Consider the following 144,179-nt stretch of genomic DNA (forward strand, 5'->3'; position numbering starts at 1 on the left):
TAGATATAGATACTGCTTCTGAGGGGGCAGAGATTCAGGTGCAGAAGATCATAAAGAATCTGTGTGTGTGAGAGAAAGAAGCAGGCCCCCCAAAGTCAGGGGAATGCGTTCATGTTTTGCAATCCTTAAAGCAGAGAGAACTCTGTTGGGATTTTAGATCAAGCAATTTAGCTATCCATGTGAAGTCCTCCAGTCTCATTCCTAGTTCAGGCCTTAGCTCAAGACCCAAGATCCATGCTCATGTTTTGGCTCCTTGTTTCATGGAATATTTTGGGATTCATGTTCATGTTTTGCTCCTTGTTTTCTGGATTTGCCTTGGGATTCATGTTCATGTTTTAAGCCTTGTTTCCTGGATTTATCTTGCCTTTGGATTGTTTTCCTGTGTACAGTTTGATCTGGCTTATTGCCTGTGAGATTTGCCTTCTATATTAACTCTTGAATTTTACCCTTTACTTCCTTCATGGTGTATTTCCCTTTTTATATGTGTTTTCTTAATAAACTATTTTGACTATCATGTTTGGTTTTTTGGTGGGTGCTGTGAACAAGGTGAAAAACCGTTGAGGTGCAACAATTTCACTATTTACTACAGGGTGGATAAAGTGCTGACCACATGGTGCCCTCCAGGCCCTTTTTTGCAGTCCTGGAAAATCACCCAAACCACATCAGAAACTGTACAAAATTCCAGCAATTGAATTTAATTTGGCACTCCCAACCAGGATACTTTCAAAAATGAAAGAAAAAGGCTGAAAACCAGATGAACACACACAAAGGTTTTAAAAAAGTGATGTCAAAATTGCGTTACCATTATTTTTACATTGCAAACTGGTGAAGTAGCAAAAATTGACTTCACCCCTTGTGCAGTTGTGCATATCCTTTAATATATGCATAAAATGAGCGATAGAGACGGCACAGAGTTTATATGCGAATTACAGCCCTCTCATTCTCTTTTTCTTTGCTTTCTATTTCATTCAAATTATAGTTTTCTACTTCTAAATCAATGTCTGATATCAGTAATGGACAATGGATGGAACCAATTGAAGCGTAATGGACTCCAACCAACCCGATTTTGCCGAGACAGTCCTGTTTAATCCTCTGTTGTCCACTTTTCCAGATGCTTTTAAAATGTCCAATTTTTTCTCTCCTCTTTCATTTTCCCCTTTTATTCTTAACTGCAATTTCTTCAAAATTACTTCAAAGTGCAATACTAATTTGCATTCTAGTAACTGCACGAGGGATAGGAGAGCAGCATGTGAAATGTTATCACTGGGCAAAAGCAAACTGCTGCAGTTTTTTTCTATCTTGTGTCTTCTTCCTCACTCATAACTGATGTCATCTTGACCACACTCTGATGTTCTTTGTCATGTGTGTCTTGATTTTTATCTGTAAAATGTTGAAGGGTATGTTACCATCACGCACTCTACATGGAGATGACTTTGGAAAGATCTTGTCCAAAATGTTGCATACAGACTATTGACCAGGCCAACAGCTTCATTGACTACTTCACCACTCAAGAGCACTGATTATGAAATATAAAGCACTATATGACTATATTCTATCATGGCGCTCCATGCAGTCATGCCGGCCACATGACCTTAGAGGTGTCTACGGACAACGTCGGCTCTTTGGCTTAGAAATGGAGACGAGCACCCCAGAGTCGGACATGACTAGACTTAATGTCAAGGGAAAACCTTTACCTTTATCTATATGAAGGTAGCCTACATCAGCCCACATGAACTTGCATGTACTTAAGATTCCTGGGAGAAGTGGTTGTCTTTGATCTTACCATCTCAAATTTGCCTGCTGTAAGGGTGGGCCTTTTTAAAGGCTGCCAAGGTATGCTGAGTTAGTTTACTTTTTATTGTTATCCTGGCAATAGTTAAAGGCATACTGGTAGATATTTGGCACTGAAACTGGTTTGGTAACTATTGGGTGTTTAGCTGGTTGGTGCTATTTGCTTGTTTTTATTTCTTGTTTAACGCTTCATATTCACTGATTTGTATGTTTTAACTAAGATTTTTAAAAAATGTGTATTTTATTGTCCTTAGACACCTTAAGTATAATTTTACACAGGGCGGTGAAATAAATAAATAAATAAATAAATAAATATTTTTTTATTTGAAGGAGCAATTTCCTCATTGCCGACCTCCACAGTTACATATATCTTGGCAAACCATCTCATATGCAAATCAGCAGTTGTAGTCCTTTGACCCTGTGTAATCTATGGTCAGTCCGATGATCCACCATTTATGTCACTTCGCACTTTGATTGTTACTGCAGCTTTACTCGCAGGCTCTACTGCATTTTAGGAAATTTTATAATCATTTACAATTTTTACAACTTTATTAGCTAGGATTTTATGTGCATTGTTGTTTTTATACATATGTCATTGTGTTTATACTTATGTATTGAGGTTTATATGTGATACTTGGGGTGCTTCTGTGAGCTGCCCCGAGTCCCTTCGGGGAGATAGTGGTGGGGTACAAATAAAGATGTATTATTATTATTATTATTATTATTATTATTAACTTTTAGGCTATGCCAGGATTCTGTCAATTGCAATCCAAAAGCATGTTTTCCAAAGCTCTTCTCAAAAATAAGTTTGATAAAACTCAGTAGGGCTCATTCCCAAGTTTTAATTCCAACTTATCTGGAAACAAGCACCTATGGTCATATAGAAACCTGTGGTCACCGAAACTTTAGGTGCTCTTACTGTCTATTACAGGGGAAAACAGCTGATTCCTAATCCATCTAAAACACAGACATGTGCTTTTCACTTTAAGAACAGACAAGCATCTCGGGCTCTGAGGATTACCTGGGAAGGAATCCTATTGGAGCATTGCAGCACACCAAAATACCTGGGAGTTACCATAGACCATGCTCTGACTTACAAGAAGCACTGCTTGACTACCAAGTAAAAAGTTGGCACTAGAAATAATACAAAAGCTGACTGGCACAACTTGGGGATCACAACCAGATAGTGAAGACATTTGCTCTTGCGCTTTGCTACTCTGCTGCTGAATACGCATGCCCAGTGTGGAACACATCTCACCATGTTAAAACAGTGGATGTGGCTCCTAATGAGACATGCCACATTATCACAGAAAGTCTACACCCCACACCACTGGAGAAATTATACTGTTTAGCTGGCATTGCACCACCTGACATCTGCCGCAAAATAGCAGCCAACTATGAAAGGACCAAAGCAGTGACATCTCCGGCCCATCCCCTGTTCGGATATCAGCTGACGCCTTAAATCAAGAAATAGTTTTCTAAGATCTATAGAGATACTTGCAGGAATACCTGAGCAAGAGAGGTTCAAAAAGTGGCAGGCTAAAACCTCCTGGGCACACAAAAGACTGGCCAACTTGGAAGGCGCTGAACAGGCTGTGCTCTGGGACCACGAGATGCAGAGCCAACCTTAGGAAACGGGGCCACAAAGTGGAGTCCACGACATGTCAGTGTAGAGAAGAGCAAACCACAGACCTCCTATTACAATACAGCCTGAGCCCTACCACATGCACTATGGAGGCCCTTCTAATAGCAAGACCAGAGGCACTCCAAGTGGCCCGCTACTGGTCAAAGGACATTTAGTATCATGCCAAGTTTTTAATTTTGTGTTTTTATTTTTCCCTTTTAGTTTTAATTTTGCAATTACAATAAAAGTGGTGGAACAATTATGTAGAAGGAAAGTAGGAATAAGGGTAGGTAAGAGGTATCCTGGGGGGGGGGGGAGGCTAAAAGGGGGGGGGGGGGTTGGCAGGGGATGATGGTGTTAAAAAAAAGAGGGGAAAAAGAAAAGTTATTTCAGTTCTTCCAGATATGCTGAGTTACAGATCATACTTTTCCTAGTTTCTCTTTTACTACATTGGGCTGTTTTGGTATTAACTACCCGAGGGTTGTATTTAAGTCAATTTTTAATACAGTTCTATTTTCTCATTCTTCAAATAAAGTCTTAGGTTATTCCAGTCTGTCAGCTGTCCGTGTGGTCTGTTCTGTGTCATCGATTGTGCCAAAGAAGTCCATATTCCTGATGTCTAGGATTCTTAATAGCCATTTTTCGGTGGAGGGAGTTTCTTGAGTTTTCCATAGTTGTGCTAGGCATATCCTAGCAGCAGTCGTTAGGTAGATGAACAGCTTGTTTCTGTTTAAGTCCATTTGGAAATCTGTTAGCCCTAGCAAGAAATTTTCTGGTTTGAACTGAAATTTCCTTTGTCTTTTTATGTATATCGTGCCAGAATTTTTTTCACTTTTTTACTGTTTCCCGCATTTCCAACATTTTCCATTGTTTTTGCTCTTGCTGAATTTGGCTATTCTTTCTGGTAGAGTCTCACTTATCCAACATTCGCTTATCCAACACTCTGGATTATCCAACGCATTTTTGTAGTCAATGTTTCCAATATATCATGATATTTTGGGGCTAAATTCATAAATACAGTAATTACTACATAGCATTACTGCATATTGAACTACTTTTTCTGTCAAATTTGTTGTATAACCTGATGTTTTGGTGCTTAATTTGTAAAACCATAACCTAATTTGATGTTTAATAGGCTTTTCCTTAATCCGTCTTTATTATCCAAGATATTTGCTTATCCAAGGTTCTGCTGGCCCGTTTAGCTTGGATAAGTGAGACTCTACTGTACATTGCATCTACAGAAAGGCCTTTTATAAACCACAGGGCATGGGAGTTGGTTTGTAGAAAAGTTCACCGTTGCTCCCATTGCCATGGAATCCCGTTATTTGTAGTTTGGCAGGGAAGGCTAAAGATTTTGGTGAAACTACAACTCCCAAGATGCCATAGCATAGCCATAGCCTTCCCAGATTAATAGGAAATCTCCAATACCAAGTCCTATAAGCACTTTATTAGAACTTAGATTGCATATCGCACCCTGCACTTGCCCTATAAGCCTTATATTTCACCTGTCACATCAGCACTTTTAATCTTGTACCCATTACTCTGGCCCGGCCCAGTTTTATTGTGTTTTAGTGTATTGTTTACTGCTTGTTGTTTATACTGTTTTAATTGTTTTAATTTGCCTTTTGTTTTGTATTGTTATATTGTGTGTTGAGGCCTTGGCCTTTGTAAGCCGCATCGAGTCCTTCGGGAGATGCTAGCGGGGTACAAATAAAGTTTAATAATAATAATAATAATAATAGCATTGAGCACTGTACATTGCATCTACAGAAAGCCACAGGGCATGGGAGTTGGTTTGTAGAAAAGTTCACCATTGTTCCCATGGCCATGGAATCCTGTTATTTGTAGTTTGGCAGGGAAGGCTAAAGATCTTGGAGAAACTACAACTCCCAAGATGCCATAGCATTGAGCAGTGGCAGTTAAAAGTACTGTTAAACTGCATTAATCCAACAGTACAGATACATCCTAAATCAGACCTCTCTTGATTAAGAGTATAAAGGAGCAGCAACAATTACACCCGAGCTCTGATTCCCACCTCCCCTCCAGTACACTTGTTTTGGTTATCCTCCTAATTGTAATAAATTATTCCACATCACCCCAAAAGGGGCTGCTCTGCCTTGCCTGTCATGGGTTGAGCGTGGGAGTATAGCTGCAGCAGGTCACCGACTAGGAAGCGTCCCCTCTGATTGGTGCCGCGCTTACTTCGAGAGCGCGGATTGGCCGAGGAGGCTGCCACTAAGCATCTTTGCCCCGCCTTTGTCCGGGCTTTGCTTAGGAAGCCGAGCAGGAGGCGGGGCTTAAAGTGGAGGTCGCGCATCGGAGGCGGGGAAGCAGCATGGCAGCGGCTTTAATGCTCCGAGTCTCCGTTCGCTTGCAGTTCAGGCAGAGGCGAGTCTTTGCAGACAGCGTGGCTATGGGTAAGGCACGTGGAAGAAGCGGATTGAGCTGGCTGGGTGCAAAAATTGCATTGCATTGGGTTGCAGCCTTTGCAAGTGAGTGGGCCTCCTGCTGCAAACAGAAAAGTGAATTACTCCTCCAGCTGTTTTCCAACCTCACCTTGACAGATCCAGAGATCTGACAGCCCCTTTCCTCCAAATATAGGGCCCATCTGCACTGCCACAAATTGCAGTTCAAGGCACTCCTATGGTCTACACCAGGCATGAGCAAATTTGGGCCCTCCAGGTGTTTTGGACTTCAACTCCCACAATTCCTAACAGCCGCTAGGCTGTTAGGAATTGTGGGAGTTGAAGTCCAAAACACCTGGAGGGCCCAAATTTGCTCATGCCTGGTGTAGACCATAGGAGTGCCTTGAACTGCATTATATGTGTCTACACTGACCATATAATGCACTACATTCCATGTTATCACAGATGGGGGCCTTAGTTGCACTTGACATTGATAATAATAGTTCAAATGGAGTGATTTCTAGATTTTTTTAAAAATCTAAATCCTTGCCTGACTTTTTGCTGTTGTTGGGAGTAGGCGTTTCGAGTCTCTTAAGCTCATTGGCTTCTTTTAATTCCTCAAAGCTATTATGCCTTGTGTTATACGCCCTTTACAAGTATTGTACAGTGCTGTTAAAAAAACCACACGAGTTGTAAAAATAATTATACTGGGCTAATATCAGACCATCGATGGGTGTAAAAGGAGGCTGGTGTAATAAATGTGTTTTAACATGTTTACTTAAAATAACACACGTGTGGCGTTAAAACAGGCCACAAAAGTTTATGTGACACTAGTGACCTAAAAGTAGTTGAGGTCATGGTTACTATCGTCTATACTCAGAGCTGCCTTTCCTATGATTCTGGGGTATTTTAATCAATTGTTCTGATCCTTCAACTCAAACTGTGTCACTTTGTGATTTGCCACACTTTGCTTTGTGAAAAGTTCGATATATAGTAGAGTCTCACTTATCCAAGCTTCACTTATCCAAGGTTCTGTATTAGCCAAGGCAGCCTGCCTTTTAATAGCCATTGTTTTGGTGCTAAATTCGTAAATACAGTAATTACTACATAACATAACTGTGTATTGAACTGCTTTTTCTGTCAATTTCTTGCAAAACATGATGTTTTCATGCTTAATTTGTAAAATCATAATGTAATTTTATGTTTAATAGGCTTTTTTCTTAATCCCTCCTTATTATCCAAGATTTTCGCTTATCCAATGTTCTGCCTGCCCATTTATCTTGGATAAGTGAGACTCTACTGTATTATTGTTGACATTTTGCACAACACAAGTTGGTTCTTCTTTGTGGCCTCTGTGGCAACATAAGTCTCTGCTTATCTACTAAGAAATAATTCCTACTGGCTTTAACAGGATTTACTCTTAGGTGGGTTTGTATAATGGGCCTAAATACCCTAAAGGCACTAGATCCCATCTTATCTTGAAGCTAAGAAGGATCAGCCCTGGGTAGTACTTAGATGGGAGACCACCAATCATATTTATAGCCGTGGGCTATATTTCAGAGGAATGAACGGGCACAACCAGTTCTGAGTATTTCTTGCCTAAGAAAATCCTATGGAATCCATGGGATCACAGTCGGCCGACAGGCATCTTTAAAACGTAAACAAACATCAGTTTGTGTCAGAGTGAAGCCTACCAGCACAATCCTATCTGTTTGCTCATAATTAAGCCTGGCTATGTTCAGTGTGATATATTAAAGATACATTTGTATAGGCAGCAGCCTTGCAGTGCAATCTTATGCATGTCTACTCTGATGTAAGCATCATTGAGTTCAGTGGGTTTACTTTCAGGTAAAGATGTTTAGGATTATAGCCTTAGTATATAATCTACAGGAGCTCCTGGTGGCACAGCGGGTTAAACAGCTGAGCTGCTGAACTTGCTGGACAAAAGGTCGGTGGTTCAAATTCAGGGGGCGGGGTGAGCTCCCACTGTTAATCCCAGCTTCTGCCAACCTAGCAGTTTGGAAACATGCAAATGTGAGTAGATCAATAGGTACTGCTCCAGCAGGAAAGTAACAACACTCCATGCAGTCATGACCTTGGAGGTGTCTACAGACAACGCTGGCTCTTCGGCTTAGAAAGGGAAATGAGCACCAACCCAGAGTTGGACTCGACTAGACTTGATGTCAGGGGGAAACCTTTACCTTTATTTATATCATCTGCAAAAGGATTTTGAGGATTGAAGGCTTCTTTTTGCAGTTGACTTACTTGTAGGAGCAAATTCTGGCATACCAATTTGTTCTCAACCAATTCTTATTGTGTAGTGTTGTCCATCATAGTTTGCATAATAATAACAACAACAATAACAACAACAATGCTTTGTTTTTCTCTTGCCACCATCTTCTTGAAGGAACTCGGGGCAGCTCACAGAGAGCATTCAATAGTGCAACAATATACAAGTACAACAAAATATGTAAAAGAATAAATTAGTAACAGTAAAATTGTCTCAATTATATTGTTAAAATAACAATAAAATCCTATTAATTTTTTCAAAAATACTATAAAACCCAGCAAGTTACAAAGATAGAAGCTCCACAAAGTGCAGAAGTGAACCAAATATAGTGGTTTAAGTCATCATCACTAGTCAAAGCCTTGTTTAAAAAGTCATATTTTCAGGTGTCTGCGGAAAACTTTGGGAATGGGGGTTACCCTAATCTCTTTAGGGAGGGCATTCCAAAGCTGGGGAGCCACCACCGAGAAGGCCCTCTCTTTCGTCCCCATCAACCGCATTTGAGATGGAGGTGGGATCAAGAGGAGGGCATACCCTTCCATCAGCAAACCTGTTTGACATGGAAACATTAATAGCAAGCATTTGGTGACTAATGTCAAACTCAAAAGTGACAAATCTTTCTAGAGCTTTTATTAAGCAGAATAAAGTTCTGCCAGATACTAGTTAAAGTAAAGTTGTTCTCAATAGAAGGTGTAGAGGATGATGAAAAGTTTGAACTGTGAGTGTAAAGCTCTCTGATCAACTGTCACCTCCGTCATTAATTCATGTGTAAGCTTTACGTAAGAAATATTCTCCCCATGCTTCTGCTAAAACAAATCTTTCCTGTGGGATCAATAATACTGTTTTAAAGGATTTTGTAAAGGGCTTCCTGATAAGTTCACATGAAGTACTCCAAACTCTGTAGAATTACTTTATTAAAGTAAGATTATTTTTCCTATATCTGTCAATAAGTCTTTTCTCATATTATCTTGAATTATATTTTATTTTGTTCAACTTAATAAGCCTGAATGATGTTATTGGTAGCTATTGGAGCAACCTTGTTGAATCAATGGATTTTACATATGTGTCAACATACCATTCAACAGTGAGTGTAACAAATAGTTTTCAAACTTGCATATCCAAAAGAGATAAATTAAAACAATTTGGGATAGTTAACTATGAACTTTTTCCTATGCTCTCTCTGTTTTTCTTGCTGTAAACTACTTGTCTTTCATTCACTAATTTAAATCTCATTCTAAACACACTTGCTGATGAGCAAATCTATTGAACATAATAGAAATTTCTTCTGAGTAAATATGCATAGGATGCATAGGATTATGCTACACATTATTCATTGCTTGGTAGCTTTCAGTATTCTCTTGACATTATCTTGGAACCTTGACTCTTTTCTTCTGCATCCAGTCCTTTTGTTTGTAGTGCATTTTACTTTGAAAGGCATAATATCTTTGCCTCACAATGTTTTTATTACTTAGTAGGATTGGACCCATATAAACCTGTTCAGGCCTTAAGTTTGGCTGGGGAGGCCCTCCTCTTGGTCCTGTCTTCTTCGCAAGCGAGGCTGGTGGGGACGAGGGAAAGGGCCTTCTTAGTGGTGACCCCTCTACTCTGGAACTCCCTTCCCAGGCTGATCAGCCAGGCATCCACCCTCACGGCATGTAGGAGGGACTTGAAGATCTGGTTATTTAAACAGACTTTTCACAGTGATTAGTCAGTCTCTAGGATATGGATTTCCCTACATGGGATAGCAAGCCCCTTTGAATGCATAGAAACGACTGTGTTTTAATCTAATGTTCAGAATTGTATTGTTAATTTTGTTACTTGATTGTGCTGTATTTTGTGTTTTATATCGATTGGATGTGTTATTAATTTTTTATTTTATGTATTTTATTGTACTGTACTTACTGTATTATTTATGTTGTAAGCCACACCGGGTCCCCTGGGGAGAGGGAGGCAGGATATAAATAAACGTTGTTGTTGTTGTTGTTGTTGTTGTTGTTGTTGTTGTTGTGAGAGCCATTGTGGTGTAATGATTTTAGTGCTGGACTACAACTTTGAAAGACGATTAAACTCTGAAGGGTTTAATCCCTGTTTGGCCATGGACAACAATGGATGACCTTGGCCAAGTCATAATCTTTCAGCTTCAGAGGAGGCTGACCCCCTCTGAAAAAATCTTGCCAAGAAAACACCGATAGAGTCATTTTGGGATCACTATAACTCTGAAATTGCTTGTAGACACACAAATATAAGCATAGTACCTTGCATATACTATAATCAATTAGAGGTCCAATCCTTGCATCTGTAAATAGGTAAAGGTAAAGGTTTCCCCTGACATTAAGTCTAGTCATGTCTGACTCTGTGGGTTGGTGCTTATCTCCATTTCTAAGCCGAAGAGCCGGCGTTGTCCATAGACACCTCCAAGGTCATGTGGCCGGTATGACTGCATGGAGCGCCGTTACCTTCCCGCCGGAGCGGTACCTATTGATCTACTCACATTGGCATGTTTTTGAATTGCTAGGTTGGCAGAAGCTGGGGCTAACAGGATGTGCTCACACCGCTCCCGGGATTTGAACCTGGGACCTTTCGGTCTGCAAGTTCAGCAGCTCAGTGCTTTAACACACTTTGCCACCGGGGCTCCTAAACTGTAAATAGTGTCAGGAAATAATTTTGTCTGCAGACTCCTGGACAGCTGCTGTCAGTCAGTAACTGAAGTGGATAGTAATGATATGCCATGGGTCTCTGGGAATCCTGCCTTATTGATTACAAGTTGGTATAGTAGAAGCTAAACAAACCATGGTTTGTATAGGCCAGTGTTTCTCAATCAGTTCATCCCCAGGTGTTTTGGCCTACAACTCCCAGAAATTCCAGCCAGCTTACCAACTGTTATGATTTCTGGGAGTTGAAGGCCAAAAACATCTGGGGACCCCAGTTTGAGAACCACTGGTAGAGGCTATCATCCAAACATGACATAGTTCCCTTACTGGCTTGTTTCTTCCCCAAACAAACCAGAAGCAGGTGCATCACAACAAACTAGATTCTCGAAGAGAAAGATGTATAAAAAAAAGATGCAGACAAAAGAAAAGTTACATGAAAATGAAGTGTGTATAAGTATTGTGGAGAAAAAACAAACAAACTCTAGATTTAAACATTAAACAAACCATGAAGTAAGGGTTGCAGTAGAAGCAATTGGGCGGTATGTGTTAAAACATTGCTTGTAATTTTGAAGCACCATTGGCTTATTGTATCATCTGATCTGGGCCAGCATCAACAGTGGTGAGATAGCTGAACCAATGGTGTAATGTCCAATATTCCTACGTATGGACTTAATTCAGTATAGCAAATAAAAGTGGTAAAGTAAAGGTGATAATATGGAAAACATGTAAGCCACTTTCTGTAGAGCTGGAGTTATCTTTTGCCCTATTTCCTTAGTTTTGGTGGTAAATGGTGCTGAAATGGTTGGAAATGACAACCTTCATCAAACCTTCTCTAGCAATCCGTTTGTGTATGATCTTGTTGCTTACTGTTTCCTATATGTGCAGCTTCCTTTACTCTATGGTTTCTGATAAGTTATAAAAAGGGCTGCAGAACACATGCTCTCTTTCTCTCCTTTTGACTATGTGACCTGTTGATAGCTGTTTTGTTATAAGAGAGATGCCCTGGCCGGATGGCACAGAGAATTATCTCAAACATATCTGAAACTGGACGAATAAGTTTTGTACCTGTGTATGCTGAACACATGAAGGTTGTGAGTAAACCAAATATGTTAATTTTTTTATTATCAAAGTTTACTTCAATTTTTTCTCTTGAGTGCATGATATGAAACAAGTTGTTTCATGGGAGAGTACCTTTTTGGGTACTGAAATAAAAACACTTCTAAAGCTCTGCTGTTTTTATGCACTGGCAAATCTCTGTTTTCCTAACAGATCAGAGATAACAGGTTATTCAGATACCCAAAGTAGGTTACGTTTTGGAATTAAAAATGAACAAAGTATAGGAGAAAACATTTACCATATGCAGTTGAAAGCCACACCCAAATACCACATCTCACATAGTCGCCATTCAAATCTAGGCACTTACCATAGCGATGAATGAGCTTTGCAAATCCTTCCCTACTAAATTCTGCCGCTTGCGCCCTCAACCAGCCAGTCATCCTTTACCGCAGCTCCGCAGCATCGCCAAAACACTGAGTTGCCAGCCACGCCCCCGGTTTTGGAAACAAGTGGTTGAGGGCGCAAGTGGCAGAATTTAGTGGGGAAGGATTTGCAAAGCTCATTCATCGCTATGGTAAGTGCCTAGATTTGAATGGCGACTATGTGAGATGTGGTATTTGGGTGTGGCTTTCAACTGCATATGGTAAATGTTTTCTCCTATACTTTGTTCATTTTTAATTCCAAAACGTAACCTACTTTGTGGATAGCCCTCGTATAGAGCATATTCCTTCAACTGAACAGATAGCTCCAGATTACTGTTCGCCCCTCTACATTCCGATAATTACAGTGAAGAATTGTGGTCCCAACTATTTCCATAGTTAATTGCATCATACCTCTTACAAGTCCTTTATGTGTAGTCGGCAGTAAGCTGACTTTTAAATATGGGGCAGAATATATGTCATTACTTTTTTAGAAAGAAACCTCTCTATCTTGTTAGCAGTGCTAGTTCCTTCATAAGCATTGTATTCGTAACATGCAGCTAATATATTGTGTGTGTAAGAAAGAACAATGGGCCCCACCATTTATCCTTAAAAATGGTGTGAAAGTTTGTAATCAAAGTTACTTGTGTTACTCTACATAATGATTGGTGTTATAAAAGAATGTCATGACCTTGTCCCTAGCCTGAAATAACAATTATAGATAACATTGTTAGTTCTAACCTTTTCTGAACATTTCTATCATTTTCCATACCATAAGGTTGCTTCAAGCTACATTCCTATTGATAGAACTTAGAGCAGAACCTTGAAAACATATGTTGGTTACACACTTTTAAGACATGCAGCACTTTGCAACATAGTAATTCAGCTTTACTAGCAAAACAGAGATTAAACTGACCCCTTATAAGCGATACGGACGGATACATAAATTATAATGAGAAAATACATGAAAATTTTTCATTTATATTTTTAAAATGCATGATGTGTTGCTTTTTTACATAGACTCAGAGGTTTCTTGTTACTTTCGTGCAACACAACAGCACACTGCAGCCGACACGCTAATGTGTCATGATACACAGCTTGGAAAGCTCTGACCTAGAGCACCCAACTGGAAAGTTATAGATTGAGCATTGCTGGACTTTCCATTGGTGAACCATCTTAAGCAGGGGTCCCCAAACTAAGGCCCGGGGGCCACATGCAGCCCATCAAAGCCATTTATCCGGCCCCTGTGGCAGCAGTGGCTCCCTCCTCCTCCCTCGCCTGGTGCATGCCTTCCAAAGCTTTGTTTGTTTATAATGGTATTTTTATTATTATTTAATTATAATTAATTATTAAGGGGTGCTTTGCTAGTGCTTTTGATGCACAAAGGCAGAAGGGGGTTGGATTAAATGGCCCAAGGGGTCTCTTCCAACCCTTATTATTATTATTATTATTATTATTATTATTGACACAAAGACACAGTATAACACAGCAAACGAGAAATATATGCTGGATTTCGTATCACAAAATCACAAGTTGAACACTTCCCAAGTGTTTAGGACTGTGTGATGATAATAATGATGATGATGATTATTACCAACAACATTGAGGCTTGGTGGCATCTGTCAGGGGTGCTTTGCTTGTGCTTTTGGTGCACAAAAGTAGAAGGGGATTGGACTAAATGGCCCAAGGGATCTCTTCCCACCCTCTTTATTATTTTTATTATGATGATTATTATTATTAACATTGAGGCTGTATTTGTTCCCATTTGTTTTTGTTTTTTACTTCAAAATAAGAGATATGTAGTGTGCATAGGAATTTGTTTATAGGGTTTTTTCCAACTGTAGTCCGGCCCTCCAACGGTCTGATGGACTGTGAACTGGCCCCCTGTTTAAAAAGTTTGGAGACCCCTGATCTTAAGAGTATATCTCGGTATAAGGCTTTCTAAACCTCTCCAATGAGACACTGAAGCTGGATTCCATGGGCTAAAGCGCCACACACCTAGGCCCTACTTTGGATATGATCTTTGGGGGTTATGGAGTATTTTTAGGAATGGGATCCTGGAATAAATTGAAATTCCTGTTGAGAGTCTATTGGAAGTGTAATTTGTTATTTGTTCTGTAAAAGGAGATGTTGGTTTCTATGTTATTCCTGCAGAATCTATAGTGGTTACGAGGGCATCCAATTTTGCGTAATAGCATTTGTTTCAGCATCTCTCTAAATCCCCATCTACACTGACAATTTAATACAGGGCATCCAATTTTGCTTAATAGCATTTGTTTCAGAATCTCTCGAAATCCCCATCTACACTGACAATTTAATACAGTTTGAAGCTAGCTGTGGTGGCCAAACAACAAATTCCCACAAAAACATACCAAAAAAAAAGCCCTTGATGCTCATTTGTTTTTTATGTAATAACCATCTGGGCCTTAAACTGGTTCCAGGGTTTCCTATGTGATCATCTGCACAGTGAAACCACTTCCTTCAATTAAACTGCATTAAATGGTTAGTGTAGATAGGGCCTAAGACTGTATTCAGATCTCTTTCCATTGATACTGCCCTTTCCTTCTGAGCTACAAGGCAGTAAAAATGTCAAATAGCTTCTTTGAAAATGTAGCTGCATGTGATATTACTTACGTCTTTCCTGTTCTTGTTAGTGTTCAATTGACTTAAAATATGTTTTCTTCCAATGAGTTGCAGGTGCTGGGAGATGAACTGCAAATTGTTGCACATAATGTTTAATTAGTAAATACAATATAATTTGTTAATGATACTAAGTTTACTTTTGGATAACACTACAGTTATTTGAAGTTGTCCAACAACACAAAAAGTTGTCGGAGGCAGATATGGATTAGGATTTTAATCAAGAGGCATAATTCAGGAAATCTGTGTATTAATCATGAGACTAACGATATTATCTGGAAAGCGGATGCATTTGGCTTTGGCTTGCCTGAGGAAGAGATTAAAATCAAACCTAATCTGATGAAGTATAACTAATCTTAGGAAATTATTTTCTAAGTACTCTGTCATTTCCAAATTCTTCAGTGTAATGTATCTTTTCTTCTTCAGATGTGGTGTTAAACTTGAAGTGTTTGGTAAATTTTGTCTCCTTTATAAGATTGTCCTTCATTCATAACAATACACAGTACTCTTTTATTTCATTGTTTACTAAAGAAACAAATCAATACGTTTCTTATCGTAGACAGTGTAACCATGAGTCAGGGGTCCCCAAACTTTTTAAGCAGAGGGCCGGTCCACAATCTTTCAGACTGTTGAGGGGCCGAATTATCATTTGAAAAAAAATACAAACAAATTCCTATGCATACTGCACATGTCTTATTTGTAGTGCAACAACAACAACAACGAAAGAACAATACAATATTTAAAAATGAAAACAATTTTAACCAACATAAACCTATTAGGATTTCAATTGAAAGTGTGGGCCTGCTACTGGCCAATGAGATAGTCAAGTTAATTAGGATTGTTGTTGTTGTGTGCCTTCAAGTCATGTCAGACTTTGGCCAAGCCTAAGTCTAAAATTAATTATTTATTTACTGCATTTATTTACTACATTTATATCCCACCCTTCTCACCCCGAAGGGGACTCAGAGCAGCTGTATGTACATACAATATATTATATTATTAGCATTACACAATATTAGCATTATGTATTTCTATATTGAACTATACCACTATACTATTATATAATATGTAATATATAACAAATAATTAATATTATTATATGGTATTACTATTAGTATTATATTGTATAACATAAGATTATTATCAATATTATATGTATATACAATATATTATATTATTAAAACTGATATAAAATATTATATTATAAAACTGATGGCGGGGGCCAGGTAAATGACCTTGGAGGGCCGCATCCGGCCCCCGGGCCTTAGTTTGGGGACCCCTGCCATGAGTGGTATATAGGCTCAGGATTAGGGCTGTATGCCCTATAGAAAAGGAAATGTTTGTGCTATTTGTTTCTGATTCATTTATGGCTATGGGTGCATCTACATTGTAGAATGAATGCAGTTTGACACCACTATAACTGCCATGGCTGAATGCAGTGGAATTATGAAAGTTGTAGTTTAGTGAGGCACCAACACTTTTTGAAAGAAAAATAAAAACCTTGTAGAACTATAACTCTTTTGGTTCTATAGCTATGGCAGGTAAAATGGAGTCTAACTGCATTCATTCTACAGTGTACCTTATGACAGGTAGAGAGCCTATATAATATAGGGATATGACTTTTGGGCTGGAACTCAGAGTCCATGTTCAAGTCCTTACTGCTTTATGAATCCCATTGGGCAACTTTGGGCCAGTAATCCTTTCTAAACTAGTAAATATTGTTCCTACTTAATTTTGTTGAAATCAGAATTAAGTGGGAACCATGTAAACTGGAAAAGTGGAGAAAGGTGTGACAATTTTGAAAAACAGAACAGAAAGCTGTATTCCTTCATGTTAGTCTCAGAAAGGATGCCCGCAAAAGGTTTGTAGGGTAGACTTAGCTGTGAATGAGGATAAAGGTAAAGTGTGTAATGCCAAAGCCAGAAGACCCCCTTCCCTGTTATCTTTTTGTTATTACTTCCCTTTTTGGAAAAGAATAGATATATGTAAATAATAAAGCAGGTTATTTAAAGAACCCTAAATGCTTTCTGGAAGGAGCACAGTGGGTCAAAAAGTGACTTGGACTGGCTATAAGCCAACAATTCTCTAAACGTACGTAGTATAATAGCTAGTGCTTAAACTATAACTATTTACTGTAGGGTGGAAAATTGAGTTATGAGTTCATTGGTCGTAATTGTTTTTCTAAATTGCACAAACAGCATATTATAATCTTCTAAATAGACCATATTGTGCTATGGTTGATTTTATTTCTTGGCAGCTACACTTGTCGTTCAAATATCTGTCGTCGTCCTAATTTACATGAATGCCAGAAGATAGGTTTCAAATGGCTGAGTTGAGGGATCAAATAACCGTGGTGTGAAAGTTGTCCGTTATGCCTTTTAAAATTAATCTTTAGTTCATATAAGCAAACTGCCATAGTGGCTTGCGTTCATTTCAGCTTCTGGTGAGCAGCTGTTTGTATCTTGAATTATGGCTGATACTAACCGGCTGAATCAGCAGTCCGGAAAAGGAAAGGGCACAAATATGCATGGAATCTGAACAATCTTTCTTGACAGTCCATAATAAGGATTGGACACATTCTCTGCATTTTGTAACTGGAGAACAATAAGTAATCGAAAGGTACTGAAGAACAATAAATACAAAACAAACAGCAAAGTAGAAGCCGAAACTACCCTTGCAAATGAACTGTAAAAAACCAAACACACCCCAGCACAACCAAATAACAACTTTTAAAGGAGCCATATTCATTCCGTTTGAAAAAGTTTTATTCAGAATGGTAAAACTATCAATAATATTATTTGTTAGCTGTTTTCAGGTTTACAGAGATCAAAAATCATAAAATTCGTATGATGACTATTTCTGAGATATTCAAAGTGTGCCGCTTATGGAAACAGCAACATTTTTGTCCAGTATTCAGTTTTCAAGAACTCTTATCAGAAAATATTTCATGCCAACAAAAATGGTAGAAATTTAGTGTTCTACTGTCAGTTAAAATCCTTTTTTAAGGTGCAATTTCTTTTTTTTTTTTTAGAAAACTATCACCTGTATATTTCATGGGCTTATAAGGCAAGTTCTTACCATCAAAGGTTGCAGTTAAGGATTGCATCTTATGCTATATTTTCACAAAGGCACTTTCATATAAAGCAATTACTGTCCTTTTCTTGCTACTACAGTTTCCTATATGTCCCCCTTTGGAAGACTGGTAAACATGTGTGGAGAGCATGGGTGGATGGTTACACTTAGAGAGGAAAGTTGGGTAGAGCTCATTTGGCTATCAACACAGAGTTATTTGCAGCCCCAATCCTAATCAAGAGGCCAACTTGCAATGTGTTTATTATAGGTATTTGCAATTCTGAGTTTTATGGATTTGATTTTTAAAAAATTCTAGAAATCTCTCTATCCTTCAGCTTGACTTTGTCATCAGCTTCCTCTGGACATGCTGGAAGATCTAGAGATTTCTAGAAATAATATTTCTCTAGGAATCCCAGGATCAGTGGTTCTCAATCTGTGGGTCCCAGGTGTTTTGGCCTACAACTCCCAAAGTCACAGCCAGTATACCAGCTGTTAGGATTTCTGGGAGTTGAAGGCCAAAATATTTGGGGACCCACAGGTTGAGAACCACTGCACTAGATCATCCAGTGTGATTCTGTATACATCTTCAAGTGAAAGTCAACCATACGGCTAGAAATTCCCAGAGAGGTGTTCTCGCAGGTTTTAAAAAAAGCAATTTCTTTATTTGTAGATTTTTACATTCACAGGGAACTTGTGCCCCAAAACCCATCAAACGCAGTTAACAAAGCTTCTGAAAAGAAGTCCCTTTTCACATTCCCAGCCCCTTGTTCCTCCTTGTCCTTTGTTTACCCAGAATTTTTTTAGCAGTACTAGTGTTAGAAAAATGGCAAAGTGAATGGCAGGAGCATGTCTTCAATAATTCTTGGACTGCAAAAGAAAGTTACAGTGTTCCCTCACTACTTTGCGGTTTACTTTTCGCAGATTCATTATTTTGCGGTTTTTCAGTAAACTCTAAAAGACTATTATAAATCATTAAAAAATTACAATTTACCGCCTAAGGAAGGGAGGAAGGAGAAGCCAAAGGGAGAGAAAAGGAGCCCAATGGCAACGGGAGGAGAAGGAAGCGATTTATCAACACATGATTGGTTGACAAAGACTTAAAATAGTGTGTAACTGCTAAAATAATGTATAAATATTAAAATAAATATAGTGTCCCTACTTCACGGATTTTCACGTATTGCGGGTGGTCCTGGAACCTAACTCTGTATTCTACTCTTGCCAACCCTGCTATATAGGCCTGACTGTGACAGACAAGCATGCGTGAACAGCAAAGTGAAACGGGGAAAGACAATAAGCTTATCTCCCCAGAATTTTTTAAAAAACATATACCTATAAGTTGGTCCACCAAAACAGAAATCATAAGGAAAGAAGAGATTGGTAAAGTTTTTAAAAAAATCTTCCCTGGATGTATTTATTTGGAATAAACTTTCAAGTAGTCTTCCTTGGATGCATTTGAAAGAAACTTTCAGTTTTTAATTTACTTACCATATATAAAGCTTATCTGGCTTGTTTCTTTCATTTCCACACGTGTTTATTGTTAGTTTTGAAGAAATCCTTCATTAAAATTTGTTGAGCTTCTCTTTGATGTAGGAACCTGTCTGTATTCTTTGCATGTTATTTTTGCCTCTGGTAATGCAAAGGAACACATCTAGTTTATCAACTGAGATATAACTGTATTATGTTTGTGTGTTATGCCTAGATCTCATTTGTTCTTTCCAGCTTCAAAGCAACATTCATGGATCTCTTTCTTTTGCTTTATCCGTTCCACAACAACTCTGACCTACTGAAAGTGAATGAGTAGTTCAAGGTCATCTAATGACTTTGCTGGATCAGTTGGATCTTGAACACGGCTCTCTAGTGTTCCTGGTGAACATGCTAAACACTACATGACCATTTCTACTTCTCTGCATGCTTATCTGCTGTGGATTAGTGTATATGTTATAGATTAAAGGCAGTTTGCAGTGTACTTAACTATGTGCTGGGCTGAAATCAGTAAGTTGGTTTCTTTTGTGTATCACATGCAGAAGACACAGAAGAAACTTAATTTATTGTCATTTGCTTTATTGATTCAGCAGCTCAGCAAGAGATCTAGCAGTCTATATGGTCAACCTGTGTTTTTTGGTAAGATGGAAGGTATGAAGACCTGTAGATATAATGTAATGTAGATATAATAATGTTTGAAGACTTATTCCAAGAAAATAAAAATGCAGTATAAACACCATGTTTTACTTCTGGTAAATAAAGTAATACCAAAACTTTACCTTACCTTATTGGTCGGTTGTATGTTTTTATTGTATTTTATATGCCTTTTGATTTTATATGTTTATATATTTTAAATGCATTTTGCTGTTGTATTTTATGTTGTATTCTGGACTTGGTCCCCATGTGAGCCGCCCCGAGTCCCTTCGGAGAAATGGGGCAGGATATAAGAATAAAGTTGTTGTTGTTGTTATTATTATTATTTATATATGTACATTGTTGGAATATTTTGATGTAATATTGTAATAGTAAATCTCTTGAATTCCTGTTAGTGTCTTCTAGGGGAATGGCTTCTAAAACCTCTGTTGGATTCATTGGCTTGGGTAACATGGGAACTCCAATGGCGAAAAACCTTATAAAGCACGGCTACCCTGTTATCACGTATGATGTCTTTCCAGAAGCATGCAAAGAAATTCAGGAGATGGGTTCACAGGTATGGTATTAGACATGTTACTGTTAATTTGGAGGGGCATGTCAGGTGTTTTTGCAAAATTCCTTTAATGCTGTGCCAAGATTAGAAGTATTTCTAAAACCTACCCTTAATGTGGAGCATAATTCCCAAATTTAGTTATCTGGTGGTTGTTGTTTTTAGTAAATGAAGACAGAAGAGCATGGAAAATCATTGTAGCATTGCTAGATACTAAATTGCAAATGAGACTGGTGTAGGGTTTGCTGCCAGGAGGATAGATAGCCACAGTAGGCTTGTGGCAGCAGCAACAAGAATCTTGTGGCACATTGAGACTATCATATTTTATTATGGCATCCACTTTCTTAAACTATATTGTGCTATAACAATTTTTTGTCGTGTTAGGAGCGACTTGAGAAACTGCAAGTCACTTCTGGTGTAAGAGATTTGGCTGTCTCCAAGGATGTTGCCCAGGGGGCATCCTGATGTGTTACCATCCTGTGGGAGGCTTCTCTCATGTCCCTGCATGAGAGGCTAGAGCTGACAGACAGGAGCTCACCCTGCTCCCTGGATTTGAACTGCTGAACGTTCAGTCAGCAGTCCTGCCATTGCACCACCGGGGAACACAATTCATGCGTTTCCTAAGGTGACACAAGACTATCATTCTGCCAGGGATGCTTTTCCTTATCTGAGTTACAGTGGGAAACTCATATGAAGACTTACACATGAAATGGGTACAGAGGGAAGCAAATAATAATAATAGTTTATTCTTGTAAAATACGAGGGTTATCCAGAAAGTAGATTACGTTTTGAAATTAAAAATGAACAAAGTATAGGAGAAAACATTTACCATATGCAGTTGAAAGCCACACCCAAATACCACTTCTCAACATAGTTGTCATTCAAATCTAGGCACTTATCATAGTGATGAATGAGCTTGACAACTCCTTCCCCACAAAACTCTGCTGCTTGCGTCCTAAACACAGCGTTTTGGCAACGATGCGCAGCTGCGGAAAGGGTGACCGGCTGGTTGAGGACGCAAGTGGCAGAGTTTAGTGGGGAAGGAGTTGCCAAGCTCATTCATCGCTATGATAAGTGCCTAGATTTGAATGGTGACTATGTTGGGAAGTGGTATTTGGGTGTGGCTTTCAACTGCATATGGTAAATGTTTTCTCCTATACTTTGTTCATTTTTAATTCCAAAACGTAATCTACTTTCTGGATAACCCTCGTAGTTAGGAATGTTTTATAGAAATCAAGCACACGCAGCTCATACTGTCTCTGCTTAAAAAATGTAGAGGAACTGGTTGATTCACGGAGTTGGACTCAAACATAAAGTGCATCTACACAGTAGAATGAATACAGTTTGACCACACTTAACTTGACTTTACTATGATATTAGCTATTCCTTGCCCCACTGATTACAGTGCATTTAGTGGTCTGCTGTCCAATTTCATGGAGCAAACCACAACGTCTATTTTTTGGGGGGAGGGGCCTTTTGGGTGCATCTACACTGTAGAGTTAATGCAGATTGGCACCACATTAAGTGCCATGGCTCAATGCTATGGAATCTTGAGAGTTTTGTAAGTCACCACTCTTTAATAGAGAAAATGACAGCTCTCATGATGTCATAGTATTGAGCCATGGCAGTAAAAGTGGCGTCAAAGTGCATTAATTCTACAGTGTAGATGCAGCCACAGTTTTATTTCAAGTAGATTGACTCTAAAGCCAATTTAAATTTAGTCCAGTTGATTTGAATGAATCTTCTGTAAGCATGAATCATTTTGAATCCGACACAGTGTTTGTCTATCTCTGGCAACTGATGATTTGGTCACCAACTAAATTATGAGCACAGCTTTCCTTGTTATGCCTGTACGCTATCTATTAGCATGTATAATAATAGCAGCGTACTACAGTATTTCATTACTGATTTGTGCAGCTTCAAGTACATGGCTTGGTCCGTGTTTGAGTTCTTTCTATTGAATTGCTTTAGAGCTTGCCTGAACTATTAAACATGAGAGAATAATTTCTATTTCAGTATGCAACAGCTTGCTGACCTCTTTTTCACCCATCTCACTTTCCTTAAAAGGTGACAGATTCCCCAGCAGATGTAGCAGAGAGAGCTGACAGGATTATCACAATGCTTCCATCTAATCCTAATGTAATAGAAGTGTACACAGGCAACAATGGCATTCTCAAGTAAGGAATTTCCTCTGCCTTTTCATTTGACATCATAAAAGTGAATGGTTGTTCAAAATCTTGCAAGAAGTGTTACTTACTTGAAGTTTCTGCTCGCCTGTTAAATTAACATGTTCCTTAATATATGCTGCAATTCAGCAATCAATGCGTGCCGATAATACCCCACTGTGCAACAGACTGTATCCAGCAGTGGGATTATACATGCAGAAATGCATGTGTGTTCCATGTGGTAGTCCCAGACAAGGCGATTTGGCTGCATTTGCAATTCCCGGGAACAAATCCAATAGTCTAGAAGTTGATTAGTTCAGTCTCATTTCTCTTTGCCAATGAAACTCTCATAGAGAAGTATTATTTTTAAAAACAAGACAAAAACATAAAGTTAAAAAGTTCTTAAAATACACAGAAATCAATTGCTTGTGATTTTTTTTAAAAACAGACCAGATCAAAGATCTCATACATAATTGGCTCCTTTTGCACTGCACAACTCTATCATTGTGATTCTACTTAAGCTATCATGGTTCCATTCTATGGAATCCTGGGATGTGCAGTTTCGGAAGGAGCCTTCAGAAGTTTCTGTCCCTTTCAAAACTACAGATCCCAAGCTTCCATAGGGTTCACCCATGACAATTTAAGTGAACTAATAAAGTGATAATTATGTAATGTAAATGGGCTCAGTGACCAAGTTTGGGTAACTTATAAAGCAGCCAGCATAATGTAGAGGTTTGAGTGTAGGACTGAGATACTATGGTCTGAATTCCCTTTCAGCCATAGACATCCAGTATATGATCTTGGGTAAGTCGCACTCTCTCGGCTTCAGAGGAAGGCAAGAGCAAACCCCCTCTGAACAAATTCTGCCAAGAAAGCTTCATGATAGGTTTGTTTTCGGGCCATAATAAAACCAGAGATGGCTTGACAACAACAGTGATGGGGTAGCAACTGGAATCCGAATATTTGTCCGTGTTAGAGTAAAGTCTTAAATCAGTGGGATTTACATGTATGTGAATGACCAATCAATGGTTAAATAAATGAGTACTGTACTCCAGTTGTGATTAATAATTCGTTATAGACCAAAATTGTATTGCTGTTGGGTTGCTGTCAATTTTCCGGGCTGTATGGCCATGTTCCATTCTCTCCTGATGTTTCACCCACATCTATGGCAAGCATCCTCAGAGATTGTGAGGTGTGTTGGAAACTAGGCAAGTGGGATTTATATAAGTGGAAGGTCAGGGTGGGAGAAAGAACTTGTCTGCTTGAGGCAAGTGTGTTGGTGCAACTGGCCATCTTGAGATTAGTATTGAATGGCCTTGCAGCTTCAAAGCTGGGCTGATTCCTGCCTGGGACAATCCTTCGTTGGGAGGTGTTAGCTGGCCCTGATTGTTTCATGTCTGGACTTCCTCTGTTTTCTGAGTGGTGTTCCTTATTTACTGTCCTGATTTTAGAATTTTTAAATACTGGCAGCCATATTTTGTTCATTTTCATGGTTTCTTCCTTTCTGTTGAAATTGTCCACATTCTTTTGGATTTCAATGGCATCTCTGTGTAGTCTGACATGATGGTTGTTAGAGTAGTCCAGCATTTCTGTGGGCGAAACGTCAGGAGAAAATGCTTCTGGAACATGCCCATACAGCCCGGAAAACTCACAGCAACCCAGTGATTCTAGCCATGAAAGCCTTCAACAACACATTGTATTGCTGTAATTGGTGGATTGTAGAATTAGTCAAAACAGCTACTATGGAGTATTAGTTACAGTGCTGGATTAGAACTGTTAGAGACAAGGGTTCCAATACCCGTTGGCCAGGAGAAATGATGAGGTGACCTTGGACAAATTGCACACACTAAATCTCAGAGAAAGTGGCAAATCCCCTCTGATGAAATTTTGCCAAGAAAAGTCCATGATAAGGTCGCCTTAGGGTTATCATAAACTGAAAATTATATTTGAAGGAGCAAAATGACACATAGCACCTGCCAAAATAATTTCCTGTTTATTTTACAGAACTTCAGATCTCATAAAAGTTTATTTCCTTCTCGTTTATTGCTCTATATTATGTTGTATTCATACTTGTTATATTGTTTTGCTCTGGGCATGGCCCCATGTAAGCCGCCCCGAGTCCCCGCTGGGGAGATGGTGGCGGGGTATAAATAAAGTTTTATTATTATTATTATTATTATTATTATTATTATTATTGTTGTTGTTGTTGTTGTTGTTCTTTTTTTAGAAAAGTGAAGAAAGGATCTTTGCTAATAGACTCTAGTACTATTGATCCTGCAGTATCAAAAGACCTAGCAAAAGAAGCTGAAAAAATGGGAGCTGTTTTTATGGATGCCCCTGTTTCCGGTGGTAAGTCCATTTTAAAATTGACACCAGTGCTTCCAGGATGACACTGCTTCGAAGGAATTGTTCAAGGATCATTGGTCAGCAAAATCTTGCTGCCATTTGCTTTCATCCGCCAAAAGATATGACTTCAAGGTAGTTGCAGTCAAGAGAGTGTGGGGATGGAGGAAAATGTGAAAATCTGAATCAGAAACAATTGTGTATGTGTGACTTTCAAGATTACTCTGCCTCCCATGTATTTCATCGCCCATGGTCCATTAATTTGGATTTTAATGGCTAATGGAAGCTACGGTTTACATCTGAAGAACTACATTGTCCCTGTTCCTGCAAAATGGGGGAAAAAACCTAATAGTTACTGTCAGCCCTTTTTCTCCTTCCAGATCTTGAGTGTTTGTAGCAGTGGTAGTCACAGGCTTACAAAGAAATAGATATTTGGGAGAACATGTACACTACCTACATCACTCTATTATTAAAATTTAGGTGATCTGTGCTAACATAAATCAGGAAGGATAGGAAAGTAGTTTTGCAAATAAGTACATGATTTTGTATTTTCATCATACAAAATGTGTCAAACCAAATATTAGGAATTTGGGTGATAACAAAAGAAATTGTGGTCTTAGTATAAAGAGAGGGAATTGGAAATTACAGGGAAATAAAGGAAGCAATAATTGAATGCACACAAACGGCGATAGTATTGGGATGGGAAGACAAATCAAAGTGGACGGTAAACAAATTGTATCAGTATATGGTGGATCAAATGGAATTATGGAATGTAAAATTAAATTATTCAAAAGGTAATGAAAGCAGAATGCAAGAAGTTGAAGAAAGATGGAACTGGGGCAAGAATTAGATTATGAATAAGTTTACAGATCAGGCCATAAGAAATAGGATACAAGTGTTAAATACTAGTAGTACAGTAGAGTCTCGCTTATCCAACCTTCTGTATTATCCAACACACTTTGCCTTTTAGTAGTCAATGTTTTTGTAGTTGATTTTTCAATACATTGTGAAGTTTTGGTGCTAAATGCGTAAATACAGTAATTACTACATAACATTATCATGTATTAAACTGCTTTTTTCTGTCCATTTGTTGTAAAACATGATGTTGCTTAATTTGTAAAATCATAACGTAATTTGACGTTTAATAGGCTTTTCCTTAATCCCTGCTTATTATCCAACATTTTAGCTTATCCAATGTTCTGCTGGCCCATTTATGTTGGATAAGCGAGACTACTGTATCTAAATCTATAAGGATTGTCTCAAGGTTTAATATGTAAAAGAAAATAATCCTTGTGGTGATGGGAATTGTAAATGTGTATGTGTATGTCCTAAAATAAAAAATATGTATATTATAAAAAAGCAAATAAGTACATGATACCAAATAAGCACACAATACAAGACAATTTTGCAAATAAGTACACATTACAAGACAGTGTAATGTTATGTTGAATAAATTTGGTATATTGTTCTTAGCTGTATTTACCTATAACTGGTTTAAATTGGATTTCATTTAGGAATACGCTTCATTTTGGCCAGCGCTCAATTTAAATATTTGTGTCAAAACATTATTTAAGGAAAAATATAATCATGACAGTCAGAATAGGTCCAATGGGAAATTATGCATATTTTATCAAAGCATTGTATAATAGCAAATTTAAGAAAATACGGGTGTTTTAAAAAAGATAAAATCACTATATTTTTGCAACAATCACCAGCTCTTTTTTGAAGTAGGTGTCTTCCTCTTTGTGTACCCAGAACTTGATGTAGTATTCCAGATGAAGTTTAATGAAACTTTCTTCAGTCTGTAGACTCTACTTATGGGCTCTACTACCTCCCATCAACCTCAGGTAGTGATCTACAGTGTTTGGAGCTGTCAAAATAACATCTAAGGGGGATGTGCATTGAATTGACATTGTTAGCAACCCAAATTGGACTGCATCATATCAAATCTAGTACTTCCTAAGGTGAGACTGCCTTTGCCCTAAAACGTTCAGTACTGGACATGAAGCACAGTCCGAATTATTGTATAGCTTGGAACATCAGAAGGAAAATTTTAAAACTATATCTTCTCAGGGCATATATCTGTGGAAACACCCAGGATATAAAAGTGGATGATCAAGTTTAGTGGTTCGAGCATTGGACTCCAATTCTGGAAACCAGTGTTTAAATCCCAGCTCAACTATGGGAACCTACTGGATGACTTTAGGCAAGGCATACTCTCTGTGTCTCAGAGGAAGGCAAAGGCAAACCCAAGAAAATACCATGATAAGTTTGCACCATTAGGGTGACAATAAGTTGAAAACGACAGAGGGATATGACAAAACAATAGGAAAGGAAGAAATGGTTTTAAGGGATCAAAAAAATGTAACTTTTAATCCCAGAGCAGACACATGAAGAACTCTCCACTTGCTGGGTTGAGAGAAGGACAACATTAGTGAGCATTTTTGGAGACCTATCCTGGATGTCCATTGGAGTGTTAAGATTGTAACATAATGAGACTATAAGGTTGTTCTTTTTAGAGCAGGAATTGCTAAATTCTAGATTGCTTTGCATTTTGGGTGGGGGAGTTATTTTGTACAGCTGTAATTCATGCATTTGATTGTATTCATGTACTTAATAGAATTTGATAAAGAGTTTTTTTTCCATTACTTAATTTCTGAAAGAAAGAAACAGGTTGCTTTCGCTGCTTGACATAACATGTTATGCTGCAAAGTTGTCTATCATGTGCTTTCGTCCCCTGGCTCTTTTAATTCTGTGCTGAATAGAGATATCCATGCAAGGTTCTTTTGCAATAATGACTGATCACATTGTACCAAAGGCTCCAATTTCAAGCATGCTCAATATTTCAGGTAATCCCAGCTGAGTGCTAGACTTCTAGCAAAAGAAATTAGGTGGTGACAGTGAAGCTGTAACAAGGATATTACTTGTTACTAAATGGTACTTGTGTGCTTGAGACTGAATGTGGACTTTGTGGCCTCAGCATCAAACCACTCCTGTCTGCTCCCTCTCTTTTTTAAGCCATCCACTCTGGGGTATTCTGGAGAACTTGGACAGTTTCTTACTATTTTGTGAGATTTTTGGTTGGCCTGAAATAGCTGAAGTATTCTGAATATCTCCTAATGGATCAGCATGACTTTCTCCGCTTCACATGTTTCTTAGACAGTATCGTTTGCTTTATATTTAGCTATTCAGTAGAGACATTGCAAAAAGGCAGGATGATTTCCTACCACCTAATGAAGGATCTTTATTAGAGGAAGAATAGTGTTTTCATGCCTTCCATCCAGTAGATAAGACTGTGCAATCTTGAAAAAACAGTACTATATTTTTCTTTCCATTTTGTTAGTTCTTATAAAGCTGCACCCCATCTGTTGATTTAAAATGGGCTTTGGTACAATCTGGTGCTGTAAAATAGTAGAGAAAATATGGCTAGGTGGATGGATATGATTAAGATCAGAGCAGGACTAAGAAGTGTACGTTTATATATACAGCAGTATAGGCAACTGGAAGTTTGAGTCACAGGAGGAGGTTGAAATAATGGCAAAGAAGCAAAATAGGCTTCCACCAAAATGTTATCTCAGCTGTGTCCATCTATGTTTATCTACTGTTATGTCAGAAATATAGTTACTGTATATACCTATGTATAAATCTAGAGGTTTTTTGTTAAAAATTGACCCAAAAGACCTAAGTTGTCTTATCCATGGTCAATTTAAGTACTGTACTTTAAAACTTATCATGAAAGGAACAATGTCTGAATAGAAAGGTGAAAAGCAAAAGCTTACTTTATCCTGGGAGAACCTACAAACACTGACCTTTCTCTGTTGCGGTGCTCTTCTAGCCTTTTTGAATGTCAGGGTGGTAAAATGGTGCCCTGACGCAGCACTAAAACATTCCCCTGACTTTCAAATAAACCTTGAAATATCTACAGGACATATCAAAATCCATAATTTTGTCTCCAAAACCTGTGTTTGACTTATACATGAAGAAGACCTATGCATAAGTATATATAAAGTAAAGGTTTTCCCCTGACATTAAGTCTAGCCATGTCTGACTCTGTGGGTTGGTGTTCATTTCCATTTCTAAGCCGAAGAGCTGGCATTGTCTGTAGACACCTCCTAGGTCATGTGGCCAGCATGACTGCATGGAGCGCCATTACTTTGCTGCCAGAGCGGTACCTATTGGCTACTCACATTTGCATGTTTTCGAGCTGCTAGGTTGGCAGAAGCTGGGGTTAACAGCAAGAGCTCACCCTGCTCCCCGGATTCGAACCACCAACCTTTCGGTCAGCAAGTTCAGTAGCTCAGTGGTTTAATCCGGTGTGCCCCCGGGGGTTCCGTGTATATATACTGTACTTACGTTTGAGTTTCTCTCAGCATAGCATAATACTACTTTCAACATTTTAAAAGATTGTAGTTACTAAGAATCCCCCAATAATTTTATATGAATCATTTTCCGGTATCATCAAACCATCTACTTCTGAATAAGCAGCAGATTTCTGCAGGCTTATCTGAGATTCTCCATGTTGCCTGGATGGGTTTCTTTCCAGCTGTATCTGTCCTGGATGAAGAGAAACAGGAATATGTTAAACCATTTATAAGTGCTGTAGTGACAAGTGTAAACTAAGAATGAGGAAAGTGGCCTTGGTAAGCACAAGAGCTGCTTTGTACACCCCATGTTACCAATGTGGCATTTGCAGCAGTTGCTAATGTCAAGACTAAAGTATCTCCTGTGGAATGCAGTGTAAGAAAATGAGTGTATCCGTGTGCATTTTCCCTCTTAATGGCAAAAGGAACATGTTGAATAGAGCCATTTTTACGAACTTTATAAATGATTCCTAGAAGATTGAAACAGTAGGCAGTGGAGCTTGTTAAAGACGTTTTACTTTACAAGCTTTCAAGAATTTAGAATATGGTTTGGCTGATTTTTTTAAAATAAAAAACCAAACCCTCTTATAGACATTGTTTTTGAGCCAGCATCAAGTCTGTACTGTGCTTGTCTTTTTAAAATTCAAACATGCGCTCTTGCTCTTTCTATTTACTGAATCAGAACCCTTCTGTTTCCACTAGCACTGTGTCTAATTTATGATGTGACCACAAAAACTAGAATTATTTATATGTTGGCAGAAAACGGCACCACTGTAGTTAAGCGTCTGTTGGCATTTCCATTATAAATCCTCCCTCGGAGAAGTTTATAACTTGGCATTTTTACTTTGCTTCAGGCTTTCAATGTGCTGTTTTGGTCCAAGCACAATTGTGCATACTTTTTTAATAACGAATTTTAATTTAAATAAGCTTGGGTCACTTATTTGTGTTTGAGAGTTAGTACCACAGACTAGAGTTTGAGGCAAGGTATTTAATTTCAGTTGGTCAAATCTGTGGTGAAATAAAATAATAGGGGTTTGTAAGTGCCTTTACAAACTCCTGACCCCCATACTAAAAGACATAGGCCTACATGTAATAAGCTTTTGTGCAATTTTTGGCATATTGCTCCATATTCCAGTTTTTTTCTTAAGGAAATCTGAAGCCTAATTGCATGTTGGATATGTAGTTTCTCTGTTAAAGAGTACTCTGTAAAAGCAGTCCATGGGTGTAGGAAATGGTGTTTGTCAGAATGTTAATAGCATAGTAGCTTGGACGTTGTACAGGGTCAAATCCTGTTTAGCCACAGAAACCCACTGGATAACCTTGGGCATTTCACACTCTCTTAGCCTCAGGGGGAAGGCAAGGACAAACCTTGCCAAGAAAACTCCATACTAGGCTCGCCTTAGTATTGCCATAAAACAGTTATGATTTAAAGGCACACAACAACTCTTAAGTTCTCTTGTGTTTATGCATCCTGTTGTCTTCCCCTATTCTTCATATATGAACCTTTGCTTCTACCGATGTCTCTTTCTTGTGCTTGAGGGAATTGTAGTATATACCTGAGATAGATATGTGGGTGATGTTCCCTTTGGGTGTTGCCCTCCTTAGTTGGCAGCAGCATTGTTTTGAGCAGTGCCAATCACCTGGATTAGCTTTCTATGATTCTTCAGACACAGACATATTCCAGGATATGGCAGGAAATTTAAAAAGCAAGTAGTCCCAGCTCCTAATGTTGTTCAGAACATCAGTTCCCAATCCCAGAAAACCTTTAAAGCTTAGTGATGTGCTATTTTTTTCCATGTCAGGAACAACTTGAGAAACTGCAAGTTGCTTCTGGTATGAGAGACTTGGCTGTCTGCAAGGATATTGCCCAGGGAACGGCCAGATGTTTTGATGTTTTTACCATCCTTGTGGGAGGCTTCTCTCATGTCCCCGCATAGAGCTGGAGCCAATAGAGGGAGCTCATCCACGCTCTCCCCGAGTTGGATTCGAACCGGCAACCTTCAGGTTAGCAACCAAACCTTCAAGTCAATCAGTCCTGCCAGCACAAGGGTTTAGCCCACTGCATCACTGGGGGCTCTGGCAATGTGCTGGGACCCTGGGAAGTGCTTGATGGCACCAGATGCTAATCCTATTTCATCTTTGAGACTGACAGCTGGCAGAAAATTATTGAAACTTCTGTTGACACAGAAAAATGGAACCACCACGATGCTGTAGAACAGATGTGTTGAATTCTGGTGGGATGGAAAAGGAAAAATATATATGTGCTTCAAGTAGTAAATAGCTTCTTGGTCAACTTTATGTATTACTTCAGGCAGTTCCTTTCCAGCTGTTGACATCATTCCAGTTGGGCGATCCTTTTACTTAATGGGTGTGTGTGTGTTTTGACATAAGGCAACCCCATGAATTTGTACATTGTGTTTTTCTCTTCTGCTGCTGTTCGGGCTAGAGCTCAAAAGTGCTGTTTCCAAACACATCTCAGTTTAGGAAAGAAATGGCATTCTCAACCTTTTATGCAGTTAACTTGAATAGCTTCCTCATCAGCTGATAAAGTGAAAGAGAGTATTCCCTAAATTCTATTTGAACCCTGAATCTCCAAAATATACCCCTTAAATGCAAAGAGTTGTGAGGAGATGAAGGTTTATGAGTCGCAAGGTACTTGTTCAGTAGGAGTAGGCTGAAATATACCTTGAAATATAACATTATTTTATTGCTTTGTGGTTTGTCTGGAATTCTAGATGTGTTCCATGGCCAAGTACTGACACAATTAGCCAAATATTGTGGGTTTTGTCCTGAGTCCTAGTGGTGTTAGTTTACTCAGCTGGTCTTGCATTAGGTTATAGTTTTCATTGTCCCCAGCCTGTGTCATGACTCATCTAGAAGTGTTGGTGAACATAACAGAATCTTGACACATTCTGCCATCTTTGTGGGTTCAATTCAATGAGCTCTATTCAAGCATTGAATCTGAATGCACAAGGAGGGAGAGAGAGGCCGATCTTAAAACGTTAAAGCTGTGAAATGCAATTAAAATTCCTCATACCTTCACCAATAAATGAGCTGGAGAATTTGGCCCTTGTATCTTTCAAGGCCAAATGGCAAACTGGAACCACAGAAACATTTGCCTTGTAGTAGCTATGAGTGCCAGAAGAGGCAGTCGATGGCCTTTAACTATAGAATAAGTAAAGTCTTTACTGTGTGATTCCAAGCAATTTACTAGGATGGGGCATCTTTGACCATCCAGATATTTGGACTGCAGCTGCCACAGTTCTTTTCTATTAACTATGTTGGTTGAGGCTGACAAGAACTATAGGATTTCCATTGCTATAGTTGAGAAAACAGCTTTATTGAACACCAGTGTCAGAAGATGTGATGAGGGAACAAGATGTTGCATTATACTTTCCCTCTTGAAAGTGTTTTACCTAACTCGACTTGGTTTAAGACATTTTGTGAATGCCAACCACATCTATTTTCTTGCTAATATTCAGATACACACACACACTTATACACATCCACTTATACACATTGTTCTATAGAAATATAATTGGCCTTCTTAATTTGGTTTATATTTATCATGTATAATAAAATGATTTTTTTCTTAACACGAGAAGGCATCGTATTAGTGATGCAGCTCCACACTTGCTAGGCAATTTTTTTTGCCCTACTGCAACAGATTTTTTTTTGCCAACAATGGTGGAAGCAGAGTTGTGCATGCAACAACACTGCATGTTACAATTGCACAGCACACGTTTTGCATTGCATGGAAGTTGTGTAAGAAGGCAAATAGCTATCACTCAGGAATATTGTTCATCTGAAGCTACTCTAACCTTATATTTGAGTAGTAAACTTTCCCAATGCCATTTGATACCAAATGCATACATAATTGCCCCCCGAAATTATCAAGACGAATCTCAGTGAATGCAGCTTTTTAGAAAACGAAGAAGGAGGGAAAATCCTTGCGTCACATTAAGGTTAAGGTCATTTGATTGTCTGCCAAATAGCTGGTTTTGCAACTGCAGGAAAATTGCAATTAAGTCAACATTCATATTTCCACAGGAAGACCTGCTGTATAAATCGAAATTCTTTTAAAAGCAATAAAATCACCCTATAAAATGCTAACATCAGCTCTCAATTTGCAACATTTTCCAGATTATTAGAATAATTATTTTGCTTCAGATATTTGAAAAGGTGACAGTTGGCTAGTCACCACAGAAGTGCACCACAGATCAGGAAAAAAATAGCAAAATCAATTTAAATATACTATAATGACAGTTAACAGGCAACAATGACATTTTACATCATCCACATATCTGCAACAGCATTTGTGACTGGTTCTGTTACCATCAATTGCATGATTCATTTAGAAAATATGTCAAAGTGGGATTTGCTAACAGAAAATCAATGTTGGAAGGTATTCTTGAGAAGGGGAATAAGGGCTTAGTTTCTAGATTATATAAATTTATATTAGAATACAATCTAGAGTACAACCGAATAAATATCACTATGATCTTCTGGGCTAAAGACTTTAGGAAAAATATTGATCTGGAGAATTGGGACCAGCTTTGGAAAAGTGGATTTAAATTCTCAATAGCTGGCTCTATCAAAGAAAATATGTATAAGATGTTTTATAGATGTTATATAACGCCAGAGACAATAGCCAAAATGAATAAAACCCAGCTACGGGAATGCTGGCGGTGTAAGAAACAGAAAGGCACTTTCTTCCATGTTTGGTGGACCTGCAAGATGGTACAAGATTTTTTGGGGAAAGGTGATTAAGGAAACAAACAGAATGATTACTAATAAAGTTAAGAAAAATCCAGAAATGTGCTTTTTATGAATATTTAGAGAGAATTATCAAAGGAGATGAGGAAATTTGTAAATATAGTTTTGTTGCAGCTAGACTGACAATGGCAAAATCATGGAAAGGTGAAAAAGAACTATTTAAAAAGGACTGGAGAGAAAAATTATTAGAATATATTCAAATGGCCAAGCTATCTAATGGTATCCAGGGAGGAAATAATGAAGAGTTTGTTAAAAAATGGAGGCTGGCATTTGAATACATGAGAAGGAAGACAAATGAGGACTTCGAAATAGCTGCAAGGGGAATTTACTAAATAGATATGAGGGTAGATTTTATTGGAAATGAGATTCACAGTGAGTAGAATCGGAAGTCATTGGTGATGGGTTCACGGGTGGAGGGCAGGAGGAGAAAGATTTGATAGAATCTTGTAATGGATCTGTTTGGGGGAATGACATACCTGTATTAGATGTATTTGACTATCTATAGATGTTTGTCTTTTTTATATTTTGTATCCCCTTAACTTCACTCAATAAAATTATTAAAATTATAAACAGGAAAAAAGTTTCAAAGGAAATTGTACTAGAGGACCTAGAGATTCCTAGAGAAAGTATTTTAATCAAATCCATAAATAATCATATCCACAAAAGTGAAGCCAGCAAATGTGGAGGGAGTGCTCCTTTATCTTTTATGACGCATAGCATAATTATTTGCTTTAAAACTTGTTGGAAGACATATGGCAATTGAATTCCTGAATTTACATTCTACCATATTGTTACCGCAGCCGCAGTAAACTGTTATGAAGACAAAAGAGAACCAAAGCTTTGGCGATAGACCCAACTTCTTTAACCAAAACAGATTTTCCTACAGCCATAGAACACTATTTGGAAGTAGCTAGGTACATGCAGGGAGTTATTCCTCATTAATTCCAGTTTCCAATAATAAAAAAATAACTGAGTTGCACAATGACTAATTTAGAAGGGATAAGCTATTCTTTGTGTAATGTAATTATTTTACTTATTTTTACAGTCATATGGAGTAACCTTACAAAATCACTCAAGAAGAATATCACATAGTTCAAGTGTTGGCTTAAGCTGCTACGTTCAGTTTTTTTAAAGTATTGAAAATGAATATTCATTAGCTGAAATTCCAGAATCCAAAATATTCAAAAATTGTACACATGTGACTGAGATAGCGACACCTTTACTTGATGATAATTCGGTATACACAAACTTTTGTCTTGTGCATGCAATTATTGAAATTTCTGTATACATACGGTCTCCAAGTTCCAAACAAGATAGATTCTGTAGGTTTGTTCGTAAGTTGAATTTGTAAGTCTGAACAGGTACATTTTAAAGTTTAACTCCATATATCTATGTCTATATCTATATATCTCACCTGTTTCAACTTACAAAATCTGGAATGTTTATATGTTTTAATTATTCTGTAACCCACTTCAAGCCACAAGGAGAGGCAGGTGAGAAGTAAAATAATAATAATAATAATAATAATAATAATAATAATAATAATAATAATAATAATTACATGGAACATTAATGAAGATTGCATTTAGACTTGAGTCTCACCTCCAAGATATCTCACTTTGTATATGCACGTATTACAAAATTTGAAATATGGAACACTTCTAGTTTCAAGCATTGTGGTTCAGAGATATTCAACCCTTATTCTGAGCCATGGCAGTTAAAGTGGTGTCAGACTGCATTTATTTTGCAGTGCAGATGGACCCAAAGAGGAGTTTTCTTGACATTGTGATTTGCTAATTTGCTATCTAAAATTGAGCAGCAAACTACTAAATGCTCTTTAGTCAGTGGGGAAAGGAATAGCCAATAACATACTATCATATTCAGTAGTCAATATCATAGTAAACATCATATTAAAGTCAAGTATATTCATACGTAGAGTCTATATATATAAAAGAGTGATGGCATCACGGCGACCCACAAAACAACAAAACTACAGGTCCCCCAACCTCAAAATTTGACGACACAACCCACCATCCACGGCTCTAGGTTGATACAACAAAAAGAAAAGAAAAATAAAGTCCTAATTAGAGAGAGAGGGGAATAATTGCTTTTATCCAATTGCTGCCAGTTAGAAGGCTAAGCTCCTCCAACTTGGTCTCCTAGCAACCCAATAAAAAATAATAAAAACACTAAAAACTAATTAAAAACGCTAAAAAATTAATACAATTAAATACTATAATAACAGAAAATAACTAAAAATAATACAAGAAAATAATAAAATATAATAAATAAAAAGATAACTTACAATAAAATTTATTAAAAAATACAAATAACGTTAAATAAAAATTACACAACAATTTTTAACCAATACCACCACCACTTTGCCACAGCAACGCGTGGCTGGGCACAGCTAGTTGATTTATATATAAAGATAAACTGAAGATAATGGAATGATGGGATATTTTGTTAATAATAACTTTGGGATTTTTATTTATTAATAATGGCCTTAGTTTTCCAAATTGTAATTTAACCAAATGTAACAGGGGTGGGGGACTTTATTGATTAAAAATAACTTAGAGGAAGTTTTTTGGTTAATGATAAAATGTAAATATAAAAAATATGATAAATAATTTGTTTTAATCTATTGTTTCGCTTTAAAAGTATACTGAGCCCCATCCATTTTTCTTGGACCACATCTCTTTGATGGCCCTTGCAATACAGAAGTTTTCTGCTTGTGAGCTACCATGCAAACTCATGTATAAGTCGACTTCATGTATAAGTCGAAAGCAGGTTTAGGAACCAACATTATTGATATGACCCAAGGGTAAATCAAGGGCCATTCCATTGAGAGAGGAAAGTACCAGTACCAACTGAGGGAGTCAGCCACCCCTGGCCACCACTGCCATTTCCCTGCTGGCATTTTTAAAGGCCAGAAGCAGTGCTGTAGTAGAAAGAGTAGAAAGGGTCAGTGTTTATTTTAGGTTCTCAGAGGATGGACTAAGCTCTTGCCTTTCAGCACTCTACTCAGAGAGGGAGATATTTCCTTTTTTTATTAGAGTATAATGCTCACATTGACCCATGCATAAGTTGATCCAAGTTTTTGGGTTCATTTTTAAACTTAAATTTCTAGACTTATACATGAGTGTGTGCGTGTGTGTGTGTGTGTGTGTGTGTGTGTGTGTGTGTGTGTATATATATATATATATATATATATATATATATATATATGAATGAATGAATGAATGAATGATAGGTATATAAGGCATGTCAGTGTTTGTGGCTGGATGGGATATATTTTATTTCTGTAAAACTAAAATGTGTGTGTATTACAAGTGATACAATAATCTATGGCAGTCTTCATTGTGTGCCTGTCAGATACATTCAATGGCAACTGCTACAATCCCTAGTTAATGGAAGTAATTGACATGTTGATAGGGATGATGAGAGTTCTAATCCAATTCATTTGGACAGCATCATTTTAGATAACCATTCAGTGGATATCAATACCATTGAATATTGGTTGTAGGGGCTCTTTTATGGTAAAATTCTGGGCATTTCTGTACTTTAAGGGTTCTCACTTTGATCTGTCATTTAAATTATAGTTTTTAAAAACCTTAAAAGCAATTGAAATAACATTACATTTTCCAGCCAAGAGTAAAAATATCACCTGATTTCCTATTTATTAGAATTGTCAAACTTTAGGCTGTAACAGTCTATACTGTGACCTTAAACATCCCTGTATAACAAAGCTATGAAATCTATGTCGAGAACTGCAGATCCTGTCTACCCTATCATTGCTTATGTTGACTATGAGAATTCATTTGAATGGTATGTTGACCACTTGTGTGCTGCACTGAAGTGTTTAGTAGAATGAAACCTCATTGAATTCTGTGAAGCTTGCTTCTGAAAACATGCTTAGGATTATACTCAACATTTTTGGAAATGTATGAGATGCAGTGAGGCTAGTAACCATCCCTTCACACCCTGGGACTAATAATGATATGCTTTGCCTTGCATGACCAGAAGTGGTTTCTTCTAGTGCATAGCTGTCCTTTATAATCACAGTTTTATATGACGAACAAGGATCGAATATTCTCAAATGTTTTGTCACTTTAAATGTCCATTTATGGTTCCTCTTGATGAAATCAAACAGTTCCTACATGACTGATTTAGTGTCCCATGAATGTCTTCTTCACAGGCTGATCCTACATCTGTTTTTTTTTTTTTTTACCTAGCATCAAATTCAGTACAGTAGAGTTCCGGTTATCTGAGTTAAACGGGCGAGCCCATTCTCGGATAACCGAAATGGACGGATAATAGGGGGGGCCTATTATCCAAGCCAGGGGCTTGGCCAAGCCAGGGGAAGGTGCTTCGAGGGAAGGAGGGAGGGAGGCTCCATAGGAAGTTCCAATGGAGGATTTCTTCTCCCCACGCCTTCCTTGCTCACCTTTGAGGAGCTGCAAGGAGGCCTGAGAGGGAGCCACCGCCATCACCGCCGCTGTGCTCATGGCGGCCTCTGCTTTCCCCCCTCCACTGCCTCCTCCTCCTTCGCATCTTCCAACCGAGAAGTCCTCCTCCCTCTCCTTCTCTCGAGTTCTCTCTGCACAACGGCAGTGGCGGTGGCGGCTCCCTCTCGGGCCTTCTTGCAGCTCCGCACCTCGGATAATAAGATTTTCAGATAACTGGAACTCGGTTAACCGGAACTCTATTGTAATTACATCTGATTCTACATTCCCTCTCTGTGTGTCTCTCTCTGGGAGAAGATGCATAAACTACATTCATAAAAGAGTTCTGTTCCAGGACCGGCCTTACCATCAGATGACTTTCTCAGGTGGCAAATGAAGTACAGTAGAGTCTCAAATATGGAGAGGATGATGCTTGAAATACTTTGAACAAATGAACAAGAAGAAGCTAAATATGGATTTGGCTTTTAAATGGTTTTATTTAAATCTTTTTAGAGTTTAAAAGATTTAAAAAGCTGTTAAATATGAAATGTGAATTTGTTGGTCTGCGTTCAATTATTTGATTGTCTTTGTTGCTTGTTTTAAAATTGGGTTTTATCTTTTGGTTTATGTTATTTTGTATTTTCATACTCATTGAATGTTTGTCTCTCTATATGTTGCAAGCTGCCCTGAGTCCCCACTGGGGAGATAGGGTGGGATAAAAATTAAGTCTCCTTCATTCATTCATTCCATCAGAGTACAGAATTGACAGTTGGAAGACCATCGGCCACTGGACTAAGGCTTGATGAAGTCAAGTTTCTCTTCTGTCAATCAGAGACCACAAAAGTGGCAATTGGAATGGAGGGATGACGTTTCACCAGGCAGTGGGGCTAAAGCATGACAGACTCCTGTGCCTTATTCCCCTTCTGTCCATCAGAGCCCACATAATTGACAGTAGGAAAAGAGGAAGAGCCCAATTACTGGACCAATGCACAATGGAGCTGTGTTCTTCTGATCTTCTCTTCCTCAGTGGCTAGAGCAAAGGACATTGGAGGGAAGGTGCAGGATGACATGGAACTAGGGAAATGAAACTAGATAGATGAAGACCAGTTAGGAAGAAAGGAGTTGACAAGATTTGAAAAGGGTTTGGGGGGCTGGGAATGTGGAAAGAATGTGTTGATGTCCAATTGATATATCTGTTGGTGTTATTTTCTACAACTGCATGACTGTTTTCATTTAAAAACTGAAAGAAGAACTTGTCATACTTTACTATATTGAACCCATGGATCAATATAGCTCCTTGTCCAGAATAGCAACTATCACAAGGCCACTAGCTCCAAGGGGGAAATCCTAACTGTAAAAAGGCAAGTGATTTGAGCCCAAGTGTTGGGCATGTAGGGCCAACGTGGATGGGGGTTCTGTCACATATACATAGTCCACTCTAATTGGGACTGTGGCATTAAAGAGGTGGCTGTGCTCCCAGAGTTCACATCAGGGCTTTAAAGCATATTTGATTCCCTGCTTCCTCCCGCCATTTCATCATCATAGCATCCTTCTGAAGTAAGCTGAGTTGAAAGATAGTAACTTGCCTAAGGCCACCCAGTAAGGTTTATGGCCAAGAGGGTCTTTGAACCCAGGTCTCCCCAGACAAAGTCCAACACTCTGTCTGCTTCACTACACCTTGCTTACTGAGTTTTTTATAGGTATACGCTACTAATACTTCAGACTGAAAATGGTAAAACTACACTCTTCAGCTGGTCCAAGAGAGATTATAAACCATTTTGAACAAAATTTATTTAACCTATTAAAAAGCTGACACTAAACTGCAGTTAATTAGTTTACACTATTACCTCACGTTTCTGCCAAGGACTAAAATTCTGCTCCAAGTAAAAGGAACGGTATCAGGTGAGTTGACTATTGTCCATATGGAACTTTAAGATAATGATGAGTTTAAATTTCCTCTTAGAACTAAGTGAGAATAAAACTGAAGGCAATAAATACTGTTGGCCAAAGCCATTAAACCAAAAAGCTGGGAATTCTCCAGTTCTTGACTTAAATTGTTTGTTTATCAGCTGGCGCCTAGTCTGGAGTCAAGAGCTGGAGATTTCTATCTGTGACAGAACTTTGAAACTCTTGCAGGACACTTTCATTTTAACTTAAGGTAACTTGAGTTTATAGCTTTGGCTTTAAAGATTACTAATGATTTACTCATTTCCTTACCATTTAACCAGAGTGGACTTTTTCCCCAGGAAGGGATCTGTGTTTATTTAGGGTCTTTGTCTGCGTAGGGATTAAAAGGCAGCCCACCAGCATAGTGAACTTGATGGTAATAAAGGGTCACCAAAACACGCCATAAAAACATTCTTACTATGGAATTAATTATACAGTGTAATTTTACAAAGCAGTTCGGCAACCCGCCTTTTAGGCTTCAGCAACATTTTTATTTTTCTTCAAAAGTTGGAGGTTGGCAAGACAATTTTTATTTAATGTTGAGAAACCTAATGCATACATAAACTGATCCAGACATTCAACTTACAAAAACTTGGAACAACTGGAAAATCCGAGTTCCAGTTTTTTGTGCATGTATAGATGTTATATACTTCATTAGATGGTGTGCAATGAGATTACAGTTGTGTAACAGATGCAATGTTACACATCTACTGGAGTCTCTATATGTCTGTGTATCTCATCCAACTATTCATGCTTCACGTTTTTTCCTCCAAACATCTGTCTGTTCAAAGTAATCCATTCATTTTCCAAACCACCAGGTGGCATTGCAACCAAGCCTGGCTTAAAGTAGGAGATGGATGTACTTAGAAATATTGTGACAGCAGCAATGAAGACATGAAAATTAATTCCTGTCATTTTTTAAAGTTTTGTAACATCAGATCTTTATGCATCATGCAAAGATGTACTTCTGCATCCACAACCCAAATATAACTGTAGGTTTCTGGAGTGAAATGTGAAAAGACTATTGTGATCTGTCTAAGGGCGTTGGTAATTAATTGTGATTCCTCATTTTTATAGTAATATTCTATATGTATTGGTTTATAACATGCTTTCCTTTATGACTTACAACAATCTTAAGGCAAACACATTAAAGGACTTTCTTGGCAAGTTTAATCAGAGAAGGTTTGCCATCAGCCTTCTTAGACTTGAAGAGTGTGGGTTGCCAAAGGGTGCTTAGTGGGTTACCGGAATCACTGGGTTGCTGTCAGTTTTCTGGGCTTTATGGCTATGTTCCAAAAGCATTATTTCTTGACGTTTCGCCTGCATTTATGGCAGGCATTCTCAGAGGTTGTGAGGTATGTTGAAAAACTAGTCAAGTTTATATTGCCTGTCATAGATGCAGGCGAAACATCAGGAAACAGTGCTTATGGAACATGGCCATACAGCCTGGAAAATTCACAGCAACCCAGTGATTCATGAAAGGCTTCAACAACACGTTGCTTAGTGAGTTTACATGGTTGAGTGAAGGTTTGAACTCTTATCTCCCAAAGTCATAGTCCAGCATTCAAATCACTGAGCCTCTACATGGTTTTGCTTTTAGTATTCTTGTGAGAGAAGGGTTTTGGAATTTACTCCTTGTTTTAGTTACTTTGAATTTTTTCAACAAAATATTTTTAGGGCACTATATTCTTTAAACTTCATTGCCTAATCCACTGGGCCCTTTAAGCATGATGCAGGAGGATAAGATGGCTCTAACACCCTTCCTAGGTAATCCACTTTGTGCAGGATCCTATTGCATAGACCAGGCATGGGCAAACTTGGGCCCTCCAGGTATTTTGGACTTCAACTCTCACAATTCCTAACAGCCGGTAGGCTGTTAGGAACTGTGGGAGTTGAAGTCCAATACACCTGAAGGGGCCATGTTTGCCTATGCCTGGCATAGACATAGAAATGTAGTTGTAGAGATAAAGACTTGCATACATACTAATGATTGCATGTGATTAAACAGCACATTATTCAGCTGGTATGTGTGAAAGAGAAACCAAATAGCGGAAACGAAATGTGTATCACAATAAAGATAATATCTGTGCCATGTAACTACTACAGTCCATATTGAAATATTCAGTTCAGATTTATTTTGCTGGATTTATTATATGTAATCGTTATGTGGAAGAACTAACATTGTAGTAGTTTGAACATTGGACTATTGAGAACAGGGTTCAAATCTCTTCTTATTTATGGAAATCCACTGGGTGACTTTGGGCAACTCATACTCATCCACAGACGAAGGCAAAGGCAAATCTCCTCTAAACAAATCTTGCCAAGAAAACCTTGTGATAAGTTTGTCTTAGGATCTCTAGGTTGGAAGCTACTTGAAAGCATTCAACAACCACAATTGTTATCTAAGGATACCAGATGCATGCTTGAGAGATGTTTGGGAGAATATTATTTACCTTGAATGGTTTATATGTAAGGGAAACTTTATAGTCACTCAGATGGATGTGAGATGATTCTACTCTACCATCCAAAGCTCGGATGCATTTCCTCAGTTATTATGGCCAATGTTTTGGTATGAAAGTGAAGATCTGGTAGCTGTAATTCAAAAAAGTAACTTCTCCTGGCATCAGACATATGGTAGATTAGGCCTAAAGTTTATCTGGACCATCCAATTCTTTTCTTTCTACTTCTGTGATTTAAACAAACATAATGAAATGCATATATCAAATAACTTTTTTTCGGATTGGCCTATCCTTCAACAGGATTTTTAAAAAATCTCAGTTCTGTCTTTTTACATCCCCATACTATGTTTTTAAAACATTATTTGGAAAGGATTTGTATTTTGCTAAATCAAATCAAAAAAAGGCAACAAGAAATAAAATTTGTTCCCTGGGAGCCATATTTTACTCTGCCTGTATTTTATTCTTGCTTAATTCATGAAGGTGATAATTTATCAACAGCTTTATGAAGTGCCATTCATCTTACACCATTACTCTTTCTCTTCAAGTATTTAATGTGTATAATCTGTTGAGAAATGTATATGCTTTCAAAGTAAGTGTCTTTGACCTCCCACCTTGTCCTCAGACCCAAGCATATATCTTCTGACCAGCTTGTACAAAGAGTACCGTGGATATTTTACATCTCAAAACCTAAAACCTCAAATAGCTAAAAAAAGATGCCACATTATAATTTCCATAGGTGGTGTGTTTTGAAATACTTTTTTGCTTAAAGCACACACATATTTGTTGTTTAAAAGCAGCAGTATAAGGTAATTGTGACTTTTGACCCTCTGCGTTACACTTTTAAACTTGATACCGCAGTCTGTGTCTGAGCTTTGTTGTGTGTGATATTGCTACTTGTTTAACTTCAAAAAGCGGTGGTAGTTTGCCTTTATAGATGGTGCCTGTGCTCTGGAATGGCCTCCTGCTGTCCCCCTGCCCTTGCTTGTTTTTAACGTGTCATTTTTTCTCACCAGAGCCCTTAATAAGCAAGACTTTAGCTAACACACCGGGCTTTATCAGATCCAATTCTGCCAAGACTGGGCTTGAGCCACTGCCCCAATTCATTAACACACATAACAACTTGGTCCCTCTCGGAGCTCTTAATGATAGCGCGGAGTAATGACATGCACATGCAGATTTTTACATTGCATGTAATCTTTGTGTTTTCCCACTTTTTTTATCCTTTAAGCAGACATTGCTTTAGGTCTGGAGTAAATGAGTGTTTTTCTGCTAAGATTCCCCAAGTAAACTGGCCTCATTAAAAATAATGGTTGCTGCAGGAAAAAAAAATCCCAAGTTACAAAGTGCAAGCATATAGAGCCACGTAAATCATTGTAGCTACAGTATAGATTCTCTACAAATTCTGTTTGCAGTGGCACCAATTGCTCACATGTGTTGCTATGGGAACCTCTGTGCAGAGGTGAAAAAATAAGAAAGCTTGTGTTAAAAAGGAAAAAAAAATAGGATAATAGCACTCAGGTTTAAGTAATCCATTGCCAAAGTCTATAGTTACGATGGGGATGCAATAATGTGTCATGGAGTTTCCTTCTCCTCCTTGGATATGTTTGAGGTTACTCTTGAAGGCATTACGATAATAGAGCACATCAGTAATATATATGAATATGAATATTTTAAATAATGGCTTGTTTTTATATGAAAGAGTAAATATTTGGAGGGGCAGTGGTGTATGGAAAATACCTTCAATAAAAATCATCAGCTTTGGTTGCAGATTCTATAAAACTATGTTTTGTAAGTGTTGGTGTACAACTTGAGATTTTAATAGGTAGATAGTGATGGGTGAAGTGAGATAGATGGTGATCAAAGAGAGTCGTTTTGGTGTGACGCCTTGTTTATGAAATGCTCATCCAGCAAGGCTTACCTTGCAGTAACCCCATTGTTTTTTCTGCAGTATATGAAGATGTTTTATTTGGCTAGGCATTCCAGCATGGAGTGTGAATTGCTTGGCTGAACAGGTCTTATCTATTTTGCTGACTTTTTGTACTGCTATTCCTGCTTTGTTGTTCGCCTTAATTGGGATTTTATATTGATGTATTTGCTGTTGTGTTGTATGCGGTTCTGAAGGCAGCCTAAATATTTGTGAAGGTTTCCATAGAGAGGGATGTTTCTTCAATTGTGACTCATTGACTAATTTCTTTGGAAGTGCACTTGCAGGATTAGGATCCTTCATATGGAATATAGTCTTTAAATGACAGTGATAACATTGCTTTGTTTTGTTTTACAGTGCTTTCATGTCCATGAAATCTAAAAGATGGTGATGTCAGTTGAGTAGCTGCCTGCTTGAGCTTTCTACTGAGTTCAATATTAATAAAACTTAAATTTAATAGACACTAGAAGTAAAAAAAACTAATTGTTCAGAATAGTTCCATACCACGTAGGGTGTTTGATAGCTTAATATGTAATAACTGAAATACTCTCAATAATAAGGAATATTTATGACCTGTTATAGATTTTCTGATTTAATTGTATCACAAATCCTTTTTCTTGTATTTATGAAAATAGCAAATTTTCAGTGGATCCCCCAAAAATCTGCAAACTGGATATTTATTCATTCATTTTGGCTGTGGTAAATTCACAAGAAAACAACACTTTAAACTAGTAAGAAGTCAACAGATCAATCGATTTAGGGAATATTATTCTTAGCTTTGCATTTGTTATTGCACTTGATCATTAAAGTAATGGAAATGGAATGCAATGTTAAAGTAATGGAAATAGTTATGAAAGACTGTTGCAGAACTAAAGTCAGTCAATCTATTACTTTTAAACGTATAATTCATATTGATGATAGCCTGGAACTATATTTCTTTGCAAAAACTATTTATATCCTTGGATGTGTGAAAAATTTCTTTTTTTGGTTGCTATGAGTTTTCTGGGCTGTATGACTATGTTCCAGAAGCTTTCTCTCCTGACATTTTGCCCAAATCAGGCAACTTCTAGAATCCTCTTACAATGAGCTGCAGTCCAAAAAAGGAACTTTTCCTAACACTCAATATCGGATTCCTCCTCTTCCTATTTCTTCTTTTTTAGACATTTCTCTGGTATATGTATTTGTTGCTCTCTGGTCTCTGTGTTGTTGATCGCCTTTTAGAATATAGTTGAGTTATTCAGAGGAGTTGCCCTCATCAGCTGCAAACCTGATAGAGCTTTATCGGTTCCCAGTATTTGAGGTAGTTTATGAAACATTCCTCCTCTTCATTTAAAATGAGAACACATTCATGAGTGGTAATAGATTTATAGATAAAAATGTTTTTGTTTTTGATTACATGGGAAAAACAACAACGGCACATACATGCTCACACACAGCCAAACAGAACAAAGGCAAGATAAAAGAGGAAATTAGCAGAATATAATATAGCATTATGAGCAGGATCCAGTGTCCTTATTTAGTTGTTAAAGCCTTGGGGATGGGGTCTGAGTGAGAGGGAGAAGATAATCCAACAATACCAAAAGCAAAATGTATAGAGGTCATCTTTCTGCAAGTGATTTAAGCCCTCAAATACTCCCATTGAATTTCATCCTTTATAGGAGTTCAAAAACTTGTCATTGAGTATTGTCTCATTTTATTTTCTCAACAATCTCAACAATCCTGTTATATTTTTTATTGTGTCAAAAGCTACTTGAGAACATACAGGTAGCGCAATGGGTTAGAGACCCTTGTGCTGGCTGGACTACTGATCTAAAGGTTGGGTTGCTGACCTGAAGGTTGCTGGTGTGAGATGAGTTGAGCTGTCATCTGTCAGCTCTAGCTTGCGGGGACATGAGAGAAGCCTCCCAGTGCATCTGGGCATCTCCTGGGTAATGTCTCTGTAGACGGACAACTCTCTCACACCAGAAGCAACTTGCAGTATCTTGTTATATATTAAGCTGAGATATCAATTGGCCTGAAACTAGCCAATTTCATTTAGCATTATGAACCCTGATATCCCTTGTCCCAGTCTTAAATGCTCTCCCTTTAACCTCACAGATGTTATTCTCCCAGGATAATTCCTTACATAAAAAGAAATAGATGAAATAGTTGAGTGTTCATTACATTCAGTTCATCTGATTTCTTTTGCCTCAGTACCAGATTTTTATTATATTAACTCCCACACATCCTCATTCACCTCCTTATGGAAGCAGGATGTTGACAGAAGGCAATAATCTATTTATTCTCATGTCTAGTTTCTAAATAAGTTCTTGGAAAAGTTTACCAACATGAATTCTGGTCTGTTATGCTTTTTTTTACATGTTTCTTAGAAGGTGAAAACTGAATGCTGTTATTTTTCCTCATCTATATCCAGTTTCAAATGGATGTTAAATGTGATTAGTGTAGTGTTTGAAAACCCTAATATGTATGGATTGGAGGCAACAAGCTCTACCTCCATCTCAAGTGTATGAGATATTCAGGTCGAATGAATGTGGTTCTTCTGAGGTCAGATTATGAAACATCTGAATAGGCCAGAAAGAATGGGCAGACTGGTTTTACACGTCATAAAGAATAGAATATGCTATCACGGTAGTTAAAAGTAAAGGTTTTCAGCTGACATTAAGTCTATTTGTGTCCAACTCTGGGAGTTGGTACTCATCTCCATTTCTAAGCTAAAGAACCAGCATTGTCTGTAGACACCTCCAAGGTCATGGATCCAGCATGACTGCAGAGAGTGCCATCATGGGAAGACATGCAAATAAAGAGGGGATAGAAAGGCTTATATTTGGGTTTGGGTTTCTTGCATGCAATTTCTTCCAGATTTCCTCTCCACTTACCTTTGATGTTACAACTGACCTTTACATTCCTAAGGACATCATGTTCTTCAAGCAGGACGTGTGGTACTATCCACTGTTGTTTCAACCAATCTCCTTACCCCGCCACTTCTGTTCCTCTTAGATATACAGTACATGTACAGAGAGCCTTTAAATACATGGAATATTTTGAGTTTATGGTATTGCATTAAAAGAGTCCTTGTTCGTTTTTCATTCTTGGTACAGTTATAAGGAATACATCACAGGCAAAACATATAAAATAGAGCCATCTTTTTTATACAGTGAGTAAATTATATTAGGAGAAGCAAATTGACACCCAAAAATGATAAAAGGTTTCCTTGGCTAGACAAAGGAGCAAGGGTAGTATTCAGACTTGTAAAAGTTACGGTACTTTTTGTCAATTCCAAACCGATTCTCTAGTTAATATGGCTTTTATCATGGATGATCAGGTTGTTGTTGTTGTTGTTGTTGTTGTTGTTGTTGTTTAGGATTCTCCTTCCTTCCTGAATGTATATATGTAAATTTCAGCCCCAGAGGCAATATGTACTTATTATTAGGGAGCATGAAAGTATGGCACTTTTTTTTACTTAGTCATGCTTGCAGACATACGTAGGCATCTGTTTGGCCGCTATGTGATGTGGGGGATATGTTGCAGGGGAGAAAATGGGGGGGGGGGTATTTTGGAAACAAACAGGAGGGCCCATATGTCTTAACAATTGCTTTCTGTTCTTAGAGTGCATTTTGAATGCATTCGTTTACTATTATTGCTGAAACCGTAAGAGTTTCCAGAATGTGTTAGACATCTTTGCCATTTGAACAGTATCTTGGACTAGGTAGGTACAACATTGCTTTGATTATTTATGGTGATTCGTGTGTTTTTAGATTAATTTTGCAGGGGACGGTAGATGCAAGCTCCTAAGAGAGGGGGCTCTATGTCCTGTAGTAATTTATTACTGGTCTGTATTGATAAGATGTCATTAGTAATGTATACCATTTTTCTGGTGCTTAATTATATTATGCCTATAAAATATTAACATTAAACCATGCTTTAACACTATTACATCAAATCTCATCTTTCTACGAGCTGCACACACCTTTTCTTCCAGCCCACCGCACAACTGTAAGGAAGATATTAAAAGCTTCCACTCCCATTTTAAATTGAGCACATTTGATGGTTTGCATGACATGCAAAATCACAGTTAATCCAACATGTTCTGGAAACTCCTAAATTTGGTGGAAACGAGTCATTTTCCTGGATTACAATTTGAAATATACTTATTGTCACTCAGTTAAATTAATATTTAAGAACAGTTTGTTCAAATTCAGGTGACATTCTAAACTTCCATTTATATAAAGTAACAGTAAAAAATGTTGAACGCCTCATAGTCGTGCATCAGGCAGATTTTCAGTATGTTGCGCTTAGTCCAATATTCTCTAAATAATATTGGCTGGGTTTTTGAAAAAGATTTTAATACCTTGAACAGGCAAATGTAAAGATTTACAAGACTACTGGGAAGATGTTGTCATCTCAGATTTCCATGTTCACAAGTTAATAGTATAATAAATATTACACATTTTTATAGAGAGACTATTGCATCATTGTATTGGGTGGAACAGCTTGTTTTGTCTTCCAAGTAGGAAATGGCATTATTCTACAGTTTTGCCCTTAGCAGGGATTTTTTTTGTTCAGTTGATGATTTCCTTCTTCTTTTTTTGGTATGGTTATGAAGCAAATTGGGTTGAATATGGTCTTTAATCTATATTTTTTCACACTTCAAAGATCTAGCTGTCACTGCAGAGCAGATGGTTTGAGACGGGGTGATTATTTGAAAGATTCATGTCAATATTTTATATCAGGCCTTTTAGTGATTTTCCTCTTGGCTCTTCATATGTGTCTCACGTACAGGTTTTTTTAAAAAAAAAAATAATGAAATAATTTTGAAGATTGTTGGGATACAAATGCCCCCCAAAAGACCACATACAATTCTATAAAGGGGTGGTATCTCCCCCCCCTCGCCCCCAAAGATACATCCCTCAAAAATAATTTCCCACTGCAGAGAGGTTACAGAGCTACAGACTTTGACTGTCCTGTTCTGCATTAATGATACAAGTGAAGAGTTAAGCAGGAATAAATGAGGTACTTCTAGTAAGTAAAAATGTGAACTGACTGTCAGTGTGAGATTGGTTGAAGGAGCAGTTAGCCAGCAGTAATGGGGTACACTTGAGTAATTGAATTTGCATAACAAGGCTTGCTGAAAAGATCTGACAGGCGTAGAGATTTGTCTGGCTGGAGATCTCCAGATGGATGCGACCACACAGCAGCTGGGTGGCACGTAGCTCAGCATGGTCAACAATGCCCGGGCTGTCAGCTGCCCTGTGCAATTGCAAAGCCCTGGCAGGCCAGCTGGTGGCTTCCGACAGCCTCTGTCCCTGTTAGCAGAGTTTTCGTATTGCTTGTCAGCCTACTGGACCTACAGGGACTACTGGCAGCTAATATAACAAGTCGCTTCTGAGATTTGTTTAAAGGTTTGGGAAGCTGCTTCTGTTTGGTGAGCGCAGCTTTATTGCAGAGACACTAACTTCCAAAAATGCTTCCAATTCTTAAACAATGGTAATGAAACCCTCTTTGTATATGTATGCACTACATTTGACCACTTTTATGAAAAGCTTTTACTACTATAATGTTCACCTCTCCCAAGCAAGGGAATTTAGTTAGATTTTAAATCTCTCTCTCTCATCTATCTCTCATCTAACAATCTACACTCCAGCATTTTTTCTTTTCCCTCATTTGGATGAAAAATACAGTGTTCCCTCACTTATTGCTGGGGTTAGGTTCCAGGACCACCTGCAATAAGTGAAAATCCACGAAGTAGGAACACTATATTTATTTTAATATTTATACATTATTCTAGTAAGGTAAAGGTTTTCCCCTGATGTTAAGTCCAGTCGTTGCCGACTCTGGGGGTTGGTGCTCATCTCCATTTCTAAGCCGAAGAGCCGGCGTTGTCCATAGACATCTCCAGGTCATGTGGCCGGCATGACTGCATGGAGCGCCGTTGCCTTCCCGCCGGAGCGGTACCTATTGATCTACTCACATTTGCATGTTTTCGAACTGCTAGGTTGGCAGGAGCTGGGGCTAACAGCCGGCGCTCATTCCGCTCCTGGGATTTGAACCTGGGACCTTTCGGTCCGCAAGTTCAGCAGCTCAGCGCTTTAACACACTTAGCCACCGGGGTTCCCATTTATTCTAGTAGTTATACACTATTTTAAGTCTTTATCAACCAATCGTGTGTTGATAAATCTCCTCCTTCTCCTCCCATTGCCTCTTGGGCTCCTTTTATCTCCCTTTGGCATCTCCTTTCTCCCTTCCTTAGGCTGTAAATTGTAATTTTTTAATGATTTATAATAGTCGTTAAGAGTTTATTGAAAAACCGCAAAACACCGAATCCGCGAAAAGTGAACCGCGAAGTAGTGAGGGAACACTGTACTATAGATTCAGATCCAACCAGCCAGACACTTTTAAAAGATATTTAAATCAGTTAAGGTTGCCGACAAGGGGGACAACTACTGTTTAAATATTTTCACTTCTGTTTAAGTGACTGACACATGTACATTTTAAGAATAGCTACATTTCTTTCCATAATCAGTTTTCTGAGTGTTTCATATAAGGTAAGAAGCACAGCTCTCTCCATCCCAGATGTCACTGCTAAATGTAATATGATATCTGTAGGCATAGCAGTTCTATAGGCCTGTGTTCTCCATCTTGAGATATAATTTGATTGCAGAATTCATGGCTAAAACATATAGCTGAATTATACAATTGGAAGAGATCACAAATAATAATAATAATAATAATAATAATAATAATAATAATAATAATAATAACAACAACAACAACAACAACAGGAAAAACTCAACCACTATCAGGACCTCAAGATTGAACTTCAAAGACTGGCAGAAACCAGTACAGGTGGTCCCAGTGGTGATCGGCACATTGGGTGCCATGCCAAAAGATCTCAGCCAGCATTTGGAAACAACAGACATTGAAAAAATTACGATCTGCCAACTGCAAAAGGCCACCCTACTGGGATCTGCACGCATCATCCGAAAATACATCACACAGTCCTAGACACTTGGGAAGTGTTCGACTTGTGATTTTGTGATACGAAATCCAGCATATCTATCTTGTTTGCTGCGTCATAATAAAATAATAAAATAATAATAATAATAATACAGTAGAGTCTCACTTATCCAAGCCTCGCTTATCCAAGCTTCTGGATTATCAAAGCCATTTTTGTAGTCAATGTTTTCAATATATCATGATATTTTGGTGCTAAATTCGTAAATGCATTAATTACAACATAACATTACTGCGTATTGAGCTACTTTTTTCTGTCAAATTTGTTGTATAACATGATGTTTTGGTGCTTAATTTGTAAAATCATAACCTAATTTGATGTTTAATAGGCTTTTCCTTAATCCCTCCTTATTATCCAAGATATTCGCTTATCCAAGCTTCTGCCGGCCCATTTAGCTTGGATAAGTGAGACTCTACTGTAATAAGAATCATCATCATCATCATCATCATCACTTTATACCCCACCACCATCTCCCAAAAGGGACTGCGGGTGGCTTACAAAGCATGTAGGAGTTCAACAGAGTATACAAAATACAGTAAAACAACATAAACAATTGTAATATGATAACTGTCAATTAACATAAAACAATATACATAAAAACATCATATAAAAACCCCTACTAAATTAAATAAAATGCTCAATAAAACACAGCACTATCTGCGGATTAAAATGGGCATATCACTTTCAGTCACATTAAAGTGCCGGACTCAAACAAATTTGCTTGGTCTTCAGTTTTAGCTGATGTTTTAATCATGTTCAAAGGCCTGCTTGAAGAGCCATGTTTTCAAGTTTTTCCGAAAACATTGGAATGTGGGGGCTAGTCTAATTTCTCTGGGGAGGGCGTTCCAAAGACAAGGGGCCACCACTGAGAAGGCCCTCTTTCTCGTCCCTGTCAACTGTGTTTGAGACGAAGGCAGGAGGGTGAGGAGAGCCTCCCCGGCAGATCTTAGATCCCACACCAGTTCACAAGAGGAGATGCAGTCATGAAGATAAGTTGGATGTGAACAGTGTATGGGTTTGTAGGTAATCACCTGCACTTTGTATTGGGACCGGAAACTTGTCGGCAGACAGTAGAGCTGCTTTAATAGGGGTATGGTATGTTCTCTATAGATAGCCCCAGTTAGTATTCTGACTGCCAACCATAGAATCATAGAATCAGAGTTGGAAGAGACCACATGGGCCATCGAGTCCAACCACCTGCCATGCAGGAAAAGCACAATCAAAGCCTTTGCACTAATTGCAGTGTCTGAGCTGTCTTCAAAGGCAGCCCCACGTAGAGTGCATTGCAGTAATCCATTCTAGATGTGACTAAGGCCTGGCCCATCGTGACCAAGTCAGGCTTTTTGGGGTACAGTCGCTGGTGGCGCACGGGTTTTAACTACGTGAACACCCTCCCAGCCACTGCCGACACTTGAGCTTCAAGTGTCAGCTCCGAGTCCAAGAGGACCCCCCAGAATGTGGACCTGTGTCCTCGGTGAGTGGTTGCCATGCTGTACCCCAATTGGCCACGCAACTGACCAGGAGGACCACAGGAATGATCCAATCCAACTCCCTGCCATGCAGGAATACACAATCAGAACACTCCTAATGGATGACTTCTTTGACTTCTGTATTTCTTCTCCCCTCTCTTTTTCAAGGTCTTTTTCAAACACCTGCCCCATGCTGCCTTTCAGATTTTGTTGGAGTTTAAGTCCAAGTCGCCCAACCCAATATAATCAAGGGTTAGTTGTAGTCCAACGTCTAGAGACCTGTGTATATTCCTACCACTCACTTAGTCTGAATAAGAGCTGTGGAGAACTCAACAAGCAAACACTATTTTCTCATGTCCTAATCAAGATATTGTGTGTATGTGGGTTTTTAAATTGTTTTTGTCTCCATGTTTGTATTAATTCCAAATACGACTTTTGTTTCTAGCCTCAGGCACATGGAGCTTAGGATTGTACTAAAAAGGAGATTCCCCCAAGCCTGAAGTTTATACACTGGGTTTAAGGGAATCCTTGGTAACAACATAAATAAACATCTAAGCTCAGTATGAGTGTAACTTCCTGTACAAAAATAATACTTGTGTAGGAAGTTTAGGTTTGTGTGGAACAGCTGTCATTCTAAGGCTTCTACTTGTTATAAGAGAGAAAGGCAATGGAAAATAGACAACTATTCAGTGCAGGGGCAGAGCTGTGAAAGGTTCTAAAAGCAGGCTGTTAAACAATAAGAAGAAGTTGCTGGAGGAGGAGAAGGTTTATTTGGATTGCATATGATAAATGCTATTGGCAATAACCTAAAGTATTTGAAAAGTGTTATCAAGTTCCAACAAAAGCTCAGCGCTCTTGTCTGATGCTTTAGCTTTTTTCCCTATAAGGTTTCTTTTTTGTTCTTTCATTTTCTTCCATCAGTGGTCACCATTCAAGAATAGCTATGTGCTTCTCAAAAGAATTCCTGGGGGGAAACCTCTGGAAGAAGCAACTGCCTGTTTGTGTGCTTCTGCTTCGCTACGATGGAAATCAGTTAAGTTTTGATAGGACCTTGGTCTGATCCAGAAGCATTCATTTTCTGACTAATCAACCATGCTAAAATGAAGGTCTCAGTCACTGAGGACACTGAGGACTGTACATACTGATTTAATAAGGAAATCAGTATGTACAGTGTTCCCTCATCGCGGGTTTTATGTTCCAGGACCACCCGCGAAAAGTTAAAATCTGCAAAGTAGGAATGCTATATTTCTTTTAATATTTCTACATTATTTTAATAGTTATACAGTACACTATTATCCGCTGCCGTGAAAAAACCATGAAACAGCAAGTCCGCAAAAAGCAAACCACGAAGTAGTGAGGGAACACTATATATGTTCATCCAGAAAGTTGGATCCCCCAGAAAATCTTGCACAGAGACGTAGTTGCTTAATAGGTAACCAATTCAATGGCAAAATTCATTTGATAATAGCTCTATCCTACCTATTGCAAGTTCTCCAAAATAATCATTTTTCTGTATGTTTAGTTCCTGAGCAATAGAACAATGATGAGTTCCTGGGACAAATCAGTCATGAACTATTACTCCAAAGAAAACAAGATTTTTAGTATATGCCTTTGTTTCAGAATCTGTATATATTTATGTATACAAATGCTTAGCAACAATAGCTATCTTGATTTTCCGAGTGCTGGTTCTAAACCTATACTATATAGACTATATAGACATAAGGGACATTAGGGGGACCTTCAAGACAGGCATCGGAATGCAAGGGAACAAAACAATGTAGTGCAATTGACCGTATCGGGTGGAAGACCCAAAATAGGGTACTTCTTAGTCCTCAGAATACTCAGAAGCAACAAAATGTCGACTGATGTTTGGTTGGGAATTAAATGGGGGAGAAATGAGGAAGGAATCGAGTGCCTGAAATGTTGAACTACAGCATGCCACCTCATAATGTTTTGTTGCATTTCCCGATAGTAATCCAGGTATCTGTGCTATTTCTGTCAACTACTTAATTATTCATAACTGCCCAATTATTTTTGAGAAGCAGCTCTAAGGTATGGATGGAAAATATTTTTTTACATAACCCTATGGAAATATCAATTTTCTATCTCCCAAGCCTTTCAAAAGAGTAAAATCGATACTCCCATAGAAATCCATACACAGCATGACCTCTGTATCTATGGGACCAGTATTCAGGGTTTTTTTCCCCATATCTAACAAAATATGTCCTTTCCAGGTATTTTGTGGGTCATCCAGGATGCCTCTATGGTATTCCAGTGCCAGAAAACCTTCATTTCAGTAGAGTCGCTATTATACTTGATTTCATGTATCCACAAAAAATCTGAGACCATATCCCCTAGAGATACAGGGGTGGCACCGTTCTTCCAAAGACTTAATATAGTTTGGCCTGGTACAAAAGCTATGCTGGTGTTTCAAGGCAGTATCTATCTAAAAATGTGTATGTTTAAAAATGCAGATACAGTAGAGTCTCACTTATCCAACGTAAATGGGCCAGCAAAATGTTGGATAAGCGAATTTGATGGATAATAAGGAGAATTAAGGAAAAGCCTATTAAACATCAAATTAGGTTATGATTTTAAAAATTAAGCACCAAAACATCATGTTATACAACAAATTTGACAGAAAAATTAGTTCAATACACAGTAATGCTATGTAGTAATTACTGTATTTACGAATTTAGCACCAAAATATCACAATGTATTGAACACATTGACTACAAAAATGCATTGGATAATACAGAACGTTGGATAAGCGAGTGTTGGATAAGTGAGACTCTACTGTATATACATGTTAACAAATATAACCATCCTTATATTAGAAATATGCATATATTTGGAATAATGTGTGCCCATATATTTCAATTTGGGGATAGAAATCAAAATCTCGAATCTGTTACAAAAACAGGATAAGAGTATCAGAAGGATTCACATGGCTATTTTTGGATGACTCATTTGGATAGAATCAGCCCTTTCTGAAGATGGCCATTTTATTTGATCTTTTTTTCTTTGTCCAAATGTAGTTTGACCATGGAATTAAATGCTGCATAATATCAACCAAATAATTACTTCAGGGCATAGGTAATCTTAATAAGATATATGTAAAACATATGGAAATTTGTGTTTTCCAGTTATTGCAGTGCATAATTCACACTACAGTAGAGTCTCACTTATCCAACACTCGCTCATCCAACGTTCTGGATTATCCAACGCATTTTTGTAGTCAATGTTTTCAATACATCATGATATTTTGGTGCTAAATTCATAAATACAGTAACTACTACATAGCATTACTGCGTATTGAACTACTTTTTCTGTCAAATTTGTTGTCTAACATGATGTTTTGGTGCTTAATTTGTAAAATTGTAACCTAATTTGATGTTTAATAGGCTTTTCCTTAATGCCTCCTTGTTATCCAACATATTCGCTTATCCAACATTCTGCCGGCCCGTTTATGTTGGATAAGTGAGACTCTACTGTACCTTGAACCTCAGTCTTCTGTTTGAACACAGTTTATAAAGGGTCCTCACTTTGATAGAATACTATTACAATAGAGTCTCACTTATCCAAGCTAAACAGGCCGGCAGAACCTTGGATAATCTTGAATAATAAGGAGGGATTAAGGAAAAGCCTATTAAACATCAAATTAGGTTATGATTTTACAAATTAAGCACCAAAACATCATGTTAGACAACAAATTGGGCAGAAAAAGTAGTTCAATACGCAGTAATGCTATGTAGTAATTACTGTATTTATGAATTTAGCACCAAAATATTACGATATATTGAAAACATTGACTACAAAAATCCCTTGGATAATCTAGAATCTTGGATAAGCGAGTGTTGGATAAGTGAGGCTCTACTGTAGTTTTAAAACCTGCATTTGAAATCTATCAATATCAATCCTAGATGTAAGTAAAGAAAGCTTCCAAATGCTCTTTTTGTTTTTCATTACCAAACTGTGTGTAAAGTAGGGATTTCCTAACTACAGTAGAGTCTCACTTATCCAACATAAATGGGCCGGCAGAATGTTGGATAAGCGAATATGTTGGATAATAAGGAGGCATTAAGGAAAAGCCTATTAAACATCAAATTAGGTTATGATTTTACAAATTAAGCACCAAAACATCATGTTAGACAACAAATTTGGCAGAAAAAGTAGTTCAATACGCAGTAATGCTATGTAGTAATTACTGTATTTATGAATTTAGCACCAAAATATTACGATATATTGAAAACATTGACTACAAAAATGTGTTGGATAATCCAGAACGTTGGATAAGTGAGACTCTACTGTATATAGTCAGAGTTAAGATTATAGGCAATGTTCCTGCTTCTCCAGGATTGGGAAAGGTAGATAAACTTGATGTATAATCTAAACATTTGGGCATGAATGCACGAAACAGAACCTTTAGCCTTTCAGATGTTTCGTACTGCAGTGCCTATAGTCTATGTTAGGTGGGGCTTATGGAAGTTGTAAGTCAAAGCATCAGAAGGGTCTATGCATGGTACATAGTTGTAGTAATGTCAAATCATTTCCAATTTATGCCAACTCTAAAGTGAACTATCCTTGTTCAGAGGGGGTTTGCCATTGCCTTCCTCTTAAACTGGGTGTGCCTTGCTCAAGGTCTTCCAATGGATTTCCATAGCTGAATGGGGATTCAGACCCTAATCTGTACAGCCATGGTAAGATCAGTATTTAGTATAAGTTCATAGCCTTATAAATCTCATCTTTTTCTAAAACGAGTATCAACTAGAAAAAGCTATATAATTATTATTTACTATCTTGTGTATAGTCATTAAAATAGAGAACACTTTACACTTTATGACAGCTTAAATGTTTTAATATTCCAAAGTACTTTTTGATATACAGTGTTCCCTCACTACTTTGCAGTTCGCTTTTCGCGGACTCACTGTTTCACGGTTTTTTAATAAACACTAAAATAATATTATAAATCATAAAAAATTATGATTTACAGTGGCGGTGGTCTCAGTCGGGTGCAGGCAGCAGGGCGGAAAAGGAGTCCAAATGGCAGCGGGAGGAGAAGGAGGCGACGCCATGTTCCCCTTCCTCTTTCTTCCCTTCTTCCCATCCTCCCTCCCTCCATCTTTCTACTTCCTATGAAGAAGCCTAGCGTCCCTACTTAGCGGATTTTCACTTATTGCAGGTGGTCCTTGGACGTAACCCCCATGATAAGTGAGGGAACACTGTAACACTGTATTTGTTTCGAAATTTTGAAAAGCCCATTTCATTAACAATTTCAACAACCAGTAGTTGTAACATAACCCTTATTGCTATAGTATCTATTCCTAGGAGAAGCAATATATTACAGGCTTGTGTTAACATCTGAAATACCTGTATTAGGTAGTCCTAAAACGTATTCTCAGAAGAAGTGTTCAATATCCCTGATACCCATAATTTTTTCACTTTTAGTTAATATACTCTGTCAGTGTATTTATACAGTGAGACAGGCTAAATTATATCTTCACTGTTTCTCATGCATTGCATTTTCCTCCAAAACTGCTTATTAGATGGTAATGTGGAAGTAGTATAATAGGTTCCATCAAAGTAAAAAATTCATGCCACTTTTCTATCAAATTACAGGTAATAGAATTGCTGCTTGCATAAATTATTATTCCATTCCATTCATCAACTTCCAAATGGAAGTTAAATACTTTCAACCCATTTATCTTTATGATTAACTTTTAAAATGTTGCACAAACTACATAAACTTACATAAATTTTGCCTACAGTCCTCTTTCATAAGGAATTATACATGCATCAGTAGTTTTGAGTTTCTTTTCTATTGCAAAATTGCCTTTAGAAAACCTTAACATGTATGACATAAGGAATCCAAGGAAATGCTTTATGTTTTTATTACAGCTCATTGATATACATGCACTGTTCCAGTGTATAGTGCTGTAGTCTCAGCTTGAATAGTATACTTATTTATTCATTTATAAAGCAATTTATGTTAATTCTTGGGTAGCATGTGTTGCCTTGCCATATTGGTTTGTGTTTTGAAAGTACAGGTTCAGTATCAGCATAGCAAAGAAGATACTTTCATAGATTTCCAAATACTAAAATCCACATGCAGGTCAGACTCCATTTTTTCATTCCAGTCACATTCCTCTATTTTTTTACTTTTAAGTCTACATTTCAATAATATCATTTTAAAAGATTTGATTGAAGCTTTTTTTACTAACAGCAACTGTAAAGCCTTTCTTCCCTTTGACTCAAAAGGTTTTGAAATGCCCATAAAATTGAAATTAGTGTGTGTCCCCCAACATTCTAAAAAGATCTTAGGTATTTTTATAGGGAGCATATAAAACAATTTAAAAAGTCTTGAAGTCAGTTCATGCCTATGGCATGTGGCCTCACTAGGTAGATTACAGAATGGCATTTCAGTTTCTTTGCTGCTTTTTGGAAATGGTACTAGGAAGGAAAGAATATTTCCCTCATTATTCTTCATCATCTATGGCGGTGCAATAAAGGAAATAGTAATTTATAGAGAAGGTTAAATTTGAGGGCCCCCTACTGTATAAGACGTGAGACCGAGTGACTTCATCTTTCTGACATAACTTTTTGTATTAAATTAAACTATATCCAACTCAACCATACTCTCAGATTATGGTGGGGTGACTAACATATTCTGGCCGCTGTTACCAAATAATTGAAAAGAATGTTGTGGTGATGTGGCAGGGAGGAATCTTTTATCCTATCGCTGCCACCAAATGTGGAGATGTGGCAGGGAGGAATCTTTATATCCCACCACTGCCACCAAATGTGGAGATGTGGGATAGAGGAGAATTTATCTTCTTTATTCTTCTTATTTACTTTAGATGGTAGAGTTACTTAGATTTGAATATAGGTGACTGAGACTTAGATATTGAAGAACAAAAAATAAGTTTATTTCAGGCACAGAGCTTGGTGGTTACAATATTACTTCTTAGAGTTAAACTTTCTTAATCAGTTGCAAATATAACTTACGATGAATACTCTTTCAAATACTTTCTCCTTTCCTTTCCCAACCAAAACTACTAACTGATCACTTCGGATCTAACTGGGATTACTTTCCCTTCCTACTCAGACTCTACAAATAAACTTAAACAAGTCACCTAACTTGCTTAATTTAACACCACTAGAGATCTGAGTTTCCCTGGTTTCTCTCACCTGGAACCAGTGTCTTCCCTGTGACTAAAAATCACAGACTAAACTGTTTTTAAAACATTCCCTCCTTTTCCTTCAAACGGCGGTTGGCTCCGCCCTCGTTACTATGGCAACCTGCCTCAGAATGCTGAGCTGGTTACCATCCCCCACGCACTGGTGACTAATACTTACCCTTTTAAACATAGTTAAACCTGACTTTTAAAACGAAATTAAACATGACATCTATAAATCAAAATAAAAACACACTTCTTTACAAATGTCTTTATTTCTTATCCTGGTTTCATCTGCAGTTTTATCTCTAATAGCTTCTGGATTGCTCCATGTACTTCTCTCCAATAACTCTTTGCCCTTTTTGCAACTCCACTAAAAGGTAAAGGTTTCCCCTGACGTTAAGTCCAGTCATGTCTGACTCTGGGGGTTGGTGCTCATCTCCATTTCTAAGCCGAAGAGCCGGTGTTGTCCGTAGACACCTCCAAGGTCATGCGCCATTACCTTCCCGCCGGAGCGGTACCTATTGATCTACTCAAATTGGCATGTTTTCAAACTGCTATGTTGGCAGAAGCTGGAGCTAACAGCGGGCGCTCACTCCACTCCCGGGATTTGAACCTGGGACCTTTCAGTCTGCAAGTTCAGCAGCTCAGTGCTTTAACACACTTCGCCACCAGGGCTCCACTACATATGAAAAAAGTGCCTATATCCGTTTTGCACTTTCAACATTTTGATTCATATTTTTATAATACTTTGCTAATTTATATGGGTGATGTACTATTGGTACATCATTTTATACCAATTCTCCTTCATATCATAGGAGTATGTATATTTCAATGTACTATTCCAAATCTTCTCCCAGTCCTCCATTCCAATTGTATGACCTACGTTTGCTGCCTACTTCACCATACACTCCTTAACTTGTTCCACTTCCAACAATTTTTATATAATTTTGTAATTAATTTATTTTGTATCTGCATTATTCTGTCTCAGAATGAGTCTTTTCCCGTAAATCCTCTCTTCTTACCTTTGTTATAATATTCTCTTATTTGCATATATTGGAACCATGAAAACAATTCAAAAATACAGTCAAATAAAGGACGCCAGTGTGGGGACTTGCCTAATCTCACTGAGGAGGGTATTCCAAAGCCGGGGGGCCACCACTGAGAAGGCCCTCTCCCTCGTCCTCACCAACTGCACTTGTGACAGTGGCAGATATTAGAGCTTGCGCCGGTTCTCAGGGGACAATGCAGTCACAAAGATAGGCGAAACCTGAACCGTTTATGGAAGGGGTCCCTAAACTACAGCCTGGGGGCCACATGTGGCCCATCGAAGCCATTTATCCTGCCCCTGCGGTAATATTATTATTATTATTATTATTGAGGCTTGGTGGCCATCTGTCAGGGGTGCTTTGCTTGTGTTTTTGGTGCACAAAGGCAGAAGGGGGTTGGACTAAATGGCCCAAGGGGTCTTTCCCAACCCTATTTATTATTATTATTATTATTATTATTAATTATTATTATTATTATTATTATTATTAACATTGAGGCTTGGTGGCCATCTGTCAGGGGTGCTTTGCTTCTGTTTTTGGTGGACAAAGGCAGAAGGGAGTTGGACTAAATGGCCCAAGGAGTCTCTTCCAACCCTCTTTATTATTATTATTATTATTATTATTATTATTATTATTATTATTATTATTATTATTATTAACATTGAGGCTGTATTTGTTCCTGTTTTGTTTTTTTTACTTCAAAATAAAGTATGTGCAGAGTGCATAGGAATTTGTTCATAGGTTTTTTTCAACTATAGTCCGGCCCTCCAACGGTCTGAGGGACTGTGAACTGGCCCCTGTTAAAAAAAGTTTGGGGACCCCTGGTTTAGGGCTTTGTAGATAATAACCTGCACTTTGAATTGGGATTGGAAACTTATCACAACCAATGGAGCTGCTTTAATAGGGGAATTGTGTACTCCTTATAGCTAGCTTCAGTTAGTAGCCTGGTATCTTTCCACTTCATTCACTCATCTCTGCGCAACTTGACAGTTCCATTGAAGTTGCGGGCAAAAAACTGTTTTTACTACAACTAGTTGAGCATATTCTTCCACAACAGTCTGTGGGCATAGGCAACTTATCACATTTTCTCTTAACTGCTACTAGTCCTTGTGACCAAAAAGCAAGAAAATTGTGAAAAAGAAAAGTGTGACATTGCATTAATTTGCTAATCTATTCTTCTGAGCAATAAGTTTTGTCAGTGCTTGTCCCCTTAGAAAAGAACTTTCTAAAAAAATTGTGTTGGTGACACACCTTTTAAGACTTGTATCATTTTGCAACATAGTAATTCAGTTTTACTAGTAAACTGGAAGTTAAATTAACTCATAAGAGATATGGACATGCACATAAATTCTAATAACAAACTGTATGGGAACACAACATATCTCATGAAAACCTTTCATTTGTATTTTCAAAATATATGATTTATTACTTATTTCTCAGACTCAGAGATTTCTCGTTACACTTGTGCAACACACCTACCACGCTGCAGCAGATACACTAACATGTCACAACACACAGTTTGAAAAGCTCTACTTTAGAAGATTAAATAGAATTAATTTAGTGTGTTGAATATCACTGATTCAATACAGCATCCCAGACAACTATGGATAAATGTAGACTGCATTCACAGCTGCTTGTGACTATAGACTATTATTTCTCCTTTTTCATGGCATGAAAAGCATTCCACAGAAAAATACAGCATTTTAAAGAAAAATATTCTGTTTAGGAGTTTGGAAAAAAAATTGTCCATATTTATGGGGTCACCATAAGTCAACTACTGATTTGAATGTGCATGCATACACACATACTAAAACCACATTGACTGTTGCACCGATTGAAGCACGCTGATAAAATGCAACCCTTCTTAACACAATTCCTTAAAAGCATTCCTTTGGGCCATCTATCCCATATCTAAGTTCTCATAGAATATGGAAGACTTCTTGGGAAGTGAAACATTTTGGCTGATGTTCCAAATAGTATTTTTACAGTTATTCAATGAACCTGTTCTTGTGTTGTGATAAGGCAAATCCATACAGATGAGCCTTTCCAATACTTTCTTTGGGGCAGTGCAAAGAGGCAATAAGAGGAAACCTATTCCACTGACCGGAGCCATCATGGTGTCCTGAGCTGGGTTAAACAGCTGATATTAAAGTAGATATAGCTGATTTTAATGTTTAATATTTTAATGATTTTGTATATTTATAATTATTTTATGTCCCGGCATGGAATGCTTGCCGTATGTATGTTGTGCTCTGCCCTGATTCCCCTTCGGGGTGAGAAGGGCAGGATATAAATGTTTTAAATAAATATATATATTTGGTTGTTTCATTAAAAGCATAGCTAGAAACTACCAGTCTATAGTTGGTAACTAGAAAATGTTATTAAAATGCTATTATTTCATACTAAAATTAATGTAAAGTGATTATTTTCTGCATTTTCCCTCTAGTCTTTGTTTTATTGTACATGCTTATTCACTTCCCAAATGAGCAATTTAGGCTACAATGCTTTTCTTTTAGGAGTCATACAGAATAATTTTCATAGCTCTCCTGAAATGTAATCTTGGTTCTTATATCTTTTGAGGGAGTAATTATACATGGTTGAACAGAAGGTCTGAATTTCAAATCATAAGTCTGTCATGCCTTCATGGAAGCATATATCTATATGGGGGCATAAACCTGACATCCAAAGACGATTTTAGCCAACAACAACAGACAACCTCCATCCTTATTAATTTGAATCTTAAATGGTACCCTGGGTTCATAGAAACTGTCCTATACTGGATCAAACCAGAGTTAGGCAGTTATTTTTAGGACAGTATCTTCCAGAGCCCCCGGTGGCACAGCGGGTTAAACCCCTGAGCTGCTGAACTTGCTGACTGAAAGGTTGCTGGATCGAATCCAGAGAGTGGCATGTTTTTGAACTGCTAGGTTGGCAGAAGCTGGGGCTAACAGTGGGAGCTCACTCCGCCTCCCAGATTTGAACCATCGACCTTTCAGTCAGCAAGTTCAGCAGCTCAGCGGTTTAACCCGCTGTGTCACTGGGGCCTTTCCAGATAAACTGTGCTACTAAAATTCATATACAGTAGAGTCTCACTTATCCAACATTCGCTTATCCAACGTTCTGGATTATCCAACGCATTTTTGTAGTCAATGTTTTCAATACATTGTGATATTTTGGTGCTAAATTCGTAAATACAGTAATTACTACGTAGCATTACTGCATATTGAACTACTTTTTCTGCCAGATTTGTTGTATAACATGATGTTTTGGTGCTTAATTTGTAAAATCATAACCTAATTTGATGTTTAATAGGCTTCTTCTTAATCTCTCCTTATTATCCAACATATTCGCTTATCCAACGTTCTGCCGGTCCGTTTACGTTGGATAAGCGAGATTTTACTGTAATAACATACATAGAACAACAACACCACCAAAACATGTTGAAAATGTCTACCCTGGATATATCTGGTGCCTAAATTGGCTGCAAAACCTAGTGGAAATAGAGTCCTTAGAAGTCACGTTCTCCAGGTTGGCAACTGGTCTAAGCAGACTAGCAATTGCTTTCCCTGGTTTCAGAGTGATGTAGAGCAGATGTATTTTCCACTGTCCTCCATTCAGCTTCCCAGTAGTTGGAAGAAGAATGTACAATCACCAGGAAACAAAGGAAACTGTAGCAAAGAGATAGAAAATTAACGCAGCAAGATCCATTCAACAGCAAAATGTGCATCTACATTTTTAAAATAGCCAAAGAATGTAGATTAAGGGAATGGATGGGATGGAAGGCTTAAAGAAGGATTGTATTGGCATAGTTACTAATCAGTTAAGTCAGTCTCTGTAACATTGATGCAAATACAGTCCATATGTTTGTAAAACCTATTACTAAATATGGATACTGAAGAAAGTATTAGATTATCCTAGTTACGAAATGCCATGTTTTGAGATCTGGAAAAACCCTCACAATATCTGGAGCTCCTTCTACGAAATCTGAATTTTGCACCGCAGCTGAGCTGCCATGCGTTTGTTTCATAATATCTATGTGGAACATCACTGATGGAAAGGAACTGGGGAGATCTTGATGTGATTTTAAAGTACCACACCTTTAATTTTCTGAAAACAGCAGTTTTTAGAAAATGAACCTGAAGCTATGGTCTTAATTTCCCCCCGTCTCCAATGCTTCCTTCTCAAACATGCACTTAATTCCAGTCTTTTCTGAGTGCATGAATTCTAAAATAATTGCCTGAAATCTTATATAAATCATTACACCTCGAGCATGTTGGTTTATAGCTTCTGTAATTTTAATGCAAAAGCTACAGCGGGTTTTTTTTTTAATTATTCTCCACTACTAGCTTTTATGCTTTATTGTTTTATGAATGTATTAGAGCTACCAGCAAGAGGGAAAAAAAGCAAATAGAACCATTAATAACAATATTCGGACAGCAGGGTCAGCTTCTTTCTCTGAGGTCAGCCGTGTTGAGATGAGATTAATCAGATTGACATTTTGTGAGGGTGGGTCATGAACTAATGATAATAGCATTAAGTGGTGATTCACTTGCTGCCAGAAACACAGCTCTCATTATTCAGCCACTATATTAAATCATCATCACAAACAACTGGAAGTTTTACATGTCACTCTGTTAGTATGCAAAATGAGCAGAGGTGGTTCTTCTCGTGTCCCCATCTTTAGCTCCACCATTAAAAGTTTGCCCTTATGGGTAGAATATTGTTTATGTGCTCTACAAAGGCATTAGAGCTGTGTTATTAGTTCAAGAAGCTGCTATGCTAGCAATTAGAATATTTACTTATGCTCTGCGAAGTTTCAAACCAGATTTATGTTTGCATTTATAGCTCAGGTTCTACACATCTTGGTTTTAAAGCAGTTTGAGAGTACAAGTTGGTTATAATATTTTTTGAAAGTCATGGTTTTTCCTGGGTAGTTGGGTAACTTAAATATACATAGATGTCTCCAAACTCTCCATCGCTTCTCAACAATGCAGTCTTATTTATGTTTACTCAGAGGTATGTTCCATTGGGTATATTGGTGTTTATTTCCAAGGAGATGCTTATAGAAATGCGACTTAAATCATGTAGATCAGATACCCTATGGCACCAGATGTATTCTGAAGCTAAGTAGGGTCATTCCTGGTTAGTACCTGGATGGGAGACTGCCAACAAAAACCAGGTGCTGCAGACTACATTTGAAAGGAAGAAACTTATAAAGCCACTTGCCTAAGAAAACTCTATGAAAGTTATGGGGTCACCATAAGGCAGACTGGGGATTTTAAAGTGTGTGCTAACAAACAAATGTTCTCACCTTTGTGGAAGGAATGTATTTCTATTCTTAGAATAAGTAAAATAAATTGGTTTCAGAAATGCTCCTTATCAACAGTTTTCTTGAGCCACATTTAACGTTTGTGGCTTGGGTTGAAAATTAGAAACGAATGTCATCTTTGTGAACTGAGAAGATACAGGTTTAACTTTTCATGTTAACGCTCTCTGAGTTTGAATCACAGCTCTGTAATTTCTTTCCTTTATCTTTCTGTCTCTCTGGAAGGAAAAACAAGCTAGCAGGGGAGACGCCTATGCCACTAGAGGTCAGTCTTTGGTAATCAACCTTTAATGAACCAGAACTGTCAGGAAAGCTAATAAATTACACTGTGGACTTTTCTAATTATGAATTCCTATTTAATCATTCACTGACAAGTTAACTGAGGCAGTAGTTCTATGTACTTTGCATACACTGTTATGCTCATGTATTATTATATTTCTTGAAAAGCAGATCTTCCATCATGGGGGCAGATCATTACCAAAGACTCTCTTATCTAATCATAATTACTGATTATGGGAAATAATTAACTTTGTTACCCTCTTGTTTCTGCCTACAGCAAAAAAAAGAACCTCACCAGTACTGTTTTGGGTCCCATTTGGGGATCACTGCAGGATCTAAATCAAATAAACAAATGAAATGCATACAACAAACTCAAAAGGCACAATTTGATTTCTATAGACTAGAAACACAGAATGGTAGATTCCCAGGGTATTCCCAAGTATGTCTGGTTTGAAATGCTGTGGCTTTATACATGTGGAGCTTATTTCTAAAAGGTACCAAATCCATCTGAACATATTTTGCAGGAATAAAAAAAACATGCTGATAGGCATTCTTTTGCTATAAAATTCAGTTCCCCAAGCCCTGTACCAAAGTGATTTAATATATTTTAATAGTTTCAATGGAGCCCCCAGTTGCATAGTGGGTTAAGCCCCTGTGCTTGCAGGATTGACGACTTGAAGGTTGGCTTGCAGACCTAAAGGTTGCTGGTTCGAATCCAACCCGGGAAGAGCATGGATGAGCTCCCTCTATCAGCTCCAGCTTCATGCGGGGACATGAGAGAAGCCTCCCACAAGGATGGTAAAAACATCAAAACATCTGAGGGTCCCCTGGGCAACGTCCTTGCAGACGGCCAATTCTCTCTCACCAGAAGTGACTTGCAGTTTCTCAAGTCGCTCCTGACACAATATATATATAGTTTCAATCTCTACATAACATTCTACTCCAAGCTAACAATGTCCATGTTTAGCCTGCAGAAGAGAAGGCTGAGAGGAGACATGATAGCCATGTACAAATATGTGAGGGGAAGTCATAGGGAGGAGGGAGCAAGCTTATTTTCTGCTGCCCTGCAGACTAGGACACGGAACAATGGCTTCAAACTACAGGAAAGGAGATTCCACCTGAACATCAGGAAGAACTTCCTCACAGTGAGGGCTGTTCGGCAGTGGAACTCTCTCCCCCGGGCCGTGGTGGAGGCTCCTTCTTTGGAGGCTTTTAAGCAGAGGCTGGATGGCCATCTGTCGGGGGTGCTTTGAATGCGATTTCCTGCTTCTTAGCGGGGGGTTGGACTAGATGGCCCTTGAGGTCTCTTCCAACTCTACTATTCTATGATTCTATGATTCTATGATTCCTGCCACCAATAACTCATTTTCCAATTATTATTTTTTTTGGATTTGGTATTTTTTGAAAACAAAGACCATAAATGTGAAATGTTTCTGCATAAAAAAACATTTTAAGGGGGGAAAGCAGGGTGGAATTTTAAATAAGTAAACCTGTACTGTTCTAACTCCATTTGCAGATTTTGTAGACCATGCTTAGATTTGGGATTTGTTGACTATTACGCTAAATCAGGGATGATAAAAATGTGGTATTCCAGTTGTTGGACTGTCATAACCCATCCCTATTAACTATGTTGGCTAAGAAGTTTTAGTTCAATAACACTTGATCTACCTCTGGCCAAAATAAACACTTAGATCCATTTCATAATTAAGCCAATTATATGAGTAGAGGATGAGGCAACTAGTGGTTATACTCTTAAACTGAACAACTCTGTTAAGTCTTCCACTCATCCTTCTAAGCTGCTCAGGAACAGTCTTATGAGATCTGTAAATAGATGGAGGCTTTTTAGCGGTGAAGTATCATTATGGGATTTCAGAATTTTGCAAAGTTATTGACAGCGGTTCTCACAACTATGTCTGGAGTATGATGATGTCTTGGTTGTATGAAAAGGGCATTGGCTGTTATGGAGACAACACAATACCTGTCAGTAAAGCTTATCAAATTGAGGATATTGATTCATAACTGCCAACTCAAGTGACATACCAAATTGCCCTTTAACACTATCAGGAATACTATTTTGTTGTTTTTGTGGATGTAATCTGTAAAAATAACACCATGAAAGGCTTTTTATGTAGCAACAATATTTTTTTGCTCCGGACCTCTCTGCTGGTTAAACATTATACACTGTCCCTTTTTTAATGATGATACAATAATATTTCAGGGGTGTGTGCCTTATCTGAAATGCTTAGGACCAGAAATGTTTTGGATTTTCAAAAATATTTCAGAATACCTTTATTTACATATCTGTACCTAATGAAATATCCTGGAGATGGGAGTCAAGTCTAAACACAACATTCGTTTGTTTCATATATACCTTGTACACATAGCCTGAAAGTAATTATATACTAAAAATAATTCTGTGCGAAGTTTGGGTATATTGAACCATAAAAACTATCTCATCCACCAATTTTGGATTTTGGAGTATTTCAGATTTTGGAATTCCAGATAAAGGATATTCAGCCTGTATATAACAGCACGCTATAACAGAATAGTATAATGCTAGAAGCAGAACAGCTCACAATCATTGCATGTTGGCCTTTTTATAAACTTTTTATCTTAGTAACCAACTATCATATGTAGATTTCATCCTAATTTGCCCCATAAATTGTTTGGCTGGAACTTGTAAAAACTACTTTTTAAAGAGTAGAATGACCAGTGGCTGTGTTTGTTGAGGGGTACTAGGAGCTGTATTTATTTATTTACAACATTTTTACCCCGCCTTTCTCACTCGCAGTCCAGAAACTAATTTTCCCAAGGTGTGCACTTAGTAATAGAGGAGGCCTTGAAACATGAATTAGGTATCGGTTTGTGGAGAGAATGCAGCCCCAGCCCACAGCTCTCTGGCCTGTAGAAAGACTCTTTCAGAATCAGCAATACTTAGAAAAAGTATGAAAGATTCATGTTGGTTTTTTCTAGGTCTGGCACAAAGTTTGGTGCAAACTACTACCATTGATTGCATCCATGAAATCATATCAAAGGACAATGGGAGAGAGGTGTATTCAGACTTGGAGAAGTTATTTTTGAAAGCAGTCAATCATTTACATTATCATCAATGGACTCCACCGTGCAGTCATTATTTACTATTAGCATACATACACATTTTAAATAAACTTCTTTCTCAAGTTTAAAAAAATGCATAATATTTGAAAAAATCTCAAAAAGCTGCCAAGAAAGTTTTTCTAAGACCAATAGAGTAATGTATAACTGATACTTGGGAAAATTTATTATTACATACTACATTATTTGCATGTTACAGGAAGCAGGGTGGATTTCGTAGTGAGACTTCTTGCCTGTCTTATGAGTTTGCTGAAGTGTGCAGAGAACATGGTGGAATTGTAAATGTATCACTATGTGCTAGGAACCCAGAAATAGGTAGCTACTAGGATAAGTTTGATAGTGACAGCACCACTTGCCACTTGGCAGCTAGCTTTTGTTTCTTTATATTTTGGCTTGTGATAGCAACTAAAGCAAAGTGACATGCTTATGTGTGATCTGGAACATGTTTAATTTTTACTTTCAGCAACCCTTTTGCCAGATCACTTAAGATACTTTGTATGTTAGTGGGCGGTGAAAATGTTTCACTATGTTGGTGAAAATGCATTTGAAAGGGAGGATATGCATATTTGTTGCTTTGGTGTTTCTGGATCGTTTCATATGTTGATGAAAATATTTGTTTCTACTGGCAGCAGCATTTGCTCGCACTATCATTTTTTCCTTTTTATTTCTGGGAAATAGCTTTAACATCATTTCCCCCATAAGCTTCTGAAATAGTGCATAGTTTCCAAGTTCTGATTTGGGTTATCAGGTCATTTGACCTCTGAAGCAGTAAATGTGGGTGCTTGCTTTTGGATGGTCTCTTGACATTGGGGATGAAGTGGCTCTAAATGGTAAGAGAGCATGTCATGCTAGGCAAGCAGATTTTTTCTTTACAATGTCAGTGTAATTTATACGCTTTCCTGCCACAGTAGGATTGGCCTTTCTTGCCCTACCTAGTAACATTTCAAGTGATATAATTTCTCTTTGCCATTAAGTGACCACTGTAGAACATAATACTTTATAAATTGCTTTCTGCTGTCCTTAATCTTCTAGGGATTGTTTCTTAAATGCTGTGATATCTTGACAGTGTGTGTTCAGTAAATCTTCTGGTATTTGTGGAATTTGCAGTCATGGGACAGCATATTTTCAAGTCTTCTGATGCATTCTCCTTTTTAAAAAACAGACTATTGGCCAAACGTTCATTACATTTATTCAGTGTCTTTTCTGTTGTCAAACATCAGCATATATCTAACTTCCTTTCCAGTTTTATTGTTTGTTTGTATTTCCCCTGCTAATGTCCATGGCCAAGTTCAAGCACTTTAATCCTTACGGCCACTCACCACCTTCTTTGAAACATAAATCCTTTCATTATTGTGCTCTGTGGGTCAGGTCACTTTCCTCCCTTATGAACTCCCTTGAATGGGAAGTTTTCTTTTCCTCCTTGTTTTTCTAGGCAACAATGCAACAATCTGTGATGACAATATAACATGATTAAATGTTTTTGTCTTCCCAAACCTAGAAAAAAAACCTATATGGAAAACTATCACTGTAAATAAATATGTACAGTATACATAAATTAGTACAGTAGAGTCTCACTTATCCAACGTAAACGGGCCGGCAGAACGTTGGATAAGCGAATATGTTGGATAATAAGGAGAGATTAAGGAAAAGCCTATTAAACATCAAATTAGATTATGATTTTACAAATTAAGCACCAAAACATCATGTTATACAACACATTTGACAGAAAAAGTAGTTCAATACACAGTAATGCTATGTAGTAATTACTGTATTTACAAATTTAGCACCAAAATATCACGATGTATTGAAAACATTGACTACAAAAATGTGTTGGATAATCCAGAACGTTGGATAAGCGAATGTTGGATAAGTGAGATTCTACTGTAATCATATACCATAAAAATAAATGTTTCTTAACCCCAACAGTAATTTTTATGCATCCGCACAATGGACTTTGCATGTATTGTCTAGAACTTTCTGACTCAATTTCTGCACACATTCTACACATTTCTACAGTCACATTCATAGTTGTTGCCGTCATTGTCGTCTCCCAATATGATAGATCATATTGAATTTAAGACATTGAACCTCAAAATATTTATAGCAGAAAAGGGGTCAGAAAGACATGTAGACCTCTTGATGTGTTTGCACTGCAAGTAAACGTAAAGGTAAAGAGTTAAGTCTAGTTGTGTCTGACTCTGCGGGTTGGTGCTCATCTCCATTTCTAAGCTGAAGAGCTAGTGTTGTCCGTAGACACCTCCAAGGTCATGTGGCCGCATAACCGCATGGAGCGCCATTACCTTTTCGCCAGAGCAGTACTTATTGATCTACTCACATTTGTATGTTTTCAAACTGCTAGGTTGGCAGAAGCTGAGGCTAACAGCAGGAGCTCACCCTACTCCCCGAATTTGAACTGCTGACCTTTCAGTCAGCAAGTTCAGCAGGTCAATGGTTCAATCTGCTGCGCCATCAGGGGCTCCACTTTGGTTGTACTGCAAACTCGATCAATATTAGCCATATGAAGGAAAATGGGAGTAAAAGTCCAAAAACTCATGGACAGCCACATATCTCCCACCCCTATTTTACTATAAAGAAAATGTGCTTGATTCTGGATACATTTTGACCTGTATTCAACTGTAGCTTGATGACTTAAAAGTCAACTATTCCTTAAAACGTGAGTGCCTCACAATCCATACTTTGGCCGTTGGAAGGATGGATGTTGACTCATAACTTGCAACAGGGAACAACAGCTAGAGCCGTTGGCAATGATAATATTGCCCTTTTATCAAATCCATTTTATTACTGCTTATTTACTTCAGAGAAATGTACCAGCTGTATAATGTTCATGCCCTAAATGGAAATATTTGTCAGTTGAGTTGATCGCATGAGTTCTTCCATGCAGACACACTCTCACGTGATATTCCTCTTTTGCCTATGATATTATTATGCAAATGTTTGTTTTTGTAGGTCTCCGTGGTGGCACAATCTTAGTTTGATTCCTGTTCCCACTGGATAGGGAGATCATTTTTCTGGTGACATGAGTACAAAGAGAAGGACGTGGTAATGCAGTCGAAGATTATGAGCCTAAAGGTTTAACAAAATAAAGGAGATAAATTAGATCAGTGGCTAATCTGTTTTAATTCTGGATTAACATTTTAAAGTATGCTTTTCTCAAGGAACTTGGAAAGTATATACGATATACAATTAGAAATGCAGTAGTAGAAATAAGGGTTAATGTGTTGTTTTTTAGAATAATGTAATGAAATAATCCAGAGTAAAGAAGGCTGATGCAGGAGTCTTTTCTGAAGCACAATTGGAGAGCCCTTGCAGGGAACGTGGTCTTTACCTATCCTTTGTATTATTATTATACATGTATATTTTTAAATGTGCTTGCACTGCACAGTTCTTTAGATCTCCTCTGCATATGGATAGTTCCAAAGTCAGAACAGCTCATCCTTTACAGTGCTCTCATGCTCTTTCAGCAGAAGTCGGGCCATTGTGATATTTATCTGAATTCAAACAAGGCTAATTAAAAGAGCTACTGACAGTTGTTGTGATCCGACTTTGACTGCAGCTTGATGGTCATTATGGGTAAATAATGAACCAGGCCTGCAAATGTAGCAGCTGCCAACTTGGTGTAGAAGAACAGCTATTGCTACCAATTTAAAGATCTATCGACCACTTCTTTCCCCCCCACAGATTCTCTGCAGGAAAACTAATGCTTTCTGCTGCTTTGTTTGGTCATTACCAAACAAAGCATATACTGTAGAATTCTTATATGATTCCTTTCTTAATATTTATGGTACTGTTTGAAATTAAATTTTCTGATTGAGATCCTGCTTATTTTGGGAACCGGTAGCATGCTGTTTGTATGCATTGCATATTCTTATAAATGTAACTGATATATTTAGTCGTCTACTGTTTCTTTACATATACTTTTCTGTAATAGTAGAGATAAACTGATTATTTTTCTAGCTGTTTCTCAGTGTAATTACAGTAATAAGCTGCAGCGTTGCTTGTGATATGTTTATGTCAAATCTTTTTCCCTTTTGAATTTTGAGTATATCAGCAAGGTAAGAAATAATCTGATCAAGAGCTCTGCTTGTCACTATAGGGAAAACAACTGTTTTGTTCATTAAGAGGCATTTTAACTTGTCCCTTCCTTATGCTTTGCCATGCCCCATTAGGAAGCAGAAAACCTGCAGTAAAAGGAATGGACAGAGAAAGATGGTAATCATATAGGAATCCAACTTTAATGTTCAGAATCCAACAAATTACAAATATATCTCAGAATGTAAAAGTCCCATTGTAGTTTCATAGATTGTGCCTGTCGCATTAAGAGCAGTAGCGCAACATTTGTTTTAGCTGCCATTATTAAAGGTAGTGTGCATTAGGCAAAATGTAAAGGGTGTGCTTAAACAGCGTGCATAATGCAGCAGAACCAGAAATCTTGCTGGGAGAAAATGATCCCAAACGTGCCCCCAAAAGACAAGCCTTTTCTTGAGAAATAATGATGAAAAATGGGTCATTTAAGTGTCTCATTCTTTTTCAGAAGAATACGAAGTTTAGATTGTTGTCTGCACACCCATGTTGCTTGTTATTTAGAGAAATGTACCATGAGTGTTTATGTGCTTGTATGCGTGCGTGCACACATGCATATGCTGCAAGCCTTTTTTCCTGGGTGAAACCAGCAATACATGAAAAAAGAGGCTGTGTTTTGCTAGTTTATGTTAAACCGGATCACCCCGAAACATGTGTATAGCCATTCATCTGTGTCACCAAAACCCAAGAGAACAGCTGACATCGACTCTGAAACCAAAACAGTGATCACTTACAAATCAAACATGGCACGCTCTAAACTGATTGTTCACGGCAATCTTTTTCTAGAAAGGGCAACTAATTGAACATGATAAAGTGTAAAGTTAATTAACGCCCTTAAATTTGTTGATTACTTTTCACGGGATTATATTGTTCTGTTGAGTAGCAGCTTTCTGTCCCAGCTGTCGCCTTTTTAGCACGAATGTCACTGGTAAACAATAGAGACACCATAACAAGTCGTAAATGGTCCCTGTGACAGCAGACCCTTGTGAGGCTGCATCTGTAGAAAATGATTAAAACAATTGCATTTTAAAGACAGTTCACATAGCAGCCTGCTCCCCTCGGTCCTCTTCTTTATCTCATTTGATGGCAGACTAGTTAAAACATTTAAGTGCATTTTAGTAAATTAAGTGATTTACTGGCTTCAATGAAGTAAGCTTAAATGTTTGTTGAAGGAGCTGTCCTATTGAAGTTGCTCATTTTCAATCTGAAGTATATCTCCATACACATTTCATCCAGTCTAAAGTGAAATAAAATAAATGATTATATATTATAATTTATAAAGTTGTAAACTAAAATTTTAATCTATTGCACACTATAATATAAATTTCTTAAATATAGGATCACATGTGTATATATATATATATACACACACACACACGCATATGCGTACATATATATGTATACACACAGATTCTTAAAGGCACAATTTGGTTTCCCGTATGAGTTGTTCAAATAATTCATGCTTAGTAGAAAAACATTTAGTAAATCATATAAGTACAGTCTTACTTATTAATATGGAATGTTTTTGACCCAATCTGACAAAGATAAATCTTGCTATAGTCATCGATGTCTCGTCACACCCAGATTAGACTGCAGAAGTGCATTTTCCATGGATCTGTCTTTAAACCTGGTTTGGAGACTTTGGTAGGAACAGAATGCTGATGGTCACTTAGACCTTTTCTACACAGTCATATAAAATCCAGATTATTTGTTTTGAAGTGAATTATATGAATCTACACTGCCAAATAATCCCAGTTCAAAGCAAATAATCTGGATTTTCTATGGTTGTGTAGAAGGAGTGTTAGAGCACAGGTTTTTAAATCCAGATTATCTGCTTTAAAGTGGATTATATGAGTCTACACTGCCATACAATCTAGTTCAAAGCAAATAATCTGGATTTTATATGGCTGTGTAGAAGGGGCTTTAGTGCAGTGCTTCTTCAACTTTTTACTTGCAATCTCTTTCCGGCCGAGAAACTTTATGTGACTCCAGGTATAAAAAATCAAGCATTTACTGATAATAAATCAGCATTTGCAAAGCCTGCTAAACAAATGTTCCTTTTTATATATTACAGCTAAAGCATTTTTTTTGCCAAGTCCACTGCACATGGTTGCTAACAGATATGTATAAGTGGGTGGCATTCAGAAACCTTTTATTTTTGCCAAATGTTCATGACCCCAACATTGAGCTAAGAGGGCCCCATTTGGGGTCAGGACTCGCAGTTTAATACGAAATTGCTTATGAAAGCTATATGATCAAAACAGATTATGCTGATTCTGTTCCATGTGCACTAACTGCCACTAATTGTAGTCCAAATTTAAGGCCAAATTTGATCCCATTAAAATTCTTGAGTACTCATTCAACCATGGTGTCAAATAGGAATGGTACTTCAGTGTCATTAAAAACGTTGATGGATATTTTCAAAGCTTCTTTGAGACATGTTCATGGATATATCTTCGGACAGTGTTTCCAAAACTCCAGGTGTTTTGGCCTTCAGCTCCCAACATCCCTGATCATTGCACAAAGCAGCTGAAGATTCTAGAAGTTGACATTCAAAATACCTGGAGAACTGGAGTTTTAAGATACAGATTTTACTTTCAATTTTATAATTCAGTACTTGAAGATTTTTCACTTTGCTTACCATTGCTCCAACCTAACTAATAGTTTTATGATTCTTTTATTAGAGATATCAATGTGGTCTTTACCATTTCTGTTTCCTGTTTGATAGCAATTGTTTATACTATTGGGCAAGTAACTCTGCCATAACTTTTATGTCTTACTTAATATGTAACTCCTAACAGAAACTTTAGGTGCCATGAGCACCTAATTAGGAAAATTTAGAAAAAACTACTGCTTTGGACTGAATGTCCAAATGGCCAGAATGTCATTGTCAGTAGTGATCCTGCTGGGATTTGTAGTCCAAAAGGTAATTTTACCAAGTGCACTGAATTCTGAATTACTTGAGAATGGATACAATCAATCCTGGATCAACAAAGTCGTGTATACACTTAAGAATAACCATCCTTTAGTTATGTTGGATTCGATATAATGATGCAAAGGATTTTGAAGGCGATCGAAACTTTTTATTCCATATTTTCCTGCATCAAGTTATTGAGAGAGAGAGAGAGAGAGAGAGCGCAAGAGAGAGAGAGAGAGAATGGATAATGAAATCCCAGTTGAACTCTTTATTTGGAAACAAATAGAGAATAGTTGAATATACATAATACACTATGTCCACAACCTCATTTATTCATATACAACCAAATATTTTCTGGGTCCTCCCCATCGCAGCTGTATGATATCCTTGGTCTAGAATTCCTTCATTCAGTGGAGTCCAATGTTATCTGCAATTTCACATATCCACACAATGTCTAGGAATTATTATTATTATTATTATTATTATTAAACTTTATTTGTACCCCGCTAGCATCTCCCGAAGGACTCGATGCGGCTTACAAAGGCCTAGGCCTCAACACACAATATAACAATACAAAACAAAAGGCAAATTAAAAACAATTAAAACAGTATAAACAAGAAGCAATAAACAATACGCTAAAACACAATAAAACTGGGCCGGGCCAGAGTAATGGGTACAAGATTAAAAGTGCTGATGTGACAGGTGATATATAAGGCTTATAGGGCAAGTGCAGACTGCGATATACGATCTTAGTTCTAATAAAGTGCTTATGGGACTTGGTGTTGGAGATTTCCTATTAATCTGGAAAGGCACATTGGAACAGCCAGGTCTTCAAGTTCTTTCTGAAGACTGCCAATGTAGGGGCCTGTCTGAGATCCTTGGGGAGGGTGTTCCAGAGTCGGGGGGCCACCACAGAGAAGGCCCTGTCTCGTGTCCCCACCAACCGCGCTTGCGACGCAGGCGGGATCACGAGCAGGGCCTCTCCAGATGACCGAAGTGAACGCGTGGGTTCGTAGACGGAGATGCGGCCACGGAGGTAGGATGATCCCAAACCGTTCAGGGCTTTGTAGGTAAGCACCTGCACCTTAAATTGGGCTCGGAAAGTAAATGGCAGCCAGTGGAGCTCCTTGAACAGGAGGGTTGACCTCTCTCTGTAAGGGGCCCCAGTTAACATCCTGGCTGCCGCTCGTTGGACCAGTTGGAACTTCCGAGCCGTTTTCAAGGGCAGCCCCACGTAGAGCGCATTACAGTAGTCCAGTCTGGAGGTGACCAAGGCATGGACCACCCCAGCCAGATCAGCCTTCGCGAGGTACGGTCGCAGTTGGCGCACGAGTCTCAATTGTGCGAAGGCCCTCCCAGACACCGCCAACTCCTGAGCCTCGAGCGTAAGCGGTGAATCCAAGAGGACTCCCAGACTGCGGACCTGTGGCTTCAGGGGGAGTGTAACCCCGTCCAGCACAGGTTGCCACCCTATACCCCGGTCAGGATTACGATCGACCAGGAGGACCTCTGTCTTGTCGGGATTGATCTTCAGCTTGTTCCTCCTCATCTAGATGGACACAGCGGCCAGGCACTCGTCCAGCACCCAAGAGGCCTCCTTGGAATTAGGTGGAAAAGAGTAGTAGAGTTGTGCGTCATCTGCATAGAGGTGACACCCAACTCCAAAACTCCGGATGACCTCTCCCAGCGGTTTCATGTAGATGTTAAAGAGCATGGGAGACAGAATAGAGCCTTGCGGGACCCCACAGCTCAATGGCCAGGGGTCCGAGCAGGCGTCTCCCAGCTTCACCATCTGGGATCGACCCTCCAGGAAGGATCGGAGCCACGACAAAACCGCGCCCCCGAGACCCATCCCAGAGAGTCGTCCCAGAAGGATACCATGATCGATGGTATCGAAAGCCGCTGAGATGTCCAAGAGAACCAACAGGGTCACACTCCCCCTGTCCAGCTCTCTACGGAGGTCATCCACCAAGGCGACCAAGGCTTTCTCGGTGCCGTGACCAGGCCTGAAACCAGACTGTGACTGATCTATGTAGTTGATGTCATCTAGAAAGCCCTGGAGCTGGGAGGCAACCACCCGCTCCAGCACCTTACCCAAGAAAGGGAGGTTGGAGATTGGTCTGAAATTGTTCAGCACCGTGGAGTCAAGGGAAACCTTTTTAAGGAGTGGACGAACCACAGCTTGTTTCAGGTAAGATGGAAAACCCCCCTGCTCCAACGATGCATTAATGATCAACACAAACCAATCAACCAGCCCCTCCCTGGCCGATTTAATTAGCCAAGACGGGCAAGGGTCCAGAACTGACGTGGTTGCCCTCACAGCCCCAAGGACCTCCACCACGGTCTCAGGAAGAACAAGCCTAAAAGAATCCCACAAAATCGGACAAGCAGATGCCTCAATCACCTCCCCTGGCACTGTGGTGAAATTGGAGTCGAGCTCAAGGCGTATCTGAGCGACTTTGTCTGCAAAATGGTGTGCGAAATCGCGACACCGAGTTGCTGGGTCGTCAAAAGTCTCCTCCACCACAGGTGGCTGAAGGAGTTCCCCAACGACCCGAAACAATTCCGATGATCTATTTGCTGCAGACGCTATACGGGTAGTCATATAGGACTCCTTGGCTGCCCGTATAGCCACGGTATACGCCCTAAGAAAGGCTGTAGCCCGTGCTCGATCGGACATGTCCCGAGAACTCCTCCAAGTGCGCTCTAGCCCCCTCCTCGTATGCTTCATCACAGCCAGCTCTCCGGTGAACCAGGGAGACGGCTTGTCATGACGCAACGTGATGGGGCGTTTGGGAGCGATCGTATCTATCACTTCCCTGTTATAGAGATCGACCAGGACGTTGACAGGATCGCCAGGCTCCATGGCAGGAAGGACCCCAAGATTCCTCAGGAATCCCTCCGGATCCATCCGTCTCCTGGGGCGGACGATCTTAATTTGTCCTTCACCCCTGCGGAGGTTTAGGGTCGCTGAAAGTCTAAAACTGACCAGATAATGATCAGACCATGACACAGGAAGGGTGTTTTGTTCTTCCACTCTGATCATTCCACTGTCCGCCACAAAAACTAGGTCGAGTGTGTGTCCAGCCTGATGGGTAGAACCAGCTATAATTTGTGATAGCCCCATGGTCGTCATGGCGGCCATGAAATCCTGAGCTGCACCAGTCAAGGGGGTCTCAGCAGGAATGTATCCTCTGTGGATACAGGGGTTGAACTGTCTTCAATTTAGAAGCAGGTCACTATTTACAATTGTCTGTTTCAGTAGGGTGTATAAATGGTGCAGATAGACTTGGCATCTTGTTACTTAACAGTATTACACAAGATAAACTTAGACTCTAAAATGACTAGAGGTGAACTTTTTAAAATTGCACCCTCGACTTTCCATCTGAAAAGTTTTCCTTTAAAGAAAGAAGCAGCTTATTCTCTGATGGTTTGTGGCATGGAATACATGGAATGCAGTTGAAAATATATTGTAATGTGATTTGCTGCAACTGGTTTTCAAAGATGTGTTATAATCTTGCCAATTGCTACCTGTAATGCTTAGTGTAGTTAAAACTGTCAGCCAACATAAGACTGCAATCCAATGTACACATACTTCTAAGTCTCACTGAATGCAAAAAGATTCACTTGTGAGAAAACACACATAGGATTAGGCTGTAAAAGTTAAGCCTGTCCTACTGAACTGTTTTTATTACCCTACCAATGATTAGCACAGTGGCCTTTGATGGACGTTTATGTGGTTTTGTCCATAAACAGTTGCCAGTAGACTAAACTGAACAGGTGAGGTGAAACAACTAGTAATGCCATTCTTTTTTTCTTTTTTCTTTTAACTTCAGGTGTTGGAGCTGCCCGTGCAGGAAACCTTACATTCATGGTTGGAGGAGTAGAACAAGAATTTGATGCTGCAAAGGAGCTACTCACGTGCATGGGCTCCAATGTTGTCTACTGTGGAGAGGTTGGAACTGGACAGGTACAGTTTGGCTCACTCTTAAAGCATTCAGCTCAACTTTTGTCTTTCTTTGGCCAACTCTTTTAAGAAATCTAGGTAGATTCTCCACTCTTCTCAACCTGAATTTTACACCAAGATGTCTAACTGAGTTATCCACTGAAATTTCATTCCACTCAACTTTATCTACTATCTGTATTAGCTTAGTTTTCTTAAACAAGAAAGTAGACCTTTTTCATATAGTTCTAGACATGTCACAAACGGTTGTGTGGCTCATTCCCTGCTCACGTTCCAGAGAGGCATTTTCTTCCTTTTTCAGTATGTGCATGTGTGCTTATTGCAAACAAGGAAACAAGCTGATAACATTTGCATCTTTGATTTCTGATGGTTCAGTGTACACAAACTTTGTTTCCTGCACCAAACTATTTAAAATATGCACATGTGTATAAAAGTGCATATGAAACAAAATTGAATGTTATGTTTACACTTGGATCCCTTCTCCAAGATACTTCATTATGTGTATAGATGAAGATTCTGATCATTTTGGATAAGGTATACTCAAACTGTATACTATTGGATACTGTCTAGCATTTTTCTCTGTGTGAAATTCATAGGGTCCTTTATTGACTCATGATGATCCAATGAATTTCATAGGGTTTTATTAGATAAAGACTATTCAGAGGTTACTTTGTTAGCTTCTTTCTCTGAAATAGGGCCTACAGCACCTGGTATTCATCCAAGTAGTAACCAGAGCTGACCCTGATTGGCTTCCAAGATCAGATGGGACCTGGTGTTTTTAGGTTTTCTGCATCCCTTCTAAAAGTCAGCCATTATATTGGAAGTACTCTAGAGTTTTAGGTTGAACCCACTTCCTGAATTGTAACAGGACTTATTTCTTAATAGACTTGTAGGATATTGTTGCAAATGAAACTACTTTGAATGTATGTCTGAGCCATTTTTGCACTTTTATTCCACCATGCATTAAAATACTTCTATCTGTACTAGGGAGTGTTTCTGGACTAAATGTATTTGTAATAAAATTGAACTGTTGGATAGTTACCTGGGTGAGAGAAATTCAGATCTAATTGAATTTTTTTCAGGCTGCAAAAATCTGCAACAACATGCTGTTAGCCGTCAGTATGATTGGAACTGCTGAGACCATGAATCTTGGGATCAGGTGTGTAGAATTTTACAATATCCTTTTTACATTGGCATTGTTTACATGATTTACTGATAGACTTTTTCTATGGAATAACTGTTTTTCAAAGAAGTGGAGTAACAACTGCAGCCCAGGCTTAGTACAGGTATACTTCAATTAATGAAGTAGATGTGCTCCTGAATGTTACTACTTTAACAGATTTGGTACCAGAGGCAAAAATAACATTGAAAGACTATAAATGCATCCAGGGATGACTTCATTTTTTCCACCATATTCTTAATATTTCTATGTTGCTGGCTGAGCATACAGGTCTATGCTTTTTAAAACATGAGTGGCAGTACCCAAGGGGGGAGGCTGATATCTCATCTTTCTGTTTTTGTCTTCACATTTGATCAGTTAGGGATTCTGGGGACAGCTTCTGTTTACCTTGCCTGTTGTAGGCAGGGCACACAAAGTGGCACTACTGTTGGCTAGAGCAATTCTTTAGTTCAACTTCATTACACTCATTGACTTGCTGCTGCAAGCTGACACTGAAAATCTTTTTCCCCTTTCACCATCTTCTCAGTGCTAATGCTACTAAAAATTCCATATGGATACAGCATTAAGATATGAAGGAGCAGTGGGGCAGGTGTATCAAGGGGATTCTTTTTCAGAGGCTTTTCCAATGGAAATGTGTTGAAATTTCATTAATGCAGTTTAATCTTTACTTTTTAAAAGCTTTATAATTTTGATTAGATTTCAAGAAACAGGGAAGTATTTTTCTTAGGCCAAAAATTTAATATGTAAAATACTTTGAATGTGCCGGATCCTGTCTGATCTTGGAAGCTGAGCAGGATCAGGCCTAGTTAGCAATTGGACTGACAAGGAGTATTGTGGTTGTGGCTTTTATTTCCAAGGAAGGCCAAGACAAATCACTTTTGAGTATTCCTTGCCTAAGAAGACCCTATGGAATTCAACAAGTCAACAAACAACTTGAAGGCATACAAATCCAGACATTATATACAGGGGATCCTTTACTTATGTACAAATGCAATTTGCAGTGGAGCATATATGGCATGCCAGGCATGTGATGTGATCCACCATGAGTTTGATAAACCCATTTCAATATCTTATATTTGCTAAAAGTAGGTTAAAGAGGCACCACTTTGAACCAAACCAGATAGGTAGCATGCTGTATACAACATTGAGTCACAAGTTTGACAGACTTTGGGAAAAGCAGACACACCTCTTATACTCAAATTTATAATTGTAGCTCATTGTGGTAAAGATTTTAATATCTGAAGTTACTTCACTAGATGTTCTGGTATAAAGATTTTTGTTATCATTAAACAACCCCAGGGTCACGTTTGGGAAAGTACTTACAGTTGGACACTGGACATGTTTTTCATGCCAATGAGCTAGCATACAGACAGTCGGCATTTCATGTAACTTTGCAATAGTTTGGCATATCTATTTCAGTTTATTGTGTGAATGATTTTCCACTATAGAGCTTTCAGTAATTTTAACTACACAGTTTTAGATGTGGCCTTTCAACTGTTCACTAGGAACTGTATATAAATATCTGTGGATCCGAAAGAATAAATTTGTTTTCTTTTTATAAGATAATGGGAAACACAAAGTGTGTGTATACATACGTATGCATGCAAATATATAGGTTAACACATGCACACACATGCACCCCAAAGGCAGGATAATGGATTCACATTTCCTCTTAATTACCATATCAAGATGCAGTTGTTTTATTGAATTGCCCTTGTCTCAGATGTTAGACTATCTTGACCTATTAAGATGTCATGTTGTAATTGAGATAAAAGAGGAATTTGCTTTGCATCACTGCTAATTGGTTTATCAATATCCTCTACCATTTACATTTTAAAATTGAGCATCTGTAAGATAGGGAAGCGTATCTTTAACAAGCCATAATAAAACCCATAAGGTGGTATACTGCCGTTGTAATTGAGGATTGTAAAGCTGTATCATAGTCAGCTTTAAGTCATGGTTTGCTTAATGAAAAATCAATCACCTATGACTACACTGTATTTAGTTCAAGTTGAAACTCACATTTTCTGTTATAAGAAATACTCAGCAGGCATGGAGCACTGAAAGATCTCATGCTATAGTGGTATGCAAACCTAATTGGGTTTGCAACCACTGTAGCATGCAAGTATCTCTGGCTTTTCATATCCAGGTTAATGTGAGAGGGGGGACAAATTCTGCAGAGACGGTATTGTGAATTTGGACTGTTATAGTTCTGATCGGTCTGATGAATTCCAACAGGACATATGCTGTAAGAGATCTAGTATCACTGCCTTTGCAATTTTCCCCTTTTTGTTGTCGAGGACTGCTATTTTTTCCCTAATGTCTCAAGGACAAGTACAAATGTGTGCTGTGTTATTATTCTGATTTTTTTATTTATTTATCATGTCAGAAGCGAATTGAGGGTAACAAACAAAGTTAATAATTTCGCATTATACTATATTTCCTTTGACCAGAAGCTAGTCACTTGGAGTGCCTTTGGTGTCGCTGTGAGAAGATCCTCCATTGTGCATGTGGCAGGGTTCAGGTTGCATTGTAGTAAGTGGTCTGTGGTTTGCTCTTTTCCACACTTGCATGTCAAGGACTCCACTTTGTAGGCCCATTTCTTAAAATTGGCTACACATCTAGTGGTCCTGGAGCACAGTCTGTTCAGCGCCTTCCAAGTTGCCCAGTCTTCTGTGTGCCTAGAAGGGAGTTTCTCATCTGGTCTCAGCCACTGATTGAGGTTCTGGGTTCTAGCCTACCACTTTTGGACTCTCACTTGCTGAGATGTTCCTGTGAGTATCTCTGTAGATCTTAGAAAGCTGTTCCTTGATTTAAGGCATTGGCATGCTGGTTGATATCCGAACAGAGGGTGGGCTGGAGATGTCAATGCCTTGATTTTTTCATTATTGTCTGCCTCTTCCCAACAGATGTCAGGTGGTGCAATACTGGCTAAACAGTATAATTTCTCCAGTGCTGTAGGGTGTAGACATCCTGTGATACTGCAGCATGTCTCAATATTCGCATTATTCTGATAGTTTCCTGGAAACTCACAATGGCCCAGCACCCAGTGTCTCATGGTCTGATACTGGTCAATGGACCATCATGCAAAGTAGCACAGATCTAGATTACCTAGCTTCTGTGACCCTCTTTCCAGCCATAATTTGCCCATGTTGCCAAATATAATAATGTCAGATATTACTTCTGAAAGAAGGCAAATGGTAGCAAAAGGCTTCTACTGGATTTGTATGATTTGGTAAGTCCAGTTCCTCTAGAAGTTTACATTAGAGTGAATGCTGGTGCACATTGGCATATCACATCCACTGCAAATATAGGTGGTTCAACAAACCAAACACCTTGTGTCCATGGTTTGATTCAGTGTGTCCAAAAATGACGGTTTGGCTTCTCTCTTCACCAACAATACAAAGAAATAAACCCAAAACAAACCCTGGTTATTTGAGAGAGAGACTACTCAAAACACCAAGTTCAAACCTTAGTAAACACATCACAAACAGGAAGTTGATGGTTCATCCACCATATCGAGCTCCTTACAACAAGAGTGATCAACCACTGACACTAGCATGTTAGGTCACTCACACTATCCCAAGTTTATTCAGAAATCTGATTTACTTATATCTGAGTTTCTTAAACTGTGCTCCCCCAGATGTTTTGGACTTCAGCTCCAACAATTCTTAACAGCTGGTAAGCTGGCTGGGATTTCTGTGAGCTGAAGCCCAAAACACCTTGAGGAATACAGTTTGGAAAACACTGATCTCCATCTGTATTATTCCTCATACTAGGGAAATCTAAACAGTCATGCTTTCCATTTACAAAGCTACTGATAAATGGCACTTCTTTTTCTTTCCCTTCTCCCACGCTCTACATACATAGCACATGCAAATGTGAAAAGATGGGTTCAAGAACACATTGCTGCTATTCGTTTGTCATAAAGAACGAGGGTTGAGTGTTTGTTTTTATATGCACAATTAGCAGTGAGCTATATTGCATAACATATGTCTATATTTATATTGATGGATATCATTGTATCCATGTCCAGCTCTGAGCAATATATCTTATACCTGATCAGATCATTGATCTGCCTAGCTCAGTCTACAATTTCCCCACTACTGGCACTTTCTTGCTAGGCTTTCAGATCGAGAGTTTCCCCAGCTCTGTCTGGAGATGCCAGGGATTACATTTGCTGTGTGCAACATACAAGCTGTACCACAAGCGGCAAACTCTTCTACAATTTTCTTGAACATATCCCTGTCTAGTTCACCTAAAAAATATGAGGTTTCTTTACTATTTTCCACTTTCTTTACTATTTTATCAGTAATAGCTCATGAAGCCATGCATCTATTGGTTATCAAATTAAGCAATTTACATGTGATAACCATTTTCCACTGAAGTTCAGGTTGTGTGCATTGTGATAATTCAGTAGAGTTTGGCTGTTATCCTTCAGAATGATTAGCAGGGTTTATTAACTTCTAGCAAAAGATGGACCATACTTCACTCCATGCTTGGCTGCTAAATCATTATGCCGTTTTGTCATCTGGTCTGTCTAATTGTACATATATTCAGAAACAGTGATAGTCTGTTGTATAGGAAAACTACACAAAGGATTGTAGCAGCTGAATGGGGACAATTGGCAATTAATCTTACTCTTTAGTACTTAATGAGAGTTGATATTTCTGTTTTAAAAACAGAGCAGCCCTGAACTTATGAATACTGGTTTCTTAGCTAAGGAAAAATAATGCAAAATTATGCTATTGAAAGATTGAATATAGGTATACATACTCCTTCAGACCATACGCTTTAGTCCTATAGAGTAATATTTTGCTTCAGAGTTCACACAGAACTAAATTGACAAGTATTTTAGTCATTATCTTCTGAAGAATTGTAAACCACGAGCTGGCTTCTATATACTATTGCTTTTTAATAATAATATAAATAATAATAATAATATATTATTATTATTATTATTTATATTATTATTATTATTATTATTATTATTATTATTATTACCCTAACTGGGACCCTGAAGAAGGAGACAGAAGGCCTGATCCTTGCAGCCCAGGAGCAAGCCATCAGAACAAATGCAATTAAGGCCAAGATCGAAAAATCAGCTGATGACCCAAAGTGCAGACTGTGCAAGGAAACCGATGAAACCATTGATCATATCCTCAGCTGCTGTAAGAAAATTGCACAGACAGACTACAAACAGAGGCACAACTATGTGGCCCAAATGATTCATTGGAACCTATGCCACAAGTATCACCTCCCTGCAGTTAAGAACTGGTGGGATCACAAACCTGCAAAGGTTGTGGAAAATGAACACGCAAAGATACTGTGGGACTTCCGAATTCAGACTGACAAAGTTCTGGAACACAACACACCAGACATCACAGTTGTGGAAAAGAACAAGGTTTGGATCATTGATGTTGCCATCCCAGGTGACAGTCGCATTGAAGAAAAACAACAGGAAAAACTCAGCCGCTATCAGGACCTCAAGATTGAACTCCAAAGACTCTGGCAGAAACCAGTGCAGGTGGTCCCGGTGGTGATGGGCACACTGGGTGCCGTGCCAAAAGATCTCAGCCGGCATTTGGAAACAATAGACATTGACAAAATTACGATCTGCCAACTGCAAAAGGCCACCTTACTGGGATCTGCACGCATCATCCGAAAATACATCACACAGTCCTAGACACTTGGGAAGTATTCGACTTGTGATTTTGTGAAACGAAATCCAGCATATCTATCTTGTTTGCTGTGTCATACAACGTCGTTGTGTCAATATTATTATTATTATTATTATTATTATTATTATTATTATTATTATTAGCTGTGCCCAGCCACGCGTTGCTGTGGCAAAGTATGGTGGTATGGGAAATAAAGTATTGAGGAATTGGTTGTAGTTAAGGTAAAGGGTAAAGGTTTTACCTTACATTAAGTCCATTATAAATGGGTTATATAGCTGTGTGGAAGGGCTTTGAGTCCACACTGCCATATAATCCAGTTAAAATCAGATAATCTGTATTTTATAGGCAATGTGGAAGAGGCCTAAGTGAGGCCTAACTCTGCCTGTCCCTTGGGCTGAGTGGGTTGCTAGGAGACCAAGTGGGCAGAGCTTAGCCTTCTAACTGGCAGCAATTGGATAAAAACAATTCTTCCTCTCCCTCTAATTAGGACTTTATTTTTCTTTTCTTTTTGTTGTATGAACGTAGAGGCATGGATGACGGGTTGTGGTGCCAAGTTTAGTGTTTCTGGGATGTGTAGTTTTGTTGTTTTGTCCTAGGCCGAAATTTTATTACCCTTTTATATATATAGATTATTTTATTGTATGACACAGCAAACAAGATAGAAACGAAATCCAGCATATCTATCTTGTTTGCTGTGTCATACAATAAAATAATAATAATAATTTTTATTATTATTATTATTATTATTATTATTATTATTATTATTTACTTATAACCCACTCTAGCTCACCAAGGAGACTCAGGGTGGTTTCCAACAAATGGCAAACATTCAATGCCAAGAGCAAACAAATAACAAATCAAACAATAGATAATTTTTTTTGTAAAACTAACAAAAATAACCAAAAATTAAACATTAAATAAACATAACACACATGATAAGCTCTTAAAAATTAAACTAAAAAATATTAAAAGCTGAGATGGTTTACAGCATCCAATGGGTGGCAGTAGGTATCGAATATCTAGGTGAGGATATATATATGGAGATGTTCTAGTCCTCCTCTCCATAAGCTGAGGTGCATAAGTAAGTTTTTAAAAGCTTTTTAAAGGGGTGGAGAGAGGGGACCACTTTTAGTTCTCTAGGGAGGGAGTTCCAGAGGCGGGGAGCAATCACAGAGAAGGCCCCTTTTCTTGTTCCCACCAACCACGCTCCTCCACAGGAAGGCCTTCTCCACAGACCGCAGTGCTCATGCTGGTTTGTATGAGGAGATGCGGTTTTTCAAATAGTTTGGGCCTGAACCATTTAGGGCTTTATAGGTAATAACCAGCACTTTGTATTTAGCCCTGAAGCAGACCGGCACCCAGTGGAGCTGCCGTAACATGTAAGTTGTCCACTCACTGTACAGCTCTCCAGTTAGTAATCTGGCTGCCGATTTCTGAACCAATTGTAGCTTCTTTAAAGGCAGCCCCATGTAGAGAGTATTGCAGTAGTTCTGGTGGGGTGTAACTAAGATATAATTTACAAATAAATATACAGTAGAGTCTCACTTATCCAACACTTGCTTATCCAACGTTCTGGATTATCCAATGCATTTTTGTAGTCAATGTTTTCAATATATCGTGATATTTTGGTGCTAAATTCGTAAATACAGTAATTACTACATAGCATTACTGCGTATTGAACTACTTTTTCTGTCAAATTTGTTGTATAACATGATGTTTTGGTGCTTAATTTGTAAAATCATAACCTAATTTGATGTTTAATAGGCTTTTTCTTAATCCCTCCTTATTATCCAACATATTCACTTATCCAACATTCTGCCGGCCCGTTTATGTTGGATAAGTGAGACTCTACTGTAGTACTATTTTAAGACTTCACACTTTTTTTTGCAAATAGGGAGGCTGACAGCTGCTCAAAACCAATGTTCTGCCTCTTATGAACATTTGGGTTCTACCAGTAAACGTTTGCGAATTGTAGGATATGCTTCATTTTGGAGCTACAAACATTCCTTTGGATATATGGCATTTCATAATTCTGCAATACATTGGAATTTTCATTTGGGTCAGAAAATGCCAGTTCAAGCCATGCAAAGTGCTCTTTTTAGTATTTGCATGATAGTTAAGCATCAATAATATGTGCATTACTACTTATTCAACTAATAGAAAATACGTTCATATTAAACATTTGTTTTTGCATAAGAAACAAGTGCTATAAAATGATGACCCTATATATAGAGAGAAGGCATGTGTGTTTGAGGGCAGCCTTACTCATACTGGCTGAAGTCATTTAATTTCCATTGATTTAAGCGAGTGTATCTAAGAAGGACTGAGTCTGGATCCAGCCCTGTGATTAAGTGTGACAATCCAACATTGTGAACGATTGGTTTCTAGCCAAGGTTCATTGGCAGAGCTGTTCTCCCATTAGGAAATGCATGAGCATGAAAAAATGAGCATATGAGCATGAAAAAATGTCACAGAATGGAGAATTTGACCATCTGCCTTATTAATATTTTTAACCTTTCTATAACTCTACCTCATTCTATACCACTATTACACATGATGAGTCAGAGTAGTCATATATATTGAAAAATCTTTTTCTTGTTGACAATAAAAATCCTGACTGCACGTCACTCTCATACAGACAGATTGTAAAAGCAACAGCAATCCTGGCTAATGACAAGACATTTTGCTGTTCTTCAACTGGCATGAGAAGGCTGTGACTTGAAGTGATTCATTTTTCTGACTCTCAGATTTGCTATAGTGTTCTTTACTTGCAAAACTGACACTTCGCACATCTATGCACATGAATTCTAGCAAGCAAGCACTTATACACATTCTTTGGATAGTTTAAAATCAGTAAAAATGAATACTTCTGCTGCCAATTTCTTTGGGGCTGACAAGAGTGTTTTGAGGTGACAGAATTGCTCTCTAATAGAATACATATTTATAATTTATAGAACTTTCACAAGACCAAATAAAGAAGATTTTTATCAGCAACTATACATTTCCTTTCTAGTAAATCCTCTCAGGAAGTATATTGTCATTATGTGACTACATTGATATTCTGTTTGTGTCACTTGACTCTTCAATTAAAGCAAAAGGCTGTTTCTTTTTAAACTCCTTTTCTTAAAGGAAATTTCTGTTTTAGAATGGATTGGGGAAAGGTAGTAGAACATTTCCGACCAGTCAGATATGAAACAGAAGAAAACATGTAAACAGGTTTCACATGCCTATAAGTGGTCTGCAAACACTTAGAAACAAATGCAGTCATTGCTAATAGTCAACACGGATTTACCAAAAACAAGTCATGCCAGACTAATCTGATCTCTTTTTTCGATAGAGTTACGAGTTGGGTCGATACAGGGAATGCCGTGGATGTAGCGTACCTAGATTTCAGTAAGGCCTTCGATAAAGTCCCTCACGACCTTCTGGCAAACAAACTAGTAAAATGTGGGCTAGACAAAACTACGGTTAGGTGGATCTGTAATTGGCTAAGCAAATGAACCCGAAGGGTGCTCACCAATGCGTTGTTTTCATCTTGGAAAGAAGTCACGAGTGGAGTGCCGCAGGGCTCTGTCCTGGGCCCGGTTCCGTTCAACATCTTTATTAACGACTTCGACGAAGGGTTAGAAGGCACGATCATCAAGTTTGCAGATGACACAAAACTGGGAGGGATAGCCAACACTCCAGAAGACAGGAGCAGAATTCAAAACAATCTTGACAGACTAGAGAGATGGGCCGAAACTAACAAAATGAAGTTGAACAGGGATAAATGCAAGAGACTTCACTTCGGCAGAAAAAATGGAAATCAAAGATACAGAATGCGGGACGCCTGGCTAGACAGCAGTACATGTGAAAAAGATCTTGGAGTCCTTGTGGACAACAAGTTAAACATGAGCCAGCAATGTGATGCGGCTGCTAAGAAAGCCAACGGGATTCTGGCCTGCATCAATAGGGGAATAGCGTCTAGATCCAGGGAAGTCATGCTCCCCCTCTATTCTGCCTTGGTCAGACCACACCTGGAATACTGTGTCCAATTCTGGGCACCGCAGTTGAAGGGAGATGTTGACAAGCTGGAATGTGTCCAGAGGAGGGGAACTAAAATGATCAAAGATCTAGAGAACAAGCCCTATGAGGAGTGGCTTAAAGAACTGGGCATGTTTAGCCTGCAGAAGAGAAGGCTAAGAGGAGACATGATAGCCATGTACAAATATGTGAGGGGAAGCCATAGGGAGGAGGGAGCAAGCTTGTTTTCTGCTGCCCTGCAGACTAGGACACGGAACAATGGCTTCAAACTACAGGAAAGGAGATTCCACCTGAACATCAGGAAGAACTTCCTCACTGTGAGAGCTGTTCGACAGTGGAACTCTCTCCCCCAGACTGTGGTGGAGGCTCCTTCTTTGGAAGCTTTTAAGCAGAGGCTGGATGGCCATCTGTCGGGGGTGCTATGAATGCGATTTCCTGCTTCTTGGCAGGGGGTTGGACTGGATGGCCCATGAGGTCTCTTCCAACTCTACTATTCTATGATTCTATGATTCTATAACCTCAGCTGACACTCTTTATCAGTGTCCACATTTATGTAGAAAGTATAAATGGAAATCTAAAGAGGGCACACTATTGACATAATGAAATATATTGGGAAAAATAAGGGCCATATTTTTACACTTCTTTCCTTTTCCTGTTGCTCCCATCCACTGGAGTCACTATAACTTGACCTTAGACAGTTTTTATGGGCGGATTGAAGTAGGAAGTGGATTTAAATAGGAAGTGGAGATTTTCATATACACAATTATGCTGGGTTTTGCATGAATGAATGTTTAGCATGGTTGCAGTGCAATCTATTATGGAAAGTATAAGTCCCTTTTACTCATATAGCCATATACAAATGCTTCAATATATATATTGGGGAGAGAATGGAGCTGGGAATCGATCTGTTCCATCAGAGACTGGGTTGAAGCCATAAGGAACAATCATTGTATTCAAGGGGTTTTAACTTAGAAATGTTTAAATCTTTCTGTTTGTTGTGTGTCTTCAAATTACTTACTATTTATGGTGACCCTATTGTGAACCTATCATAGTTTTCTTGACAATATTGGTTCAGAGAGGGGATTCCATTGCTTTTTCCAGTAAGTTTCTGTGCCTGTGACCACAGTCTTAGTCCAACATTCAGTGCACTACACCACCTCAGTTCTGCATTAATCTAGTAGAGAGTTTTAAAGACTCTTTCAGATGATATTTAACACCTAAAGATAGGTACATGTTGAAGGAATGAATGGCGAGAGTGAACATGCCATGTGTATTCTAGTATTCTCAAAATATTAAGATGTTGTGGGGAAAGATAATTAAGATGTTGTGGGGAAGGTAACAATGAAATAGCATGGTAAAACCTGGAATTGCAATTCATTCATTGTACTTTTCATATATGGTGAGAATGAGGTACCTCTGGAAGATTAGGAAATGGCCAATAATTTGTTAGCTGCCACAATTGCAATTATTTAGAAAGGGTAGCAAAAACAAGGAGGAATACAAAGGAATGATAAGTGCCTGGGGACTCATATTTATGTTGAAAGTGACAGCATGAAAAAAATGTTGGGCAGGCATTACAACAAATACTTTATTCGGAAAATATTCTGGTTTTTGTTTTGGAATAATTAAGTGCAAGATGACTTGCACTTCAACATTTATTGAAATCCTTGTAAGGAGAAAAGACTAATAAAGTCATTGACATTTAATCTAATAATAATATGAATAATTGTAAAATGAACAGTTGAGTGCACAGTCTGACACTAGATTGTATTTAAAACAACAAAGATTCTTGCACCCTCTAAAAGGCTATCAAATTTATTATGGCATACAGCCTCACTTCAAATGGGCTTGGTTCCTAGATGCACCTACAAATCAGCAAGAAGGTAATAGAGGCACAGTAATTTCTCAAACAGGCAACAGTTCCATATCTATTAAAAGAAAATGTTGCATTCTGTGCCATTTCCTTAGCATCCATAGATATAAATGAGTTGTAAAATTTAAAGAACAGGAAGATTTACTCAGTGCAATGTATTGCAAGAAAGCTTTATAAATTCATGACTTGTACTCAAGTAGGATGACAGAATACCCCTTATTTTCTTCATATGTCTTAGCCTCAAGCACAAAATAGTTCTCCTGTCTTTAGCAGAGACTGGTTGTGTCAAGCTTTGGGATTCAAATAGAATGAGGAATAGTTATCCTAGACAAAGGTTTCAAACTCTATAGGATACTAATGGTTTGGAATCCTGTTAGTTAATTCCCACTAGAATAAGATAAAGGTTTCCCCTGACGTTAAGTCCAGTCATGTCTGACTCTGGGGGTTGGTGCTCATCGCCATTTCTAAGCCAAAAAGCCGGTGTTGTCCGTAGACGCCTCCAAGGTCATGTGGCCGGCATGACTGCATGGAGCGCCGTTTCTTCCCACTGGAGCAGTACCTATTGATCTACTCACATTTGCATGTTTTCAAACTGCTTCCCACTAGAATAGACCCATTCAATTGTTGAATGGTAGGTCAGTACAAATTAATCCCACTGATTTGATGGGCTTTAGGATTAGCTATAGAATTTGTTCCATTTGAATGCTCTTGTATTTATTGGATGTCACAAGGCTGGTGGTATGATGTTTCACCTGTTCAGCGGTCTTGGATAACCACTGCCCACAGCAACTATGCATGTATTCAGAAGGAACTAGGTGGGAGCATGTCGTGGAAAGTTGGTGGCCCTCTAAATATGATCTAGTCATTTGAGTGTTGGTCTAGGACACTGGGAGATCAGGGTTTACATCCCTGCTCGACCATGGAAACCTGCTGGGTGACCTTGGGCAAGTCACACTCTCTTGGCCTCAGAGGATCACAAGAGCAAACCCCTTCAAAGAAAATCCTGTGATAGGTTTGCCTTGGGGTTGTCATAAGTCAGAAATGACTTGATGGCACACAACAACCACCAGGCATTTCTGAACTATAATGCTGGCCACGTCTGCTGAAAGTAAGCAACAACATTAGAAAGCCAAACTTTAGCCTCTGATGTACAGCAAGGCATTTGTATTTATCTGACATTCTCGCACTTATGTCAGTATTGAGCACAAGGCACAAAACTTGCTAATAGGTGGCAACCATTGTGCACTGCTGTTCATTCCTTGGAGTCAAGGAGCCAAGAGGATTACTTTAAAAAGTGACAAGACTGGGAGCCCAAATAAAAAGAGGGCTTTCACTTTTACTTCAGAAATCACTGTTAAGTCTTTTAATACTTAACTTGGGTTTACTGTGGCCCCTGGTGGGACAGTGTGTTAAAGCGCTGAGCTGCTGAACTTGTGGACCAAAAGGTCCCAGGTTCAAATCCCGGGAGCGGAATGAGCGCCCGCTGTTAGCCCCAGCTCCTGCCAACCTAGCAGTTCGAAAACATGCCAATGTGAGTAGATCAATAAGTACCGCTCCGGCGGGAAGGTAACGGCGCTCCATGCAGTCATGCTGGCCACATGACCTTGGAGGTGTCTGTGGACAACGCTGGCTCTTCGGATTAGAAATGGAGATGAGCACCAACCCCCAGAGTCGGTCACGACTGGACTTAACGTCAGGGGAAACCTTGACCTTTACCTTGGGTTTACTGCAATCTCCATCCGGTTGAGTTCAGTATGTCAAAAAGGAGATGAGCAAAGTAAAGAGAGCGGTTAAGAAAGAGCCGCTGAGCAAAAAGTGCCTTCTGCTATTATATACCATTCTTTTTACTTGATCTCTGTTTGACTCAAAAGAGGTTCTCCATGGCCTATTTGGTCTTGATCATATAGTGTCTTAGAATGCCAGTATCCAAGGCTTTGTAAACAAGTTTCTTGCACCTGCTTTTAGGTGAGAGTGAGTGAGCTAGGAATAAGGTGCTGGGTTAGCTAGCTCCAGAGCAAAGGCAAAGTGCAAACCAAGGTTTTTGACAAACAGTAAGACAAAAATTCTAAATTAACATATAGGCTCAAATTATATTTTATCACAGTGGTGAAAATAACTAATAAGCTGAATTCAAATCTCCCCATTTGTGTGTGTGTGTGTGTTTTAAATAGATTTACTGTTTTGACAGTTCTGAACTCCCTCTTTGTTTGTGATGAGCATAAAGAACTTGAGTGTTGATTTCGTGTTCCAATTATTGACGGGGTCAAGCCAAAATAATATGGTTCCTTTCCTCCCCTCTACCCCAAAAATGGAACACCTGGGTAATTGTAAATGCATGCGCGCATGCACAGTTTTACCATGTCCAGTGGCAAGTTATTATGGGGACTGACAGACTGTCATCGTTTTGATAGCTTGAGCAGTATATCTCCTGAACAGCAATAGAGCTCTTATGCAGAAAGTATCATATGTTCCGAGCCAATTTACAGGGAAACAGCAATAACATTTTATCATGGTTGAGAGCCCAGTAGCTGCTTCCTATTAAACTTGCCCTTTCAGATACCTGTCTTGGATTAATTTGTTGATTTCAAATGGAAACTCAGTCTTCTCCACTGAAGCATGACTTTCTAGGATAGACTCTTACTGAATGACAATTACTGTATATTCTATCCGCTTTCAGACCATTACAAGCTCTGGGCACAGTGGTAGACAGAGGACTTCTTCAGTAACTGATTTTAATACGTGTCTAATTTTAGCTGTCAGTTATCTACGCACCAGTAGATGAATCCTGAGAAAGATGAAATGCAAAACACCTCTAACTTGCTCCTTTTAATGATATACTTGCTGCAAGGGATAAAAAGAGAAGGATTGGAAGGGGAAGGGGTAGCGTAAAGTCTCTTCAAGGAAGCTGCGTAGTGTATAAGAATGAATAATTTTGATTTGTTTTGTTTACATAATTCATTTGAGTAATGTTCTGACTTTGTCTACAAGAACTGTAATGTTAAGGGACAAATGACATTAAAGGTGATTCATAGATAGCTGCTCTGAGTAGTGTTCAGCTTGGGGACATAAATGCATATGTTTTTGCTCTGTAGGAATAGTTCCATATCCTGTGTCACTAAAATTTATATTCCAGTTCTCTGAGTCCCTTACTGGTTGATGCTGGTTGAACAATATTTGGTTACCAAAGTTCAGTTGCCACCATTATGTAACCTATAAGAGAAGGCTGCGATCTTGTAGTTATCTGGGAGTAAATTGAATTCAGTGGAATTGATTGCTGAGCAGGCATACATAGGGCTATGCTGTAATTCTCCATACAATGTGATCCAGAAAATTCAGTGTCCTTCTGATGTACAAAGAAGTTGACTTTGGGGGTGGCATATAGTGTCAAAATATCCCAATCTTGAATTTTTTTTTAAAATAGGGCAAGTGCTTGAACCTCAGTGATTCTTCTATCACTGCCAATGCATTCTTAATTAACCTTTCAATTGTCTCAGGCCAAGGAGGAGCTCTGGGCAGCTAAACCAGGCAATCCCAATTGGATGGGATTGCCATGAGGGCCTGCCTCCAGGGACAAACCAAAAATGGGCAACTTGGAAGTCCCTAAGAAGCGGAGTGGGCAGATCAAAAGACAACTTGGCAAGATGGCACTACCTGGAGGAATCCTCCACCTTGTGTGACTGTGAAGCAGAATAAACAACTCCGCATATGTATGCTTGCCCACAATGTCCTGCCTCATGCACGGAGGAGGAGTTGTTTAATGCTACGGACAATGTGATTGCTGTTGCCCACTTTTGGTCTAAAACCATCTAGCTGTTTGTGATTCCTTTATTTTATCGCGTTTGAACTTATTTATTATACAATCCTTTTGACACGAAATAAATAAATTGTCTACAGTCATTTTTTCTTAGTAAAATTGCTTGAAGTATGCCAATATGACGAGTGGTGAATAATGAATAGGAATCTCATTGTATTGTTTTTTAATATGATGCTTGATTTATTTATTTTTAAAGGCAAAATATTTTCTTTGTGAATTAATTTTCAAATCGGAGGCTGTTTCATGATTCTGGAGCTGTGATCATGTGAAAGCATAATTCAAATACTGGTGTTTAACATGTAAAGCAAGTGTGGGGAACCTCTTTTAGCCTAATAGCCAGATTCAGAGATTGTCAGAAAAATTCAACTACAGATTCAACTATCAATGGTTCAAAAATATTTTTTAAATGTACAAAAAGCAAATTTTGATTTTGCTACTTTATATAAGGGACACAGTTTTACTATGCCAATGTGTATAGTGGTCCTTGAGCATCCATGGATTGTGGCATCCATGGGGGTGGGCAATGGATGGATCCTGGAGCCCAGCCTCATCCAGATACCGTGTACAGTAGAGTCTTGCTTATCCAACATTAATAAGCCGGCAGAATGTTGGATAATGAAAATGTTGGTAATAAGGAGGGATTAAGGAAAAGCTACACGTTGCTGCCTAGAGAAACAGCTGTTTGAAGTGCTGTCCCCACCTCTCGAAGTTGGGGCTGCCATGTGAACATTGTCCGCAGGAGGTGAGCAAGGGGACTGTTTAGGAGGTGTAACATGTTTGTTTTGCTGAGCACGTTCCTTCCTTTGTGCAGCAGTGTAGGTAAATTTGCAGCAGTGTAGGTAAAAGGAGGAGCTAGTTCCGCCAGGCGCCTGCTGGGATGGACGAAATGCAGCCAGTGCAGGCTGGACTCTGTGCCCGACAGGAAAAGTCTACGCCGGCCTCGTCTTGCCCCTCCTGGTGGGTGCCCAGCGAAACTAGCTCCTCCTCTTACCTACATGGCTGCAAATTTATGTTATAACTGGACAAAGGAAGGAAAGTACTCAGCAAAACAAACATGTTACACCTCCCAAACAGCCTCCTTGCTCACCTCCTATGGACAATGTTCACACTGGAGCCCCAACTTTGGGAGATAGGGACAGCATTTCAAACAGCTGTTTCCCTAGGCAGGCTGTGTCGGATAATACAAAACGTCGGATGAGCAAAGGTTGGATAAGCGAGACTCTACTGAATAACTAAGCTTTCAAAGGGTGGTTCCGTGTTTAGAAAGGGGAACAAAATAAACAACAAATAATGCTATCATGGAGAAGATGACGTCACTATCTAGAGTCCAGCATAGCCAAATTTGGCTCTACAGTTTGAAATTCCCCAGCCTCATTTTAAAGGCTATATTGGTTGGGACAGGAATCCCAAACAACTGCTTCTACACAAGCTTTGAGATCAGAAATCCCCTTTCTAAGTAGCCCTTCCCAGGAATCATTAAGGACCTTAGCTGAGACATCGCATCTGTGGAGTATTTTCCCAAAGGAGACATATCTGGCTTCCCCAGGGCTTTATTTCCCATAGGAAATAAGTTTTTGTTTTGGCTTTTGACTGCTGCTTTTATCCTTCCCTTTGATTACTCGGCTGATTTTTGTTTTATTATATTTTCAGTTCTTGTAAATTGACCTGTTAATTTTACATCAAAATGGGGTCCAAAATCCTGATAGATAGAAAAATAAACAATAGGTGTATAATTATAAATAAATAAATAAATAAATAAATAAATAAATAAATAAATAAATAAATAAATAAATAAGGTGTATAATTGCAGGGAATAATGACTGGACATATAAACACAGCCATCAGTTTTATGATGCAAAAAGCAAATATCACATAAGGTTCTGCTTTTCATATGCCTATCTATGGCATATGAAAACCTTTACCTTTACCTTTATCTATGGCTTTAGTGCTTGAAATTTGGTGTTTCTTACATGACATAAACAACACATACAATTTGTGAGGTAAAAAAAGAATTGTTTATTTTGCAAACCAAGAAATGGCCCATTCAAAAGCTTGAATAATAGAATTCTTGCAAAATGTTGTAAAAAGGGATCCTTGTAGAACAATTTTCAATTCACAATATTCAGTTTTCAGAAAAGGAAGCCCCATTGAGTTTGATGGGGTTTCCTTTTAGGTAAGTATGTACCGGTTATATTTATTTCTGTTTCCTTCAGAATCTTTGTCTCTATTTTTAAATGAGGTTTTGGTGACACTATTGAAAGCTATTGTTTCCCTATGTAGTTGCCAGAGAAAATGCTACACTGTGACACTGTACAACATGAAAGTAACAATCCCAGGAAGAGGCAATTGTTTTTTGAGTTTGTGGTGTTAAAATATTCACTGTGTTTAAAATCTACCCACAACTGTGAGGTGGTTTATGCTTTCAGCTCAGTGATGGGGATAGAACAAATGATGTTTCTGCTTGGACAAGCTTTGTTTTATCAGGATCAGTAACCTTCTCAGCAAGTGACCCAGAACTATAATGCATGTCTTTGAATAGATAGAGAACATATGTCACTGTGCAGTGTAGACTTGCCTCTTAAGCAGGAGTGTATAATAAAGGTTTAATAATAAAAAAGAAAGTTTGCAATAGTAAAACGTCATTTAAGGAGGATTTATTTTAGTCTCATTTCTGATGGCAATGTTGCATCTATGCTTTTGTCACTATGTGTCTGTTCATTGGAATTATTTGGCTAATGTCCTATAATGCTATTTGAATTACAAAATGACTAAATATTCTTCTTATATAAATGAGATGAAAGGTTCCACTCAATCCACTGTATTGTCTACTCTGTGTTTCTGCTTTCACCCAGTAATTTGCATGTTAGAAATAACATGGGGGAATTGATGGCCTTTAATTTAAAGAAGGGTCTCCCTCTCTTAATATTGGTTTTTTGGATCATTTTTCAAGCTCACAATACAAGTGAAGAAATGACAACAAGGTCCCAAGATATAAAAATAAGTCACCCATGACGTGTGCCTTCTGACATGAACACTTCTCTTCTTTTGACCTTTGACAGGTTAGGGCTTGACCCGAAGCTGTTGGCCAAAATCTTAAATATGAGCTCAGGCCGTTGTTGGTCAAGCGATACTTACAACCCTGTTCCCGGAGTCATGGAAGGGGTACCTTCTGCTAACAGTTATCAAGGTGGCTTTGGAACAACTCTTATGGCCAAGGTAGGTATGCATATTGGAGGTAGGGACAAACACTAGTTTCATTTTTGGCTGAAAAATGAGCATACAGGGGAATCTCACCAGAACATCATGTTTTTAGCTGTTTGCTGTCAGTTTGATTTGGGAGTAATTTTGACTCCTGCAAAAAGGTGACTTAGGGATGTTTTTCAGGGCAGCCTTAACAAAAAGGTATGGACTGCAGCCCAAACTATCCCACACTTAATGTGTACTGAAATATAAATATACTTGTATAGAATAAGTCTATATATTCAGGTGTTTACCATGTAGCAGAGTACAACAACTTTGAAAACTTACAAGCATCACTAGAAGGGGACCCATTGTGTTAGGCAGAAACCTAATTGTAGCTTGTTCAGACTTCCTGGGGTTTTGTCTAGTCCAGTGTTCATATACTCTATGAGTGAATAACTTATGGGCCCTTCAGGACCTATAATCCAGATCTTGTTGAATTCTAGCTCCTATTAGTTCCAAGCAATATGGGTTATGGTAAGGGATGATGGGATTGACTTATATGTACAGTCACAGGTTCTTCCAGCTCTGGCATACTCTGACTGTGCCTATCTTGTGATGCTAAAAACAGAGCTTTTGCACTCTGTTTGGTTCTCATATGGAGCTCCCAGTGGCGAAGCAGATTAAACAGCTGAGCTGCTGAACTTGCTAACCAAAAGATTGGTGGTTTGAATCCGGGGAGCGATATGAGCTCCCGCTATTAGCCCCAGCTGTTGCCAACCTAGCAGTTTGAAAACTTGCAAATGTGAGTAGATCAATAGGTACCGCTCCGGCGGGAAGGTAACAGTGCTCCATGCAGTCATGCCGGCCACATGACCTTGGAGGCATCTACAGACAACGCCGGCTCTTCAGCTTAGAAATGGAGATGAGCATCAACCCCCAGAGTCGGACACAACTAGACTTAATGTCAGGGGAAAACCTTTACCTTTATTAGGTTCTCATATAATGAAAACTACAGTTGGTTTTATTGCTTATATTTTTCTTTTCATTGTCTCTCCTTCACCTCTGGTCTGTGAATATTTGTTTTTGTCTTCAGGATCTTGGCTTGGCCCAGATTTCCGCTACCAACACGAAGACACCAATCCCTCTTGGCTCTTTGGCCCATCAGGTTTACAGGATCATGTGTGCCAAGGGCTATGCCCTGAAAGACTTCTCATCTGTGTTCCAGTTTTTACGTGAAGAAGAAAACTTGTGAAACTTTTCCTTTGATAATGGACAATGTTAGAAACCAAACTATTTAGGCAACCTCTTTACAGATTACTCAATAAATATATAGATCTAAAGGAACGATCATGAATCATGATCTCCGCCACCTCTGTCTCCTGGGTCACAGGACTGCCTCCTGGATTTATTGTCTCCTTCTTTGAAAGATTGTTGGGAAGGCTTTACCATGCTTAATGATATGTAACTGGCTTAAAAAGAGAAGCATAGTAGAGTTAAAGCAAAATCCATTCTACATGTATTGCACACATGACTGATTGCATAGTTATATACTGTGGAACCGCAACTGTGATTGAAGGGTCTGATGCTGAGCTTCCTCCCTAACTAACACATTATTATTCTTTCTTTTTTTTTAAAAAGAACAGAAATAAAAGTTATTGCAATTAATAATTTTATTTTTTTAATCTAGCTTTGACCTAAATATAAATGGTGGAATTTCATTAAAGTGGGGTAAAAGGTTCTATTAAGAATTGTTTGCAGGTTATTGGAAAGTTGCTGCTCTTACAGTTTTAAGTAATGGATATAATTACATTGTGTGTATGAGTGTGCATACACATTTTGAACACTTTTTTGCTAATGTATTTTAAAATATTTTTTAACTTTTTCCACACATTTTTAAAAAGGTTAAACTCATTGATACACACTTATTTTACACATATTCTGCATTATTATAAACCTAATAAATAAATCCCATTTTACTTTGAAATAAACGTAAATCCAAAATGGTGAATGGTCATTAAAAGTTGTGTGTGTGTGTATCCCTTTCATTTTGTTTTGAAAGAGGAGGGGAGAAGGGGAGGACAATTGGAGTCTCTGCCTACCAATAACAGCAGAAACGTATTCAAAAACAGATGAAGGAATCAAATCCTGTCTTGCATAGACAGATACACAAAGCATAAAAAGATCTATACCTTGCTGTATTAAAGTTTTTATATCTGTATGTTAGAAAGCAGTCCATGCCTTCAGCATAGCCTGCCACAATCTTATGCAGTAAAGACCCTCTATTTTTTGTTATAAACATTTTATTATTTATTAATTCAGTCGCTTCCGACCCTTTGTGACCTCATGGACCAGCCCGTGCCAGAGCTCCCTGTTGGCTGTGGCCACTCCCAGCTCCTTCAAGGTCCGGCCAGTTACTTCAAGGATAATATCCATCCATCTTGCTCTTGGTCGGCTTCTCGTCCGTTTTCTTCCATTTTCCCCAGCATCATTGTCCCGTTGCATCTACCGGAGCTGACATTTGGAGAGATTGATCCAGGAGCCCTCCCAAGCTGCAAACACAGTCTTTCAGGGGGAGTGTAACCCCATCCAGGACTGGTTAACACACCTCCATCCCCAGATACTAGATTCTTCTTTGACCCAGTTCTCAGTTGCCTTGTAGATCAACTGTTTGTCTCTAAAAATGAAATAATTCCACCACTATCTACAGATGGCGAAGTGTGTTAAAGCACTGAGCTGCTGAACTACCAGACCAAAAAAGGTCCCAAGTTCAAATCCTGGGAGCAGAGTGAGTGCCCACTGTTAGCTCCAGCTTCTGCCAACCTAGCAGTTCGAAAACATGCAAATGTGAGTAGATCAATAGGTACCGCTCTGGCAGGAAGGTAACGGCGCTCCATGCAGTCATGCCGGCCACATGACCTTGGAGGTGTCTACGGACAACGCTGGCTCTTCGGCTTAGAAATGGAGATGAGCACCAACCCCCAGAGTCTGACATGACTGGACTTAACGTCAGGGGAAACTTTTACATTTACCTATCTACAGATCTCCTATAATTCAAAGGAGAGGGTTGTCAAATATATGCAGACTTCTACTTGTACATGACAAGCATCAACATCACAATCAAAAAAATGTGTAACATGATCAAGCCAGATAGAAGTGGAAATCTTGTTTAATGTGTTGTCGAAGGCTTTCATGGCTGGGATGACTCACAACCTCTGAGGATGCCTGCCATAGATGTGGGCGAAACGTCAGGAGAGAATACTTCTGGAACATGGTCACACAGCCCGAAAGACATACAACAACCCTGAAATCTTGTTTGTTTGCTTGAGTTTTCTTCCAGTATAGGACCCAAATCAGCTTAAGTTATATTTGAGTCAACCCCTAGTTTCCAAATGGAGATGCTTACAGAGAGGTGAGAAAAGGGAACGAATAATACCATTTTTAGTTAGCCCAAAGAACTCAGAATACTGTGGGATATTGCTCCAGCCTTTCTGCTTCATGGCAGTGGGGTTAGGGTGGCCTGATAAAATGATTTGCTGTGATTAGAAGCTGCTGTCAATCAAAAATGCCCCTGCCCTTAAGCCATCTTCCTTTTTTTTTGTAAGGAACAGGGGGGAGTGTATCCACTATTTCAGCCACAGAAAATTCTTCCAATTCTCTAAGGATCATTCTACTTCAAATAAACTTCCAGATTAAGGATCCAATCCAATGCACACCACAAGTGGAGAGTTTTATTTTTCACACTAGTACTGTCTTCTAGGGCTGAACAAGTTAAAATCTAAAAGATGCTCACTTTGTTAAGTAGATCACATAAAGATGTAAATGGTTTGATACAGACATCCTTGTTAACTGATGTCATATTGGGAAATGTGTTCCTGTGTGTGTGTGAGAGAGAAAGCGCTTCCATGAGTTCAGCAGATGGCCCATTGAGTCATCTGAAAACCTTATTTAATTGTGCATTTAGCACTTAAATGACTGGTGGTCATAAACATCTGGTTATTTAACTTTAAAGGAAAAGAATGGAATTCTGTTAAAATGTTACGGTCTCCTTGACATAATTATTTCTAGCAAAAGCCGGATTAGATTTATCAAAAGATTTTTTTTTTTAAAAAACCCAAAATGACCCGTTTAAGCTCATACAATGTCTTCAGTCTAAGGTATTTATTTTAATACCTGAGGCTGAAATCCGCAAGTTTCTACTAATGAATTTTGAATGGAACCCCTTTGTAGATGGAGATAAAGAGAAGACTGAGACTGCCGTGCCCCATTCTCCTTAACTCTGACCTAGAGCCTTCCTTCTCTTTAGGGGTTGGAGGTAATTATTTATGTCTGCTTGTTAAATGTTGAGGTTTGCTCAGCCAGGTTCTCAGGAAGACAAGCTAGTTGTGTGGCAACCGTATAGTTTATTAGTCATCACGTTTTCCCTTTGAGTTGGGAATAAATGAGTATATATGATCTGTCCTTTTATAAGGCAAATCTCATAACATTTGCAGTCTTTATCTGATCTCTCAGTTCACCAACAACTGAATCACAGCAGTTATTCATAGAAATGGTTATGCTATTTTCAAGTAGACCAACCCTCCGAAGATACTCTTTTTGATCCTTTATGTTCTGAGTTGTGTGTCTCGTCTCACCTTTTCTGCATCTCCCAAATCCAGACAATTGGCTGTATACATATGAAGATGCAAATTTTGATATACATACATAGTTTTTTTTTCAATCTACAGATTTCAGGCACTAGATCTGTTCGATTTTGAAATCTAAGCAGGGTTAGCACTTGGATGGAAGACTACCAACAAATACCATGTGCTGTAGGCTATATTTTAGAGGAAGGAATGGCAAAAACATCTTTTGAGTATTTCTTGCCTAGGAAAACCCTATGAAATTTATGGGGCCATCATAAGTGGAAGCATTAGCACTCTGGCAGAGAAGGCTAAAAATCTAAAGTGCTGTAATAATGTAGTGCAAAGGAGACCTGTATCAATAAAGCTGAAATAGTATATAATGTTGTTGTGTACCTTGAAATAGTTTCCAACTTATGGCATCCCTAAGACAAACCTATCACAGGTTTTCTGGGGCTGAGAATGTGGGTGACTTGTCCAGAGTCACCCAATGGGTTTTCATGGCCAAGCAGGGATTCACACCCTGGTCTGCAATCATAATCCAACACTAAAATCACTATATTGCACTGGCACTCCTGTATATATATTAACCTAGAAGTAATCCTACTTAGTCCTAGAACTTAGTACATGTGTAGGATTGTACTGTTCATATAATAGTGAGGAAGGTCTCTCAATAAGAATTTGGATTAAGATGGGGATGGAGGTGCAAATCCAGTAGGCAATCGGATACTAAATGTTCTCAACTCCAAGGTAATTAGATCGCAACTAACCATTCCTCCATGTATGCTGTGGTTAGGACACAGTTTTGAAAGTTTTTAAAAAACATACAAATAGGATTTGCTATTTTTTTAATATCCAAGAGAATATTTCTGGGTCCAGCAGAACCCTATGGTCAACTTCCGCTTGAGGTTTTCTCTCTTGGAGGTTTATCAAAGAGTTATACTGGAGAACCTATACTTTCATAGAGGGCACATTTTATTCAAGTTTGTGAATGATCAAATCTGCAGAAATGAACCCTATAAATGTGGAGGTCCGACTATAGATGTAAATCTGAGGGCTGGTCATTGATTAACAATTTGTAAAATGCCCTGGGAGCAATTTTGCTTGAAAGGTAGGGTTTATATGCTCTGAATGAATGAATGAATAATGATTTGATAATAGATATTTTCCAGCTCTCTTAATGCGTAGTGATTTGACTTTTTGGTTGGTCAAATAAAGGTCTTATTGCATTGTGGATTTAGGAATTTGTATGGCCAAATATCTGTCCCTGTATTTTGTGACTTATAACTTCCCCTTTGACTTTGTCCTTGATTTGGGAAAATATTACATGTTTACAGTCCCAGTGAAAGGTTTCGGTGGAGAGGATAATAGATGTGTCATATGCTCATCTATTAAACCAATAATGTGTATCAATCCAAACCTAATAAGAGAGAAAGAGGCTGCTTGACTCACTAAGATGCATTTATTTACAGTGTGAGTAGTAAAAAGTGACTTCTGTCACAAAATCCAGGACAAAAGGATTTGAGCTCTTTCCAGGTTGTCCACAGCCCCCCTGAGGCTACTGCTTTGGCAGCATTGTCTGGTTTTTGTGTGTCTGTGTGTCCTGGTTGCCAGGAACCTGGTGGCTTGCTTAAATTCAGCCTTTGTTTTGGGCCTAATGTGGCTATAGGTTTCCAGCTTGGATTGAATTAAGCTTTTCAGATCTCACTGTTTTACATATGTACACAACTGAGCTGACAAATGTATCTTTAATGTGTTGCCCTGACTCTATGAGTCACGGATATTCAATCTGCCGTGAGCCAAAACGAAAGGAGGCGGCCACAGTGTCAGCCAAGGCTTGTCGGAAATTCTCTCTGGCAAAACACACATTTGCAGAAAACACTTGGGAGCACTTTTTGCCTTGGTGGAAGGCCAGAATTTTGTTTCTTCCGTACTATACATAGAAAAGTAATTTACAGATAGATATGAGTATCATAGAGCCAAATTAATTTCATATAATTAATATGTATAATGTGTTCTTTATATTATTTCCAGAGGGAATAACTGTATTAGTGAACTGGCACAAAAAACTAAAACCAAAACCCCTTTTTACAGCACCATAAAAACTTAACATATTTGATTTGACATAACCGTATGCAAAACAAAATGTATTACCTTAAGTACCTCCTTAATGTAACAACAACAAGAAATAAAATCATAATATGACTGTCAACATATTGTAACAGCAGGCAACAATTCTTGTACAGCTAGCCCTTTGTATCCATGGATTTTGTAGCCACAGCTTGAAAATATTTAAAGTAACACCAAATCAAACCTTGATTTTGCAATTTTATATAAGGGACACCATTTTACTATGCCATTGTATACAATGGGCTTCCATTGATTTTGGAATCCTGGGGGATCCTGGAATCAAACCCCAGTGGATCCCAAGGACCCACTGTAGCATCTATTCAAGCTTATGAAAACAAAGCAATACATCACATACAACGCAATGCATTTATTGTGAGAGAAAAAATTAAAATATTTTCAAAATGTGTTCTGTTCCCTTCGACCTTTGGTTTCCAGGTGAATTTTAAAAACCAACCACATGCATGAGAGAGGCTCATAGATACAATGTTCTGGGGATAACTGTCTGTTATAAGTTCACAGCAGCAGGCAAAATATTGTCATATACAAGAAATAACTTGCGTATAGTTCTTGCTTCACTAACTCCAGAACTGGGCAAAGCTCAGACCATATGTCACCGCCCCTCCTCCCCCCCCCCCCAACTTTTTTTCTTTTCTGCTTTCAGGCTCAGGATTTTTCCTTATAGTTACGTATTTTCCCCAAGATTTGTGTACATGCATGTTCTATTGGCTGTTTTGCAATACATTTGGATATTAGTACTTTCACCTATTCCAGGCCTCTCCAGGACTTTTTCCCCAAAGTAGGAACAACTTTATTTAAATGATTACCTGTATTTCCAATTAAAGCTAAGCTGCTGCATTTCAGCAAGATCATGTAGGCAACGTGCCAATTCCTGTGTTTATCAAATGCATTTTCGTAAGGGAGAAGGTCATGTAGGCAATGTATCAATCGCTATGCTTACAGAAATAATACCCCACAGATGGTAGCTTCCACCCATTGGTTCCTCAGCCAAGTACATACACAAATGTCTGAACCTGTGGTTCCTTTCATACTGAGCAAGGATTACTGAGAAGCCCCCAGTGGCACAGCGGATTAAACAGCTGAGCTGCTGAACTTGCTGATCGAAAGGTCGGTGGTTCGAATCTGGGGAGCGGGGTGAGCTCCCGCTGTTAGCCCCAGCTTCTGCCAACCTAGCAGTTCAAAAACATGCAAATGTGAGTAAATCAATAAGTACCTCTCTGGTGGGAAGATAGCAGCACTCCATGCTGGCCGTATGACCTTGGAGGTGTCTACGGACAACGCTGGCTCTTCAGCTTAGAAATGGAGATGAACATGTGGTGGTTTTGTAAAGAAGCAACGAAGTTTTGGACCAAGATTCATGAAGAGTCACAAAAGGTTTTAAAGAGAAACTTTATAAGAAAACCAGAGTACTATCTATTAGGATTTACAGATTTAGACTTACAATTGACTGAACAAGAAGATAAACTTTTCACTTATATTACGATTACCGCTAGAATTGTTTTCACTAGAGAATGGAAACAGGAATCAGCCCCACCAATTGAGGAGTGGGTGGAGAAGATAAGAGAAAGGATATGGATGAACTGACTTTTTTGTTGAAGAAAAATACAAGCAAGATAATGAAAAGAACGAATTGGGACGATCTTCAGGACTATCTGGATAATTTGAGAAAATGAAGATTACGAGAGACAATTTTACAATTTTTTTTCTTTAGTAAAAAAAAAATTATTGAATAATAAGAAAATATTATCCAAAAAGATGGAATGGAAGTCACATTTTTTGTTTTTTTTGTGTGTGGGTATATTTTTGTAGATTGTAGACTTTTATCTTTCTCTCTTTTTCCTACTTTTCTATACCTTGGTTGTTCTCACTCTTTCGATGTAGTATAAATACAGTAGAGTCTCACTAATCCAAGCCTCGCTTATCCAAGCCTCTGGATAATCCAAGCCATTTTTGTAGTCAATGTTTCCAATATATCGTGATATTTTGGTGCTAAATCCGTAAATACAGTAATTACAACATAACATTACTGTGTATTGAACTACTTTTTCTGTCAAATTTGTTGTATAACATGAAGTTTTGGTGCTTAATTTGTAAAATCATAACCTAATTTGATGTTTAATAGGCTTTTCCTTGATCAGTCCTTATAATCCAAGATATTCGCTTATCCAAGCTTCTGCCGGCCCATTTAGCTTGGATTAGTGAGACTCTACTGTAATTTAATACAATTCTTTTTAAAAAAAAGAGAGAAATGGAGATCGACACAAACCTCCAGAGTCGAACACGACTAGACTTAATGTGAGGGGAAAACCTTTACCTTTAACCTAAGGATTACTAGCCCTTGGGATGAACCCTAAAAACACAAAGGGATAGTAAATGGCTTGGAACAGACTTCAGAGCAGGATCTGAATTTAACCTGTAAGTACAATAGACTCTCCATATCTATGGATTCCGCATCCACAGATTCAACCATCCATAGCTTGAAAACATTTTTTTAATCCAAAAAGCAAAACTTGATTTTGCCATTTTATGTAAGGGATACCATTTTACTATACCATATAACGGGTCTTAAGTATCAATGGATTTTGGTATCCACAGGAGGTCCTCAAACCAAACCCCAATGGATACCAAAAGCCCACAGTATAAATAAAGCAGTGATGGAAAATCCTGGCCTAGACTAAGAGCCCTTCTACACAGCCATATAACCCAGAATATCAAGGCAGATAATCCACAATATCTGCTTTGAACTGTGTTATCTGAGCCCACACTTCCATATATTCCAGTTAAATGTGAATTTTATACAGCTGTATGGAAGGGGTCTAAGAATAAAAGTGTTCCAGAAATCAGTTCAGAAGGCTAGCATCATTATAGAGAAGGTTAGAGGAACCCTTCATCCACTAGATATTTTGGATTGCTAACATGGTCAATGGCCAGAGAGTTACAATCCAAAATATCTCGAGGTTCAATGATTGCCAAGCCCCCTGTTATTCATTGGTTGAAAGTACTGACTAAAACAAGGATTTGAAAGTTGAGGACTTGAATACTTAAAGGTCAGTAAGAGAGATGAAATCTGAATCGCAATTTTTCACTTTGATCTAGATCAGCCATTGAAATTGCTTGTTTTTTTGACTGTTTGCTCTTAAATCCTTTTCTTCTAGTATGCAGGCCAGACTGTAAGAAATCAAGATGAAATGCTATGATATGAGTCCATTCTAGTTATATACATCCTCCTCCCCCCCTCCCCAAATCTGCCTTACATACTCCTGGGTCAGGCTGTACTATTCCATAAACATATTCAAGAATATATTAAAGAACTTCTCTGTTTCTGAAACAAGCAAATCTTGACGTAAATTGGCACCTGTGCTATTAATAATGCAAATCTGCAACCAAGAAAGTACTAAGTAGAAATAATGCACTTGGTTGAGAAGTAATAAACGCTTTGATCTTTCTTTGAAGACTCAGCATAGACTTAAACTACCTATTCAGGAACAACCAGATGCCCATAAAGATCGGTACTTTGCTTTGATAGAAAATCACTGAGATCTGCCCAGCTGTGCTGGTTTGTAAACAGATTAGCTGAGTGCTCATCAGCCCTGATTTGCATAGTCTCTCTTACAGCCTTGCAGCCAGCTCCAACAAACTGGGAAACCTCTTTGTTTTTGGAGAGCTATCAGGCGCTGTTGGCCTGAATCAGATAATTATGCAAGAAGTAAAACAGTTATTAAGTGAAGAGTTGGGTTGTTTGCTCTCCCATTTACAGTACTTCAGCAGGAACTAAAGTTGGCTCTTTAGAAAGCCTAAGAAAAAGTTACAAAATTTCTGTACATTTTGACTAAATATTTTGTGCACAGAGAGTTATGATCTGAAAGAATCCACTCACAGTTCATTATGTTCACAAAAGCTCACTAGAAGTCCTCATATCCTGAGATGTTCTTTTTAAAGCATTTAGTTATAATTCTAAGCGTCATTTACTGTGATAATAAAAGTTGTATAAATCAATGTTTTAGTTTCCTGTTTCTCAAGAGTGACTGTTACTTTTAGTTATTGAAAAGCCTAACCTAAACACTTAGGTTAAGGTTAAAGTTTTCCCCTGACATTAAGTCTAGTCGTGGCCGACTCTGGGGGTTGGTGCTCATCTCCATTTCTAAGTTGAAGAGTCAGCGTTGTCCATAGACACCTCCAAGGTCATGTGGCCAGCATGACTGCATGGAGTGCCATTACCTTCCCGCCGGAGCAATACCTATTGATCTACTCACATTTGCATGCTAGGTTGACAGAAGCTGAGGCTACCAGCGGGAGCTCACTCTGCTCCCCGGATTTGAACCACTGAACTTTCAGTCAGCAAGCTCAGCAGCAAAGCCGTTTAACACGCTGCACTACCGAGGGCTCCTAATGTGAACACTACACATGTTCAAAACATATTATCTGAAGGACCCACAATGAAGTACCAAAACAGTAGCATAGAGCATCAGTCAGCCATAGGTGTATATAATTCCATCCTTGTCGGCTGTACTTCAGCAATATTTAAAGTAATTAAAATTTATAGTCATTTTGAAAAGGAGGGGTGTTATCCCTCATTAAATTAAAATTATAATGAAATTTCACTGTGCCTTAATTATTGGTGAAGGACTTAGTGGCAAGGGACTTCTTTAGAACTAGTTACTTCCAAGCTTTGGAGATACACAATCTTCTGAAGGATTTAATTGCTTCCTATTGCTGAACAGAACAGTTAGCAGGTCATAACTGGAGATGACAGATCAAGATATCAGGGTGTTGTGCGGGAAGATTCACAAGAGTATAGCTATGCTTGTAAACACTTTGTGTAATAAAGTTAGCCCTATGTAAAGCACAATGAATCTACTGAATATCATGAAGGTGAAAGTCTCTAGATCCCATCTTAAGAAGTGAGCAGATGACAACGCAGCATGTATCATAGGGTAATATAAATATAATAATATCGATTAAAATAGATACACATATTGTATATGTGTATCTATTATGTGTATCTATGTGTATCACAGGCCCGGGCTGTGGCGCAGGCTGGTGAGCAGACAGACAGCTGCAGCCGGCTGTAACAAATTACAGGTCATGAGTTCGAGGCCAGCTCGGAGCCTATGTTTGTCTTGTCCTTGTTCTATGTTAAAGGCATTGAATGTTTGCCTTATATGTGTAATGTGATCCACCCTGAGTCCCCTTCGGAGTGAGAAGGGCGGAATATAAATACTGTAAATAAATAAAATAAATATTTACTATAGTTATGATTAAAAAAACAAAACAAAACCCATAGTGATCAATGCAGAGTTAGGCTGTAAGGAACTTCATTTGGCTATTGTAAATTACTGTGAATGTTTATTTAGATTTTATGTCACTATATAATTCTTGTCTGATTCTGTCTGACTATATTGGTTTAGGTTATTGATGTTATACTCAATGCACTGATATTAGGTTTAATTTGATGTTAGGTTTTTAACGCTGTATTCATAAGTGGGGTTTTGTTGGGATTTTAAGCCAATATTGATCTTTTTTTAAGGCACTGAATATATGCCGTTGTTTGTTGGAATCCGCCCTGAGTCCCTTCGGGGAGATAGGGTGGAAAGGAAATAAAGATCATGATGATGATGATGATGATGATGATTATTATTATTATTATTAAATATGGGTAACAAATACATCATTGTTATTTTCCGACTGTTATGTTATAGGTCTTTCAATAACACATGCTTAACATTATTCATCATATCTGAAGCCAGCTAGACCTGGTCCATGTCTTAAGAGAGTTTAAGGCATTTTGTGGAATGCACAGTCGTTTCGGGAAAGGTCTGAGTTAAATTAATATCATTTACACAATTGTCTACAGACTGGCTGAAGACATATTGCTGCATGAGGCAAAGGACAATGTGGCACCCTTCCCATTGTACATCCACGGGCTAGTCTGACTGGTAGTCCAATCTTGTTTTTTAACACGGTGAGAAGACAACATCCTCCACCAGTTCTGTGGGCAGAGGTGGCTAGGTTAGGTGGCAAAGGCTCCAGCTGTATTGCTTCTCAACACCTTGCCACTATTCTCCATCCTCTGGCACACGCTGCATGAAGCAGTTGCCTCACTCATAATGATGGTAGACTTGGCTCTCTTCCATTCACTTCTCGAATGCTTGATATGGAATGTTTTATATGGATTTTTAAATAAGGAATACAAGTTTTATATGAAATGCAAGATGTGATTATATTTGTTGTTGTGCCGCCTTCACACTCTTTCCTATTTATGGCAACCCTAAGGCAAATTATTACACACATTTCTTGGCACGATTTGTTCAGAGGGTGTTGGAGCTTGCTGAGGGAGTATTACTTGCCCAAGGTTACCCAGTGGGTTTCCATGGCCAAGCAGGGAATCGAAACCTGTTCTCCAGTTATATAAACAACTACATAAGACTGGTTCTCGTGAATGTATCTATCTATCATGGAAAGGGTTAGGAGCCATGGTGGAACAATTGGTTAAAACCTTGTGCTGACTCAACTGCTGACTGAAGGTTGCCGGTTTGAATCCGCGAGATGGGGTGAGCTCCCGTCTGTCAGCTCTAGCTTGCAGGGACATGAGAGAAGCCTCCCAGCTAACACATCCGGGCATCCCCTGGACAACGTCTCTATAGACGGCCAATTCTCTCACACCAGAAGCGACATGCAGTATGTTCTCAAGTCGCTTCTGACACATTTTTTTTAAAAAAAAGTAGAAAGAGTTGCCTTCTGAATCGCTTTCAACTTTTTTTCTTCCAACTCTATGATTCTATAAAACCAATTGTCTGCTTCCAGTCTAAAACAGCAGAGTATTAGAAAAATGGAAATGGCAGACAGTGTGTGTGAATTAAACTAATGAAACAAGAATCAGGGCACTCCATTTCTGACATAAGATGCATTTTCCCATTCCTTTAAGGCCAGCTATTAATTTACTTCCTGAGTTTATGACTACAATTATAGTGTATCAAAAACTGCCATGAAAATAAAGAGATGTATATGCCATTGTGGGGTCCCTGGTGGCACAGTGTGTTAAAGCGCTGAGCTGATGAACTTGCGGACCAAAAGGTCCCAGGTTCAAATTCCGGGAGCGGAATGAGCGTCCGCTGTTATACCCAGCTCCTGGCAACCTAGCAGTTCGAAAACATGCCAATGTGAGTAGATCAATAGGTACCGCTCTGGCGGGAAGGTAACGGTGCTCCATGCAGTCATGCCGGCCACATGACTGCATGCCGAGGTGTCTACGGACAACACCAGCTCTTCGGCTTAGAAATGGAGATGGGTACCAATCCCCAGAGTTGGACACGACTGGACTTAACGTCAGGGGAAACCTTTACCTTTACTTATATGCCATTGTACACATAAGAACATTTTAAAAGGTCTAATTTTTTTTTTAAAAAAAATATGGAGTTTCCCTTAATTTTTTCTGAATGAGGAACAGTTGACAAGTGATAGAATTAGAGCTTGCCTATGTAAATTGTGTGCAAGCAGAAGTCTGGTAGTGGTAAAAATTGCACACGTTTGGGTTATTGGGTTGTTTTGCCATATACAGCAGAGTCTCACTTATCCAAGCCTCGCTTATCCAAGCTTCTGGATTATGCAAGCCATTTTTGTAGTCAATGTTTTCAATATATCATGATATTTTGGTGCTAAATTCGTAAATACAGTAATTACAACATAACATTACTGCATATTGAACTACTTTTTCTGTCAAATGTGAGTACATCAATAGGTACCACTCCAGTGGGAAGGTAATAGCGCTCCATGCAGTCATTCCAGCCACATGACCTTAGAGGTGTCTATGGACAACGCTGGTTCTTGGTGGAGATTAGTACCAACCCCCAGAGTCGGACACGATTAGACTTAATGTCAGGGGAAAACCTTTACCTTTACCTTTTTACCTAAACATTTTAGCCAAATAGTACAGTAGTGATATCTATGTATCATTTATCAATTTATTCATGGATAAATGATTACTCTAATTGGCCAAAATTTCATCCTATTGGGTTATATAACACCAACTTTTCTTATTTTAGTCTATGTTCAAGCTCTGTTTTAAAAAAAAGAAACAGTATATTTTGGAGTACAGGATTGATAGAGAAAATGAATGGGTAGTAAACTGGGGTTGGAGGGGAAACTTGCAGTCTACTTTTTGCCACTTTCTTAAATCAGTAGTCTCTCATATTTGGATTCTTTGATAGGGCATGATAGAACTAGTCTGAACAACATGCAAGATCATTTTTTTCAGGTCTTACATGGCAATTACTTTTTATCTTTCAAAGAGTGGCTAAGGGTCTGACAACCCCACCAAGGCCCTTATTTCAAATCATGAGGAAAGCAACATTAAGCCAAGACAGAGCCTTTGGTGGGTCTGTGCTTGGCATTCAAATTGCTCTTATGCTTCAAGGCATCCTGCAGACCTTATCAGATCTCTTTCCAGAGAAAACCCACAAAGATTGCAGGAAACGACATTAAGCTTGTTGTTAGCTGTTTCATACAGTTGGTGTCTGTTTGTTTCTCTATACTTTTCAAAGGACCATCTCTGGTTGGTCCTATTCGTGCAGGACATTGCCAATTCTACAACAATAAACTCTACCATGGGGATTTGACAGAGTAATCTCATGAGTGTTTTTATAGTATCTCAAAACCAGTGTGCTAAAAGGCCAATTTATTTCTAAGGCCTCGTGTTTTTCATTGCAGAATATTTTTACTTTTCTCATTTTTCATTGAAGAAATAATCTACCTCTTCACTTTGCATTATACATTTTTTTTCAATATAGAATGGCTGTGAGGAGCCTGTAGCATAGCTTTTGTCCTTAGTCAGGCTGGTTATCCATAGCTGTATCTCCTTCTGTATAGCGATGTGGTTGTTTTGTCCTTAGGCTGGTTGTCCATAACTTTATCCCTTCTTGTATAGCGACGTGGTTGTTTTGTAGCACAATCTTTTATGTATCTATTCAAAAGGAATAGCAGGTAATGGTTTGCGAGACAGTGGAGCAGTTTTTTTTGTCTTGTCAGAAGTGAATTGAGAATATACTGCAAGTTGCTTCTGGTGTGAGAAAATTGGCCATCTACAAAGAAGTTGCCCAGGCGATGCCCGGATGTATTACCATCCTGTGGGAGGCTTCTCTCATGTCCCTACATGGGAAGCTGGGATGGACAGACGGAGCTCCCCCAGTCTCGCGGCTTTGAGCCGTCGACCTTCAGGTCTTCAGGTCAGCAGTTCAGCCGGCATGAACGTTTAACCCATTGCGCCACTGTGGAACAGTGAATCTATCCAAGATTATGAACTTATCTAAGGCATAGAGTAAAACACCACGGATAACTTCCAGCTATTACTATTCAGAAACAAGTAAATTCCACTGAGTTCAATGAAGTATTGATGTTGTTATGTGCCTTCAGGTTAGTGACTTTTGATGGCCCTATCACAAAATGATGACCTTAAGAAAATCTGTCAAAGGTTTTTCTTAATAAAATTTATTCTGAATGGGTTTGCCTTTGCTTTCCTCTGAGGCATGATTTATCCATGGTCACCAAGTGTGTTTCCATGGCTCAGTGGAGATTCAAATTCTGCTCTCCTGGCGATGTGGTCCAGCATTCAAAATACCTCAATAAACCAGCTCGCTACTATTTGCACAAGTATAGGATTGCAGCTTGATATACAGTAGAGTCTCGCTTATCCAACCTTTGTTCATCCAACATTCTGTATTATCCCGTGCAGTCTGCCTTTTAGTAGTCAATGTTTTTGTAGTCAATTTTTCAATACATTGCGATGTTTTGGTGCCAAATACAGTAAATACAGTAATTACTATATAATATAATACTAATAACTTTATTTTTATATCCCGCTTCCATCTCCTTGCAGGGACTCGGGGAGGCTAACATGGGGCCAAACCCAAATAATCACTATAAAACAAAATAAAATACGTACATAAACACAACATCATTAGCGCATAATATTAAAACAAAGCAAAACATATTTGTACACAAAAGCATAGTGATAAAATAAAATAAGAGGCCACCATTTGAAGGCAGAACAAAGATTAATTTAATACCAAACTGGGCCAAAGTGAAAGGAGTGTATATTACTACATAGGGTTGTTGTATGTATTCTGGGCTGTATGGCCATGTTCTAGAAGTATTCTCTCCTGACGTTTCACCCACATCTATGGCAGGCATCCTCAGAGGTTGTGAGGCATGGAGAAACTAGGCAAGGAAGGTTAATATATATCTGTGGAAAGTCCAGGGTGTGAGAAGAGTTCTTTGTCAGTTGGAAGTCAGCGTGAATGTTGCAGTTAATCACCTTAATTAGCATTGGAAAGGTTTGTCTCTTGCCTGGACTCTGTCCTTTGTTCAGAGTCATTAGCCATCCCTGGAGCTAATTAATTAATTAATTAGTAAATTAATTAATTTTGAGTATTAAAAAACTCAAAAATCAGAACAGTAGATGGGAAGCAACACTCTGAGGGCAGAAGAGGTCCAGGGACGGCTAATGACTCTGAACAAAGAATGCCCTCCAGGCAAGAGACAAACCTTTCCAATGCTAATTAAGGTGATTAACTGCAACATTCACGCTGGCTTCCAACTGACAAAGAACTCTTCTAACACCCTGGACTCTCCACAGATATATATTAACCTTCCTTGCCTAGTTTCTCCATGCCTCACAACCTCTGAGGATGCCTGCCATAGATGTGGGCGAAACGTCAGGACAGAATACTTCTAGAACATGGCCATACAGCCCGGAATACATACAACAACCCTGTGATCCCGGCCATGAAAGCCTTCGACAAGACATATTACTACATAACTAAAAGGTAAAGGTAAAGGTTTCCCCTGACGTTAGTACATAACTACTACGTAACTACATAATGTTATTGTGTATTGAACTGCTTTTTATGTCCATTTGTTGTAAAACATGATGTTTTGGTGCTTAATTTGTAAAATCATAATGTAATTCAACGTTTAATAGGCTTTTCCTTAATCACACCTTATTATCCAACATTTTTGCTTATCCAACGTTTTGCTGGCCCGTTCATGTTGGATAAGTGAGACTCTACTATATGGTGGAATAACTCACAGTTTACCTTCAAGCAGTCATGCATAAAATGCAATTCAAGGCTCTGAATTGAAAGACAAGTGAACAAAGCGTAGAAGAACAGAATCATTTTCTTTCACCTGCTTTCCAGTTAAATGGCATATTTATGAGAAGTGGCCCCACTATCTTTACTGAATTGCTGGTGCCACCATCCCTCACTCTTGCTCACGCTTACTGGGGCTGATGGGAGATGCAGTCCACTCTCATGTTCTTCGCCCCTGGAGCGTATGTATTAAAATCATTGGTTTCAATTGAACTTCCATGATGGGAGGAAATCCTTCCACTTTCTCATTCCTCTCCCTACCCCCATCCATGTTTCTGATAACTCTAACAATGCCCAGCATCTATTCGGAACAGATTGCTCTCTGCTGGTTCTGAATAATCCATGTCTGTATTTTCTGTGGGTTTGCAAAAGTTTTACTAAAACATCCTCTGAGCAATTTTTTTTTCTTTCATTACGCAACTCCAATTTTTGATATGGCTTTCTAGCCGAGACAACTGTTTTGTTTATCTGTTTACCTTTTTAAAAAACATTTTATATTACTCTTCATCAAATCTGTGTATCATATATGCAGACCTTAATATAAGAAAATTGTAACAGCAATCTCATAAAAGACTTTGAATTTTTGCATACAGTAATATAAACATGCATTAGGAGCATTGCCCTGCCACTCTATAACATAAAGCGAGTTACGGTTAATAGCTATAAAAAATAATATGCAGGTATATGCCTTTATGGTGATTCCATGCACTTCATTGGGGTTTTTAATGCAAGGAATAGTCGGAGGTGATTTTACTATTTGGCCTTTGAAATGTAATCTGCAGTACTTGGTATTTATTGGTGATTTCCCATCCAAGTACTACACAGGGCTGACTTTGCTTAGCTTCAAGATCAGTCAGGATCTGGTGCCAATGCAGATACAAATAAGCTTGGAAAACAACATCTTCTGTCCACACATTTATTCCTAGGAAAGTACTTCAAAGGCACAGATGTCATCATGCAGTTTGCAGTCAATGGCCTTTCAACAGTTTTCTTTCTTCATTCATTAGCATTTCATGGCAATTGGATCTTAACAGTGTTCCCCTCTTTAAATAAGATGTTGTAGATGGAAGCTTTACATTTAGATTCTCTCCATTGGTACAGATTTCCATTGGTCTCACCTTTTAACCCTTATCTAGATCAAAAGGCTAACCAAAGGAGATATGGGACCTTTTTTTAAAAAGTGCTTCCAACTAAATTGGAAATTTTTAGATGAAGTGTGAAAGATAAAAGAAGGGAGAGCAACTTCAAGGAAGAGAAACCAGTACCTTCCTTTGCCCAACCACAGTTTGTCTGTTAGTCTTAGTTCTCTGTTTCTAAAACGTAAATGTATATGTTGGTGTTGTTTTAAATACAGTCAACAGTGCTTTGTTCTGCATCCTATTATAATGTAGCACTTTCTTCCAACTTCCCTTTGAAATGATACCTTTGGGATAAAAAAAATTCTGTGGAATCAGTTCTCACCTGTACTTTTTCTGCAGTTCTTAGATCTCTGATCCAGCTTCAAACCAGATGCCCAGCTTTGGCTAGCTCATCCTGCATATGTCAGCAATGTATAACCATACCCTAATGAAGGACAAAATAGATATCTGTTAATTTTTAGTCTTCCTTAGAGGCTTAGGAGCTCCGGTGGCGAAGTGCATTAAAGCACTGAGATGGAGACTGAAAGGTCCCAGGTTCAAACCCCAGGAGCGGCTCCAGCTCCTGCCAACCTAGCAGTTCGAAAACATGCTAATGTGAGTAGATCAATAGGTACCACTCCGGCAGGAAGGTAACGGTGCTCCATGCAGTCATGCCGGCCACATGACCTTGGAGGTGTCTACGGACAACGGCAGCACATGAGATTGGACAGCCAGTTATTCATATTATTTGGCAGAGTTATATCTTAGAATATTAAATTTGGACCCCACCAAATGCATTTTAAAGCATGGAGGCCTAGTTGTTATAGTAGATAATATCAATTTGTAGAAGATCCATTTTCTGATTTAATGTTTCTTCTCTGATGGACAGGTAAAGGTAAAGGTTTTCCCCTGACATTAAGTCTAGTCGTATCCGACTCTGGGGGTTGGTGCCCATCTCCGTTTCTAAGTTGTCCATAGACACCTCCAAGGTCACGAGACCGGCATGACCACATGAAGTGCCATTACCTTCCCACCAGAGCGGTACCTATTTATCTACTCACATTTGCATGTTTTCGAACTGCTTGGTTGGCAGAAACTGGGGCTAACAACGGGAGCTCACCCTTCTCCTGGATTCGAACTGCCAATCTTTCAGTCAGCAAGTTCAGCAGCTCAGTGGCTTAACCGGCTGCGCCACGGGGGCTCCCTCTGATGGATACTTTATCATTATTAAGAAACAGTAGATTTGAATGGAATTTTCTTCAAAAGAGAGAATTTCTCAGGAATAAGACTCACGGTGCAACTACACTATAGAATTAATACAGTTGGACACCAATTTAACTGCCCTGTCTCGATGCTATGGAATCATGGGAGCTGTATTTTTACAAGCTCTTTAGCCTTATCTGTCACCAAACTACAGCCTCCAGAATTCCATTGCAGAGTTGAGACACCGCAGTTAAAGTGGTGTCAAACTGCATTAATTCTATTGTGTGGATGCACCCTTAATTTCATGCAATTTCTTTGGAAAGATCAAGGATACATTTTAAATAAGATAAGATCACAATTACAGATTTCTGTAAACAGCAAAACACTCTGAAGAAAGAGGTCTTGCTGCTTGGTAAGAAAACCCACTGAAGCAAGAAGCTTACCAGGAACAGAACAGAAAACACAGATGCATCTTGCAAAATGCATTGCGCGGAGTGCGGGCTTCCAGAATATATTTTGTTTTTTACGGGAACCCAAAATTCACCAATGTGGCAAAATCGCTCATAAGAATGGATTGATGGGCATAGTGTTTTGAAGCACAAGTGATTACATGGCAAGGCCAAGAATTTCACCACCTCATTACACAAACTGGAACTTTTATACCAATTCTTTGACACACACATCTACTTTCACTTCACCAGCTTTCTGGATTTCAACAAGGGAGTCATAGAAAAATATTTTGCCCTTATTTATTTAGATCCTACCCCATGTCCCAAAGTCTTAGCAATGGTAAGGCTAGAAAACAGTATCACACAATCCAAGATGACCCAAGTTGCATTGCTATTATTTGATCACTAGGAGCTGGCAATCTGTGCCATCTACTGCAAATTATTTGGTGGTCTGCTAATAGAGCCAGATCTTTATTTATCCCACTACTAATTTTAAATTGGTAGGAAATCTGAACTGGTCATGCTAGTAAGATACAGACTGTGGAAAGATTAAAGAAAAGTGAGGAATCTTGTAGCACAGGGTCACTGTGGATCTGTTGGGGTGGGGAGGCTATGGCCAGAGGCTGATAAACTGACATGACACATACTAGTTAAGGGAGCTAATTGGCCTTACAGTTATATAAAGGAACAGCAGCAAACCTCATCTTGGGAAATTACCTTTGAATGGATCTCCAGAGCCAAAGAAAGAGATGTTATGGGATAACACAGGAAACAGAAGCATCATAAATTAGAAGCCAGAGACGACTTTCTTGGGCAGCCACCACCTTTTATTGTTATTGGCAGGGGCCTGCAAGGTACTGTAAGATACAGTATATCTCCAGCTATTTACTACAACAGAGCTGCTTTCAGGGCTGTAGAGTGCTTGTTGCCATTTCAGCATTATTTCCTTTTTGGTTTTGCAGTGCAGGGGAAAATGGCAAGGAGATTAGAATACGTGAAAGCCAGATACTCATTATTAGTCTTTATCAAATTGATTTTTAATTCATCACTTGTCACATGAATGGTTGTAGTATCCTGTGCAACACAATTTGGCTTCAACTGATAAAAATTTTTACACCTTGTATCAATCTCGGTATAGAGTAAGAGTTCAGAAAAACAGTCTATATATGAATACAATTAGAGATTAAATTAAGTTGAAGTCTTAAGATACCGTACATGCTACTGTATTAATTTTCCAATTTTGATGGACACATAGTAATTTTTATTTTATTTTATTTTGAAATGTGACTGAAGCACAGATTAAAAGTGAAACATAGATTGAAATTGAGTCATAGATTAAAATTGACAAAGATGTCAACTCTGTCTTTCACCGGTAATAAACACTAGTAGGTGACTTATAGAAGATTATTACTGACATTTAACTCCAGCAATAGGGAAACTGTGATCCTCTAGATCAGTGGTTCTCAACCTGGGGTCCCCATATGTTTTTGGCCTTCAACTCCCAGAAATCCTAACAACTGGTAAACTGGCTGAGATTTCTGTGAGCCAAAATACCTGGGGACCCACAGGTTGAAAACCACTGCTTTAAGTATTGTTGGATCAGAAGTCCCAAGGATCAGTGGTGAAGAGGGAAGATTTGGAAGATTACAGAGACCCCACTCCTAAATCAGTCAAACAAATGTGTTTTGCATATAACAATAAATAATAAATCTTTATTTATATCCCACTTTTCTTCCTCTCAATTACTTTCCTCTTGGAACACTGGAGAAAAACATTGGACTACGAGTAATTCCATCTAATTCAAAAGCAAATGAAAGAATTAAGATGATAAATCTTCAATGACAATCTATATCAAGTACATAGTGATTAATGATATTCCTTGTGATGTTAAATTTTGGGATACAGTGAGTGCTTGGTATCCATAGGGATTTGGTTATTTGGTTACAGAATCCCTCGTGGATACCAAAATTCATGGATGCTCAAGACCTGTTATATCCATATAGCATATATATGTGTGTGTGTGTGTGTTATATGCATATAACAGGTCTTGAGCATCCATGAATGTTATATGCATAGTAAAATGGTGCCCCTTATATAAAATGGCAACATCAAGGAATTTTGCCATTTTTGGAATTTTGTAGGGGGAATATTTTCAAGTCATGGATCGTTGAATCTGTGGAAGCTAAATCCTTGGATATGGAGGGCCGATTTTAGCAAAACATAGAGCCAGCATGGTGTAGTTGTCTGAGTACTGTATAATGATTTTGGGAAACCTGGGCATAGAATTCCTGCTCAGTCAAGGAAACCTATTGCATGACTGTGGTCTAAGACAATGTAGATTTCCCAAGAAGAAGGTAATGGCAAACCACCTTCAAAAAGTTCTTGTCAAGAAAACGCTGGAATGCATGTAAACAAAGATATGGTTTTATTTTTGTATTATGTATGGTTGAAAAGATGTGCAAATTGGCGACTTTTGGGAGCCAAAACAGAAAAAAAGGTTTTGGAAATGAAAAATAAATACAGATGGTAGATTGATGTAGACAATCTGATTACTCAGGATGCCAATCTAGAGGTTGGCAATAAACCATTGCAAAACTACAGTTTGGTAAATGATGTTTGTATCCATCTGATATTGGAATGAGATATTGCATCAATCAAGAGTCCATATTCACAAAACTGTATTGGCTTAATGTTTTACTAAAAGTATGTTTGCTATGTTTTAATTGCATGCATTATTTTCTTTCCTACTCCTACCTTCTGTTTTTCCACTGAATAAATAAATGGTTTGCAAAGCAGTGTGATGTGCAAGTGAGAAAGGACAGAATCACTGATGTCAGGGACAAGGAGCATTTTTCTATCAAAACAATCTTGGGCTACAACTCCCATCCCCTCTCAACATTAAGGTAAAGGTAAAGGTTTCCCCTGATGTTAAGTCCAGTCGTGACCGACTCTGGGGGTTGGTGCTCATTTCTATTTCTAAGCCGAAGAACCGGCGTTGTTCATAGACACCTCCAAGGTCATGTGGCCGGCATGACTGCATGGAGCGCCGTTACCTTCCTGCCGGAGCGGTACCTATTGATCTACTCACATTTGCATGTTTTCAAACTGCTAGGTTGGCAGGAGCTGGGGCTAACAGCGGGCACTCATTCCGCTCCCGGGATTTGAACCTGGGACCTTTCGGTCCGCAAGTTCAGCAGCTCAGCGCTTTAACACACTGTTCCACCAGGGGCCCCCTCTCAACATTAGCTATGTTGAATATGGCTGATGGGAATGTTAGTTAAGCAACATCTATAGCAGTGGTTCTCAACCTGTGGGTCCCCAGGTGTTTTGGCCTACAACTCCCAGAAATTCCAGCCAGTTTATCAGCTGTTAGGATTTCTGGGAGCTGAAAGCCAAAAATATCTGGGGACCCCAGGTTGAGAACCACTGATCTATAAGCCCACACAACTCCTTTTCTCAGCTTGCCTGAATCAGACACCCGATTAGCTGGAGCTGATGTTAATTAGGGAAAAACATACTAAATCATCAAGATAGCTGGTGTGTTTTGGTTACAATATGGCACACATGTCAAAAAAGAAGAAAAAAGGACAGTATGTAGCAGCATTCCAAAGATGCTTGTGGCTAATAGATACTTGCATAATAAACATGAATGTCTTCCAACTCAATTTTCATAAATTTTATTGATCTGATTGTAGATTTTATTGCTATATTTTACGTCAAACTGCATATTAATTGGATCATTTAAAAGATGCCATGGTTATTGGCTAGAATATCTCAGAGACATGATAAATTGTTGGTTGCTTTCATTGTCAGCATTCATGGCCCTGGACATATGTCTGTTTTCTGGGAAGATCCTCCTAGTTTGGTAGCACATACAAATAGCATCATTGCACATTATTGATTTCCTTACACTTATACTATTTATTTCGGTAGATAGATATTCAGGCATATATGCAACTGGGTTAGTGGGATTATGCCACAGAGTGGCAGCCACTTCAGTGTCACCACCATAAAACTATACAGAGGCTAATGGTGTGTAATCTATTTCCCTTCAATTGCCACACCCAACTATATTAGACCAAATTCTAAATGACTGGGGATCCCTTCTGGCTCACTCGTTATACCCAGGGTGAGATGTAGGGGAGGAGGCTAACTTTTGGTTCACTCTTGCATTGAAAAATCCCCTGTCCCATGAACTGTAATAAAAAGGGGAACATACTACATGTAGTTCCAGTTGGCATAGTTCTGAAACTTTATCTGTGGGCATTTTTTAAACATATATATTCAAATAGTCTCCCTATGTTCTTGTTTGGGAACCTATCATTGCTCTGAAAATTACTAAAGATACTTTTATGTTTATGGAGATTTTTGTTGCTACACTGAACAGAAGTCCATCTTGCTTTTTTCATTGACCCCAAAAAGAGTCTTCAGCAGGGACAGGGCAACATGACCATATTTCTGCTTTTATAGTAGACAGCCCTTTATGTGAAGAACTAACAGAGGATAATCCTCTTTTTGGAGGTGTCCGAAAGGCTGTGTTGTAAAGGGCGGATAACTCTAAATATAAGGCATTATAAGCGAGTTACATCCCTCCAGACTATAAGTCCCAGCATTCCTCACTATTGGCTCTACAGGCTAGGGTTTATAGGGGTTAAAGCCCAACAACATCTGGAGAGTAGAATTTGTTCATCCCTAATAAAGAAAGAGACCAGGAACTATGACAGTGATGGCCAACCTATGACACGCGTGTCAGCACTGACACACCTAGCCATTTTTGCTGACACGCTGCCGCATGCAGATTGATTGGATGACTATGTCTTTTGTGGCCAAATTTGGTGTGATTTGGTCAAGTGGTTTTGTTGTTTACTCCATGGGAATTATGCACATTACATTTATATATATATTATATCGTTCTATTATTATTCTATTATTGTAGTATATTATCATATTATTGCCATTATATTATTATTATATTATTCATTATTCATGACTACATTGAAACTAGAATAGAGAGAAATCAGCGTGGAAACTGCAAGAGGTACCATAGAAATAATGGCAGTAAATAGTTTTTGATTTATTAAATACAGTTATATATTACAATTATATATTTTTGTTATTTAAACTCTATATATTGTGAAATTATGGTTTTTTTTTTCTCAAAGTGACACACCACCCAAGTCATGCTAGGTTTTTTGGTGAATTTTGACACACCAAGTGAAAAAGGTTGCCCATCATTGGACTATTCGACTGCTCATACTATTCCACACTTACGGCCCTTCAACACTGTCCTTTATCCCAGGATCTCATTCCCAGATTATATGATTTAAACTGGAATATATGAGTCCCCACTGCCAGATAACCTGGGAGAAACAGATAATCTGGGATCAGATCCTGGGATAAAGGAGCAGCGTGGAAGAGCTCTTAGATGAGGTTATTTTCATTCTGTTTACATTATATAAGTTTTTTCTATTGCTGGTTCTGGTCTTATAAAATAGCAAATGCAATTTTATACAAATCAACACCCATCCACTTTTCCTTCCTTTCTTCCTTGATGATGATGCGTGCCCACCCTCTCTCTCTGAGATTCATGTGTAGCCAGTAGCCACCATAAACAAAGATTTAAATTGAGTCTAACGCTATTTAAAACTATTAAAAACAACAGTCTTTGGGTCTTTGACATCATGTCTAGTTTTTCTCACATACCCTTTTAATTTTTAATAATATCCAATCTCAAGAAGAGTTCAAAAAGCTTGCTTGCTACCCTGTGACATTTTCGTTTGTCCTAATAAAGGTATTCTTCCAACTGTGCCCTTTTGATTTACTCTGCTTGAGTAATTTTCTCTTCTGTCATGAGCTGTAATTCAGTTATCATTTGAGATCTGTAGTTCACATCTTACGTTATGAATGTAGCATAAGAAATTAAGCAAGTGATGGAACAACAATTTTAATGCAATTTATTGAACCAGGATTCTGTACAAGTGATCTGGATTTTATGTTGCAGTAACAACTCTTATGTTTATGTTTCATCAAGAGAAATGGAAAAGATCTTCAACTACACATTACTTAGAAAAGCCACAGGACTCCTCCGGATGACCAACAATCCCAGTAAATATCAGACCTATATGTTTCTGGATTGCATACCTGATGGCATTTGTTTGTATCCCTGCATTCTGTATCATGTAAAAATATTGGGGTTACTCAAAGTGTAGTTAATGGTGTTGTAGGTGAAGTTTCCTTTTCTCATTGCAGAAGGTCATCAGTGAGATGCCCAGAGATACAGATGAATGAAGCCAGTACATCCTTTAAAATACTTATACAAAAATAAATAGACATATATTACATACAACAGAAAACAATAACTACAAACAGCAACAAAGCAACATAAATATGACTTCCAACTGTTTTCTTGACAGCTATAAACTCATATAACTTTTGCAACCTCTCCTTTAACATCTCTACATGTAGTTTTTCCGAAATCAAATCCAGCTAATTGTCAAATCCAGTTACCATCTGATTCTCCTTTTTGCGCACAAAGAGAATAAAATGTTACCAATCCTTTAAAAAGAAACAATAGTTTTCTCTGTAACCCATTCACACAAGTGCATCAGTTCCAACAATGATTTGTCATAATATTTCACCTTCTTAAATTTAATTTAAGGTTTAAAATTAATCCTAGTTGTCTATTCTGTCTGTTCTTCATATTTTAATCAACATCTTCATTTTTTTTGTTTAAACTTGCTAACTCACCAAATTCTTTCAGTTTCCCCAATAATGCTTCTGTATTCTCCAGTGGATATTTCAAAGCTAATGCTCTTATTTATACACTCTTTATTCTTATGTATGAAATTATTTCATTCTGATTACTATTGCTATTTAAAACTTCAAGCACTGAGATATAAATGTTATCATAGAAGACAATCTTGTCTTGTTTTTTTCTGAATCTTGTAAACCTTAATTAATTCTTCCTTAATCAATACTTGCACTTTCTATGAAGTAATATCAATGTAATCAATTTGATAAAATTATCACCAAAATTCATATTTTCTTTCTGGACTGTTTCCCACCAGATGAGCAGTGGGAAGGAGTGTGATATCATGTGATAGATGACAGGCAAAGATGCTGTTTCCCTGCTGTAATGATATGTCTACTGTGTGATAAACTCCTGTCTTTGAATCCTATACAATGAATACATAGAGGAAGAGATATCTACTGGCTCTGGCATCCACTTATTGACCATTCACAAAGGTTTTGTGCAAACAAACATGGTCAATACATGAAGGAACATGCCAGAAAAGAAACTCAGTTCTCCCTCCTCCGCCATGCCTCTTTTGTATATCATAGAAAGCTTATGTTTTAAAAGAACTTGTGTTTTAATTGTGGATCTGTCACCTTTGCTTGAACATACGAACTAGAAGTATTTTTTTACACTTGACTTAGACTGTTTTGACCTTCAAGATTCTATATATTTTGGATCCAGTTTCATTTCCATTAATGCAATAGTATCATTCAGTTGTTTATAGAAAATAAAATAATGCCTTTAGAAATGGAAATCATTAAGAGATCATGTAGCAAAGTTCAGCTGACATGCTGGTGCTCTCCCAGACTCAGATGTCTCACTAGACAGGGTTTGCCATGTGGAATTAATTTTGCTTATCTGGAATAGCATTGACAAGTAGCGTTACCATGATAGCCAAGTGCCAGAAAGTCTGAAAAGTCTGGATTTCGTTGTCTGAAAAGCGAAATGTACAACAAAATGTGATTTGTGATGGTGTTGTGTAACGGATACCTATCAGAAAACATTAAAAAAGCAATTTGGGTTGGCAGGGTTCACTTAATGACAATGGGAAGATGGAAAGAAGACCAATGGGGGGCAGATTGGTGAAAAATGATGTCAGAGCACACTTTCCATCACTGAAAGAACATTAGCTGGATTCCACCTGATAATTACAATAATTACCATATTTAAGCTGGACAGTGCTGAATGTAGAACACATCTCCAAGAAAGGGCGGGCCTTCTTAAACTATTAAATCTGACCTGACCACCATAATCCAAACTACCAGTAATCGACAAGTTCAAGCTTCACTTTAAGAGGGCTGTAGTTTGCCAGAATGACAGAAAGTACAGACCGAGAGTCAACGACACGATTTGTTCAAAACCATCTGGGGCATATTTTGAAAATAGCGTTTTTCTACTTGTTTTTGTCCACTGAATATATAGCCAGACTTCTCCTTCACTGAAGAACTAACTCCCTTCTTCTTCAAGGTGACTAGACATTATGCAGTACCATCTATCAAATCACCCAATAGGATGCTTCTATAATGGGAACAGCATTAAGTAGCCATTAAGAAACAAGTCAAAGACTTTTAAGGGACAGTTGTAACTTTAGATTTAAATCAGTCATCAGGCTGTACTCTTGTTTCTCAATATAGCCCTTTGCATCTCCTCCTAATTCACCAGTGCTTATAGGAAAAACTGAACTTAGTTTGTGTATAAACTTTCTGATTCTCTGAGCGGTTTGGAGATAATGTTCAATGGGGTGAACAGCTTCATGCAATTGGGAAACCTTTTAGTTCTGGGTACTGCATTGCTGCTAAAATTCTGCATTACAGAGGGTATGAAAACATTTGCCTGTGCCACAACAAACTCTAAGACTGCAAGGCAGAATGTATTCATCCCTTCCTGAAGTCACAGGATGGAAATAGAAGGAAGGATGCCACTGTAATATATAAGTGATATAGATCATGATGAGGGGCAATGGGGGCTACAAAACAGTTATGGAAGTGGCATGAATTTTGTGAACCACATGTTGCCCACCCTTTAGTCATGGTTTGGTGTTATAAGTGTTATAGATAACCAAACCTTCCAAAATTATGAATGTCCATTGGGACACAAAGTGAGCCATGTAGCCTTTCTGTTTATCTTGTAGTAACCTCCATAAATTACTCTTTGCATTTGGAGGTTCACCTTTATCTGAATAATTTCAAGCGAAACTTTTAAAAGGTAAAGGTTTTCCCCTGATATTAAGTCTAGTCGTGCCGGACTCTGGGGGTTGGTGCTCATCTCCATTTCTAAGCTGAAGAACCTGTGTTGTCTGTAGACGCCCCCAAGGTCATGTGGCCGGCATGACTTCATGGAGTGCTGTTACCGTCCCTCCGGAGCAGTATCTATTGATCTGCTCTCAATTGCATGTTTGGCAGAAGCTGGGGCTAACAGAGGGAGCTCACCCAACTCTCCAGACTCAAACTGCCAATCTTTCAGTCAGGATATTTAGCAGATCAGTGGCTTAAGCCGCTGCACCAGCAGGGCTCCAGGTGAAACTTTACTACTAACAAATTGAATATAGTGACATTTGCAAACTAGATGATGGGGAAACATGGTGATATTTGGGGGGTTAAACCACTGAGCTGCTGAACTTGCTGACCAAAAGGTTGGTGGTTCAAATCTGAGGACGGAGTGAGCTCTCGCTACCAGCCCCAGCTTCTGCCAACCTAGCAGTTTGAAAACATGCAAATGTGAGTAGATCAATAGGTACCGCTTCTGCAGGAAGATAACGGTGCTCCATGCAGTCATGCTGGCCACATGACCTAGGAGGTGTCTACGGACAATGCCAGGTCTTCGACTTAGAAATGGAGATGAGCACCAGCCCCCAGAGTTGGACATGACTGGACTTAATATCAGAGGAAACCTTTACCTTTTCTCAGGACCAGTAGCAAAGAACGCAGAACAAACTGGCCAGGAGAGCTAAACTGAGCTTGCTACTTTTTGGTGAGGGGAGATTTAGGCTGCTTGCATTCCTTATCAGTGTGTGTGAGAGAAGCTAGAGAGATATTCTCTGTTCCATCAATCAAGTCAGCAAAGTCAGGCAGTGCACTTCCGTTGACATCAAGGTGGTGGTGACAGTTGCAGAGTTTAATGCATTCCTCCTTAATGGAATACCATAAATCTGGATTCAGAGCTGCCAAAGGGAGAGCAGCAATTCTTGTGGAAGAAATGGCAGCTTTCTCCAAATCCCCAGAGGCTAGCCTGGTTGTTACAAAAGCCAATCATTTACATCTATCCAGAATTGGCTTCATGAAACTTGCAAGTCAGACAGCCAATGACTTAACTGACCTGAAAGGCAGTTACCTGTGTGAACTGCATTCAGTGGAACTGTTCAGCAGTAGCATAGCTATGGAGAAAAGGGAAATTAAGCCCTTAGCCCTAAATAAAACATCTGTCTCCTGAATTATATTTTCCTTCAGATCACCATTTTTTTGTATGAGACACAGAAAATCATTCACATACAGAACTCTGCTGAGTTCACATTCCCTTCTTACTTTTGCCTGTTCCTTTTCTTTCGAAGTTTAAATAAGTTTTCTAAAGGTTACTACAAAACTAAAAATTTGGGAACTGAAGGAAAATTTCATGGTGGGGCAGAATTCTAATGAGGGGGAGTCAGTAAATAAATAAATAAATAAACATTTTGCTTGTAAATCTCAAAACTCTAGATATTTCTTCTCAAAATTGGGATCATAGAGTTGGATGGGACATCAGGGGACATCTAGTCCAACAGTCCTGCCATTCATACACATCTCCTGAAAATGCCCATTTAGCCTCTGTTTGAAGACCTCCAAAGATGAAGAGTCCACCACTCTCTGAAGAAATCTGTTCTAATGCTGAACATATGTTAAATTGGAATGTTTTTTGTTGTAACTTCAATAAATGGGTTCATGTCCTAATCTCTAGAGCAGGTGGGAGAGAAATGTGCCTCATCTTCTACACAACATCCCTTCAAATCTAGTTATCATGTCAGCTCTTCATTTTCTCTTCTCCAGGCGCTAAACATACATAGATCCCTAATTATTCATCACAAGACTTTGTTTTCAGATCTTTGATAATCTAACTCAGTGGCTCTCAACCTGTAGGTCCCCAGGTGTTTTGGCCTACAAATCCCAGAAATCCCAGCCAGTTTACTAGCTGTCAGGATTTCTGAGAGTTGAAGGCCCAAACATCTAGGGACCCATAGGTTGAGAACCGCTGATCTAACTCATCCATCTCTGGACACAATTCTAGCCTGCTGATATGTTTCTTGAATGAAATACAGTGAAAATGGCTTGTCTTATATCCCACTTACATTGAGAAAACCAAAGTGCTCTTCCAACAGGCACCAGCTAATCCCTCTGCAATGCCAGGAATACAGCTTAATGGTGTCACATTAGAAAACGTTGACCATTTCCGCTACCTTGGCAGCCACCTCTCCACAAAAGTCAACATTGACACTGAAATACAACACCGCCTGAGCTCTGCGAGTGCAGCATTTTTCCGTATGAAGCAGAGAGTGTTTGATGACCGGGACATCCGTAGAGAGACCAAGGTGCTTGTTTACAAAGCCATTGTCCTCCCAACCCTGCTCTACGCCTGCTCTACGCCTGCAAAATGTGGACGGTCACACCAAACTCCTGGAGCGTTTCCATCAGCGTTGCCTCAGGAAAATCCTGCAAATCTCTTGGGAAGACAGGCGGACAAATGTCAGCATGCTGGAAGAAGCAAAGACCACCAGCATTGAAGCAATGCTCCTACGCCATCAACTCCGCTGGACTGGCCACGTTGTCCGAATGCCCGATCACCGTCTCCCAAAGCAGCTACTCTACTCCGAACTCAAGAACAGGAAACGGAATGTTGGTGGGCAGGAAAAGAGATTTAGAGATGGGCTCAAAGCCAACCTTAAAAACTGTGGCATAGACACTGAGAACTGGGAAGCCCTGGCCCTTGAGCGCTCTAATTGGAGGTCAGCTGTGACCAGCAGTGTTGCGGAGTTCGAAGAGGCATGAATGGAGGCTTAAGGGAGAAACGTGCCAAGAGGAAGGAGCGTCAAGCTAACCCCAACCGAGATCGCCTTCCACCTGGAAACCGATGTCCTCATTGCGAGAGAACATGCGGATCAAGAATAGGTCTCTTCAGTCACCTGCGGACACCCCCTCCCCCCAAGACCCTATAACTGGAGGACCATCATCCTTGGCCTACGAGGGATCGCCTAAGTAAGTAAGTAAGTAAAGTACTTTTCCCTGTTCCTGGAAAAAGATAAAGCAGAATGTGTACAGGATTATAAGCAGTGCTCTAAAAAACATACACTCTGGTTGAAAATCTGTATGTTGTCACACTCCCAAAGAGAGTCCAAAAATGTAGGGAGATGTGTTGCTTCATATTAACAGATCTGTTATAGTCCTTTTCTAAGCAAGCCTCAAGATCCTTTGTGTTACAGTTGTATGTGCCTAAATGAGAATCCAGCCCCGCATTTCTTGACTCAGAAACCTTGTTTCTTTCCAGAACTGAAAATATTATTTTTGGGCAATGACTCCCAGAATCTCCCAACTCGGGGATTCTGGACTTGTAATCTAACAAAGGGATTCTTGAAGCACGAAATCCAGGGTGCTATTTATACTATGTTTAAGGGGGAGCTTTCTTAAGTCACTCTCTGCCTTGTCTTATTTCTTCCTTGATCCCAGACTTTTCAATCAATCTTGAATTCAGGTTGTAGGGGGCATTGTCTCAAATCAAGATTGCTTATGATGTTCCGTTCATTGCAAAAGGGCAAGAATTCAAACACATGGCCAAGGATATTATCAAGCAGGCTACTGGGGAACCCATTGCCCCTCGTCACACATTGCTTGACTCACCCATAACCCCATTCCATGGAGAGGAAGCATTGGCATTGAATAGCAGAAGAAGCCAGGAGATGAAGCTATTCAATGCTAATTAAGGTGATTAACTACAACATTCACACTGGCCTCCAACTGACAAAGAGTTCTTCTCTCACCCTGGACTTTCCACAGATATATATAAACCTTCCTTGCTTAGTTTCTCCATACCTCACAACCTCTGAGGATGACTGCCATAGATGTGGGTGAAACGTCAGGAGAGAATACTTCTAGAACATGGCCATACAGCCCGGAAAACATACAACAACCCTATCGTGGAAGCATTGTATGCTGCTGAAAAAAGCCTTTTCTGATGAGGTTGCAAAATTTGCACATGCTGATTCCAGGTTTGGTTCTTGCCTCACGCCTTTGTTTCCTCCTCACCCCTGTATTAAAGGCAGTGGCACCTTTCAATGCTTATTAAGAAAACCAATTCAGGATTTTTATAATGGCCCTTTCATACTTTTAATGTTGTCCATTTATTACAACATTTAAACACTCGCTTTTCAGGCCAGGTGTTTTCCTAGTTGCCAAATCGTAACAACAGAATGCGCTTGCTAATCGAACAGCATCACTCTTTATTTCCAATTTTCTTCTGCAGCACAAGTGTGATTTTGTCTTAATTTACCTAGCACTTAAGCAACACTTGATGCTGTAAGCACAGTTACTGGGAATGGAGTGATCAAAAAGCAATTCACTGTCACCTGCCTTTCCAAAGGGGTGTCAAACTTCTTTATGCCTTTTCTCATGGACATATACAGCATTTACAGGAGTACTTTACTGGTAAGGCTAAGGCATGGAAACATAGACCAATGTGCACCAGTGCTACACAAGTTAGGAAATCAGGTTCTTGGTTCACTACTTTCAACCTGAATGAAATATGCTGGGAAAGAAAGCTGGGAACAAGGTCATTCCAAGATATTTTTCTGCCTGAGATAGTAGTCAAGGCCAAGAACATAACAAGGGCTATTTTGGATCAGACCAAGGGCCTGTCTAAGTCAGCATTATGTTCACATAACTGGATATGAAAAGCAGGACCTGAGAGCCAGAATCTTATTGGTTAGTCCAATTGAGAATAGATCAATTGACTTCATAGGACCTACTTAAAGGTTTCCTTTTAATTCTATCAATTCTATTCTATCAATTGGTCTGCTTTAGTTGAACCAACAAATAGGATTCAACAGTTTTGGCTAGACTGGTAACTTACATGGCGAGGCATAATGTCTTTCCATGTACTAATCTAGCCAGTACTGACTCCAGTATTTGAGGAAGTACATATCCTTATGATTACAAAATATTGGTAGCTTCATCCTTCAAGAATGTGTCCAATCCTTTTTAAAAAGATTTCCAGTTTGGCAGCCATTATACATTTTGCAGTAACAGAGCTCAGTTTAAATATATGCCTCTCTTGAAGTATTTGTTTCTTGTCGACTGAAAAGATTCAGGAGGACTCCAGGGATAATGCCCACTTTCTCCCAACAAGACAATCTCTTAAAGAGGCTTCCATGGGAAATTAGAATCCCTAGTCATCATAGTTTATGTAGCTCTTGGCACTTTTGAAAATATGTGCAAAGAGTGGAAATGTGATGGAACTCCAGAACACAAAATATGCTTCCAATAGGCACACCAACATTCATTCTGCTCTCTTGAGCTTCAAGACAACTATTATACCTCTGGGTTGCTCTGAGTTTTTTGGGCTGTATGGCCATGTTCCAGAAGCTTTCTCTCCTGACATTTCGCCCACATCTATGGCAGGCACAATCTCACAACCTCTGAGGATACCTGCTATAGATGTGGGTGAAACGTTAGGGGAGAAAGCTTCTGGAACATGGCCATACAGCCTGAAAGACTCACAGAAACCCAGTGGTTCTGGCCATGAAAGCCTTCAACAATATATTCTGTCACTGTTGAAAACATAGGGATGAGAATGTGATGAATCATAAATAAAATCTGTGGTTTCCTGTTGTCTGTTGACTAAAGGCAATTTTCTGAACTTCACAGGGTTTTCTTAAGAAAGAGGTGCTGAAAGGTAGCTTACCATTACTTTCTTCTGAATATATTTGAACACCCTGAACATGTCCATCCAAATTGATCTCAATGTTTGAAAATGGTACTCCATCGCAAACATGTGGGATGTTAAATGGACTCATTAAACCAAAGGTCTTACTTTGCTTGGCCAACAAATGGCTGCTTTCCATTGCTTCCCCCTTAAAATCGGTCACTGTCAGGTTGATCTTAAAAATATGACTCTTAATAGCTTGCAGTGGAGCAAACATTTGCATAAGTGCTACCTCAGAGCCCATAACTTTGAGATAATTGGCTGCTGGTGATTAAAATGATTAAGTGATTGTAATTTATATGATTAACCAATTAAACTGTTCTCCAGCGAGCTTGGCCTAGGTGGGCTTGGGGATGGGAGCATGTTTCCCAGCATGCATGCCAGCGATACTGTAGTAAGAAATATCCCTTTAAACACATTTTCTCTCTAAGGAAGCCTTGCCAGCAACACTCAAGGTGCTTGAAAGGTACTTTAATCACCCTGTACCACTTGTATAGCAGAGAGGTTCTTGTAATGTGAGCGCAGCGGCACATGAATTATTAAAAGCAAAATGAGAGTGAGGGAGAGAGAACACAATAGAGCTTGGGAAGGACGAATTTCAATTGGCTTAATTCTAAGCAATGCCACTTTGCACCAACTATGGATGTAGCCTTCCATCTTTCACAAAGGGGACCTTTTGCATTTGGCATAAACATGTTTTGGAAAGTTCAAAATGGCTTAGGTGGGGGCGGGGGGATGTGAGAGATCTGGATGACTTTCCACAATATTATGACTGAATTTGCCAAGTGGGAATACGTACTCTTTAATGGAGTCTCGGCTGTTGAAAAAACTAGGCAGGGGGCAGGAAGTAGCAATTAAACATATTACTCTTTGTCAGTCTCCTGCAAGGCATACTGAGGGGGAAACATTGCTCTTTTTCTTCTTCTGCATCTTTTCCTCCCTTTCCCCTGCTCACTGTTGTCTGAATAAGACACTGTGGTCAGTTGCAGCCACAAATAAACTTTAATTCCTGCCTCCCAGAGGCATTCTCCATCATCATCCATGTTTCTTTGAGGGTTAGCTGCTGGGTGGGACCTGCCATTTTTTTTGTTTTGTTTGGCAGGGCAGTGTTGTATCATGTCTGGCAGCACAAATACGTTTCGGAGTTAATTTCACATCTTTCTTGACTGCCTATTCATTATCATCACTTTATTGCAGAAATCCTATCCACCCACACCCACCCTCGTACCTGAAACTGTTTGCCCATTTATTGCAGCATTTAAACACTGCAATAACTGTTTTGACTTGAACTGGAGCCTTACCATAGAATTGCACTGGGGGAGCTAAAGAAGCCCCCAAATACTTCTAGGAGAGTGGATATTTTGGGGGGTGTGGGTAAGTGGAACTGTGACTATCAGACCATGGATATGGTCATGCTGTCTATACTTTCATGTGCCCCAAATTATGTAGAACAAAGTTTATAGCTTCTCCTTTACATTTTGCTACTGAAATGTACAGGGTCGGATCCAGAGTTGGGAAAAGCAATTGGTGCTGGCCGAAGGGGACCTACCCATGATGGCTCCCCATGTTACGTAGAAAGTTGGGGAACTTGCTGAATGGAGTAGACAGGTAATAGAGTATTTGGAGGTAGAAGTTTGGTGTATCTGAAAATTGGCCCTCATAGTTGGAACAGAGCTTAGGCAAGGTACTTCTAACTAGTTTATGGTGATCTGACCTCCCACACTTGCCTATGCAATTTCAAGCCCTGTGATGTCGGTTACATCCGCTATAGGGAGAAGTACATCAACATATAAACTCTTTCAGTCAAACTCTGCACCACATACTTTGAGAGAAGAAACTTTTATTTGATGGTTAGATATATAGCAGGTGTGTAGCTGGAGGAGGAACTGGTATAAATGGCTGCAGGATGGTTTTATGGCTCCATCTACACTGCCATACAGGGCCCCTGGTGGCACAGTGTGTTAAAGCTCTGAGCTGCTGAACTTGCGGACCAAAAGGTCCCAGGTTCAAATCCCGGGAGCGGAATGAGCGCCCGCTGTTTGCCCCAGCTCCTGCCAACCTAGCAGTTCGAAAACATGCAAATGTGAGTAGATCAATAGGTTCCGCTCCGGTGGGAAGGTAACGGCGCTCCATGCAGTCATGCCGGCCACATGACCTTGGAGGTGTCTACGGACAACGCCAGCTCTTCGGCTTAGAAATGGAAATGAGCACCAACCCCCAGAGTCGGTCACGACTGGACTTAACGTCAGGGGAAAACCTTTGCCTACCTACACTGCCATATAATGCAGTTTGACCGCATTGAACTGCATAATATGACAGTGTAGACCAGTGGTTTTTAACCTGTGGGTCCCCAGATGTTTTGGCCTTCAACTCCCAGAAATCTTAACAGTTGATAAACTGGCTGGGATTTCTAGTTGTAGGCCAAAACACCTGGGGACCCGCAGGTTGAGAACCACTGGTATAGTCTCATACTACAGTTAAACCGCATTATGAAACTGTAGTGTAGTTGGGGCCTTAGTAAGACAGCTGGTAAGTGGTATTATAAGGAGAAGCTAGGGAGGCAATTGGTCACTAGTTGCGGGATATCTTTGCATTGAGCTGGTAACTAATTGCACATTTTCACCTTGATAATAGGTTGTAAGTACTGACCTGATAAGTAGACTGGGGGAGAAACTGAGAATTAGAGTCCCAGGGAGCAAACAAAGTAGAACTAAACAATTAAAAGAGAAAGCAACTAAGGCAATGAGAAGTGTCCCAATCAGAAACAATGAGAGAGTTCCCATCAGGACTCCAGTCGAGTTCAATTCGGTGGCAGGCATGCTGGATTGGGCCCACGTTAGATGTCTATGCAGAAGGGCCCTTGGTCAGTCCGAACCGCATTGCACCTCACCATGATGGGAACAACTCCAATTTTTACCCAGCTTCTTTATAATAATAATATTATAATAATACTCTATTCATCTATCCTGCCTCCATCTCCCCGCAGGGACTCGGGGTGGTTAACATAGGCCAAGCCCAAAGAACAAACATATGTAAACAGCATCATCAAACAGGTAAAATAAACAGATTAAAACCACAAAATATAATATAATACAATAATAAAACAATAAAATACAAAGATGGTAAAAAGGAAAAACCACCACTTAATAGCAAAATAGATAGATAAAGTGGGGGCAATTGTTGTTGTGTTCCTTCAAACCATTTCCGAAATATGGCACCTGTACAGCACAATGAAGGCTGTAAAACCACAGGTTTATGGAGATCTGATACACTGTCAGCGTAGTTCCTGTCTAGATATTTGATTCAAATAATCACAGCTTAAAAGTTACTTTTTGATTGCAACTCCCAGAACAATGGGGGATTCTATAAGCTCTGCAAATTACTGCCCCATAACAGTAATTCTGTGGGATTCTCACATCATAAAAGTGGCAAGGACAACACAGTCAGGTAAAAGTCATTTTTTCTACCAGCAGAGAAACCAAACACATAATGGAAATGTGAAACCTGCTGCCTTAACACCCAGGGCTGAGAAAAGCTGTTTCTCTGCTTAATTTTCTGACAGGTTTAAAAAGATTATTTTTTGAAAAACCATAAAGTTTCAAAACACATGTTTAAGTATCTGTCTAAAACAAAGTCCAGCTGGCCCAAGGAATCAATGAAACAGCATTACTCAGAAGTGCTGAATTCAGACTATGTTCCTGACTAATCTATATTTCAAAAATGAGATTGAACTCTTCAATGATCTTTCCATAGATTTGATCTGATCCCGGCAGTTTTGAGAATTAAAAAGAAAAGTAACAATTGCAGGAATGCAGAAGTTATCTTCTTCTTTGGTCTTCTGATTAGTTCCAATAAAAGTGGACTGTGATGCTCTTAAAGACCATTATTGGGAACAAGATGAGAGATAGAACATAGAGCACCAATTTATGTCAGCAGGAGTCCTCCCCTTGTGAAAAACAGCTTCATTAATTTTAATTCAAAGCCTCTCTTTCAAATTTGTTCCTTCAGAATTCCATTTAGCAGAAGTGTCAACAACACTTTTTCCTTTTTTATGGTTCCACATAATTCGCATTTTAGAAACTGTATTATACATTTAGGCCAGCGAGTGGTTTATTCCATCATAAACCCTATTAATGCCAGCATAAGCACAATGAAAACATTGAAATGGTTTGAGATTTGTTGGCTTGTACATTTCTTGGCTCAGTCATTAATGAGAATGGAGAATGTAGTCAAGAAATTAGAAGAAGATTAGGAAGGGCACCTATATAGGAACTAGACAAGATTCTGAAGTGTCAAGATAAATAACTAAATACTAAGGTTAGAATTGTCCATACCATTGTATTTCCATTTTCTACCTTTGGTTGTGAAAGTTGGGCAGTGAAAAAAAGGACAATGGAGGAAAATCAATTCTGGAGGAGAGTTCTATGGATAGATTGGGCTGCTAAATGGGAAATAAATGGGTCCTAGAGTGAATTAAACTCTCCCTAGAAATAGCAACACACAAGTAACACATTCACTCCTTTTGCTTCTTCCCATTTGTGTGAGTGGGAAAACAAACCAGATGTAGTTATTTTATTGTTATATTTTAACATGAATAGAGAGTTACACTTCAAAAACCTGGCTAGAAAATTACTTGAACACAATTAACATCATGCTGACTTTAACCATGAGTGATCCAAGAGAGCCCATGCCTCCTTACAAATCACTGCCAACTTTTGCTTGTAGGAATGGATTAATCCATCAGGTTTGCTTTCCGCCATAGTCAGTTTTTAAAGCTTAGGTACTTTTATTCCATGTATGAATTTGCAAGAGCATTCTCTTGTCCACAGAGCAACAAAAGTGGCAAACCTAAATCAACACTACCAAAAAAACATGTTTCAAAACCAGGCATTTTAGATCTCAGTACTCAAAGGCCCCATCTACATTGCCATATAATGCGAGCTCAGAATGCAGTTTAACTGCATTGAACTGCATTATATGAGTCTATACTGCCATACAATGCTGTTCAATGCGGTTAAACTGCATTGTCAAACTGTACAGTAGCGTTTCTCAACCTGGGGGTCAGGACCCCTTAGGGCAGGGGTCCCCAAACTAAGGCCCGGGGGCCGGATGCGGCCCTCCAAGGTCATTTACCTGGCCTCCACCCTCAGTTTTGTAATATAATATTTTTATATCAGTTTTAATAATATAATATATTGTGTATACATATAATATTGATAATAATCTTATTATTATCTTGCAATATAATACTAATAGTAATACCATATAATTAATTATATAGTATATATTACATCTATATATATATAAATGAGTGATGGCATCACGGCGACCAACAAAACAACAAAACTACAGGCCCCCCCAACCTCGAAATTTGACAACACAACCCATCATCCACGCCTCTAGGTTGATACAACAAAAAGAAAAGAAAAATAAAGTCCTAATTAGAGGGAAAGGAATAATTGTTTTTATCCAATTGCTGCCAGTTAGAAGCTCCGCCCACTTGGTCTCCTAGCAACCAACTCAGCTCAGGGGACAGGCAGACTTAGGCCTCGGCTTCTTCCACAGATTATCTAATTTGCATTGGATTATATGGCAGTGTAGACTTAAGGCCCTTCCACACAGCTATATAACCCATTTATAATCTTATATTATCTGCTTTGAACTGGATTATCTTGACTCCACACTGCCATATAATCCACTTCAGTGTGCATTTTATACAGCTGTGAAGAAGGGGCCTCATATCATCCAGTTCTAAGCAGATAATATAAGATTATAAATATAATATGTAATAATTACTGTGATATAGAACCATACAATAGTAGAGTTGGAAGAGACCTCATGGGCCATCCAGTCCAACCCCATTCTGCCATAACGCAGGAAATCGCATTCAAAGCGATTAATAATAATACAGAACAATATAATCTCTAAAAACAGGACAGTAAAAAAAGCGCAACACCCTGAAAGCATAAGCCACAGCAACGCGTGGCCGGGCAAAGCTAGTATTATATAATAGTATAGTGGTATAGTTCAATATAGTAATATATAATGCTAATATTGTGTTATGCTAATAATATAATATATTGTATGTACATACAGCTGCTCTGAGTCCCCTTCAGGGTGAGAAGAGTGGGATATAAATGTAGTAAATAAATGCAGTAAATAAATAATTAATTTTAGACTTAGGCTCGGCCAAAGTCTGACATGACTTGAAGACACACAACAACAACAACAACAATCCTAATTAACTTGACTATCTCATTGGCCAGAAGCAGGCCCACACTTTCCACTGAAATCCTAATAGGTTTATGTTGGTTAAAATTGTTTTCATTTTTAAATATTGTATTCTTTCGTTGTTGTTGTTGTTGCACTACAAATAAGACATGTGTAGTATGCATAGGAATTTGTTTGTATTTTTTTTCAAATGATAATTCGGCCCCTCAACAGTCTGAAGGATTGTGGACCGGCCCTCGGCTTTAAAAGTTTGGGGACCCCTGCCTTAGGGGGTCACGTGAGGTGTGTCAGAAGGGTCACCAAAGACCACCGGAAAACACATATTTGGCAGAGAAAGCTGAATATTTTTCCACCTGTCCTTCTATGCCTTTTGGAAAAAAAAGGCGAATTCTCGCACCAAAAACCCAATAATGCCCACTGAATCCTTCCAGTATTTTTTATTGGTCATGGGGGTTCTGTGTGTCAAGTTTGGTTCAGTTCCATTGCTGGTGGAGTTCAGAATGCTCTTTGTAGGTGAACTATAAATCCCAGCAACTACATCTCCCAAATAACAAAATCAATCCAGCCAACCCAACCAGTATTCAAGTTTGGGCATACTGTTTATTTGTGCCAAGTTTGGTCCAGTGAATGAAAATATATCCTGCATATAAGATATTTGCATTGCAGTTATGCAAAATTACAGTTATGAAGTAGCAATGAAAATAATTTTATGGTAGGAGGTCACCACAACATGAGAAGCTGTATTAAGGGGTCGCAGCATTAGAAGGTTGAGAACCACTGTATTACAGTGTAGATGGGGCTGAAGCCTTCTACCTTGAATGGGGAAATGTTAGTTTTGCTTCCTGTTACATTTTCATGTTTTGAAAATACAGTGCTATTACCATCCTGCTAATGAAAAAAATGCAAATGTTTGTTAATACTTATTTTTTAGAAAAAGGAAAGGGGAGGAAAGCACTTCTCACCCAGCTGTAGTTGTTTGTTGGTTGTTAGCATTAGGAAGTAAACATAGCTTTAATTCAGAGCTTGGACTATAACTTTTTCAATGTAATTCAACTGTTATCGCTTTTAACCTCGCCATCTAATTAGCTACCAATTTAATGGCGGTTTAGTATCCTTTCAACCCTCACAACAGAATACAAATTCCAAACCTGTGCTTCACCCTATTTGGGGGAGAGATTTCAGCAGCCTGGACAGCTCATTCAAGGTTCAGAGTAAAATCCAAAGCAGATTTACTACTCCACTGATACAGAAGTCACCAGCCGCTACTACTGTACTCTGTTATTTGTTTCGGTAAGATTAATATCCAAGTGCATCCTGTT

General features: G+C 38.7%; 1 protein-coding gene across 1 annotated transcript; it reads left to right on the forward strand.

Annotated features, from left to right (window-relative positions):
* Positions 1-5,673: 5,673 nt before the first annotated feature.
* hibadh (3-hydroxyisobutyrate dehydrogenase) lies at positions 5,674-103,219 on the forward strand. Its single transcript, XM_003224912.4, has 8 exons — positions 5,674-5,832; positions 20,477-20,637; positions 22,699-22,808; positions 25,024-25,145; positions 81,330-81,463; positions 82,540-82,616; positions 101,088-101,244; positions 102,305-103,219. Exons 1-8 carry the CDS (start codon positions 5,751-5,753, stop codon positions 102,461-102,463), a joined length of 1,002 nt encoding a protein of 333 aa, XP_003224960.1. The 5' UTR covers positions 5,674-5,750; the 3' UTR covers positions 102,464-103,219.
* The last annotated feature ends 40,960 nt before the right edge of the window (positions 103,220-144,179 follow it).

This window comes from Anolis carolinensis, chromosome 6 (assembly GCF_035594765.1).
Source record: "Anolis carolinensis isolate JA03-04 chromosome 6, rAnoCar3.1.pri, whole genome shotgun sequence".
Classification (NCBI taxonomy): Eukaryota; Metazoa; Chordata; class Lepidosauria; order Squamata; family Dactyloidae; genus Anolis; species Anolis carolinensis.

What these genes read in the sequence shown, in the direction of transcription:
- hibadh (XM_003224912.4), top strand. Translation starts at nt 5,751, where the DNA reads ATGGCAGCGGCTTTAATGCTCCGAGTCTCCGTTCGCTTGCAGTTCAGG. An exon ending in GAGAGGTTGGAACTGGACAG is followed by an intron (nt 81,464 to 82,539) that starts GTACAGTTTGGC and finishes AATTTTTTTCAG; the next exon opens with GCTGCAAAAATCTGCAACAA. An exon ending in ACCATGAATCTTGGGATCAG is followed by an intron (nt 82,617 to 101,087) that starts GTGTGTAGAATT and finishes GACCTTTGACAG; the next exon opens with GTTAGGGCTTGACCCGAAGC.